This window comes from Myxocyprinus asiaticus, chromosome 32 (genome assembly GCF_019703515.2).
Source record: "Myxocyprinus asiaticus isolate MX2 ecotype Aquarium Trade chromosome 32, UBuf_Myxa_2, whole genome shotgun sequence".
NCBI lineage: Eukaryota > Metazoa > Chordata > Actinopteri > Cypriniformes > Catostomidae > Myxocyprinus > Myxocyprinus asiaticus.
This window is the reverse complement of record NC_059375.1, coordinates 30,999,230-31,107,963: the sequence shown is the minus strand read 5'-3', so window position 1 is coordinate 31,107,963 and position 108,734 is coordinate 30,999,230. Positions and strand designations below refer to the sequence as shown.

At 38.3% G+C, this 108,734-nt stretch overlaps 3 protein-coding genes across 7 annotated transcripts in view; all 3 read right to left on the bottom strand.

The window, feature by feature from the left end:
- Window positions 1–3,658: 3,658 nt before the first annotated feature.
- LOC127423191 (dynamin-binding protein-like) lies at window positions 3,659–66,946 on the bottom strand. 5 transcript variants are annotated; one of them, XM_051667323.1, is made up of 20 exons: window positions 66,602–66,946; window positions 49,104–49,165; window positions 48,847–49,025; window positions 47,596–47,834; window positions 46,217–46,374; window positions 45,373–45,495; window positions 41,819–44,020; window positions 18,935–19,131; window positions 18,265–18,364; window positions 18,001–18,148; window positions 16,385–16,402; window positions 13,391–13,590; window positions 11,130–11,260; window positions 10,936–11,040; window positions 10,227–10,358; window positions 8,363–8,695; window positions 8,065–8,244; window positions 7,472–7,670; window positions 5,371–6,023; window positions 3,659–4,824 (listed from the first exon to the last, which is right to left on the bottom strand). In XM_051667323.1, the coding sequence occupies exons 5-20, from the start codon at window positions 46,359–46,361 to the stop codon at window positions 4,639–4,641; spliced, it is 5,052 nt and encodes a 1,683-aa protein (XP_051523283.1). In that variant the 5' UTR covers window positions 46,362–46,374; window positions 47,596–47,834; window positions 48,847–49,025; window positions 49,104–49,165; window positions 66,602–66,946; the 3' UTR covers window positions 3,659–4,638. The 5 variants fall into 5 exon arrangements, with proteins under 5 accessions (XP_051523283.1, XP_051523284.1, XP_051523282.1 ...); XM_051667324.1 differs by lacking the exons at window positions 47,596–47,834; window positions 48,847–49,025; XM_051667322.1 differs by lacking the exons at window positions 47,596–47,834; window positions 48,847–49,025; window positions 49,104–49,165.
- A 10,407-nt stretch (window positions 66,947–77,353) lies between these two features.
- On the bottom strand, window positions 77,354–90,782 carry LOC127423381 (carboxypeptidase N catalytic chain-like). Its single transcript, XM_051667633.1, has 9 exons — window positions 90,475–90,782; window positions 87,000–87,196; window positions 85,143–85,298; window positions 80,749–80,925; window positions 80,538–80,649; window positions 79,257–79,396; window positions 78,707–78,806; window positions 78,490–78,608; window positions 77,354–77,932 (listed from the first exon to the last, which is right to left on the bottom strand). The coding sequence occupies exons 1-9, from the start codon at window positions 90,707–90,709 to the stop codon at window positions 77,816–77,818; spliced, it is 1,353 nt and encodes a 450-aa protein (XP_051523593.1). The 5' UTR covers window positions 90,710–90,782; the 3' UTR covers window positions 77,354–77,815.
- Window positions 90,783–97,358: 6,576 nt separating this feature from the next.
- LOC127423214 (FERM domain-containing protein 6-like) overlaps window positions 97,359–108,734 on the bottom strand; it is a 25,586-nt gene continuing 14,210 nt past the window's right edge. The window contains exons 13-18 of the mRNA XM_051667353.1: window positions 100,504–100,552; window positions 98,606–98,809; window positions 98,486–98,515; window positions 98,320–98,358; window positions 98,185–98,217; window positions 97,359–98,068 (exon numbers count right to left, since the gene is read on the bottom strand). The gene's annotated coding sequence lies outside the window, so the exon portion shown is untranslated. The remainder of the gene's footprint in view (window positions 98,069–98,184; window positions 98,218–98,319; window positions 98,359–98,485; window positions 98,516–98,605; window positions 98,810–100,503; window positions 100,553–108,734) is intronic.

Genomic DNA, 108,734 nt, shown 5'->3' with positions numbered 1-108,734 from the left:
CTTACTATGCTACTACCAAATACATCTATATAAGCTAATGGTGATGATCAATTGTAATGTCAGTGACAGTTAATAATCAGTCAAGTGTCCGGCAGGTCATTTTCTAACAGTTTCCCGTCAGAGTTTACTCTTGATAAGACTTATAAACTTTTTTGCTACTGTTCTACACAACACTTGACTGCAGCGAAAAAAAAATTAAGCTTGAGTAGTGAAAAAATAACACAAAGGCTAGCTTGGAACAGCACACTAACATACTACTCTTACTAATGTATATAGTATATACAGTATATATATATATATATATATATATATATATATATATATATATATATATATATACATACACTGGCGGCCAAAAGTTTGGAATAATGTACAGATCTTGCTCTTATGGAAATAATTTGGTTATTTTATTCACCAAAGTGGTATTTAACTGATCACAATGTATAGTCAGGACATTAATAATGTGAAAAATTATATATATATATATATATATATATATATATATATATATATATATATTTTTTTTTTTTTTTTTTTTTTTTTTTTAGAACTTCTTAAACTACACCAAAGAATTCTCATCAAAAAATCCTCCATGTGCAGCAATGACAGGTTTGCAGATCCTTGGCATTCTGTCAGTTTGTCCAGATACTCCGGTGACATTTCACCCCACACTTCCTGTAGCACTTGCCATAGATGTGGCTGTCTTGTCGGGTACTTCTCACGCACCTTACAGTCTAGCTGATCCCACAAAAGCTCAATGGGGTTAAGATCCATAACACTCTTTTCCAATTATCTGTTGTCCAATGTCTGTGTTTCTTTGCCCACTCTAACCTTTTCTTTTTCTTTTTCTGTTTCAAATGTGGCTTTTTCTTTGCAATTCTTCCAATAAGACCTGCACCCCTGAGTCTTCTCTTTACTGTTGTACATGAAACTGCTGTTGAGTGGGTAGAATTCAATGAAGCTGTCAGCTGAGGACATGTGAGGCGTCTATTTCTCGAACTAGAAACTCTGATGTACTTATCCTCTTGTTTAGTTGTTCATCTGGCCTTTCATCTCTGTTCTTGTTAGAGCCAGTTGTCCATTGTCATTGAAGACTGTAGTGTACACCTTTGTATGAAATCTTCAGTTTTTTTGGCAATTTCAAGCATTGTATAGCCTTCAGTTCTCAAAACAATGATTGACTGATGAGTTTCTAAAGAAATGTTTCTTTCTTTTTTTTTTTTTTTTTTTGCCATTGTCTATTGCATACTGTGGCAACTCAAAAACAAACACAAAGACACTGTTAAGCTTCATTTAACGAACCAAGAAGCTTTCAGCTGTGTTTGATGTAATGACAAGTGATTTTCTAGTACCAAATTAGCAATTTTGCATGATTACTCAAGGATAAGGTGTTGGAGTGATGGCTGCTGGAAATGGGGCCTGTCTACATTTGATCAAAGATGAATTTTTTCAAATAGTGATGGTGCTGTTTTTTACATCAGTAATGTCCTTACTATACTTTGTGATCAGTTGAATGCCACTTGGTATTCGTAAATGGTAAATTAAAGTACCAATTTCTTTCCGAAACAGCAAAATCTGTACATTATTCCAAACTTTTGGCCACCAGTGTAATGTAATATATGTATATATACAGGTGCATCTCAATAAATTAGAATGTCATGGAAAAGTTCATTTATTTCAGTAATTCAACTCAAATTGTGATACTCGTGTATTAAATAAATTCAATGCACACAGACTGAAGTAGTTTAAGTCTCTGGTTCTTTTAATTGTGATGATTTTGGCTCACATTTAACAAAAACCCACCAATTCACTATCTCAAAAAATTAGAATACATCATAAGACCAATAAAAAAAACATTTTTAGTGAATTGTTGGCCTTCTGGAAAGTATGTTCATTTACTGTTTATATAGACTCAATACTTGGTAGGGGCTCCTTTTGCTTTAATTACTGCCTCAATTCGGCATGGCATGGAGGTGATCAGTTTGTGGCACTGCTGAGGTGGTATGGAAGCCCAGGTTTCTTTGACAGTGGCCTTCAGCTCATCTGCATTTGTTGGTCTCTCGTTTCTCATTTTCCTCTTGACAATACCCCATAGATTCTCTATGGGGTTCAGGTCTGGTGAGTTTGCTGGCCAGTCAAGCACACCAACACCATGGTCATTTAACCAACTTTTGGTGCTTTTGGCAGTGTGGGCAGGTGCCAAATCCTGCTGGAAAATGAAATCAGCATCTTTAAAAAGCTGGTCAGCAGAAGGAAGCATGAAGTGCTCCAAAATTTCTTGGTAAATGGGTGCAGTGACTTTGGTTTTCAAAAAACATAATGGACCAACACCAGCAGATGACATTGCACCCCAAATCATCACAGACTGTGGAAACTTAACACTGGACTTCAAGCAACTTGGGCTATGAGCTTCTCCACCCTTCCTCCAGACTCTAGGACCTTGGTTTCCAAATGAAATACAAAACTTGCTCTCATCTGAAAAGAGGACTTTGGACCACTGGGCAACAGTCCAGTTCTTCTTCTCCTTAGCCCAGGTAAGACGCCTCTGACGTTGTCTGTGGTTCAGGAGTGGCTTAACAAAAGGAATACGACAACTGTAGCCAAATTCCTTGACACGTCTGTGTGTGGTGGCTCTTGATGCCTTGACCCCAGCCTCAGTCCATTCCTTGTGAAGTTCACCCAAATTCTTGAATCGATTTTGCTTGATAATCCTCATAAGGCTGCGGTTCTCTCAGTTGGTTGTGCATCTTTTTCTTCCACACTTTTTCCTTCCACTCAACTTTCTGCTAACATGCTTGGATACAGCACTCTGTGAACAGCCAGCTTCTTTGGCAATGAATGTTTGTGGCTTACCCTCCTTGTGAAGGGTGTCAATGATTGTCTTCTGGACAACTGTCAGATCAGCAGTCTTCCCCATGATTGTGTAGCCTAGTGAACCAAACTGAGAGACCATTTTGAAGGCTCAGGAAACCTTTGCAGGTGTTTTGAGTTGATTAGCTGATTGGCATGTCACCATATTCTAATTTTTTGAGATAGTGAATTGGTGGGTTTTTGTTAAATGTGAGCCAAAATCATCACAATTAAAAGAACCAAAGACTTAAACTACTTCAGTCTGTGTGCATTGAATTTATTTAATACAGGAGTTTCACAATTTGAGTTGAATTACTGAAATAAATGAACTTTTCCATGACATTCTAATTTATTGAGATGTACCTGTATATACACACACACATACATACACTTAACAGTATGCTAATTTTCTGTATGCATAGAATACCTGAATAACCAACTACATTTGCCAAAATGTGCAATATACAAGGCAATGCGCTGAACTTCATTGCAGTGTGATACATTAACCAGAAGGATTACAGCCATGATGTTAAACATCTCTTTCTTGAATCATTACTTGATTGGACTTGCATTGAATGATAACTGGATGCCACTCACAAGCAAAGTAATGAGGTCTTTGTGACAACTGTTTTAAATACTTATTGTGGAGTAATACATACTGTTTCAATTACTACTTAAAAATAGTCAACAGTGTACACTGAACAAAGTTCAGTTAGTAAGTTAATATTTCATTCTGAAAATAGCCAAACTATTTTGTGCCAGGGTAGATACCTCTACATTGTACTGTAAGATAAAACACTCAAACAACTGTTTTTTCATCTTTTTTATTCAAAAGAGGAGAAACAGAATTGTTGACACTGGAGTGCAGAAATACATGAGAAATAAATATGACAAGATCATATTCTGTTGGTGGAACACATCAAAATGAGCTCACTGGTGCCCTGATAAACGCACTAATAACAGTGCAAAACATGTCATTATTAACTTGTAAATCAATTCACAAGTGCAAGTGGCAAATTTAACAATGCTATCAAAAAGTAAAAATGTAAAAAAAAAGAAAAAAAGAAATAGCACTGTACCTTATAAAAGTGTCTCTTGCATTTCATTTATATTTTCAGGAATATGAAATGGTCACCAGTGGTAATATCATTATGATTTGAGAGCCATGACTGGGATTAAATCCAAACACTTTTTGTAGATTGTCAGATGAGGGAGGCAACATCACAAAACACAGCACGCACTCAACCAAATGCATTTGTATCTCAGTAGCACACAAACAAACATTTATTCACTCTCTCACTCACTTAATGCCAGTCCTGGAACCTCCAAGTCTCTTTCCAGTATCATTTGCACATGCTCAATACAAGTTCTCCACTCCACTCTTAAACATAAAAGAGATCTAAGCTCTACAGAGCATTTAAGCGCTAACACTATAAAGGGAGTACCCAAGAACAGCAGGACATTTCAGACTACTTTCAGAATTTCTCCAACCCAAACTGTCTCAGTCCAGATTATTTCTTTGTTCACTCCATTACTTCAAATCCACATGCACAATCCTCTGCTGATCCATCTATGGCCACTAGGAGGCATTTAGGACTTTTAAATAGTCATTATGGAGGATACAATTTTCTTCCCATCAGTAGCAATGATCAGTTCACCATATCAGTGCATCTCCTCTATACTTAAGGCACAAACATATCCTTTTGAAATGTTTTCCCCCTTGAGTTGGCCTGTAGTGGTCTAGGGTCATTGCAGGGCTCTGGAAGTGCCCTTGTACAAATCTGCAGCTCATGTGTACTCTGATTTGCGAATGTAGTTGGATGGGACGTAACCCCTCCGTCCTCCTGCCTCGCCCAGCCACCACTCCTTGTTGCCATTCATGTCCTGAAACTCAAGGATTCGGACCCGCTGATTGGCTGATATGCTTAGCTCATTTGCACACCGTGCACTGAATGAGTAGAGAGCATAATAAATCTGAAACATAACATGGAGTAGCAAAATTAATATGGAGAATCATGGGTAATTAGCTATTGTAATGCAAAATTGGTCAAAAAATTGAGTAATAACTTCTTTAGGGAGATATAGAAGGTTTTAAAGTCAACATGAAATCAAAATTGACCCTACTAACTTCTTTAACACGTTTCTACATTTATGGTGAATGATTAATTAGTGCACGTTATTCCAAATAATTTTTTTTTAGTCTTTGTAATCAAAATGTACTTTCTCATGTGACATTACCAAGACCACTTAGATTTCAACCAACGGACGGCTGACAGTGATTCAGAAGGGGAGTAGACCTCTACAAATTGATAGGAAACTTATGTATGAAATGCCCCTTGTCATAAATTCATGAATATTTAATGCATAAAATCAAGTCCCACCCTACATTTTGTTTGGATATCCTGTTTCAGTTGGAAATACGTCATACTATGGAAGTAAAATGGGTTGTGAATGTTGTTTCATGTTGACTTCAAGTAATCAACCACTAATTTTAGAGCAATTTAGTTGTCTGTGACATACCTGGTGGCCATCCAGTTCGGGATCAGGCTCTTGATCTATATATTCTTCAGGAGGGTACTGTGGCTTCTTCTTCTGTACCGAACAGTCTCCATTTCGTCTCTCCTGTGAGCCATACGAACCACGTGAGTTGTTGTACCTCGAAGATGAGCCATTCCTTGAGTTCTTACCGGAGGAACACGAGTCTGTCTCAGAGAAGTCTGAGGGGTCTGGGTTATTGGTTGGAGTATTCTGACCAGAGTCTAAAGAGTCTCTGTGACTGGTGGGAATCCTGTATGAAGATTCGTAGTAGTCCCTGTTATTTGCAGTATTTCGATAGGCTGTCTCAGACAGTTCTTTCTGATTGGGGGAGTTTCTGATGGCGGGCTCAACAGCATCTCTTTGACTGGAAGAAGAAAGCTCTCTGTTTTTCCTGGGAGTAGCTTCCTGACACGGGCGATTGTGTGCTTGGTTTGGAGGTGCAGCTGTTGAGAAGCTGACAGTTGATGTGTCTTGGTTGAATGTCAGAGTGCTGTTGCTATTCTGGCGCGAGAACATGGGGGAGGAGCCACTGTAGCCCGACTCATTCGATGACTGACTCTCAATGGAAACATTCGACTGACTCTTACGTGGGTTGTAGGGCTTTAAGAAGGAACTATACACGAAGCCCTTTGTAACTGAAGAAACAAAGAAAAGATTTGTCAAAATACATTTACAATGACAAGACATTTATTTGCCCATGCTCACCACCATGATGTTATGGGGATGTGGATGGTTACAAGGGCATTGATATTTGGTTACTAGGGTGTTCTAGGTGGATGCTAAGGCATTGCGGTTACTGGGATGTTCTGGGTGGTTGCTAGTTGGTTACTTACTGGCTAAAGTCAAAATAGCCCACCCCCAATTCCATTACATTCTGCATCCCAGCTATGGCTTAAATCCCTCCTTCAATGCTTGTCTATGTTTTTTTTTTGGCTCGTTTTGTTAGCCAGGAGAAAACAGTATGTTTGATTGCTTAGTAAAGTAATACCAAACCTCAACAAGCATGATTTGAGTTTTTATTTGTGTTCGTTGCAGAGTTTCCACTAAGAAATGTTGGTGCCGGCCAACGTGTCCAGGAATGATAAAGTTTACTGTACAAATTGGAAAAAATCCAGTCACCTCATTTCTGTGTTTATTTAGCGCTGTAACGTGATGGACTATGCATAATATGTAATATAATAATGACACAATCAAGTAAAATTAACAATAAACGTTTGTTCATTATGGCTGCTCTTCCAATAAAAACAAACTGCAGTCATGGAATTAGCGACCATTTAAAAAAAACATTCAAAACAAAACAGGAGGGCAAAGCAAAATGCTAAATTGCAATTTGCCACATATCTTTTTGTTCACAAAGAAATATTAAAATAACAAAAATCGTTAGGTTATGTCATGTAATTTCTCGCCTTGGCTAATTTCTCACTCTTTACTTTTATGACTATTTTCCTCCAATTTTGCATAGCACAGAAGCGTTTTTCTGCCAACGTGAAGTCAAATGTGTGCAGTGTTTCTCTACAGCTTGAGATGCATATAAGCCTGGTGTTCTTCTCCTCCAGACAGTTTTAATGCAATTCTGAAGTGAGAAGCTTCTCGCTGTGGGCATGCAAGATGGAATAACACAGGTTGCTTGGCAGTAAAGCGCTGTTATCATTGGGATGGCGTCACGCTCTACATTTGTGGCATGAACTAGTTGCTGATGCTTCGTGTTAATATTTTCACAGAATATTTTTTTATTTGTCGGACACTGGGACGTTTTAATGGTCAAAAAATGGTAATTACCGGCCAAGGGAAACCCTGGTTCGTAGCACAAACAGAGCGGAATAACCGATGTGGCAAAGTTTCATACTTAGGGTTACGGGTTTGTTCAAATCCTTTTAAAATAATGGAGTGTGCTTAATTGCATATTAGTTTTTGCTGTGATACTGATAAGAGTTTTCATTGGCATCAACCACTGAACTTTTGGTATGGTGACAACCCTAGTGTAAACAATAGTAATAGCCTAAGCAAACATCTCTAATTATCTTTCTAAATTATTAAATGGAAACGCATTCAATGAATCACAAGCAGATAATGCAATACAAACCTCCGTTGTCTATTAGCCAGCGGTTCTGGCTGCCCATGGGGTCTTGCTGCTTGATGACACCCACTATGTCTCCCTCCAGTACGGACACATCCAGGTCTTGTGCTGCATTAAAATTCCTATCAGCCTGGTAGAGATTCTCTGGCCCATATCTCGCCAGAAGCCCGGCTCTCTGCTCATCTGTCTGTAGCACATGGTTTGGCTACACATGTATGGAGGAAAAGAGGAAAAGGAAGAGAGGATAATGAATAAGAGACACAAAAATAGCTTAAATCATCCTAGGTTGGTTTGTTGGTCTTAGCTGGTTTAAGCTGGTCTCCAAGCCTGGCCAAGCTAATGTTCATCTGGCCTAGCCTGGCCAAGCTGGTGTTTAGCTGGTCAACCAGCTTGTCTTCCAGCTTGATCAGCTGACAAGTGCCCTAATCCAATTAAAACCATCAAAACAGAATAGCCTAACCAGCTTGGCCACCTAAGGGTGATTTAAATAGTTTCAGCAGGGTCATAATGAAAATGTAAGGTTCAAGAAATGGGTTTAAAGCAAATTATAGATAAGATGATCAGTCCGTTTTGGATCAAGCTGCATTTGGGAAACTCACATGGCCTTGCTGTTTCTTGGAATTCTGTTTTTCCAGAGTCTTCTTTTCAAAGGTCTTGCGTACAGTCGTGGGAAGGTTGTCAGGGAAGAAACTAAAACTCTGAAGCAAATCCAACACTCGGGTGTGCTCTTCTTGAAACAAGGACACCAGATTCCCTGCTGTGCCACCCAAGCCAGACAGCTTTACGGAAGAAAAAACACATAACATTAAGAGTAAAAAAATTAAGGCAGTTACTCAACTGAAAACATCACTGGTAAAGTGTAGGTCGATCAAACTTCTTCTCCACATCTCTATTTACCTGCAGCAGTGGTTTGAGTTCTCCCAATGTGAGCGCAATGAAATCTCTCTGAGCTTTGGCGAAGCCCCTCACACAACTGGTGAACAGCTCTTCAGCTGCGCGATGGAACTTGGGCAGCTCATCCAGCAGCTGGGCGTTTAGAGCTTCGTAGTTATTCCGAGCAGTCTGCAGTTCCTCCTGCACACGCTTGTCCTTCAGCCTCTCAGCACGTTCCTTACAGTTGTCGTAGTCAAGTAGCTTGTCTCTACGCTTCTGGATCAATTTATGGGGCCCAGCGAACATATTGAGCAGCTGGGTAAGGGGAGTGATGACTAGAGCTTCTGTCCTCTCCTTCTACTCAGAGAAAGAAATTCACAAGGGTGAAGACTCGTTCAGAAGTTCATGTTATTGTTCATGCCAAAAACGTTGACATAATTTGTTCTATTTCATTCAAATCAATTTCTAATGGTGAACAAAAAGCAATATATTGACCAGGTTTACACGCACTTAAGAGAAGGGTTTATTCCAGGGTTTTTGCAGTATGCGGCATTCTGAAATGTCATGCAAACAAGAACGCTGATTTCCTTACACCGTTTAAGGGATTAAGAGAAGGCGGTTCAACACACTCAGATTTCTACTGGAAAACATGGCTTATGTGGTCATGTAAACACATAAGCGGTGTTCTAACAAGTTTTTGAAGAGTGTGCATGTGCGTAAACAGACTGGATAAAAAATGTCATGGGATGGAGCCCAACAACAAGTCAACACAGCAGAAAGAATTCCACATTTCTGGGAAAGCACATACACTATAAACTATACCCATTTTTACACACCAATGTAAAATATATATGGCCCCTCAAGTTTGCATATATGCACTGTTACATTTGGGGAATCCCAGAGTTTTACATAAGAGGGAAACCCCACTATTGCAGCACAATTCCTCAGCAGGTCACTATAGAAAGTTAAGAAAACAAACACAGGAACTACTCTGGAATATCTGGAAATAAAGCAAAGCAACGGGGAATAGAAATAGCGAAGTCTTCCTCGGATACCACGTTTGCTATTTACACTGGCGTCGATGGAAAATTACGTTGCTGTGGAGAAAGCTGCTTACTGACCGAGCCACATGTATACGGGAGTAAAGAGTTCGCTGCTTATACAGTGCATTTAAATGGGAATGCTACTTTTTCGCAATAAGCCACTTTCTGGCGTCCATGTAAAAGTAGTCAATATCTAACTACTACAAAATCAGATAAGATGTGAGTAGTGCCTACCCATGCAAAACTTGCCCTGACAATGCGGCTGGCTGTCACTTTGTTGTGCAGTTGCTAAGGTGTTTTGAGCGTTTTTTTTTTTTTTGCCTGCTGTTTTGTGGTTGCTAGGGTGTTGCTTGATGGTTGCTAGTTGTTAGCTTACTGCCCTAAGTCAAAAGGGTTCACCCTCAAATCTCTATGATATTCTGGTCCCTAGATATAATAATAATAATTCCTTACATTTATATAGCACTTTTCTAGGCACTCAAAGCAATTTACATAGTAGCTGGCGCATCTCATCAACCACCACGAGTGTGCAGCATCCACTTGGATCATGCGATGGCAGCCATAGTTTGCCAGAACGCCCACCACACACCAGCTGTTGGTGGAGAGGCTCGGGTTCTTCCAATGCAAGGCTATAGAATTTATTTTTGCCTGTATAAATTGGTTCATGTAACAGCATCTCTCCTCAACAAGTCAAATAATTTGAGGTATCATTTATGTCTGTAGCACAAATGGTGCAGTACGAGTTATGTTCCCTAGTTAAATACAAAAACCACTAAAAATCACTAACTGCTGCTTCATCGCTGTGTTGCAGGCAAAGCTAGGTGATTTTTAGTTTCTGTACTCACAAACTCAGTAAACTGTTTGTCACTGATGCAGCGATGTGCTTTCTGGAAACGTTCAGGATCCATCTGCTGTTGCCGCTCTGTGTACATATCACAGAAACTGATGGCAGCTAGCACCTTCACTGAAGCAGACTCCTATTGGTTAGAAAAGACTGAGGTCAGAAAAATGCTTTAAAATACAGAATGGTGAAAGCGCTTTCAGGGCTCAAAAATAAGTATGGCCCAATAGCACCTCGAACTTCTACTTAGCCTTAAAACTTTCAGCAATTTAAATGTAAATTAGCAAAAACAACAACAACAACAACAACAAACTATTAAACAAATAAATTATTTGTAGTAAATATTTTTTAATGATTTTTTTATTTTTTATTTTGGCACTGGTGAAAATAGGCAATTAAAAGTCAAGTCAGGTTTATTTGTATAGCGCTTTTCACAATACATATTGTTTCAAAGCAGCTTCATGTAAAATCATGCCTTGATGTCTTAAAGCCCCCCCCCCCCCTTTGAGAAAGCCAAAAATTAACCTACCGGCCCAACTAGGCCAGGAGAAAAAAAAAAAGAAAAAAAAATCGTATTCCTAAGCCCATGTTTTGATCATCAGACAAAGAAAATACACAAACCAATAAAACGAATGGGAACATGTAAAAAGATTAAGATTAGCAAGTCACATGAGGACCTGGCAAGGTCTTGTTAATGTAAAATGAATCAATACCCGTATGTGCTGCAGATAGAGGGAGATGTCCCTGATGAAGGACTTAATAAGTTGCTCCTGGAGTCTAAATCTTTTCTCTGCATCATTGAAAGCTTCATCTTTGATCTGAGGAAGAGTGAAAGTGAGTTTGGTCAACACTAGTTCTCTGAATCCAATTAGGGATGGGTGGTGTTATTATAACAGCACTGATGTACCTGAGCTGAAATCCCAGTCAGGTGCTTGAGATGGCTGCTCACTCTGTTTGACTTCTTGATGATGGAATGCATACTTAACTTTGAGATCTTGTCAATGAGTCGGTCTTCATCACCTTTGCGGTACTTCACCACTATAGACAAGAGATGGCACCATTGAGTTATGGAATGTTCGTAGAGCCAAACTACAGCCAGATAACAATACTGCTCTGTTCCAAAACCTAGCGAGCCGCTTTTGCAGGCAGCACTTTAAGGCATCTTAGGAATGCTCCCAAATCAAAGATTGTTCCAAAAGGTAGACATGATTATGCTGCTTCCCAAGATACCTATTTTTGGACAAAATCTAAAGCAGCATTGCATGCATCCTTTGCAGAGAAGGCAATCTTACAATGCATTATGCCAGGACAAGTTAGATTTTTTTTTAAAATAAGTAATATATATATATATATATATATATATATATATATATATATATATATATATATAACTATATTTCATTAAACACTGTAAAATATAGCTAAAAAGTGCATTTTTACTCTGTGACTTGTGTGTGCTAAGTATTTTTATTCCTACTTGTTTGTCATGAAGAGTTGCTGCCAAGTCATGTTAAGATTTGAATGCTGCCTATAAGGGGCGATTCAGACCGAACACGTTCTCGCTCTAAGGAAAGCTAGATGCAGCGCAAAGAACAGAACAAAATGAAGGTGTCTTGAGATGTGTTTTTATACGTTTAAGTTCTTTTAACTTGACATAGCATCTAAAAAACGCTGCGCTCCTGCATAAGACTCTGAAAAACTGTGAGACATTGTGCAACAGTCACAGACATCCGTCTAGTGAATGTTTACATAATTATTTTTTTTTTTAAATAATGAAAAACAGCGCAGATGGACACAAAACATATTCAGTGTAAACGGACCCTTAGAAGGCAAATACCTATGTAGGCAATGGACAACGAAGCAACTCCCAAGGTTTTGGAAGATAGCCTATGTAACATCCCACACTGCCTGGCCAAAAAAAAGTCGCCGTTTGGATTTAAATAAGAAGATACTTAAGAGTCTATGATTGGATCATTATTGCAATGATTAATATGTTTCAGCTGGCAACAATTCTTATAACCCTAACTGATCCAGTGTGTAGCTTCTCTTTTCTTAAACAACCATGTCACATCTTGTGGTCATGGACATTTTTTTACTGTGTTTCAGAAGGGGCAAATTATTGGCCTGCATCAAGCAAAGAAAACAACTAAGGAGATAGGGAAGCATAAAGATTGTACTGTGGAGCAATGGAAAAAGGTCATGTGGTCTGATTAGTCCAGATTTACCCTATTCCAAAGCGATGGGGCGTCAGGGTAAGAAGGGAAGCGATGCACCCGTCATACATAGTGCCCACTGTACAAGCCTCTGGAGGCAGTGTTATGATCTGGGGTTCAATTGATTCAATTGATCAGGTCTAGGCTCAGCAACGTTATGCAGCAATAAAATGAAGTCAGCTGACTACCTGAATGTACTGAATGACCAGGTTATCCCATCAATGGATTTTTTCTTCCCTGACAGCACTGGCATATTCCAAGATGACAATGCCAAGATTCATGGGGCTCAAATTGTGAAAGAGTGGTTCAGGGAGCATGAGGAATCGCAGGTCGTGGGTAGGAAAGGCACAGGTATCACACACACAGGACGAGCTGATGCAGCGCAGCAGATGGCAGTCCAGAGTTACAAACGTTTTTGTACTTCTTCAAGAATTTACAAAATTACAATTCTGAGTTTGCAAGTTAGTGTATGAAACTGGTGTAACTGCACAGACCGAACGATTCAAAATGGCGATGTTTATTATGCAATTTCTCTGTATGTAGCCTCGAATAGGTCTTTAATTCAAGCCGTCAAACCACAAAGCGACATACTTGTGTAGGCTATATGAAAGATTCTTATTCACAATATATCATCCAGTGATGGCTAGAGTAAAATATATTGGTACTTTGATAATGATTTGGGTCGAATTTAATGGAAAACTACGTGAGTTGCGCTCCCTGGCACTTCAGAATTTCGGGTTCTAATTTTTTGAACACGCCATGTTGTCTACCAGAAGCTGTGAGACCCCCTTTAATTTACCCTGCCGCTCACACTTAACTAAAGTTGTGTTGAGAAATATGTTTGAAAAGACAAAATATATATTGGGAAAATCTTCAGATTATCGATGCGTAAAAAAGGCATCGATCCCAAGCCTAATATTAACTTTTCAACTTGCTGACAGCTACACCCACATACCAAGGTCCTTTCTCCTTTTGAATTCGTTGATATTGACATTGATCTCTTTAATGGACATCACTGTCTCGGCAAGTTGCTTCCTGTCGTGATGTGACTCTGGAGTGGTGTTAAGCATTTCCATAAGGAGCAGGGGGTAACGCATCACTCTCTGGACTGGCTTTATCAAGAATGAACCCAAATTAATGTAGTTTGTCTTTCCCCTGTGACAGAACAACAGAGGGAGAGAGAAAGAGCAAAAGTGAGAATAGAATTAGTCACATATCAAGGTTGCATTCTTCATCCTCCTCTGACAGCAAGCTGGGTCACTGCCACACATTGTTTTCATCCATCAATTACCAACTGGCTTACTGTCACCCATTTTAAAAAAAACACTTTGTTAGAGACACTCTAACAAAAGAACAAGAGAGCACAATTTCTGTCTGATGGGATGAAAAGGTTTACAGTGGCCCCAGTGTATCTGGACACTTTTTGACACTTAATGGAATATTCCGGGTTCAGTACAAGTTAAGCTCAATCGACAGCATTTGTGGCATAATGTTGATTACCACAAAAAATAATTTTGACTCATCCGTCCTTTTCTTTAAAGAGCAAAAATCACTACCACCCCTGGAGTCGCGAGTTCAAATCCAAGGCGTGCTGAGTGACTCCAGCCAGGTCTCCTAAGCAACCAAATTGGCCCGGTTGCTAATGGAGGGTAGAGTCACATGGGGTAACCTCCTTGTGGTCCCTATAATGTGTGGTTCTCGGTCTTGGTGGCGCACGTGGTGAGTTGTGCGTGGATGCCGTGGAGAATAGCGTGAAGCCTACACACGCACTATGTCTTCGCAGTAACGCGCTCAACAAGCCACGTGATAAGATGCGCGGATTGACCGTCTCAGACCAAATTAGGGAGAAAAGGGGAGAAAAAAACAAACAAATAAAGAGCAAAAGTCAAAGTTACATTAAGGCACTTACAATGGAAGTGATTGGGGCCAATTTTTTGGAAGGTTTAAAAGGCAGAGATGTGAAGCTTATAATTGTATAAAAACACACTTTAATTCTTCTGTTAAAACCTATGTATTATTTGAGATGTCATTTTTTTAGGTTTTATAGTTTGTTGACATCACATGGTCATGGCAACGAAGTTGTAAAATTGGCTATACTTTTACACAGAAAAGGTTAGTAAGCGATTTTATCACACTGAAATCATGTTAACACGCATATTGTTTATGTCTTGTGGCTATACTTTTGAAATAGTGAGTATTTTAACGTTTACGGATTGGCCCCATTCACTTCCATTGTAAGTGCCTCACTGTAACCACGATTTTTCTTTTTTTTTAAAAAAACATTTACATTTACATTTATGCGTTTGGCAGACGCTTTTATCCAAAGCGACTTACAGTGTACTTATTACAGGGACAATCCCCCCGGAGCGACCTGGAGTTAAGTGCCTTGCCCAAGGACACAATGGTGGTGGCTGTGGGGATCGAACCAGCAACCTTTTATTACTTACCAGTTATGTGCTTTAGCCCACTACGCCACCACCAATAATGAAATTTATTTTTATGGTATTCAATATTATGCCACAAATGCTGTTGATTGAGCTTAACTTGTATTGAAACCTGGAATATTCCTTTAAGACACTTAAAAATGTACAATATGAATTTCATTACATTACATAACAAAATATCAAACCAAGTGGCATCTACAAACATAAAGCTAGAGCTTTCTCAGAACTAACTTTACTAACTTACATTTTTTTTTTTTACCAGCTATGTTTGGTGTTTTAGTGTATGTTTGAAGGTATTTATGTAGATGTTCCCCTAAAGTGTGAAGGTTTCCTTGCAGAGTAACCACAGATATAGTTCATCACATTAATTATGTTACACCAGAACAATATATCTATTGTTTTATAATATAAAACCTAACAAATGTTTTATTTTGGATTTGCTTAAAAAGTGTGCATGTGCTCTATTTCTTTAAAATAAATGCCACTTGGTTAAATGTCTTCTATATAAAGCAAAGACCTTCATGTATTTTTAAGTGTAGTTTAAATGTCTGCATAATTTTTAGGGCCACTGTATGTGGGCAGAGCAGATCCAAATCCAGAATTGAAGCATGATATAGATGTTACAGAATGGAATATTCCAAAATGAATGAATCTGGAGCTAATTACTGGAGGATAGTATGAAAAGCTCAAAATCATGAAGCAATAAGAGTATCTTTGAATACTTGAAAACATAACAAAAAGGCATCTTTGACTGCAGTTACATTTATTTTTGCCCACATTTTTTTACATTTTATATATACTATATATACTTTCTTTTTTATTGTATAATGTGTATTCTATATTGTGTGTATTGTATACTGTACATTGTATGTTATTATTTGTATTGTGTTATGTGTAATTATGTGTATATTAGATTTTAAATTGTGTTGTGTAAATCTGATGTTTATTGTAAATTGTTATATGTCTCATCACTGTCACGACTACTATGTTGCTCAGAACTGCACCCAAGAATTTCACACACTATTGCACTTGTGTATATGGTTGAGTGACAATAAAAGTGATTTGATTTGATTTGAAATAAAAGATTGTTGGTTTACCATATCATCAGCTTACAGATTGTGTTAATAATTGTTTATCATGCCACCAGAAAGCATTAGGTCAATTGCCAGAAAAACAAAAACAAAAAGCAAACTCTAAAATAAAGAAAAATAGTTTCAATTATAAACCAATTTATTTACTGAAGTCATATTCTGACTTGATTAGGAGTTCACTAAATGCAATTCATTTGCACAAATGTTCATGGGTCTAATTTGTGCAAATGTATGCCAGAATTTGACTCTTAACAAGGAGGAACCATGACCACAAAACACACAGCATACACAAAGCATACAAGGCCCCCTGGTCACACATGCACACAAGGAGAAAAGGGTTACGCAGGTTAATAAATGTTGAGCATGCTGTCAGGCACTTCACATGCAGATGCTTTAGCGTTGCTTTAAACTTACCACTCTCTGTATATCCCTCTGTCAGTGGTGAGGTAGAGAGAGAGAGAGAGAAAGAGAGGAGAGAGAGAGGGAACAAAACACAGTTTCGCATTAAACCACCTCTATCTTTTCTTAGAAAGCCGCTAACGAGCTAATTAGATATCACAACCTTGTTTCAAACAGCTTATTTCTAAAATAATGTCAACTCCTGCCATTATGCAGTAATGAACATGAATGGAGCAGGCGAGAGGTCAAGACAATATGTTGCTTGCTGCCATGGCAACGCATGCCGTGGGTGACCTGCTTTAGGAGTGCAGTAAGCCGGTGCTGGGGCCTCCACTGGGCCCTCTCTGATCTCCCACAGTGTGCCAAAATGAAATGCCAGTCAGAGTCTAGTGCACTCGAGTGTGTCTCAGAAAGTCTGAAAGTAATAAAGGAAACTCTATCACTTTAGTACCACCAAGACATCATTCTAAAGGAGCTTTTTAGAGCTATTTATATCTGTTTTTCATTGATGAGTTTATTACAGTACCATCCCACCAGAAAACCAACATGCTTGCAATTTCTTAACTGGAGTCAGAGCCATATGGGTTAAAGCTTAGCTGTAGACTTGGCAAAGTACACACTCATTTTACAGATGCCTTGATACTCAGGACAAACAGCTTCTAGGTGAATATTTCCTCCTATTCTTTTTGCTCTTATGTCTGTCAAAGGGCTACAGCAAATAACAAGAATAAACTAAACTTGAAAACTACACTATGAGAAAGCGATTTAGTTTAAGAGAATTTGATGAGAGTTTCCCAAAGTTTACCAAAAGAAACTGGTTGTTACCTTAGGCAAATTGTGTTTATGTTCAAATAAAGCCTAATACAATACGTTTCTTCAAATACACACAACTCTGGAGAAACACGCTGGCCTGAATCATTCACCGAAACAGTGAAACTAGCAAAGTGGGGGAACTAGGTGAGGCACATTCCTCAACGCATTAATAAACCACTATTAAAGAGAACAAATAATGAAAACAGAGACACAATACAAGAAATACAAGTATTTTTATATAAAAATGTAACAAATCCAATTTCATTTATCTTTTATTGTATACTCTATGTGGCATCAGGCATAATAATCAGGTTATAGTACAATATCGAAACTTTAAAAAGTAAACAATGCGAAGCGCAAAGAGGCTTCCTGTTCAGGAATTCCAAAGATGCCTTAAGTCATCTTATATCCAGAATAAAAAAGGACTGGTTCCTCAAGATCTTGACTCTTACATTTACCACCAAGACATATCGCAATGATGACATGAGTAAGGCAGCACACCCTGTGGCATTGCCTCACCCTTTGCATTTCTACTACTAAAATCCAGAGACCAATCCTGTCACATAACATACAATTCCAGATACCATTGAAATGAATTGATCATGTGTAATGTTACATACCACACAATTAGTGTCCTACTTGCAACATCTCTCAAACAGTTATTTTGTTATATGAATGACTCATTACTAAGACTGGCATTTACTGTACATGCTCAACGGAATATGGGCATGCAATGTTTGTGGTAACCACACCATGCAGTAATCTGAAAACTGTATTTATTCATGGGGAATCATGAACTGTCCTTCACTGAAAATTACCTGAGCTTCTCCAGACACTCCAGTATGTGCTTCTGGATGTTTTCATCCTTCTCGTAGGTCTCCAGTAAAGAGATGGCATCATCGTGATTTTGGCAATAGATCTTGTAAACCTCTTCCAACTCACCTTTGTATTCCAGGAACACTTGACCTGGATGAGCAAAGAGATTGAATATGGCAAAACAGCAATACGGAAACTGTGATCTGCAATTAAAACTTTGTAAGATGTTGTGAGCTGGACCATATCTTGGGGATTTTTGCCTTTACCTATTGAGTCAGTGTCCTGGAGGGCCTTGTAGAGTCGGCGAGAAAGGTCAATTACTGAGTTAATGTTTCCAAAGAGACCATCAAAGTCAATACTCTGGACCTACAGGACGTGCAGATGAAGATTTGAAATGTTCTCATTGCACTCAATGCAAGCAGTTAACATCTGATCTGTGAACATGTAAAGCCGGGTTCAACATTGTATGATTATTGCCATGATTTTGTCATCTGAGACAAATTTCGGCGATCCTAAAATATTTCTCTTTTCAAAGGGTATAATCAGCAGTCTTTGATTGCTTAGCTTGACATGTTCACTCTCAGCCGATTAATTGCCTTTGCGATTAATGTTAGCCTCTAGCAGTGTCAGAAATTTTGCGTCACAGTCGTGCAATGTGACTGCTCCTACAATGGCCAGATGAGATAAAACATCTAGTCAAAGCCTCTAATCGGGACAACTGGGACTAAAGTCTTGGCTACAATGTGTATCGTACAGTCTGACATAATGTCGCCCAGTGTGCCATGGCTTTAACCCAAGATCTCACTGGGACCACTATCTCACTATCGTACAGTCTGACAAGCAACAATAGTAAAGTACTGTAAAAATCATACAGTGTGCACCCGGCTTCAAAAACAAAATTCATGTTTGTAGAGTGTTTGCTGGAACTCTACTGACCTGCTTCTTCTGCAGTGGTTGAATGATCTCCTTCACACACATTTGAAGGTCTTTAATGTAGTCATGCTCTGTCTGCAGAAGCTCCTCAATGACCTTTGACCTTTTCTCCAGCATCCTCTGTTCAGGGTCTTCAGTGGAAGCCGCTGAAGCTGGGGATGATTCCAGGGACTTAGGCTGGGAGGCAAGCAGGGTCATCTCTGATGAAAGAGAAAGGATGTGTCCTGGTCAGCAGCAGATAACTTACAACTTAGCTAGTGACAGATGGCACAGAACTCTTGGTTTGGCTTTAGTTTTACCAGAATACACTAGTAGTTGACTAATTCCGTTTATTTTATGGTCAGTGCCAAGATCGAGATCTGTAGAGCAGGATGGCCGATAGTCAACATAATACTGTAAGTAATACAATTATGTAAAATGCAATACATTTTCGCAGTATCAAATGACATAATTGCGAAAATTAAAAGAACACTTTTTGAATTTTTAAAACAGAACAACATTTACTCAAATAATTAATAAAATATTTCATAAATTTTTGACATAAAACTTTGACAAGGCTGTTGGTAAACTTTGAAACTGACACAATGGGGAACTATCAGTTAAGTTAATCGGCCAAGCCAACACAGTCTCAAAATGGCCAAATATCGGCCGATTAATCTGCCTGTAACTAGTACAGACACAATGGAGAACTTCACACCAGTCTGAATGGATAACTCTGTCGCTTCTGAAGGATGAGAAGAGCTCATGGGAGACATGGAGATCTGCCGCAGGAGGGCAGATCATAGTCAGTTTGCTCTGCATGTTGCCATTGGCTTTCCAGAGGATGTCATGGCTTGGAGTTGAGTTTGACTGCTCTTTGATCTCTTTGGTCCAAATTGGCACTCAAACGGGTCTGGGGCAGGAGAGTGTGGGAGGGAGATTCACTATTACGCATCGGTGCCTTCCCACAATTCTGCCAGAGATAATGCTTTATGAAGTTACAAAGGACTGTCAAAGCAAGCAGTGAGACATGGGCCCTCTCAGGAGGCTGGGGGAGGCAATTGAGGTGGGGTCTGGGACTCTGCATAAGACTGTGAAAGCTCAGATAGAAAACTATATACGAGTTTCAAAATAAAGGATGCAAAATATTTGGAGTTCAACAAAACTGTGAGGATTCATATGGAGTGTATGCAATCATGATATGTGAGTTTCAGTATCTTTTTACAGTCAAAAAGAGAGTTTAGCAGATTTAGCATGTCTCAGGCTTAAGGCTTCCAAGACATCTGATGTGGTAACTCACGCTGACATCATGCTACAATAAATCTTTTATGTTGCTGATTCGTTAAAAGACTGATACGAGATTAGAGCCTGAATGGCCTTGTAATTCCGTTGCATATTTGACCTCTGAAACATTACAGCAAAACTAAAAAACAGCCAAAATAAAATGTTCGTCTGAACATGGGAGTAGGTAATAATCTATGAGGTGATAGTGTAGTTTTTCAATTTAGTAAGTATAGTAAGCACATGAAAATTCATGTGCAAGATTTAATTTCCTTAGTTTACGAGAATACTTGGAAATAATCTAGGGTGGGGCTTGAATTTGTCCATCAGGGTTTTATTGGATAACGACAAGTGGTCTATTACATTGTTGGCTTATATTATTATTTTTCTGCCAGTGCAGCCTCGTTTACGTCAGCAATAATGAAAAGTCGTTTCAGAGGTGGAGAAATTTTGGTGAAATATAAATTAAAACAACCTTTTTCAAAAAAGTATCATGCACAATAAAACCAGGCACACAATTAGTGAAGTAAATGGGGTAAATTCTGATTTAATCTTTAAATTCACATAATGCATTAAATGATGGCATGATTAACTGCCTTTCCCCGGTTTTTACCACCGATATCCTTACAGAGGTCACATTTATAGTGTTTTCCTGTAATGTACAGTTATTTTCCAAGTCTTTTTACAAAGCCCACATGATGCACATTGTGAGGTCCATACTAACCACTTGATTAAAAAAAACAACACAAAAAAACAAAACAATGTTTGGTTTGTACAGCATCATCCATCCATGCACTTATTGCTCTACTTTACATACATACACACTAACACACACATTAGCCCTACAATGCTGTTCTGACCCACATTTGGATAACAGGCCTAATGTATTCATTGTTCTTAACAAAATAATCTTCAAAGAGGAAATTCTCCCACAATTGTTCATTCAGATGGTCTCAGAGTTTTGACTCAGCTATGATGCTTAAAGAGATAGTTCACTCACTATTCACTAACCCTCATGTCATTCCAAACCCATATGACTTTCTTCTGTGGAACACAAAACGGTGATGTTAGGCAGAATGTTAGCCTCAGTCACCATTCTCTTGTATGAATTAAAGGGAATGGTAACCGAGGCTAGCATTCTGCCTAACATCTCATTTTGTGTTCCATGGAAGAAAGAAAGTCATACGGTTTTAGAACAAAATGAGGGTGAGTAAATTATGACATAATTAAAAACATTTTTTATTAACTATAAGCGCAGACAGACTAAAACAAGAGCTGTTGAAGGTCCACTCACTTAAGACAAATTTGAACATTAACAGACAAGGAAACTGACTCAGATATGAGTAATTCATACTGAAACTTTGATTAGTTGGATTGCTTTTGCTGTATCATAGTGAAACAGAAATAAAACAAAACAATTCAGAAAGTCCCATATGAAAATCAACTAGTTATATTTTTACAAAATTTTGTCAGGAACATTTGAATGATAGCGTACATGATTTCCAATAAGTGTAATCAAAACTCAAGAGTTGAATCAGGGTGTTTGACTATCCGTGGGTGTGTAGTGATTTAAGATTTAGCGAAGGTGGAGAGTGCAAAGGTGAAAACAGGTGTAAATATATTAGATATACAGATAGCCAGAGGCACATAGAAAGGGAGAGAGAAAAAGAGGGAGTGTTAGAGAGAGAGAGAAGATTCAGTAAGATCAATGTGCAGAAGAACTAAAATGTAATGCCAGGACTATGTGTGCCAGAGCTCAACAAGATCAGAATGTGTGCCGTGGCCTGGTGAATGGCAGAGAGGGTAATTTCAAGCAGGCACACACACGTACAATGGTTTCTCTTTCGGTCTTTGTGGACATAATTGATTGTGACATTATGTTTGGTCTGCTTCCAGGGTCAAGCTCCAGCCAGTGCACTCCATGTGGCTCACATGAGACAGCGGGAAGCCTTGTTTAAAATTCTGACCCCATAGTGAGTGTGTGTGATCTTGCTGATTGTTTGACAAACCAAACACCAATCACTGTAATACAATTTTCTCTGGTTTTCCAGTGAAAATACATAACGATCACACGGGAGTTCAGCATGTTGCTTCCGAATGTTCGAGTGCCCTGACATCAGTCCAGTTATGGTGAGTTACTGATATGCGTCATCTCCCATACAAAATATTTGCCTTGGTTCAAATACATTCTCCTGCGGTGCGACCAAAAAGCGCATTGTATCAGCCACAAGGGAGACCCGGGTTCTCGTCCCACATAGAAAACAGGAAGTAATTTTGTTTAAATAATCAGTGACGAGCGCGATTCGGTGGTTCTATTTTTCCTCTAAGATTTCATTTTTACTCCACTGATGGTTAGGTTTAGGGTTGGGGAGTAGCCTTAATACAATAAGCATTCCTCTCCAATGCATTACAGCCTTTAAATCTAAAAACAACTCTCTTTTGGCAACCACATTTCCCGCTTCAACAACTGGGGCCAGTGCTTTGAATTTCGGTAAGCACAGACCGAGTTTAGCTCAAGAAAATTCAACCTACTGTTTCCGAATTTACTGAGATCAATCAAAAGTTCATTACTACAACATAACTTCTGTTCATAATTGTGCAAGACTTGTTTTCAGAGAATAAATCTGAAAACAGTTTTTTGTTTCTTAACCTATGGGCAAACTGATTTAACAATTTACATATTGAAAATAATTAAGCTTAAAATCACAAAATTTGGTTAAATTTATGCTTAAAACAAGACCATTTCTTGTCTTAATTCAAGATATATTCTCTGAAAACAAGGCTTAATATTCTATGTAAAGTAATTTTAGATAACTGAATAAATGTATTAAGGATTTTTAGATAACTGATTGAATAACAAGACAAAAATACCAATTGAGAAAATTACTTCTTGCAGTAAATAAATAGCAAGTATTCTGACATCCTTGCCAAGATGGATGATTTAAAATAACTTTCCAACATAATTACAAAGGAATTCACACAGACAGCTTAATGGATGTTGTCTCTTTCAAATAGTTTCATTATTTGATCAAAATAAAATGTACATAAGCAGTGTGTCAAAACAAAATGATTGACATCTAGCATTGACCAGACCTCAAAACACATAAAACCTCAATTAAATATGTAATGGTTAAAATTAGGCATTGGAACACACCAAAAGATTTGAAACCTATCAAAGTTCACACTCTATAAACCATCAGCCAAGCCTACTGATTTGAAAAGGCCTCAGTGCTGTCAAGACTAATCAAACTAAACATGATACAAAACACTTCCTTTCAAAAACACCCACTTTAACCCACGAACCTTACACTTTGCAAATCATACTAAACCAATGCACCAATATCAATTAATCTATGCAGTTTCCCACCAAAAGACTTTAAGGCATCTTTAAAGCGTTCAAAAAAAAGAGTGTGAGAGGACCCGCCTGTTATCCCCCCAATCGCTTCGTCTTCATTGCCACACACAAACACACACCAACAGAGGTCACAGGCGGTGCATTCTTTTACAGCTTGATTTGAATTGCTCTGTCCCACATGTATCAACATGGAAGACTCTTTCTTGAGGAGACAAACTTCATTCTGTCCCCACATTACCATCTGAATGCATGGGAACCTGCACTATTACACACAACTGAGTGAGCATTGCCAAAGCTACCCACACACTAAAGCCTGGAGCTGGAATTATGGTGCTGGTGCACACACATACACGGCTCCACGTTTTGGGAGTGACCAGCCACTTGGGGCTTGGCTCCACCTCACTGAGCCTGAATTTCATCAAGATCTTGAGGTTCTCTCAATGCCAAGGCCTCTTTGCCTCTCAGTATTTCTTTTCAAAGTGGAATGCTTTGTTCAGGTGTACCAGAGCAGGAGCAGGTGGGCACTCGTTTCATTTTATGAGCTTTAAGCTCCTTCACTTTCAAGCATGATTAGTGTTAGACTCATATGTGTTTTTCAATGGTCAATGCCAATAATACAGTATCTAGCGTGGCAGATGTGTGCTATAATACCAATATGATGGTTATTGCAAATGAGAAAAAAAAAAAAAAATATTTAAATTTACAATTAATTTAATTTACTTTTACAATATTAAATAAAACAATTCACTAAATATATTTGATAACAGAAAAATGCTTGTTGTTGGAACTGGCAAAAGGGGAGCTTCCACTTCTGCTAATCAAACAAACAGGCATTTTTAACAACCGATGCCAATAATCTCAAAATGGCAATATAGATAATCTGATATATTGGTCTATCAGAGAATCAGAATCAGAATGAGCTTTATTGCCAAGTGTTCTCACGTACACAAGGACATTTTTTTGGTGACAGGAGAAACAAGTGCACACAGAACATTACAATGAGACACAAAATATAAAACAAGCTAAGAGTATAAATAGACATACAAATAACCAGACATATAACATAGAATGGCATATATACATGTGCAAGTGGTAATGTATGTGCAAGGAAAGGGGTATGTACAGTTATTGAATTAAATATGTGAATTTACATATGTACATGATATATATTCATTTACATTATTGCACTATGGGGGAGTCCTGAGGCAGTTTAATTGCTCATGTGGAAAATGGCCTGAGAGTAAAAACTGTTCTTATGCCTGGATGTCAATAAACATAATTAAAATAAACCTTTTATAAAAAGCTGAAGTGTGTAATTTCAGTGACTTTAGTGTCACCAAACAGAATTGCAAAAATGACAGTGTTCAAACAAGTTTCCCAAAAAGCTATTGGACAAAAAGATAGTCCCGCCCCAAATTCACAGCACTGATTGAGCCAATGTTGCTGAAACAAACAGAACAATGTTTTAAAAGCCCCACAGAGCCCCAGTGCTTCCACCTTTTTTTTTTTAAATCATCCTACAGATGGTTACTAATAGTTGTCTCTGCATATTAAGCAGGGATAGGTCAAAGTATTTTAACATTGAAAAATATTATTATACACTCCAGCTTTAAATCTTCAAAGTCAACCAATTAGGTCAGTTTGCCAGAACAATTGTACTATAAAAGAAAGCAAAATGTTCTTAAGGAAACAATATTTTATGACTATGAAACCGAAATTATAACAATTGTTATTCATGCGAAACTCAAGGGTGTTTTATGGTCTGACTTTGTTCAATGAGCTGTTTGTGTGTCCCTGTCTAGTCTAAGGTCACACACACACTATCAGGGCTGTGTGTTCAACACAACGTTCACATAAAAACACCCAGTTTCCATGGATATCTTTGACAACTGAAAATTGAAAGTAAGGGTAGGAGCAAGTCACAAATAGTATGCGAGTGAATGTGAGTCTGACAGAGTGTGTAATATTCAAGTTCCATTTGCTTGCAAGCCACAGAGGAATAATGCATTAAACAAATATCTGTATGACAGATTTACATGATTAAGATAGTATTAAGAAAGTCAACAATGGAAAAAGACACTGTTTTAAATTATACCCAAATTGCAGGGATTATAAAGTAGTGTTGAAATGAAATTAAACAAAAATCCTTCCCAATGCATTATATAAGAAGAGAAACAGCGTTTGTTCCAACGTCTTTACAAACTATTCAAGTTACACCACACACTCTCATTCTCTCATCTCTCAGTCTCATTCTGGTATAGAAATCTGCGTCATTGTTACTGTTTATTAATCTTTTTTTTTTGTTGTTAAAAAGGGCTGCTGGTTCACATTCCAGTTCTCCATGCCTTAGATGTATGATTTGTGTGGGATGTGACACACCCATACCAAACGTGCATTCCGTCTAACCACTCCACATCCACTCTGACTCATATCTGTTTCAAAATATACTACCTGGAAACCTTACTTGGAAATTTAAATAAAGACATTTAACGCCCCATGTTTGCTATTAAGTGTGAGAACAGATTCATTTTTGTAGTTTTAAATGTCATCTCCAACTCTTGACACCCTAAAAAGATTCTTCTCTGTGGTAATTATGCAAAGTAATGAACAGGAATGCCAAATGGAAATTTAGTGAAGAGATTTAGACTGAGCTTTCTGATGGAATCTATTATTGTCTTAAAATCAATATCCAAGTCCAGACTTGGCTATCAGAGTGTACTTGGATCACATAAAAACAGCAACTACTGTACCTAAAAAAAAAACAAAAAAATAGTCTAATTTTTATCTAGATTTTATTTATGTCTAATCAATAGGGTGAACAGTTTTTTTTTAAGTCTAGTCAGCCTACCATTATTCTTTGGGTGTCATATCTTTTGTTTAAAGATGAAGTGTGTAATTTCTGCACCACTAGCGTCACCAAATGGAATTAATAATGATTGTTTTCAAACAGTTTTCCCAAACCATCCTGTCTTCTATTGATTGGTGAAGTTACTGCAATGGCAACAAGATAAACTGAAGCTAATTTGCTGAAAGAAGTTCTAAAATGAAAGTATTGGTAAATTAACCAGCTTTTATTCTCTGCAATGTCATCCAATTAAGAACCACAAATTATACCAGAGACAGATACAAGGATATTGAGGATCTTTAAGTCAGGCAGTGAACTTAACAGCTGAAACCAGGACATCATAACATTTTAAGTGAATTGTCGAGGCACACCTTGTGAAACCGGTACTGTCTTGGGTAAACCGGGACCCTATTTATTAGTCAGCTGGCAACAAGTTAGTTTGTCTGCTCTTGTTGTGGACAAACCAATAGTTATATTTCATTAAAACACTGGCATATACTGTACTTTGTAAAACCTGTCTACCCTACTCACATTCAACATCATCCAAATCTCACAATTAACCCAGCTAATCTACATGCTACGCCTGCATATCAAGTTCATAAAACCACCCCTTTCCCACATCTTCAATTGCTGAATCTGATAAGATCACTCTCATGACTCAAAGTGCATATTGGTGCTGTTTAAGTCATTTAGCCATATACAGTATAATCTCCTAAACAAGCGGACATTAGCATTACAGAGATTTTCTGTAATTACATGCATTATAATGCTCCAGGCCCCTTTATCAGGGGGCCCACAGGGACAAAGCAAGATGTCTACGCACAAAAAGAAAGACGTGATATACAGCTCCACCGTGAACGCTCTCTCTACAGCTACACAAAGAAGAGCTTTCGTCATAGATACGGTCATAGATCCTCTGTCAAAGACCCTCAAGCCTTGAACCTCACAGATGTGGCAGTGCCAGAGCACTGATAAACTTGGCAGCCATAAAACATACAATTATTAAAACACTTGTGGTCAGGAGGCATCATGAAACTAAACTTATTTGGAGATGATGCCCTGGCTGAATTATGAATGCGGCTTAACGATTGCTGTAACAAAGCAGATAGCCGCAGTATGCCGGCTGATTAATATTGTGGAGGATGAAAGTTTAAGGGATTTAATGCCCATTGCAATGAAAATGCAACCTCGTGGGGACTAGTTCTTTCAAATAATCAAACTCCCACTCAGACTTTGGGAAATGTTCAATGTTACTTGAACTGGTGCTATTTTATTGCATTTCTATTACGGATGTCCCGATACCATTTTTTTGAGACCGAGTACGAGTCCAATACCTGTTTTTTTTTTTCTCCCTGAACTGCATATCAACAGTTCAATTTTATCATCAAAATGGTGTTTAAATAAATTCATTAGAAATGTAATCAAATAAAAGTATAACAATTAATTTTCAACATGATATTGTATTCTTTTTTATAAAATTGAGTGCTTTTATTCAGAACCTCACAGCACCATCTAAAATACAATGGAGTTATATTTGATCAAAAAAAGTGCAGCATAACTGAGCATCACAGATGTAAGATATTGCTTAAATATAATACAATTACAATTTATTTATTTATTTATTATTATTATTATTAGTTGTAGTAGTAGTATAACGGTTTTTAATTTAAATTGAGCTTTCATTTTAAAGTGTTTCTGTGCTGTTATGACCAAGTTGCTCTGATGTTATGACAAGCTTCCCACTCTGGAAAAGCAGGTCACTATGTAACTCAAAGTGATTATTAAACCGCAAACGCTGCTATTTAATTAATAAGTATGTACTTTGTTTGTGCCTCATGCTACAAAGTGAATTTGCACTCTGTTCGCTGTCATCTGCTTCAAACAGAGCACTCAATGCACAAGATGGTGTTCCTTGTATAAGCTGAGGACTAAAAGGTATGTGCAGCTGGCGCTGCACAACACTGTCTCCACACATGCACATTCACAGCACGCCACTCATGCAAACTATATAATTATATCATTAAATCACAGCTTTTGCAGTAAAATAATCTCACTAGGACATAACGTGATTATAATTTGTGCACTGAATGTTTACGTAATGACATTCGTATGTCAGAGGTATCGGTTTTTGGTATCGGAGCATTTTTCCAAATACGAGTACCAGTACATGAGCACGGTATCGGACCCGATACCAGTATCAGTATCGGGACATCCCTAATATCTTTATATTGTGGAAGGCTTTGTTTGGAAAATGTTAATAAAGCATTATATTGTTACATATTATATTATATATTTTGTTTTCTTTCCTAAGAAGGAAATAAATGCATTTTGACAGGAAAAGAAGTATATTTAGTCAAATTTCAGCACTTTCAAAATCTGCAATTAATTGCTATTAACTTTTAACGATTTTGAAGAAATTGGTACTTCTATTCACCAAAGTGGCATTCAACTGATCACAATGTATAGTCAGGACAATAATAATGTGAAGAATTACTATTACAAATTTAAAAAAAAATTTGGAACTTCTTAAACTACTTCAAAGTGTTCTCATCAAAAAATCCTCCATGTGCAGCAATGACAGCTTTGCAGATCCTTGGCATTCTAGCTGTCAGTTTGTCCAGATACTCAGGTGACATTTCACCCCACGCTTCCTGTAGCACTTGCCATAGATGTGGCTGTCTTGTCGGGCACTTCTCACGCACCTTACAGTCTAGCTGATCCCACAAAAACTCAATGGGGTTAAGATCCATAACACTCTTTTCCAATTATCTGTTGTCCAACATCTGTGTTTCTTTGCCCACTCTAACCTTTTCCTTTTGTTTTTCTGTTTCAGAAGTGTCTTTTTCTTTGCAATTCTTCCCATAAGACCTGCACCCCTGAGTCTTCTCTTTACTGTTGTACATGAAACTGGTGTTGAGCGGGTAGAATTCAATGAAGCTGTCAGCTGAGGACATGTGAGGTGTCTTTTTCTCAAACTAGAGACTCTGATGTACTTATCCTCTTGTTTAGTTGTACATCTGGTCTTCCACATCTCTTTCTGTCCGTGTTAGAGCCAGTTGTCCTTTCTCTTTGAATACTGTAGTGTACACCTTTGTATGAAATCTTCAGTTTTTTGGCAAATTCAAGCATTGTATAGCCTTCATTCCTCAAAACAATGATTGACTGACGAGTTTCTAGAGAAAGCTGTTTCTTTTTTGCCATTTTTGACCTAATATTGACCTTAAGACATGCCAGTCTATTGCATACTGTAGCAACTCAAAACAAACACAAAAACAATGTTAAGCTCCATTTAACGAACCAAATAGCTTTCAACTGTGTTTGATATAATGGCAAGTGATTTTCTAGTAACAAATTAGCAATTTAGCATGATTACTCAAGGATAAGGTGTTGGAGTGATGGCTGCTGGAAATGGGGCCTGTCTAAATTTGATCAAAAATAACTTTTTTCAAATAGTAATGGTGCTGTTTGTTTTTACATCAGTAATGTTGTATACTTTGTGATAAGTTGAATGCCACTTTGGTGAATTAAAGTACCAATTTCCTTCCAAAACGGCAAAATCTGTACATTATTCCAAACTTTTGGCCGCCAGTGACTTGACAGTCAGTAATCATGCATTTTCGTTGTAAGCAAAAGAGCAGCTTTGACATTTAGGCCAGAAACATACTTTACGCAAGTACGAGTAGTACACAGATTTAATTGTATAGAGATCAAATTTAGACACGTGAATGGAACATTTCAGCCACTGCGTTTTAGACGACACTTAATTTTTTAATTATAAAAAATAAAAATAAACATTTGGAAGTTGCATTTACTGTGAATTCAACTTTGCTCAAAAACTGAGAGGGCATATGCCTCTTCCATTTTAATGAGCATTATGCCTAAGCTCTTAGCTGTATGATGTGACACAATGTAGGTAAATATAGCATACACTATATGCACACTTGTCTATATCATTATTTGTATGTGGCTACTTCAATACATAAAACAAACCTCAGAACAGGTGGGTAAATATTCTTAAAAAATTTAGTAATTCAAGGGCAAAAGCAATGATGTGTGGCAAAAAGCAGTAGCATGACCTCCAGAATTTGTTTTCCAGGGAGTGTATGAGAGTTCCTGACCTACATTAACTAGCTAATTCCCTCCTCAACCTGTGACTTGGGGTTTTTGTCTGCCAAGCTGGCACTTGATTTAATGTTGTTCAAATGTTGTGTGAAGGTTGGCTGAAGGTTTCCACCTAATCCCTTTTCAGCCCACTGACATGGCCAGCTGCACAGGGATTATGTAGACCAGCAACAGGCAACTCAGTTGAGGAAGGCACACCAACACATACTGTTTACATACACATGCACACACAATATGCATACTATCATCAGTGGGAGATCGTTAGCAGCAAATGATTTCTAAAATTCCAAGTAAACTTGATTGTTGATTAACGAGTCACAACAAGCACTTAATTCAAATTCATCCATATACTAAATAACACCAAGAAGTTGTCTGTAAAAAGGCTAGATGTTTGCTTCAAAGCTGCAGTTTATCTAAATAATCTAAATAACACTTAAAGTAATTGGAAATAGTAATTTCATTTAAATGTATTTAGTCTGTAGTGGATGACTTTTTTTCAGAAACTTCCCCAACATTGATATCTTTAGGAATTGCTGTTTGACAGCACACTTCCTATTACTTGAGGAACATTTACAAAATTGGATTTAAAGAAAGAGTAAAGGCAAGCCAAAAAAGAGGGGGAGTACAATTCTGTCAAGCTTAAAACAGATAACCTCACACTCATAGTCAGAAAGGGTCAGCCTGGGCCTCCTCTTCATAGTGCCCCAAACTCAATAGTATGAAGTCTTCAAGGCTTTATGGATAGAGGGGGGAGGGATGTGGTACCAAGCACATCCTAGTCTCAGAGATTTCCCCTGGAGTCTCTTGTCCTCCTCCTCCCCCATTAGGTGCTGACTAGAGCACTGGACTATAGGGGATTACCCTAGGCTGAACTGGCCACCTGCTCTGTGTCAGACATGACACTGGCCAGACGAATCTTCCTGTGAGACACCTATTGTAAGCCACCAGTCACCAACCACTGACAATGAAAACAAACACTGAAGCCTCATGTTAAAAAAGTTAATCACACTGATGAGATTGCTATGGGAAGCACCCTCTGTTCTGCTGCTCTATACTGTCAGGGAAACTAAAGGAGTAGACACTGTTTAAACAAATACAGATATAGCCCCAAAAGTATATGGACCCTTAAGCCACTTAAATGCATGAACTGAATTGGATTAGAAAACAAAACAAAGTAAGTGTCACCTGAAATCAAATGATACTAGATACTTTTCTCTGAACTAACTACACTTTTCTGAGCCTTTTATGCAATTACTTTTAACCACCTGGTCCCACGGTAATTTAGTAGATGTATGAAGTCAGTTCCTCTCAAGTTCATACAGGTGTCCTAGTGGAGTATGCAAAAGACATGTTCCACAAAGTTTTACACAAAGGATAGTGCTTAGACTAAACTTCATTTAGTTATTTATTTTTTAAAAAATTTAAAGAGCGCTTTTGCTCTTTCCTTAAAATAAATTTGACTTGGTTTTACATTTTATCTAATGCAATACAATTCATACATTTACAAGTGTGGCATGAGTGTCCAAATACGTTTTTCAGCTCTTGGTAAAAAGATTTGGGCATTTGGTGGATGGGGTTTTCTATGTCATTGTTTTATTCTCATTCTTTATCAAGTTTAACATCAAAGTGCCATCAAACACTAATGATTATCAAAGACTAGTGTTTACCAAAAAAAAGAGATAAGACAAAAAAGGAAGAGAGAGAAAGAAACACAGAGAGTGAGGGGTGAAAAGACAGACAACAAAGACTCAGAAAAGTAACAAAACCTGTTCAACCAGTTCCCCCCACCCTGTGAGCTTCCAAGTTCACCTCTCCGAAAAAGAAAAACACGTGAAACTGAGATTCCACTACGCACAGAGAATTTCAATAGCCAGTCTCACAGACATGCATACCTATGCATTAAGATGGTGACAGCATGATCAGCACTTTTGGTATTTCCTGAATTGATTCTGGAGACGTCCACAGCAAAGCTGAAGGTCAAAAGCTAGCTATAAACAGGCGATATTCATGTGGACATGTTTTGGTTGGCTTACAGATAGCTCTGTTATTTCATTTTCAACTAATTCCGTTACATCATAGAACATCCACATCTATCTCAAGGTGTGTTCTGCCCCTGTTCTGACATCATTAGTTTTATTGTTTAGGTACTACATGTGCAGCTGGTGCTGACGATTTTACCTTGTTTCTTTTTCCTGTTGGTGGCATACTCTGACTTCCTAAGAGAGCTGGGTGCTGTTTTCCTATAGAAGCTGTTCCTGTCCAGTGAACCCACATAAACAGGCTTCCGTGTCAGTACTTGTCTTTCCATATCCAGTTTTCCTGAACCCAAACGATCACTGTCCTGGTTCTTGTGGTCATAGCTGATGTTGAAAGGATCCTCGTAAGACCGTTTCTCCCTGAGTGTCTCCTTGTTATAAACATCCTTTTCCCATTCCAAGCAGTTTCTTCCACTGCTGTAGTCACTATTGTAACCTTCTTGTTTGTGTTCTTCTGAAACAGACCTTAGATCTCTGTATCGTTCCCTGCTTTTCTGGTCAAACTGATCTCTCTCGCATCCCTTGTCTTCATAGCAGTCTTTGACACCACTATCATATCGATCATCTTTCCGGTAGTTTCTTTCATCCTTGTCTCTGAAAACATGATAGTGGTCTTTTTCTCTACGGAGATCAACTGTGTCTCTTTCCTTAGGCTCAAAGCGATCCTTCTTCTCAGACTGGCTATTTTCTCTGTAATCATACCGGTCCCTCTCCTTTAGGTCATAGTGGTTACCTTTCATGCGTTCGAACCAGTCCTTGTCCTTGGCATCTAGTTTGTCACCTGACTTATATTTAGAGTAGTCTCTGTCTCTTAGTTCAGCATCTGTCCTTTCTATTCGGTCATAGTAGTCAGCTTTCCTAAAATCATTGCGGATCTTCTCCTTTTCTCTGTTGTCACAGTAATTGCCTTTCCTTTGTGCATATCTGTTATGGTCTCTTTGTTCACATGAGTCTCTTTCTCTATTCTGGTAGCTGTCACTCCTCCTACAACCTTCCTCACGGTCCCCATATTCGTAGCGGTCTTCGTTTCGGTGATCATAGTGGTCTTTCTCTCTACGATCATACTTGTCATTGTCTCTGGAATCATATAGGTCAGTTTCTCTATATCTGTACCTGTCCTTTTTCCTGTTTTCATAGTGTTCTTGATATTTGCTGTCATAATGCATATCTCTACTGTCATAACGGTCATACTTATCCAGCTCTTTTAGATCATGAGAGTCCCGGCCCCTGCGGTTCTCATCTCTGTTATGATCTCGCTTCTTAGTGTAGTAGTCCACATTTTCACGGTCGGAATTGTGCACATAACGATCTCTACGACTGTAAGGCTCTCGCTCCCCATAGTAATCATCTGATTCCCAAGAGTTGTACCGGTTCACATGGCCAGGATGATCCTTACTCCTCAGGCTTGGAACATAGTCTCTGTTCTCTCTGTGGTTAGAGTAATCCACACAGTCTCTGCCCTCATAAAAACAGTGATTGCCTGTCCATTCCTGTGGCATCCTTGGCTCCTGATACACAGCCTCTGGGAATTGATAGAAGAATTGCTGGGGAGGGGCCTCTCGATAAGGGACCCTGTCCCAGTCTTCATACTCCCAGCAGTGTTGACGGATCCCACTGGCTTGTGCGAGGGTTTGTCCGAGGTAGGCCTGTTGATCCCAGTGTCCAGGTGCAGGTCTGAATTCCTGCTGGCATATAATCTGCTGCTGCTGAAGCTGTTGCTGCTGTTGAAAATTCAGCATCGGCATGCATCGCTCCTTCTCCCAGCTCTCACTTACCAATTCCTCCACACTCTTACCTCTCTTGGGAGGAGCCCTGCTGAAGTCGCAGTGCACTGGGGAAAATGGCATCGGGTGGCCCAAGGCCACCTGTCCTTTCATAATTGCTGTGAGACTTCACTTTTTCCTATAAACAGGGCAAGCTGTGTTAGCTCCCCCAGATTTCACATTCCAGATCCAGATGTAGAGGAGTCCACCTGTCAGACATGCTCTCTAACTCTCTCTCTCACTCCAACTCTCTTTCTCTGACGCCTGACAAAACAGGACTGTCTGGTTCAGACCTGAGAAACTCAAATCTCTCTCTCTCTTTCTCTCCGCCTACTCAGCCAATAGGAAGAGGAGAGGGAAGGAGGTGGGGGAGGGAGGCAGCAAGAATGGAGATGAGGCAAGGGGGAGGTATTTGGGGTTGATTATTGAACACAGTCACATGAATGGTTTACAGGGAGGCTATGATTTGCTGGAATCTCTGTTTGCAGGAAAACACAGGCTGGGATTCATAACCCTCCCTCGGAAGAGGAGGGAGCATTATCCTATTCATATCCTATTCAACTTCTTTGAGGTGTTTTTTAAACTTGGCAATGCTCATGAGCAGAAATGTATCTGCCTCTTGAGGGTGCATGTTGTCTATTTTAACACTTTTGACATTGTTATGCAACTAAAACTATCATCTTGGATCTCTGTCTACTAATCTGTAGTACTCATCTTTAAAAAGTCTAGAAAGAAAAAGTTTAGCTGAGAAAACACTGGTATTATCTGTTCTTTCAAAAGCAGGATCAAATCTGCACTAACTTGTTCATTATAATTATTATAAACCTGTTTAGTAGCTCTGAACAACATTTGCACATTTGTTTGATACTCAGATGAGAGAGGTTCCCATGAATTCATAATCTGCTTTCATGTTTCAACAAGATGACCTGGGAAAGTTGGACACAGGCCGATTATTCCAGAGAGCACCACGCTCTGTTGAGTGCCTGCACACTCCACAATGAGCCATTGTTAAGGACTGCCCCTAGCTTCACAGGCTATGGCATCTTTTTAAGTGAGGAAGAAAAAAAACTGCTATTCATGTGCTTCAGTATACTATATTACTCCCCTTTGACAGTAAAAGACAAAACAGTACACGGTGCTATGATTTACTATTGAACACAGTACAGGGAATTTGCTACTGTTCACAAATCCCAGTACTATGAAAATGGTGTAAACATAGAACAAAAAATGCTGAGGTGTTTTGCTACAAGTAATTATGGAATTAAAATATCACAGATGCTAAGGTTGAAAAGTGAGAATGGAAGATTTTCTGGGCCAGATTGCTTGTTCTCTCTATTTTATGAACTTTGGTATTTTGATAATCAGTGTTTAAGATCTCACATTACTTTACACAGAGCAGACCGAAACTGCATAGTGTTTTTTCACTCCAGGAACATCAAGAGCGACATTCTTGTTGTGTAATTGTTAGCACATGAGTTTTAGTTTGTTAACACAAGTACAAGCCTTTGAAACTAAAAAAAGAACTCCCTTTCAAACATTGCACACCTGGTGCTTTGCTTATAAAACGTGTTTTATGCATTCACTTGAATTTGAACCTACATATTTTGTTGAATGTTTTAGGTTAATATTTAAAAGAATGGAGGCATGCAGAAGGCAGAAAGTGTGAGTGAACAAACAAGGTCCTTGGGGAGTTTAAAACATTGTTCTGTAGTTAGTGGCTCTTCATGTCCAGAGATTTAAAAAAAAAAAAAAAAAAAAAAAAAGGAAATTGAAACCAGTTGCTCTATGAAAAAGTATGACTCTCATTTAGGACACATTTAGAGCCTCTAGATCAAAAGCACTTCAAGCAGAGACAATGTCCCTCAGTGAGTACCAGTCTCATACATTTTGATTAGTCCAAACTAACCACAGAATCCAAAAAGCAATTACAGCCTAAGAAGCATGCTTGAGACAGAGGTGAGGATACAGGTCTTGCATACCACTCCTCTCATCCTGTTTCTAAATATGCCCTCCATCGACTCCCACACAGCCTTTCCAGCAGGCAATGGGATTGTGCAGCTCTTTAAAGTGCCTTCTGTTAACCTGAATAGAGTTTTGTGCATGAGACGGGTATAGAAAAGCGGTGCGCTAAAGATTAGATCCAGGACACAAATAAGCTTGATGCTTTTTATTTGCACCCAACAGATTCCCTATTAGAATAAGGGTGAACGGGGCAGCTGAAGGCTGGAATGAGACACAAAAACTCACAGATACAAGCATAACTGGGTCCATCATAACCTGAATCAGAAATATTTCTGTGTTCCAATCACCTCTGTGGGAAGATTTGTTTCCACAAAGGGAGTTATGCATTAGAAACATGAGAGCTTGCGGCTCTGATAAGACAAAAACACTCCAAGACTGGACTCCTCTAAAATGTCTTCTCTAAACTTCTTTCTCTCTCCTTCACCATCAATTACAGTCTCAAATAACTGCTAATCCTGTCTTGCTTCCAATTTCTTCTTGTTTTTTTTTTCTCCGTTCCTGAAGAGCTGATGAAATGAATCTCCTCCCACCTAGAAAACCGCTGTATAGCAAACACGGCTTCATAGCTGATATACTCTTGACTCCCTACACTGTAACAATAAATAACCATTGTTTCTGCCCTCTCTACTGGGAAACACACCCTGTTATGATAAATGTGGAAACACACAAAAACTCACACCACACAGACACAGAGACACACACACACACACACACACACACACACACACCTTCAATGGATAAAGAGAAACACATCAGGAAATGCTGCTACTAACACAATGATTCAATATAAGACTGGGGTTTGACTGAAGTCTAGACCTGACACCCATTGTAATCAACTAAAGAATTTTATTGAGATCATCCAACTATACAGTGGGGTTCAAAAGTCTGGTTGCATCCACATTTAAATTTGGGTTTTAAAATCTAATTTAAACCTAATAAAGTTTTAGGATTTAAAAAAATTTAAAACAACAAAATGTAATGACTTAAAATGAATAAAATATTTGATAACACTTTGAAATAATGAAATAACAATGAAGAACACTTTTATAGCATTTATTAATCATAATGTTAATTTCTACATATATTTTTTTACATTAAAAGTTGTATATATTAACATTAATAGTAACACTAGTATTCATTAATAAACATGAACAAAAATGTAAAATTCTGTAAAACGTAATTGTTCGTGATCCCTAATGCATTTACTAATGTTAATGAATACAACCTTATTGTAGAGTGTAACCAGATATTCAAGATTTTGCACTATTTTGAGGTTGCTACAATCAAATAAGCATATTTGTGACATGGACAATGTTAACAGCATTGTGCAAAAGGTCAGAGACCGTATTCACAAAGATTTGTATTTTACCACAAGGAGTTCTCCAAAGAGTTCCTATCTATGAGTTTTTGCTTTAAACCTATTCACAAAACTGCTAAGAGCAAGTTTTACTAAGGAAATCTTAAGATAGGAGTAAGGCGGAGTTGACCTCGTTGCTATAGATGATGTCACATTTTATTAGCACACTCTTTTAAATCGCCCTCAGTGATTGGTAGACAGGGAACCGCTACTTGTCATCTAAGACAGACAACCATCTATATACTGTATATACACATAGGATGGATGGATGGATGGATGGAAGGACGGATTTATTTTTTCGGTTCTTCATCCTGTGTTGATGTAATGAAACGAGCGTGCATCCCGTCAACAACATCACAACACCGGGTAGCCCGATTGCCGTGGTTCCCCATGAAAATCTTTTGTGAATACAGGCCCTGATTTCCTTGTTCCATTGAAGCACAAAAGATGCTCTTTGTGACAAACATATTCCAGTCCATGACAGCTAGACTGTATTCCAAGGTGACATAACAAATTCTAAAGAAATTCATGCTGATAATACAATTTGTAATTAAAACAAATTCAACAAATTAGGAAAAAAGGCTTTTGAACCTTACTGTGTAATTCAGTGAGTGTAAACAAATCAATTTAATCTCCTTTCTATGCACTAATTTTATTTATTTTATATAGCCTTCATAAAAAGGTATTTTGATTAGTAAAGACAACAGCATAAAGGAAGAAGGAAAAGACTGATTGAAGAACAAGAGAGGACTTTAAATCAAATTTGATTTCACATACTCAAACACTGTTGCTCAGATCCACTGCAGTTCACCCAAGATGAACAGGCATCACAGAGAACTGCTGGTATTCAGCATGCCTTGGGCAGCGCTCCAAACCAAAGACATGCATCATTGTGCCTGATAATCACTCCTATCGAGCCATCCAAAGGTGAACTCCTTTGGTTTATAATTGTCCTATTATCAAGTCCAAAACATGATCCAAGTTTGAAATGAAATTCCTTGTCCCTTATTCTTAAAATAGATGGATGTGCCTTGCAAGAAGTAGGTTACACTTATCAAACAAGATGTGTACACAGCTGTGTGCAAACAGTGTATTTGTGTGTGATGCACATAAAGATGTCACATGCTATGAACACACAAACACAAAGAAAAGAGCAATGCCTTGGCTATGGAATGCCAGAAATAGCGAACAGGCACAAAATCAATTTTGAATGGAAAGGAACCATTAAAAACAAGTCCATAAATAATCCTTAACCAAACTCTAAAACACCACATACTGAGGATCAATACACAATCCATTTCCCTTTTAGGAGCCGTTCACACAGGACATGTTTTTGCATCTTTCTCAGCCATTTTGGAATTGTTTTTCTATGTAAACGTGCTAGATAGACGTCTTTGACCGCTGCACTTCATCCACGGCTTTTATAGCATCTCGTGCCATGAGTGCAACGTTTTTAGTATTATCAATTCAAGAACTTCACATTTTAAAAAGCTTCTTATTATTTGAAAAGGTTTGACTCTACTGTGACAATTACATGCAAATTGCAGAGAACTGTACAGAATATGACTGTACAAAAATTCTAGCAAATAAAAAAGTCTTAAAACACCTGCATTATTCTCCATCTAGCTCTTTTAAAATGCAAGAATGTGTCCTGTGTAAATGGCCTGAGTCTTACCTGGTGCACATGTAGTTCTGGTCCCAAGAACATGGCCAAAAAGTGCAGTGAGACGCACCATAGGCCGCACCAGAGAGCTCCAGAGTCTGGCTCTGAATCCACTGGTGCTCATGATCTCCAAAGAACCCTGATTACTGTGGTATGTCTACCACTATACTAAAAGACTGGAGCAGGATTGAGACAGGGATTATGAGGGTAAAGAGAGATGAAGAGAGAAAGGTACAGAGAGACAGAGAGAAAGAGAGAGAGAGAGAGAGAAAGAGAGGGAAAGAGAGGGAAAGAGAGGGAAACACAGTGACGGGACTGTAAAGAGAGGCCCTTGGTCACCGCTCCCTCTCACTATAGGTTCAGAATGTACTTTATATGTAAGTGGGAAAGGTCTAACCAATAGGACCAGCATTCCACACATAAGTAATACACTCATGCTAAAGCAATTACGAGGTCATTGGTAAGGGTAGTAGTCGTTATTCACTGAAAATCTTTGATGGTCTGTATCATAAACAGTCAAGACATGGAAGTTATTATTCTGAAGTGCGAACGAGATTTGAGCGCTATGGTGAAGGGGAAGATTTTCAGTTAAGACTTAAAATTTGATCTGTTCTTCGCACAAAGCTATAGTGCTTTAGAAGACATGTACTATAGTGCACTCGGCCTCATTTACTTTCATTGCTTTGTAACCCTGAAAGGGTCAACAGCCCAAATCTCCGTCTGGTCAGCACATGATCTTTTAGCATGCCAAGATTAACTTGAGAGCACCTTAAAAAGCCGGGGCTTATAAATAGGGTGACTGGATGAGATCTATCAAGGATCCTTCCAATTTCCTCTCTCAGACTGTTATTTAGTATAACATTTACATTTACATTTATGCATTTGGCAGACGCTTTTATCCAAAGCGACTTACAGTGCCCTGATTACAGGGACAATCCCCCTGGAGCAACCTGGAGTTAAGTGCCTTGCTCAAGGACACAATGGTGGTGGCTGTGGGGATTGAACCAACAACCTTTTGCTTACCAGTTCAGTGCTTTAGTCCACTACACTACACTAAGCCATGGGTAAGACAGCGATACATATTCATAAAGACAGAATTCCCTGGAAATATGTTGCGTTGACTCACATGGTGTGGAGAAATTCAACATAAGTAAAAGCTGTGTGTATCGACACACCCAGTACAGTGAACTTTGTTTCGGATGACGGTTTCAATACTATATCAAAGGAGTTCAGTGGGTACACCTGTAACACAGCAAGATGTAATTTGACCTCAAAGAGTATAGTGGCTGATTGGGTACGGGTATGTTATATGATTCAAATCATTGAGCACTGCTATGCAAATCCAAGTATGCAGGTATTCAAATCAAACCTCTGCATGGTCAAACACACACAGTCACACATGTTGTTTTCTAGGGCTGAATTTGGTGTTTTGTTTAATCAGAGAGTGTGACCGACAGATAACAGATAAGAGGGACTGCCTGCCAGCTGTACATTACCTGTTATTCCATATCTTTTTTTTTTTTTTAAAACAGATAGACCAGCTTGACCAATGATAATCAGCTTGACCAATGTTTTTTTTTAAATTTTTTTTTATTAATATTCACCTTTTACTTCTTAATCGTTTTTTAAAATACTGGATCTACAAATAAATGGCACCATTTCTATGGTCAATAAACAATAACAACCAACACCACAACTGTGCGTTCAACAGGAAACAATGGTATTCAGAGATAAAGTAACTTACTTATTTAATGTATTGTTTGCATAAAAACTTTTCATGACAGCAGTTCATTATTTAGTGCAAAACACAAAGCATTTTAACCTTAATGGTTACATTGCACACACCATTTAGATAGCAAAACAACTAGGCATAATATATAAATGGCATAATTAATACCAATAACAATAATAATACTTTTATGTATTGTTTTATTATGGATGTTTTAAATTATTATTATTATTATTATTATTAAACATCATGCATTTAATGTTTTTTTTTAATGTTTTTAATGTTGCAGTCTAATAACTATTTAGCTATTATTGTGTCAAAAAGTACAAATGCAACTTAAAATGAAACATTTAAAAAAAACATTCGCTATTGGTCGTAAGAAAACAATATCAGTCGACCTCTACTTTACTCCCAGATCAACTGATTGGCAGTTTTAGTGGTCGACAGATATAAAGTAAAAGGTAGATAAATTGGCCGATATTTAGTACTTTTAAATACCATCCGTGGTTACAGGACTACTGCGTGCACTGTATTTCATTCTTCCTTTTATTCATGTTTTAACAATTCCTTTGCGTGAAAAAATTACTAAAATGTCAAGTCTAAACAGAAACCAGGAGAAGCTGCTATCTACTATTTATAATTGTGATCTCTAGATATCGGTATGACCATTAAAAAAAAAAAAACCTATCAAACGATCACTTTTTGGAAGTAAAGTGAAGAATTAGAGACTCTTACCTTGTAGCTGCTGCTGTTCCAGAGTCAGTGTCTCCATGGAGTAGGTGCAGAACTCCAGATTCTCCAGAGCCTGTTGTCTTGCGGTCTCATCCTGCTCCTCTTCCAGCATGGCCTGCAGCTCCTGGGCTGTATGAGAATACATATCAATGTCCCTCTCCACCTCCTCCAACCTCAAAAGCAACCTGTATTGCTCCTGTTCCCTCTCCCTTTCTCTCTCCATCTCTTTCTCCAGAGCATCCTCTGCCTCCTCTACCTCTTCAACTATCTCTTTTTCATCTGGCAAGGTGTAGAAGGGGTTGGAGGTTGGTGGAGGGGGGTGAGATGTCACAGTGCTGGTGCGGGGGCAGGGAGGAGGTGGGCGTGGCACTGGGCGTGCTGGTCTATAAGGTTGAGGAGCAATGCGGCCATTGGTGGAAGGACAATGCGTGTTTATAGGAGCTGATAGCCTTAGGACCCGCGGTCGAGGAGGAGGCGGGCGTAGCATTTTCCGTCTCTCTAAAGAGGAGGAGGCAGTGCCAGAAAGGGAGGAAGTGGGAGGTAACAGACGGTCCATTGAGGAGTGGGAGGAGCCACTGATTAAGTCATTCTCACTGCTGTAGTCCAAAATAGAGAAATGGCGGGAAACTTTGTTGCCCCATTCGTCACTAACCTCCTCCCATTGGGTTTGTTCCGTGGCTCCATTGCTATGACCCGGCAAGCTCCGTTCGAACTCTATCAGCTGTTGAGAAAGCTTGGCTTCAAGGTCACCAGAGGATACAGCCAAAGTCCCAAGTGTCTGAGATGTTGGCAACCCATCTGAGCCCCGTTCCTGAGACCATGCCCAGGGGTCGCTGTGGCCACCAGAGATTAGGTCAGCATCGTTGACGTTTGCATGGCGAGTCAACTTCTTCTGCCTGTTCTTCTGACCAGAATGTGTTGAGATCTTACTGCTGAAGGGGTTTCTGCTGTCATGAGAGGCATAGTGGCCATTGTTTCTCGTCCAATTAGGTGAGATTCTGTTGTGTGGGTTCAGACTTTGGTTCCTTGTGATGGGTGCTGGGGGAGGTTCTCGTAAGCTAATATGGGAACTTGTGCTGTATTGTCTATTACTGAGAGCATGTAGACTGGGCCTAGGTGGCAACTGGGGTCTACCTTGAATGGGGCTGCTTGTGCTGGTCCGTTGGACTGCACATAGGGCTGAGCTACCAACTCTATGGGGTTGTGCATGAGGGGGTGGGGGTCTCTCAATCCTCCGTTTTTGAACCTGTGATTGATTCTGAATCATTCCTCTGTCTTGAGAACTTATATTGGAATGTGCGTAGCTAACACAGTCTTCCTTTCTCTCCTCCTCCCTTCGTTCAAAGTAATCCAGATCCCAAACCGTATGGTCCTCCTGAGTTGCCCGCTCTTGGCTGTATTCTGGCACTGTGTGGTCCTGCTGAGCCAGGTTATCATCAGGAGTATAGCACTCCTCTTCCCCTCTATCAGATGCACTGATTTCATTCAATAAAGTCTCTGTTTGAGGTAAAGTCTGCAGCTGCCTTTCCATCTTGACAAATCGATGGGGGAAAACTCCTCTTCTGTCATGTATTTGCCCCTCCAACCAGCCATCCTCTAGTGTCGCCAGGATTCGGATCCTATCCCCTACATTAAAGTCCAGCTCACCAGGCTCAATGGCCCGGAATTCATACAGTGCAACACCATGCATAGCTCCTTCCTCTTCCTCCTCTTCCTCTTGCTGTTGTTGAATTTCCAATTCTAGATTTTCCTCGTCTCTCTCTTCCTCCACCCTTCTCTCCTCTTCTTCTATGCTGTAAGCCGGGTACTGTTCCAGGCTTTCAGGTTCAGGCTCCTCCAAAGGTGAGCGCAGGGGTCCCAGCAGCTCCACAAAGCCCTCAGGAAAAACTCCTGTTCTGCAGTCCAGCTCACCCTGGAACCAGCCAGGCTCTGGCAGGCCAATGATGGTGATGACGTCACCCTCACGGAAGTCCAGCTCTTCATCCAGTTGGGCATGGAGGCTCATGAGAGCACGGGCCTGGCCGAGTGCATGTGGGGGCAGTTCAGAGGCCTGGGCAGCTGCACTGCGCTCTGACAGCTGTCTGGACCGACCTGAAAGCTCCAGCTCTTTAATGCATGACTTGGGGAAGAGTCCACGTGAGCCCCACACATTACGCCCTCTCATCCACATCACATCCACACTGCCTTCAACAGCAACCACATCACCTACAGCAGGATGAAGTGATATGAGACATAAATGCAGTTGAAAACTATTAATAAATTAGTCGCTCTGGATAACATTGTCTGCTAAATGTTTTATATATTAATGTAGATATAACTAGCAGAAGTGTAATTAAGCTAATACTTATGTTTTCACCAAGCACATAACAAATTTCTTTACGCTGTCCTTGCAAATAGCATTAGATCTGTGTGAAGTTCACCTCTGACCTTAATTTAGTTTGCATGGGAGTAGTAGTCATTACTGCGGTCAGATTCAGTCAGCAATCACACACACACATACATGCACACAGACACCAAAGTGAGCCAGAATGTCCACTGGGGTCACAGGGGTCACATTCCACACAGACGTGCTCCGCCTCCCATTGTGTTCAACTCATAAACTAGAACAATGTTTATGATCCCCACTGACTATGATAGAGGAAGCAAACTTCATCCAATGGTGTTTTTCACACAAAAAAGTGTGCAAGGCACAAATCACAGCTTCCATACAAGATCACTTTACTAACAATGAGAAAAACTAATACACAACATAAATCAGAGAAAACAGCATTCACAACAATACCAAAAAAAAAAAAAAAAAAAAAATTCTACAAAAACCTTCAGGTAAATGATGAAAGGAAGAGAATTATTGAATACAAACATACAGAATTTTAATGTTCTTTTCTATTCATTGGAAATAGAAAGATCATTTACCCAATAACAAAAACACACAACTAGTGACATCTTGTGGTGAACTGAGATCTGGTCTTCAATGCTATTTTCAAACTACACAGTGCTCAAACACTGAAAAAGAACCTCCACTGTTCATAAAAAAGACTAAAAACTGGAAGCACCAGGGATAAAAACAATCTATCACTGTCTTACATAATTCAAGTCTCTACTAGCTGAAACAGCAAACACAAAGATTAAATCTCTAAATCTCAGTTAGTGCTTTCCCAGTGTTTCCATGGCTATAGTAGGGGTGACTTATGACCTAGCCCCTCTACTCTAAAAAACTAAATTTACCTCATTACGCCATTTTGAATGAGCAGGATTTATGCTGAGGGAAAGAGAAAATGGCAGTACAAAGGGAGTTTACATGATCAACACATTTTATTTTTTACCTTAAGAAATAAGAAGCAAAAAAAAAAAAAAAAAGTAATCAGTAAAGCATCTTTTCTTTAATATTTTCCTATATATTTATTATAGTGAGAATGTCACCAAATACATATTTTAATACTTCGCCAACTTGAGTCCTTACTGTACTCGACATAAAAGTGACCCTTCATAAACTACTGACCTTAACGGATCTGGTGAAAACACTGTATGTTCACTAACTGATAGAATGATGTATGTACCTCTTTTAAGTGGTAAGCTTCCGGGCTCCACAGAATTAAAGTCATTGATGCACACGTTAAGATTCTCTCCCATCTTGATGCTTGGGATTGTAACAGGTTCCACAAATGTGCTAGGAAACTGGCCTGAGGAAAAACAGAGGTGATAGAAAGAACTAGTTTCGCATTTCCTGAAGGAAATACCAGCGCTTGCAAGGCAGGAAAACAATAGTCTTAAAGTCTTAGATAAGCTAAGGTTTAAGGCTTTGGTTCTGTGAAAATGAAAAGCCACATCAGAACTGCTTTGCCATTGTAATTACCGTGGAACTTGTTGATTTTTTGTTGTTTTTTGGTCACAGTCTATGAGAACCAATGCTGAGTAAGGTGTAAAGGGGGCTGTTTGGTTTAAATAATGCAAAAAGGAAAAGAACAATCACAACTTAATATGCAAATAGATGCAATAAGAACATGTAATATTGGAATTCAGTTGTCATTGGAATTTAAATGCTGAACACTCCGTCAACGTAAGTAAATGGGATATTTTCAAACTTTATTCTTGAGAAAGAATAAAAACATCATAGAAAGTGTAACATTTCCAAAAAAACAATTATATATAACCAATAATAGCACACCTAAGGATGAAATTATCTACAAAAGACCGTTTGAATTGAGTTTGTACATTGTGCGGTTTAAGCTGAATGAATTATTTAAGTTTAATACCTAGGGTTAAGGGTTCAGAAATACCCCTAACAAGAATGTTTAAGCAATATCAATAGTACTGACTTAAAGACACTGTAATAAAAAGATATCAACACTGGTAGAGAAGCCATAAGACTACACATAATCTGGGCTCAAGGCAAGACTTTACCTGTGACTCCATCTTTGATTCCGAGCAGCCAAAATTCATCAACAACACTGATCACTTCAATGACATCTCCAGTGAAAAGAGGGAGTTCTTCAGATACACTGGGGAGGAACTCAAACACGGCACGCACCACCAATCCGGCCTCCATGTTCACTCATTACCTGATCATCACAAACAACAGAGATATGACACATACAACAAACAAATTAGTCCATTTCAATGCTTTTCTGTTGTTATTTTTTTGTTTGTTTCTTAACTTTTTTGTCAGTGGAATACTTTTTCCTCTGTAATCATTACACATTCAGAAGAGATGAGCTCAAAACCTGATGACATCAGGTCAGCTGTTTGAAACGTACAAAACAACAATCCTCCACGATGAGCTAACTAAGATGAACTAATACCATGTAGTCTATTTGTTGTAGCATCTGCTTTCCTAAATAAGCAAGGCTCAACAAGTTTTTTGTTTTGTTTTTTTACAGGTCCGGTCGGGTCAGTTTTTTCCTGGCCAGAATGTTGCTATTTGTTAGCTATATGTTGCAGTCACACAAGATGTGCTCCAGCTATATTTTTAATTTTTGATCTATGTTGGACAGATAAACGTCTTTGCATCGCGTATTCTTTTATTTTTATTTTTATATTGTGTCATGTTGAAAAAAATGATCTGAAGTCCTCTGTGTTCTGTTCCATTCCACTGTGCTCGGTCTAGCTCTTTTTGAATGCAAGAACATGTCCTGTGTGTATGGCCCCTCACTTCTTTGGGTCTCTGCTCTCCCAGTAGCAGCTCTAATGTAGTGCAAATACGGCACAAACACAGCACTGGCCTGACTGGGTAAGTCACAGTTATGTTAAGTGACCCGAAACTCTCTCACACTGGCCCTGGGCCATCAGGCCATTCTTACTGTTGAGCCTTAATGGGACTCAATAAATCATTATACTGTATATCGTTTATAGGGGGAGGAAACAGAGAGACTGATTTCACCTCTCTCTGGACATCATCTGTTCTACAAGCTGAGATTCAGTGTTTAAACAGCCTCTAAAACACATTCAGTCATTCACATGAAGGCAATAATGAGGTGGAGGCCTTTATAGAGAAACTGTGTGATCCAAAGTTAATAGACAATGATGAGTCATAAAGTTGTGTGTGCATGTGTGCATGTACAAAAGTGAAACAATTGTTAGAGCATATGAAAATGTTTATAAAGGGTATATTTTTGCCAGGATTATGAAGCTAAAATGTCACGGCACTCCTTTACAAATGGAGATTGATCTACACTATTAATGAAGCCATTCCAGGCTGAATGGAGGATTAAGTACCTCTGTGAGAGTGTGAATGCGGGAGAGACAGAATGATACAGAGAGGAAATGAGAGCTGAGACACACACGTTTCAGATGCTGAAAGAGCCCTCTGTCTGCAGTGAATGTGTGGGAGTCTGTGTCTCTCTCGGGACCTCTTGTGTTTCAGGGTGAGAAGTAACAGGTGACCCTACTGGGAGGTGATGGGTCACAGCAGGACTTGTGTAGTTGCTATGGTAGTGGTTGCCAGGTGTGAGACTAGGTCTGTTCCAAATCCTAGTAAGCTGCATAGGCCTACACAGGCAGCTGCCTTCTAACGCCTCTTTTGCTGAAACAGAACCTCAGTGATCAACTGAAATGCTTTACATAAGCATCAACTTAAAGGTATAGTTCACCTAAAGATGAAAATTCTCTCATCATTTACTCACCCTCATGCCATCCCAGATGTGCATGACTTTTTCTTCTGCAGAACACAAATGAAGATTTTTTTTTATCAGAATATTTCAGCTCTGTAGGTCCATACAATGCAAGTGAATGGTGGCCAGAACTTTGAAGATCCAAAAATCACATAAAGGCAGCATAAAAGTAATTTATACGACTCCAGTGGTTAACCATACTGGCCCAGTTGCTTGGGAGGGTAGAGTCACATGGGTAACCTCCTCGTGGTCGCTATAATGTGGTTCGTTGTCGGTGGGGCGCGTGGTGAGTTGAGCGCGGATGCTGCGGTGGATGGCGTGAAGCCTCCACACACGCTATGTATCCGTGGCAACGCGCTCAACAAGCCACGTGATAAGATGCGAGGGTTGATGGTCTCAGACACGGAGGCAACTGGGATTCATCCTCCGCCACCCAGACTGAGGCAAGTCACTACGCAACCACGAGGACTTAAAAGTGCAATGGGAATTGGGCATTCCAAATTGGGTGAAAAAAAAAATAAAATCATTTTTTACTATAAATCCACTTTCACACATTCTGAAGACTTTTTTCTTCTGATTTATTAAACCACTGTAGTCGTATGGATTACTTTTATGCTACCTTTATGTGATTTTTGGAGCTTCAAGTTCTGGCCACCATTCACTTGCATTGTATGGACCTATAGAGCTGAAATATTCTTCTAAAAATCTTTGTGTTCAGCAAATGAAAGAAAGTCACACACCTGGGATGGCATGAATGTGAGTAAACAGTGGGAGAATTTGCATTTTTGGATACTTTTGGAACTATCCCTTTAACATCAACTGATACACTAAGTATATTAAAAATAATAATAATAATAATAATAATGATTTTTCATTACGTACAGTATTCAGTGCAATAGAAGGCAGCTCAATTAAGTCTCCTACCTTTTGGAACAGCTTTTGCGTAGTGAGCGCACATATGATGTCTTAAAAACGCTGCCTCTGTAGACCTCTGACTAGGTTTTGGAACAGAGCAATCGTGTCTGAAAGTGAAAGTTTGTCCCAATGTTTCATGTAGTTTCAGGGAGTAGAGGGGCTTCCACTTTACTCTATGTACACGTTCACTGTGGGAGGGAATAAAATACTACAGCATTAAAGAAACTCACAAACCCATACGAAAGCCACAAAAAACTAGTGCTTACCTAGTGACAAAGTAATTCACAATGTTGAGTCACACAAGCAGGAAAAATCCACTCTAGTGCATCTGTGAGATATTTGAAAAAAAAAAAAAAAGTCTATGTTCAAGACCAGTCACATTTCAGTCAGGCAGCATCATGGACACCTTTTGCTCCTGCACTCTGTCAGGTCCACAGAGAGAAGCCAATGTGTGTCAGTTACAGAAAGAATGTGCACTGACATAAGTCAAGAGTGTGAGGGAGATTCAAAACTTCAGGACTCACAGGAGAGAGTGAACCATAAGTATACCCTTAACATAACTGAGGGCGTTTCAAACTCTGCTGCCTTGTGCTTCACGGAAACCCGACTGAGTGAAGCCATTCCGGACAGCGCATTACATCTGCCAGGATTCCAACTGTTCAGAGCAGATCACATTGTGGAGTTAACAGGGAAAACGAGAGCGGTGGAACATGCTTTTACATCAATGAAAGTTGGTGTACAGATGTAACAACGTTGAAGAAGATGTGCTGTCCTAATTTGGAAGTGCTCTTTATCAACTGTAAGCTTTTCTTCTCAGCATGGGAGTTTTCCTCATTTGTTCTGGTGAGTGTTTACATTCTTCCACAAGCGTGTGATCGCAGCACTGAATCAGCTGGCTGAACAGATCACAGACACGAAACAACAATACCTGGACTCACTTATTATTATTCTCTGCGACTGTAACAGAGCCAACCTCACCCGTGAACTGCCAAAATACAGACAACACATTACACGCCCCACCAGAGACAGAAATATACTGGATCACTGATACACAACATTAAAGGATGCATATCGCTCTGTCCCTAGACAGAGTTTCAACCTACAGGCAGAAACTTAAACAGCTAAACCTGTAGTAAAGACCGTAAAAAGATGTTATTGGTTGCCCCTTGCCTTCCCTTCAAGAACTGTACAGATTGAGGAAAAGGGCTAGAAAAAAATCACTCTGGACCCCACTCACCCAGCCCATTACCTTTTTGAACTGTTGCTTTCTGTAAGGCGCTACAGAGCACTGAGCACCAGAACCGAAAGGCACAAGAACAGTTTTTTCCCTATCCAGGCTATCCATCTCATGAACAGTTAAAACTGCCCCATTGAGCAATAATTATGTGCAATACACTGCTTAGTCTATTTATATTTATCTAACATATTCTACCTCTTCTGCCATTACATTCCCTTGCAATAGCTGTATATAACAGACTTGTATTTGTCCATACGTGTGTACACACACACACACACACACACACACACACACACTGATCAGCCACAACATTAAAACCACCTGCCTAATATTGTGTAGGTCCCCCTCGTGCCGCCAAAACAGCGCCAACACGCATCTCAGAATAGCAATCTGAGATGATATTCTTCTCACCAGAATTGAACAGAGCGGTTATCGAAGTTATCGTAGACTTTGTCAGTTCGAACCAGTCTGGCCCTTCTCTGTTGACCTCTCTCATCAACAAGGCATTTCCATCCACAGAACTGCCGCTCACTGGATGTTTTTGTTTTTGGCACCATTCGGAGTAAATTCTAGAGACTGTTGTGCGTGAAAATCCCAGGAGATCAGCAGTTACAGAAATACTCAAACCAGCTTGTCTGGCACCAACAATCATCCATGCGATTATCTAATCAGCCAATCATGTGGCAGCAGTGCAGTGCATAAAATCATGCTGATACGGGTCAGGAGCTTCAGGTAATGTTCAGATCAACCATCAGAATGGAGAAAAAATTTGATCTCAGTGATTTGGCATGATTGTTGATGCCAGACGGGCTGGTTTGTGTATTTCTGTAACTGCTGATCTCCTGGGATTTTCACGCACAACAGTCTCTAGACTGATTGTATCGTACAAATATGACATGCTTGAATTAAGGGAACTGTTTTACAAAGCTAATTGTGTTAAATATACATATTTTCAAAACACCTTGTGTAAATGTTATCTATGCATTAGAGAGGGGGTAAGCAAAAGAATGTTGAATGATTAGAGGGGTACACCACTGTAAAAAGTTTGGGAACCACTGCTTTAGATGATGAGCACATACAGTATGTGGATGTGTGTTTGCACACACAAAATCCTCAGACATGTGCACACACACACACACACACACACATACACATTTGTGTTGCGTGCCCTTTTGTGCACCGTATTTGCATGTACACTCTTTGAGAATTATTTCAATATCTACATATAATATTACGTTGTGTTTGGGCTCGTTTGAATCGGGATAGTCTGCTGTAAGTTACGATATGTCATGGTCTATGTTATATGTATGTTTCAGGAAGTAATAAGGAAAAACGTGACAAAAAGATACTCCTGTTTATTATACAGTATTTATGTGTCAGTGGGAATTTCATTCACTAATACTCACTGCAGTTTGGCCTCTGAGTGAAACAAATTTGCGCATTGCATTTGACTAATTCAGACCATTCCAACGATATATAGCACATGGTTATCTCACCTTTTTATGTTTTTACCAACTCTGAATATATTTGTTGTAATAACAACACTGCAAATTATGAGAACAAAAGCATTATTAAAGAATTGGTAGGATCAGCTATATGCACTGTAAAGTCCAGATTCTAAGCTTTAAAATGACACCTATTTTGTTTAGATCAAGCAAGTGGTTCTTAATTTATTACATATTTTTTATTTATTATTTTTACAGTTCTGCAGGGAGTGACCCCACTAGCCCAGTAGAAGCTCAGTTCAATGAATCCTTCTTTCAATATTTTTATTTTTATTTTTATTTATTTTTATATGTTCAAATATATTGTCATAATTACTAAAAAGAAGTTGACAAAAAGATCTAATGCAATATCTTGGGATAATATATCCAATATGAGAGATTTATTAACAATATTAGTAAGCCGGTCATTTTTAACAGGGCACACAAAAGATGTCAGCACAAACAAACACAACACAAGCGTTTAAGGAATGGAATATTCTCTATGGCAATAGCTCTGCAGGTTTAAGCAGAACTGCCAAGTTTAAGCAGGTTTAAATTGTCACACCACACCAATCTTTAGGAATGAAAGAAAGGACCCAGTAATTCATGATCAAAAGTAGGCTAAAGCTCACAGAGCCATACATAGACATATCCTTAACTTGCATTTAATGTACATTTAGAGGTTAGTAATTTCCTGCCAGGACTGGATAATATCTCATTTGTTTGGCACTACTATGGAACAGTTTTAACTCACTGTTCCTTGTGGCAAAGACAACCCTCTATCCTTCTAGACATATCTGTACTGTTGTAAACAATGTCTGGACTATATTTTCCTGTGGTTAGAAGGCAAGACTAGAGGACACTATCCCAGAAACCCACTGTCACACAGAGCTCTCAGTAATACAGAAAGAGCATATGGTCCCACTGGAGGGTGAGGAGGTCACTAAGCCAGATTAACACTCTAATAATGATCACAAGTTGACCAGGCAGAAGAAGGAAATAGGGTGTCTGCTAGCACACACCTGTGTTAGGTGCAGAAAACAAAACTAATGCTTCTACTGAATTACAAGTGAAACAAGTCATCTTGATGCCACTGTTCATCATACTTTTTTGGGTGCTTTCAAACTGGCAGTTTGTTCAAAACAGAGCACGGTTTGCATGAAAAATTGGTAATGTGAAAGCTGTCATGCGGACCGGGGAGCGCACCGTGGTACCAAACCCGAGACTACCTATAGGAGGTGGTCTGAGTTCGGTTGCAATGGAACTGTAGCACGATTCACGTGAATGTGAAAGCAACTCGGACACGGGTGCGCACTCGTTCAGGAAGTAAAGTAACCTGCGCATGTGTTTTTTATTCCTGACAGTCCCAAAAAAGTAATGACACCACAATGACATACAAGTACAATCAACACTATAAATACTATAAATATAGGGTATAATAGGAGATGAAATTGGCGACAACTTCACCTTGGACAAGAGCGTGAGTAAGCGTGCAGTGTAAACAAAGATACAAATGAATTCCTTGCAATCAGCAGCAAGCCGGCTTCCCCTGGACATCTGATGAGTTACGCCATGAAGCGCACATATACGCAGTTGTCGTTCACTCTGTTGTACATAATGGCACCAAAATAACAAAAAAACAAAAAGTATGATGAGTTGCGCTGTGTTCTCCATGCGTGTTTGCAATGATGTAAGATGAACATAAATGGACCAGGGTTCGATAGAATCAAGTGAGTGTGAAACCAGACCAACGCTGCTCGGGGCACCGGGAACTATCGCACTTGGAATCGGACCACAGCAAATGTGCCCAGTGTGAAAGCCCCCAAAATGGGCCTTAAGTTTATCTTAGTCCAACATGCGAGTTCTCCTAAATTCTCAAACTCTGTTGTTTGCTTCATACATCATACAGTCCTGAAGAAAATAGAAATCAGCAGAGTTCTACAATGCTCGTTCAATGATTGTATGTTTAGCTTGGCTACAAGGCTAAACACTTAAAAGGCATTCTTTTCTAAAAGGCAACTAAAAAAGGCAAGAAAAGCAAAACCTTCTCTTATGAAGACAATGCCTTCTCTGTCGCTTCCAATCACTGATCACGCCTTCTGACTCAGGTCTTGACAAGGATTGCTATTGCCATGCCATTAAAATCTGCACCTGGATATTGAACTTCACAGCTGACTTTCTATATTCATAAAAATTGCTACAATTGATAATGTACATATAATATAGCAGTGGATTTAATTTTTTTAATTGTTTACTTATTTGTAATTACTGCAACCAGATTCTATCGATTTTGCTCATTACAATTTAAATTTTCACCTGGTACACTATTACACACCCATTTTGTGTATTGCATATATTCCATATTCTTTGTATTTCTGTATATTCATAAGCATTTGAATTGGCACATTTAATGTGATCTTGGAAGCAACCAATCAAACTAACTTTCTTGTAAGTGTAACTTTACTAGCCAATAATTGATAATTTTTATAAATATAAAAACTTGAAAAATGTAAATTTATTCTATGTCAAAACCATGCTACTAGTTTTGATGGCAGAATCAAATGTCAGCACCAGTGAAGGGCCTGTAAGCTCGCAAGAATTGTAAGGTCATTAAGAACATGAAATATAAAATGATGAGCAAATCTCCTGAGCTAATATAGAAGGATGAATGAACAAAGAAAACCAGTGAGAGAGTGTGTGTGTGTATTTGTGTGTTTGTGTGAGAGAGACACTTGGCTCTGGAGTGACAGTGGTGGTATAATGACAGACAGCTTTATAAACAAAGGCCTAACACCCACTCACTGTCTTTCAATGTGGTCATACACTCTCTTAAACAGTTGGCATAAAAACAAAGAAGCAACTGTATATTAGATGAAAGATTCAGCACTGAGGATTACTGATGTAACATGATCACTGATGTATTTCTGTGTATTTGTGCAAGTCACGTGTATTTGTGTCAATGATTGAGTGTGTATGTGCATGTGCAAATCTCATTGGTCCAAAATTCTGCTCCACATAACTGTATGTAAAGTGTATATTAAAGACTACATGAAACATTTTACTTCCCTGTGACGTACAAGCGAAACAGGTTAATCAACAAGAAAAAAACGTTGAGCTGGATTTTATTAATCGGGAATTTAATGGATGGTAGAAGGTGGTCCCTATGGCCACATCCACAATTTTATGTTTCCGGGTGAAAATTCTGTTTTCCATTTCCTAGCGCCATCGTTTTCCAAAGTATGCAGTACTAGAGAACATTTTTAAAAGTGTTCATTTTTGGTGGAAGAAAAAGGCCATTCCAGTGTGGATCAGAGGCATAAGTGTAGCAAAAACAATGCATTTTCAAACGAAAACGTATTAGTGTGAAAATGGTTTGCATGACAAGTAGTCAGAGGGGAGGTTTGAGAAATAAAGACGGCTTGCCAACTAGGAATGTGCATTCAGCTTTAAATATTGAAATAGTAAAAACTTGCTACATTTTTCCATTACAACTCAATGCATTGGCTGACACTCTGGATCCATGACGTTGTTAAAATATTTCACCCAAAAATAAATTTCTGTCATTATTTAAGGTGACTGTATTGCTTTAAAAGACTTGGAATGTACAGTATGTTTCTATGTGTGAGTAAAATGTTGTTGTTGTTTATTTTTTATTAAAACAATTTTTTGTAATTTTTTAATCTATTTGTTGTTTATGCATAGTGCTCATTTTTAAATAAGAAAAACAGGTTCTAAGGTTGAAGGTTGAACTTAAATTTTACATTATGTAAAAAAAATGTCATGTCAAGATGCCGCCGCCCCCCCAAGATGCCACCCAGGGCAACAGCACGTCGCCCATGCCTAAATCCGCTACTGACAAAATTACTCAAAATGCCCATCCCTATTGTCGATGTCAGCCCAAAGGGAGAGGCAGAGCAAATTATAAAAAATGTATGTTTTTGATGTTGGCATTTTTAACAATTCCAGAGAGAAATATTTAACTTCTTTGGAATAAAATACATCAATGCATTGTTCACAATAAGACCAGGAACATGTATAAAGAAAAATAAATGGGGTAAATTTAGATTTCAGGTTGACATAGCACAGCATTTTCACTTTAAGTTTGGACTGAAAAAATAGATGTCACTGGAAACATGCCCTGTGTCAGACTCCAGCTAAAACATCTGGCTTTGCCTTGCCCAACAGGAATAAACTTTAGCAACCGTCCCTTGTTGACATTTCTAAACTCGATAAGGCTCCTGTGTTGCCTCTCTGTCCTTTCTCATTCTGTATCTGTCCCTCTCTCTCACCCTGTGTTCCAGCCCTGGACAGAGTCTAACTAAAAACATCCTTTCCCTAGCTACATGTCAATGGTCTTCCTAACCATCTTTCTTCAGATCTAATGTACACCCCCGAAAACTCTAATCCTAACTCCTCTCTCATCTCTTTCCTCTTTCTCTATTCTGCTGCAGTGCTCCCTCTCTGGAACCCAATCTGCTGACCGTCTGCTTTTATTTATTGAACAGGTCCAATTTCATTCCAACAATAGGGGGATGCGTGGGGAGGTGGGGGTGCTGGAATGGAGGCGGGTCGTTCCCTGTCCCTCTTTGCTATTGCAACACACATTCAGGGCTGGAAGCTTCCATATTGTAGCACTTTTCTGCTGTTTATTTATATTACTGTTGGGTGTTTACCACACTGGCATTGTTTGTGCCCACAGTGTGGCACATGAGAGTGCTGCCTTCATTTAAAAGCATTCCTTTCAAAACAGCCCAAACACAAGGGGGAATTGGATCATTCTAGACAAACTCACTCCATGTGATGGAGAGGTGAGAAACACCAGCTGGTTTTGAAGAGATCATGGTTGTAATACTGCTCCATAAAGACAAAGAACCGAAAAGGCTTTGATAATAGGATTTTGTATTAGCTTTGATTAAAGAAACAATAAGGCTAATCAACCATGATGGACTGTACTAAGAGGATAATTATTACAGGGTATGAGTCTGAAAGCAAAGCAAATCCTTACTGCCTAGTTAGTCAATGACAGAACTGACAGCATTTTTGTAGAAGGGTTCCCTTCCAAAGAAACTGGTTTTAGACTTTCAAGACACTACAATGTCATGTCTAATGATCTAGAACAAATTCAAGCTCAACACTGTTCTAAAAAGATGTTATGTGGTAAGATTCTAGCGACAAGCAATTTGTCTGTCCAGACTGGATGCGACATGTCACTGTGACACTCACTTAAATTACTAATAAAATCAGAAATCGGATAAATCAGGTGGAACGGTCTGTTTATTGATCAACTTTTTCTCACTAAAGCTGTGTATTGACATACGCTTCTACGGCAAGCCCAGGGGCTTCACATGACAGGGAATCTGAGAGAAAGTCAGAGAGAGCCGGTACGTGTGTCACCTCTCCTCCACTCTGAATCGCTGTATTTGTGACAGAACTCCAACTGAAAAGAAACAGACCTCAGCATGATGCAGAAAAAGAAACCAAGAGATGGATAGAAAGCCCTATTGCTCGTCGTGGGCTGGTTAGGACAAAAACTCTGATTAACATTGAAAGATAGCTTTTATTGTGTGTCAAGACGTCATGTCGAGTCTGGTTGGGACACGGTGATGGAGATATCCAAGCAAATGTTGATTACAACACAAGTATTTCTTGATGCCTTTATACTGCCCGAGAAGGTAACATTTTTCAGGTTTCAGACACATATATACAAATATATGTGGTAAACAGTTTGATGGAGAAATCAAGCAGTACACTTCCACAATAAATCTTAAAATAATAATGTTATTATGCAGAGTTGTTTTACGCTTGTATTTAAGACAATTTAAATTGATCAGTTCTCTAATTTTTTGTTCTTTTCTTAGTAATTTAAAACTGTTCCCACAATAATTAGGCCCAGACATGATCTGGAACTTTTTTGCATTCTGTGCTGTATTTATGACTGTTTAGTGTGGTACTTCTGTATTTCTCCATGGTTTTGCTTTGGTTTCTTGGAATTTAAGACAGCAGACATATAAGAGTGCTAACACTGTATATATATATATATATATAACTAAATATTTTTTTTTTTTTTTTTTTCGAAAGATCATTTCTCAGAGCACCCAAACTTCCTCATTCCAATACTTACTCTGGGTGCCATGTTTCTAGGCTGACTTCACAAGAATGAGGGTGGGAGGTGTATCTTTGGCAGGCCCAAGTGGAGTTTTATGGGGAAATCCACAGTACTCAAAAGACCATGCATGGGGTGGAGAACTTCCCCAGCACAAAAACTGTGACTAAGGGGAGAGAGGAGCGCAATCCAAATGGACAAGGTTGCTATAGAATGTCACATTCTCACCGACACACTTCCCCCACAAACACGACCATGAGAGGCTGTTCTTTATTTACTGGCTATGCAGAACACTCTCCAACAGAGCATCTAATGAGGTTACTGGACTACTGCCCACCACTAAGGCTTAATGTATCTCCAATGTTATGCAAAGGAAGATTTGTGTGCAATGTTTTTTTTCCCACAGAAGATTCTTGAAAATGAAAACACTATCAAACAATAATCAATGAGTTCTTTGAGCTGGGCAGATGACATCTAAACATCTAAAATACCACCAGGCCCTTCTTTTGTCAGCAATAATACATGTTATTGTTTTAGTTCAAAGTCGTATGTCTGCATTACTGAAAAAAAAAAAAAAAGGATGTGAAACAAATTATTATGACTATGAATGGTGGCCAGGGCCATAGCTTGAATTCACAGAGCCTGTGACCTGGTGGCAACTCTCTACTGACAATACTCTTTAGTCCACTGCTAGTCTCGACATAGCTTTGGGAAAATGGCACAACTGTAGCTCAAAAATAGTTACATTATATTGCTTTGACTAACATTTTAACAACATAAAGTCATATGCTGCACTGACACATTGTTTAGGAGAAGTGTCATGATCCATGGTTATGGATAGGAGAACTGTGAAAGCCAATGGTCTGGAATGTTGCCCTATAAACTGGGCTCTTACAAACAAAAAAGAGCATCATTCACTGCAGGCTATTTCTTATTGTCTCCAAGAAAACCAAAGAGCAAGATACAGACCAAGACTGTCCAAATTCCACGTCCATCTTAGATCCATTCCATTGGGCTCCATCACCATTTGATGTGACATGGCATGTAGCATGATTGTGGATGAAGCTCACAAAAACATGTCAGCATATATTAAAGACATTACAACAAATAATACTATGACTTACAAATACTTTACAATTTTAAAAAAATAAAAAAATGTTGCATTACAGTAATGGGTAGGGGATTTTTTGCATTACAGTAATGAGAATTGGAGGCGTGTTGAATTGTTATGAAAATAATGTCATAAAGACAAAAATTGCAATGTTTCCCCTATATGCATTTTGCAGCAGTGCAACATTGGGCTGTGCATTATCGTATCGGCTCAGAAATTCCATATCAGTGCATCGTTAATCACAACGCTTACAAATATTTACCATGGATTTACTGCAGTAACATTAACTGTATTAACTATGGCGTTTGTGTCAGAAAAAGTTTCTAAATGTATTTAGACTGTCATTTATAATGACAAAAATGTCATAGTTCTTTATATAGAAACCATAGTTACAAACCATGGTAGTGAGGAGCCATGCATGGTTATACATTTGGTTACCATGGTCTTATTCCGAATATAATTTGTTAAAAAAATTGGACACTACGGAAGAACTATGGTACATTTTCATAATTATTATGGACCAAGCTATCAGTTTTCCATCTATATAAAATGTTTTCTCTTGTAATGCTCTCTGATTGTAGGAAAATGTAAGTTGTTTTGTTTGGCTTCAGAATTTCCAAGCGATTACTGTAGTTTAATCAGTAGGAGCCGGATGAAAGGAATCTGTAAAAGAGACCCAACTTAGTCACACTGTCAGAATATTTCCATTTAGCCCTATAAAAATAAGGTGTTCATTTCTTCCACAGATGTTACTATTGTTAATATCATAATTTACATCTGCATCCCAACCTCATAATCAATGCTTTACTGTCAAATGTGCATCTCAGTGCACAAAATGTGTAATATTATTGGTAATTTCATGGGTGCAACCAAAGCAGGTGCTGGCGCCACATTTTCAACCAGTCCTTTAAGGGCAAAAACAAACCCTGATGCCCAGGCTGAAATTGATTATGACACCCGTTTTAAGCTATTCATCCATTGATGTGTGTTAATACTGGCCCAGCACTGCGGTCTCATGGACGAGCTCACAACAGCACCGCTACTGAAAAAAATTGGTCTATAATTTAGACTTTGTTTTCAGACAATAATATACACCAGTCAGCCACAACATTAAAACCATCTGCCTAATATTGTGTAGGTCCACCTCGTGCTGCCAAAACAGATCTCAGAATAGCATTCTGAGATGCTATTCTTCTTCCCACAATTGTACAGAGCGGTTATTTGAGTTACCGTAGACTTTGTCAGTTCAAACCAGTCTGGCCCTTCTCTGTTGACCTCTCTCATCAACAAGGCATTTCTGTCCACAGAACTGTCACTCAGTGGATGTTTTTTTTTTTGTTTTTGGCACCATTCAGAGTAAATTCTAGAGACTGTTGTGTGTGAAAATCCCAGGAGATCAGCAGTTACAGAAATACTCAAACCAGCCCATCCGGCACCAACAATCATTCCACGGTCCAAATCACTGAGATCACATTTTTTTCCCATTCTGATGGTAGATGGTTGGACTCAAGATGGCGCCGAGTATGGCTGCTGCGTTGCGAGCTCCGACACAACATAGCAATGTTTTGTTTTGTTTTGTTTACAATTCTTATGTTTTTTGTCTTGGATGTTGTCTGCCTTATTGTCTACGACAGACAAACACTTTTGGACATTGGTTCAGCGATCTCACACCGAAAACCGGACTTCACATTCCTCAATGCCGACCCGCTGTTTACAAACACGCCAGCGGAGCCCTTTGTCTGGGCAGCACGGCCGCGGAAACGCAAGAGGAAAAGGGTAAACAGAGCCGGCGTTCTCATCAGAGTAAGACACCGCGCAAATCGACCCCCGCTACCCACTATTCTACTGGCAAATGTTCAGTCTCTGGATAACAAGCTCTGCGAGCTGAAAGCGCGGATCTCTTTCCAACGAGAGACGAGGGACTGCTGCATTATCTGCCTAACAGAAACTTGGATGTCTGCGGAGATTCCAGACTCAGCCATTGAACCCGCGGGGTTCTCCATGCACCGAGCGGACAGAGCGAAAGACCTCTCAGGTAAAACTAGAGGAGGTGGTGTATGTTTTATGATCAACAAATCCTGGTGTGATCAGAGGAACGTACATTCCATCAAGTCTTTCTGTTCTCCTGATCTGAAATTTCTTATGCTTCTGTGTCGACCATTCTGGCTACCGAGGGAATTCACAGCAGTCATTATCACAGCTGTGTACATCCCCCCACAAGCCGACACAGACTGGGCACTCAAGGAACTGTACGGGATTATAAGTGAGCAGGAAACCGTGCACCCTGAGGCTGCGTTCATTGTGACCGGGGACTTTAATAAAGCCAGTTTAAAATCAGTCGCACCAAAATATCACCAGCACATTAGTTTCAACACACGAGGGGACCGGGTTTTGGATCATTGCTACTCTCCGTTCCGGGATGGCTACAAATCCCTCCCCCGCCCACCATTTGGCAAATCGGACCACTCTTCCATTCTGCTTCTGCCCGCTTACAGGCAGAAATTGAAACAGGAAGCACCCACCCTCAGAACGATCCAGTGCTGGTCGGACCAATCAGACTCTACGCTACAGGACTGTTTTGATCACACGGACTGGGAGATGTTCCGGTCCGCCTCTGATGACGACATCGAGCTTTACGCTGATAGCGTAATATGTTTCATCAGAACGTGCGTAGAGGAAGTGATTCCGACCAGAACTGTGCGAATCTATCCGAATCAGAAGCCGTGGATCAATAGCGATGTTCGCGCGGCACTTAATGTGCGGACCTCTGCTTTTAATTCCGGGAACGCGGAATCAAAACAGCAAAACGCCAATACAGGAGCAAGATTGAAGGACAGTTTAACACCACCAACTCTAGAAGCATGTGGCAGGGAATTAACATCATCACGGACTTTAAAGGGAATAAAAACTCCGCCATGAACACCGCTGCCTCTCTACCGGATGAGCTAAATACTTTTTATGCTCGTTTCGAGGGAAATAACACTGCCCTCGCGGAGAGAGCTCTCGCGGCTGAAGCTACAGAGGTTAGTTCACTCTCCGTCTCTGTAGCGGATGTAACCCGATCCTTCCGACGGGTGAATATCCGCAAAGCCGCGGGTCCAGACGGCATTCCGGGCCGCGTCATCAGAGCGTGCGCGAACCAGCTGGCTGGTGTTTTTACGGACATTTTCAACCTTTCCCTCTCTTTGTCTGTGGTCCCCACATGCTTTAAAACATCCACCATCGTGCCTGTTCCAAAACAATCAAAAATAACTTGTTTAAATGACTGGCGTCCTGTTGCTCTGACCCCCATCATCAGCAAATGTTTTGAGAGACTAATCAGAGATTACATCTGCTCTGTCTTGCCACTCAATCTTGACCTGCTGCAGTTTGCTTACCGCAACAACCGCTCCACTGATGATGCCATTGCATCTACAATACACACTGCTCTCTCCCACCTGGAAAAAACAACACTTATGTGAGAATGCTGTTTGTAGACTACAGCTCAGCATTCAACACCATAGTGCCCTCCAAGCTAGATGAGAAACTCCGGGCTCTGGGCTTAAACAGCTCGCTGTGTAGCTGGATCCTGGACTTCCTGTCAAGCAGACGCCAGGTGGTTAGAATAGGCAGCAACATCTCCTCATCACTGACCCTCAACACTGGAGCCCCACAGGGCTGTGTTCTCAACCCACTACTGTATTCCTTGTACACACATGACTGTGTGGCAACACATAGCTCCAATGCCATCATTAAGTTTGCTGATGACACGACGGTGGTAGGTCTGATCACTGACAATGATGAAACAGCCTACAGAGAGGAGGTGCACACTCTGACACACTGGTGTCAGGAGCACAACCTCTCCCTCAACGTCAGTAAGACAAAGGAGCTTGTGGTGGACTTCAGAAGAAAAGACAGAGAACACAGTCCCATCACCATCAATGGAGCACCAGTGGAGAGAGTCAGCAGCTTCAAGTTCCTGGGTGTACACATCACTGAGGATCTCACATGGTCCATCCACACTGAAGTCGTTGTGAAGAAGGCTCATCAGCGCCTCTTCTTCCTGAGACGGCTGAGGAAGTTTGGAATGAACCGCCACATCCTCACACGGTTCTACACCTGCACTGTAGAGAGCATCCTGACTGGCTGTATCTCCGCCTGGTACGGCAATAGCACCGCCCACAACCGCAAAGCACTGCAAAGGGTGGTGCGAACTGCCAAACACATCATCGGAGGTGAGCTTCCCTCCCTCCAGGAAATATATACAAGGCGGTGTGTGAAAAAAGCTCGGAGGATCATCAGAGACTCCAGCCACCCGAGCCATGGGCTGTTCTCACTGCTACCATCAGGTAGGCGGTATCGCAGCATCAGGACCCGCACCAGCCGACTCCATGATAGCTTCTTCCCCCAAGCAATCAGACTTCTGAACTCTCTCACGATCAAAATACATCAGCACTGCACTTTATTACTCTTACTCTTATATCTCACATCGGACTGTCATAAATTATATTATTATTATATTATGTCTCTCTTAACAACTGACTATCAACCGACAGCCTGAATGTCAATACAGTACAATACTGTACATTCTATATATATATATATATATATATATATATATATATATATATATATATATATATATCTTTTTTTTTTATATATATATTTTAATTTTTAGTTTTTATTGAATAATGTGTCTCTATATAGTAAAAAACAAAAAACAAAAAACAAAAACAAAACAGCGTATTGTATTCTGTACAGTGTATGTTATTATTTGTATATTGTTGAGTGTAATTATGTGTATAACAGATGTTTAAATTGTGTTGTGTTAATTTGATGTTATTGTAAATTGGTATATGTCTCATCACTGTCACGACTGCTATGTTGATTGGAACTGCACCCAAGAATTTCACACACCATTGCACTTGTGTATATGGCTGTGTGACAATAAAGTGATTTGATTTTGATTTAGATGTGAACATTAACTGAAGCTCCTGACCCATATCTGCATGATTTTATGCACTTCACTGCTGCCACATGATTGGCTGATTAAAATAATCATATGGATGTTTGTTGGTGCCAGATGGGCTGGTTTGAGTATTTCTGTAACTGCTGATCTCCTGGGATTTTCACACACAACAGTCTCTAGAATTTACTCTGAATGGTGGCAAAAATCAAAAAAACATGAGGAGAAGAATACCATCTCATAATGCTATTCTGAGAAGAGGGTTGGCGCTGTTTTGGCAGCACGAGGGGGACCTACACAATATTAGGCAGGTGGTTTTAATGTTGTGGCTGATCGGTGTATATATATATATATATTTATTATTTTTTATTTATTTTTATTATAATTTTTTTTTTTTTTTTACTTGATTTTAGGGAGAAATATGAACTGGAAATGTAGCATTGTAGAGTCACATGATGTAGTCTCAAGGTTCACCTACTCCGCTAACATCTGGACAAACCATCATCCTCCTCGGAGTTAAAGAGAGGTCTTGAGGCAACAGCAACATGAGGTCCTGAGAACACAGCTGGTGTTCTAGACAAATGGCAGTCATCATGTTGTGAGATTAGTGCATCTGAATCTGTATGGTGCAGATGACGTAAAAACAAACTGAGTTTATATCTAATATCAACGACAGTACATGGTCTGAGAAAGGCATTGTAAGCTTATTGTTGAGTCAGAGAGTGTCATATGTTCATCTTTCACCACCTCCATCCCTCATAAGGTCTGTCTCATCAGGAATTATGCATTCTCACCCAGACAATGCCAAGTCTCATCTCCCTGATAACTTAAGATGTCATTTTACCAAAGCTGTGTGAACTTTAGTTCTAGCAGGAAAAAAAAATGTCAGAAATGTTCCAAGTCTCTTTTCTGTAAAATCTGATGCACTACACAAAGTCTCTACACGTTGTGAACTTAACATGCACTCTACAGTGTACCAAATCAAATCAAAATGACATCTGGTGAGTAAGGAGGCAGGTCAATATCTGCCTATGTGGGAGCAAAATTGAACAAGAAATGTTTTGCAGAATTGTACAGCTGTAGTAATCAGACTGTTACTGTATTAGGTGTCATGTTTCAGGTAACAGGCCTATAGCTGTCATTATAACATCAACATAACAAAGCTCCAATGACAAGCATGGACAGGGAATACTAGTGCCATCTAAATCAATAATTCAAACCTTCCATGTGTACCAAGGAATCAAGTCTCATGCTGGTTTTTCAAAGACTAGGCCTACTCACTGATGCAGTATTTCAGAAATGTATGCAGTGGATCATATACAGTGCAATAACTGCTATAACAACATTTCACAACTTTAATGAGATTTTACTGATTTACAGGGGCCCCAAAATGTGGACACTTCAGCCAGGCTTAAAAATAAGGCTGTCTCTGCATTGCATAACAAAATATCAAATCAAGCAGCAATATTTTAAAGAAATCTAGCACAAACCAACTTTTCAAGCAAAACATTTCACTTAAAGGAATGAAAAAACACCTGTTTTTAAAAGTAATTGCAGTTAGTTCTGTGTAAAGGTCTTAGATAATTTGTTTGCAGATGACACTTGCTTTGATATTTTGTATCAAATATAGTGATATTCAGATATTTTGAAGTGTGACTTAAGTGTCCAAATACATTTTGGGGCCACTGTATTCATATTTTAAATGCAAAATTTCAGCTGTTAAAATCTTTCCAAAATTGAAGGTCTAAACCTGTTTCACAGGAACTAAAATAATCTGTAAAGGATGAATGACAGACAACCAAAAACAACTATAACTAGAAGCTATTGCATTCCAAACTTGACAAATAAGAGTGTTGTGTTAATCTTTGTGTAAATACAGCACCGTTACAAAGGCGAACACCTATACAAGTTTTGGCAGCGCTGATGAATAGTCTGCATAGTTTGTTTTGCGCAAATGAATAGTGTTCCAAAGCCTGGAGTACTATCGCTCCCTCAGCAACAGAAACGAAACAACTGACGACAGTTGCCATCTGACAGGTGACAAGCATCAAGACATGGTGTTAAGTGCTTGTGGTCTAATAAAACATATGCTGCACTTTTTAGCCTTATAATTGAGATTTATGGTTTAAAGTTGCCACAATTTAAATGAATGATTCATGCCCTCCAGCAAGGGACCAATTTTCCATTTTTCATTCAAATTTATGCACCGCAAGAATGAACAATGGTGATTCTGTCAAAAAAAAAAAAAAAAAATGTCCTGGTCATATTTAACCCCAAATCAATACAAATACATGCAATAATATTTTACATAAAGAAGTGAAGCCTACATTTAGGACCACTAAGATTTTTTTTGCATTGTGACATCATATGTAAGCCACATTTTACCCCCCAGTTTCAATTATGACTCTCATTACCGTAACACAGTCTTTTTTTACTGTATACCACAATACAGCATATTACAAAATATACAATGTCTGAACAATATTTGTTTTATAGCAATCAGCTTACATAAAAGACAGTACCAAGGGAGTATTAATATGATGTGTAGGCTAAATACTTTACATTTTTAATCATAGACCTATATAATTTTTTCACATTTCAGTAATGAAAATATCATAAAAACCATCGTTGAGGTAATGACAAATGGGGGGTTAAAATGTGTGTCTCTATCATGAAAATAATGTCACAAAATGTCACAATCTTCATGGTCCTAAAATAGGCTTCATTTTCATAAACTGAACCACTCGCGGTTTATCAATGTTACAATGTTGCCTTCAACGTTCCAAAAGTGATTCTGGAATTATCTGTAGGGACTGAAGGCTGTAAATGTATTCATCAACACTGCCATTAAATTCCGAGAATCAATCTAAACAATTTTACTTACCTATGTGATTACAAATGACCTCGAAGTGGTTTTACAGTCTTGAAAAGGCGCGATCAAGAGCCAGGGGAACTTTCAATATCCAGTTGATGCTTGTGTGCCAGTTCCCCATTTGCCATTAACTTTGTATCGTTTGAACATTTACTGTGGCTTATTAAAAAATATAACAGATCACAGCGGCAGACGTTTTCTCCTGCCTGTCATTACTCGGCTCACACGTTGCAGATGATCCGATCCTGCTGGTCATCTACGCCACGGCGGCATCAGCTGTCAATCCAAAAGAAGTCCCAGCAGCGGGCTGATCCTTTACTCCCTCCATGCTGACATCAACATCAACACACACACACACACACACACACACACACACACACACACACACACACACACACACACACACACACACACACACACACACACACACACACCACCCTCTGCTGACAGTCAGGGACCTAACTCCTGCGCACAGGGCTGCCTTTAACATGCCTGAAAGAAATTCCCGCGCTTTGTGTCTTGACAAACATTTAAATTTGAGGAGCATAATTTAGATAAACTGAACATTCTGTTTTAGATCTTAAAAAAAAAAAAAAAAAAAAAAAAAAAAATAGTTTTTAGATCTGATTTTTAGATTAACTAAAACAAATGGATAATGTTGTTTTATATGATGGATAATGATGATAGTTTTATTTTCACTATTTTTATGGTTTGATTGTTGGTACACTAATTGCAATACAGGGAACAATTACTTTTGAAAGTAGTTTTACTTTAACCGGTCTATTATTATACCTTGCAGTGGGGAAACCCCCAGCTCAAAACAGCCTAAGATACTGTAGTTGGCTGGTCTCAGCTGGTCTAAGATGGTTTAAGCTGGTTTCCCAGCCTGGCCAAGCTGGAGTTTAGCTAGTTTAGCTGGGAATCCAGCTTGTCTCCCAGGCTTACCAGTTAAAAAGTGCCCAAAACACCTCTAAAACCAGCCAACTGACCAACCTGACCAGACTATGCATAGCTAAGGCCAGCCAACAACCAGTCTAGTAGACTGATTTTAGCTGTTTTTTGTTTTTTGTTGTTGTTGTTTTGTTTTTTTGTTTTTGTTTTTTTCAACAGTGAATTTTCTTTATTAATTACATATGGATCTGGCAGTTCAAGCTACACATGTAAACTTTACTCTGCCCAAACATAGGGAAAATGTGAAACATAAGAGCTGTAACTGAGCATTTGCATAGGGCTCAGGTCAAGCAAAATGGCAACTCCAAGGCGATTTTCTTTACGGAAACAGAATGTTTGTTTTAGGTTGTACACAATGGTTACTTACATTCTCTTAGCCTCTTAATTTCTAGATCATTTCTGCAACCTCAATAAACAGTCAAGCCATTGATAAATTCATTATTTATTATAAGTCAATGAGTCATACTGTGTCATATATATATTTATATACATGGGGGCTGCCATGTTAGAATCACATGACCAGCAGAATACTAGCTTAATCTCAGTAACCATCCTGTTATTTGACACTTTCACTCATTGATTAAATTATCATGGCTGACTGTGAATACTACATTTCTACAATGGCATCTGAAACTGAAAACTTTTGATTTTAAATTATGTTGCATCCAAGCCTCTAGGTGTCAGTGTAAGTTCAAGATGACACAAAGACTAAAGTTACTGAGTGCACTTTTAAAATAATGAAGGCTAAAAAATTGCTCTTTTTTATAATAGATAAAAATAAACAGAAGTTGGGGGCTCTACAATATATTTTGTCTACTGTTCAGACATCAGACAACAGTCTCATGTTGGTTTATGCACATTTATCTGGGCCTCTCAAAATAAATATACTGGAACAACACTTCATTTGAGACTGCTGATTGTGGAAATGATAGAGTTGGACTAGTGTTTCAGAAAGACCTTTGTGTGGACTCATCATCGATGTCAATATTATCGCTACAAGGGAACATAATGTTTTAAGACATGCGGTGTAAGAGGTAGGTTTATTTTTGCTGTGTCTGCATTAATCACAACTTCCTTATGTGCAAAAACAATGAAAGGAAGCTGCCTGTAAGGCCATTGTTTGGTGCTGGTAACAGAGGACAAAAAAACACAGTATCTACTATACTCAAGTGTACTTGCTTCTCTACACACTCTAATTTGTCATCATTTGATTAAAGGTCTATTCCATTCGTCGTAAGTTCATTTTCCCTCTATTGTGGTTGTAAAGCCTGTATCATTATCAAAGAGAGAAAAGAAAGAAAAAATTATGATTTGTAAATAACTATAATTGTTATTTAATTGTTTCTTTTCTTGACCTACAACTGGCCAACTGCATTGTTAGACTTCTTTGAAGGGCCAGTTTAAGATTGTTATGTTCTTTGCATGTTCCAGTCATCTCAAATACCTGTCACCTGACTAGAATCCCTTGACTCGGACCCCCTGGTATAATTCAGTCAAAAAGCTGAAGTCAAGTGGAGCCAACAGAGCAAGAGCAGATAATAACTGTTGTTGTATGAGTCACATTGTTGCATTCATCTCTGTGTTGTAAGCCGCTCTGACACAACATGCCCACTGCATCTATGAGAAAATGCCAGGTCCGTCATATCCTGGAAGTATGAAAAGCTTCTGTTGTCCTCTCCTATGATGACATTTTCATTGAGAAAGACCATGTGAGCTTGATGCTCTTTGTTCCCATTCATTCTTGTTTATCTATTCATAAACTCTACATCAAGTGCATTGATACATTCTCATACAATGAAATCATGTCACTGAATTTGCCACTGTTCTGACAGTTTAGTCATGGATATTTACTGGCATAAATTGTTGATGCCATGATTAGAAGTGATCTCTTAATGGTCAGTATGCATTCTGTTTTCCTTGGCACAAGCTTTACACATTCATTGTCAGTCTCAGTGAAGGTGTAGCTCTCTGAACTTATGAGAGAAGTACTGCCTGGAGTACATTTTCCCTTTTCCTGTTATTCAGATAGCATTGTTATTCTCTTTGTGTGTGACCATACAAGCAGGAATACCACAGGAATATTTAGCATTATTTACTGTTAATAAATCCTTGCAACTAAAGTTATTATTAATTAGGTATTTTTTTGTAATTAACATTTTTTATTGATTCAAAGAAAATAACACAACAGAGAAAAACATAACATATGCACATAGCGAATCAACATTTAACTTTTAACCATCATTAATGTCCCTCCCCAAACAACAACCCCACCCTACCCCAAAGAACACCCCTGTGGTCACATAAAATAATACACACACACACAAACAATAAAATAAAAAAAATAAAAAAATAATAAAATATATAATAAACATGCATAATTAAACTAAACGTTTCTCTCCTTATCCCTTCCCCTAGAGTCCCCCAAAACCACCAAATACCTACCCCATTTCTGGAAAAACAAGACCTCCAGCCCCATTCTTCTATCGGTCATCTTCTCAAAAGCTGCCACCCTCCCCATCTCCACACACCACTCTGGAAATTGTGGCGCTCCGTCTGACTTCCAACCCCTTAAAATAATTTGTCTGCCAGTCATCATGCCAGTCAGAACCCAATCTTTTATATGTTTGTGCCCCGAATTTATAACTTCCCCATCGCCCAAAATACAAAGTCTGGGGCAAAGTAAAATTTGAGTGCCCAGAATGTCACACAAATAATTCTGAACCTTTAACCAAAAATCCTGGATCTTAACACATCCCCAAAAAACATGGATTGTGTCTCCAACTTCTGACTGGCATTGCCAGCAGGTGGGAGTGTCTTTAAGACGAAACCTATATAATCAAGAGGGGGTCCAATAAAATTTGTGTAAAATTTTAAATTGTATAAGGCAAACCTTTGCATCTTTAGATGCAGACTTGACATTTTTCAGAATCTTAGTCCACACTCCATCCTCCAATACCAAGTTCAAATCTTTCTCCCATAATCTCTTAATAGAAGTTAAAGCTCCATCCCCCAGACTCTGAATCAGCAGGGAGTAATACATTGATGCCTCATGACCTTTTCCAAAAGCAGTAATCACCTCTCCCAAAGTATCTGCCATTTTAGGGGGGTGTGTGCTACTCCCAAAAACAGTACAGAGCATGTGGCGCACTGTAAATACCTAAAGAACTGAGATCTGGGAATCCCAAAATGATGACCACTCTCATACAGGTCACCGAGTGTAGCAACACCCCTTACAATCCAATCTGACCAACAGAAAGGGGACTTGTTGATACATAATTTTGGGTTAAGCCATATGCTCGAGGCAACATTTAAATAAATGTCCATATTGAATACTCTGGCCACTTTTGTCCAAATCATGTGCAAATGTGAGATAACGGGGTGTAACTTAACTTCTTCGGTTAGTTTGATAGAAATGCTTTGCAATGGCAAAATAGAGGCAAGAACTTCCCGTTCAATAGAAAACCAGGGAGGGGCTCTTTCAGGTGGAAGCGACCAGTGAGCCAGATGCCTGAGACTGAACGCATAATAATAAAACAAAATCTTAGGTAGGCCTAGCCCACCTTTGTCAATCAGCCTATGTAATTTGTTGAAATGTAGTCTGGGACGTTTACCATTCCAAATGAAGGACTTCGCTATGCTATCATATTGCTTGAAATAAGAGAGGGGGACATCTACAGGGAGAGACTGTAGCAGGTAGTTGAATTTTGGAATACAATTAATTTTAATAACATTAACCTTCCCAATCATCGATAAATGTAATGAAGCCCATCTGTCCACATCGCTCGAAAATCTTTTAATTAAAGGGTCAAAATTAACTCTAACTAAATCAGACAAATTTGCTGGGAATAAAATACCCAAATACTTAATGACCTGTTTGGGCCACTTGAAGGCACCTGGCTGGAAGGCTGTTACCGGGCAGTACGCTGTCAGAGCCAAAGCTTCGGATTTAGACCAATTGACTTTATATCCTGAGAGCTTGGAAAAGGAATTAATAATTCTGTGGAGGCAAGGCATAGATCTAGTAGGGTCAGAGACAAATAATAAAATATCATCTGCATAAAGCAAAAGCTTATTCGCCATACCTCCCACCACCACCCCTGGAAAATCATCCTCCTTTCTTATCGCGGCTGCTAATGGTTCCAGGCAAGACAGAACAATAATGGGGAAAGAGGGCAACCCTGCCGAGTGCCCCTAACCAGAGTACAATAATCTGAAATTAATCCATTTGTTTGTACCGCTGCTACAGGGTGTCTATAAAGTAACTTAATCCATCCAATAAAAGTACTCCCGAACCCATTAATTTCCAAAATCTTAAAAAGATAATCCCATTCTACCATATCAAACGCCTTTTCAGCGTCAAATGAGATGGCAGCGACTGGAGACTGATCATTCACTACTGACCACATGATGTCAATGAAATGCCTAATGTTATCAGAAGAGCTACGGCCCCGAATAAACCCCACCTGATCTATATGTATATGAGATGTCATAACTTTACTTAATCGGTTAACCAAAATTTTTGACAAAATTTTTACATCTAGCTGGATCAGGGAAATTGGACGGTAACTTTACACTCGCTTGGATCTTTGTCCTTTTTAAGAATCAGACTGATCCGGGCTTGTGTCATGGTTGGCGGAAGCTTTCCGTTCTTTAATTATTCTGTATAAACTTCTAACAAAAGTGGAGCCAACTCTATAGCATAAGATCTGAAAAATTCAGCGGCAAAACCATCTGGCCCCGGAGCCTTGCCAGTAGGTAAGGCCTTAATTACCTCATCAATCTCCTCCAAGGTTATCTCAGAATCAAGAGAGTTTTTTTGCTCAGGCATCAGTTTAGAAAGTTCTAATGGTTCCACAAAGTTTCTAATATCCTCATCAGTAGACGAAGACATGGAACTATAGAGATCAAGATAGAATTCTTTAAAAGCATTATTAATATCAATGGCCGAGGTAAAAATTTCACCTCCAGCATATTTCACTGAGGGAATGGTAGAAAAAGACTCTCTCTGTTTTATATATCTAGCCAAAAGCTTCCCTGCTTTGTCCCCCGACTCAAAGTATGACTGTCTTGCCCTGAATAACCAAAACTAAGTTTTCTGCGACAAAATAGTGTTATATCTGTATTTCAATCGTGTCAATTCTCTGAGGCCATCAGACGACATTCGGCGCTTCAGCTATGCCTCGGCACTTTTAATATTGCCTTCCAATTACACTAGTTCTCGTGCTTTGGATTTTTTGATGAATGAGGCATACTGTATGATCCGACCCCTAAGAACAGCCTTAAATGCCTCCCAAGCCACGCCCACAGAGGATACTGAGGACCAGTTGGTCTCCATATAGACATTAATTTCAGTCTTTAACATTTGTTGGAAATCAGGAATTTGCAAAAGGGATACATTAAAGCGCCAACTATATGATCTCTTTTTCTCCATATGTTGCAACACCTCTAAACACACCAGGGTGTGATCTGAGACTAAAATGTTTCCAATTGAGCAATCGACAACAGATTAAATTAGGGATTTAGATATATATAAAAAAAATCTATTCTAGAATAAATCTTATGAACTAATGAAAAAAATGTATAATCCCTACCAGATGGGTTCAAAAGTCGCCAGATATCTGTAAGACCAAGATTTTTACACATCCTATGAAGTGTCAATTTTGCTCTAGGAGGCTTACAAACTTTTGCTTCACTATGATCAAGGACTGAGTCCATCAAAAGATTAAAGTCTCCTCCCAATATTATATCATGAGGGGTGCCAGCGGCTTGCAACATCCCTTCAAGATCTATAAAAAAGCCCTGATCATCAGCGTTAGGTGCGTAAATATTAGCCAAAATCATCATTTGCCCCTGAATTTCTGCTAAAACTATAATGACTCTTCCTAATTTATCTTTAATCTGTTTGAGACATTTGAATTGTAGATGTTTGTTTATCATTGTAATGACTCCCCTACTCTTACTTGAGCCAGCACTAAAGAAAACATGTCCAAATTTTTCAGCTTCCTGCGGAGAAAGGTGCGTTTCTTGAAGAAACACTACATCATATTTCTTACGTTTAAGAAAATAAATGACCGTCCTTCTTTTTATGAGGTGCCCCAACCCATTCACATTCCATGTGGAGAGAGATAACCCACTTATACTAACATTTGACATTTTGATATAATAAAAAAAAATAAATTGTGTGTCAAAAACAAGATTACACAGACCACATTCCCCAATAGTGCAACAATCAAACCCTGAACTCCCCCCCCCTCCCACCCCCAAACAAAACAAACAGAAAAAAGAAAAACGTCCTCATTAACCCCGCGCATGACAGCGCCAACCGACATCAATCCCTCTAAACTCAGAAGGTCCATGTACGCATACGAGAGTCCCCGCGACTACTTTGTCATCGGATTGCTCAAATCCGGTGATTCTATACAAATTTTGTGAGGCAAAATTACATAACAGAAAATACTTTGTAAAACAGACCCCAGCCAACAGGCAGAATAAATACAAAGAACATGTAGATTCATTCACAGAACTGTCTTGAAGGTGTGTTCCTCCACAAAACAAATTCCAGCTGATATAAAGCCATTCAGTTTCCTCGGACAGAGAGACAATTGTTCAGTGAGCCGGCTGTTATGAGTGCAGCAGATGACGTAATCATTCTAATGTCCCGTGAAAATACTCTAAACTCCAGCCAACAGGAGGCATAAGCACAAAGAGTGCTTCCACAACTGTCCCAAAGGAGTGTTATTCCACGAAACAAGCTCCAGCCGCTAGGCAGAACTAGCACAAAAAGAGACAAAATAGGCATCCCGTTTCCTCAGATGATCAAGTGTGTATCGAGCAAGTCAAATTCACTCGGAGGCCGCATAAAAAAAATAAAAAAAATACACTATGACTTACTCAGTCCATCAACTTTATAAAAGACATCCTTTATGTGAGCATGTAGATATTTTGCAGTCATCCATAGTGTCCATTCTCAATCTGGCCGGGAATTTCAGTGTAAAAATGATCTTCCGTTAATGCAAAAGTTTCTAGAAGGAAGTGTCATTCTACAAAACAAACTCCAGCCGATAGGCGGAGCCAACGCAAAAAGAAACAAAAAATGGCGCCCAGCTTCCTCAGACAATCGAGTCACTAAACAGCGAGTCGGTCCACTAATATAAGAAACCTCAAATGACTTACTCACTCCAATGTATTTATGAAGGAGAGTGCCTGTTTTGGACATGTAAATACTTTGCGACCATCCTTAATTTCTATTCTCAGTTTGGCCGGAAACATCAGTGCAAAAGCCATCTTCCGTTGATGTAAAAGTTTCTTACATTCCTTGAACCGATCGCGTTTCTCGCTTGTCGAATTTGCAAAGTCCGGGAACAAGAAAATATTGTGATTCTTCCAAGAAAGCTTTCCTTTGCTCCTCGCCTCATGTAGCACGAGATCTTTATCGGATGATCTCAGAAATTTGGCCAGAATTGATCGGGGCCTGTCTCCCTCAGCAGATCTGCAAGCCGGGACTCTGTGAGCTCGCTCGATTTCCAGTTTATGACCTGTTATGTCGAGCAGACTCGGGAAGAGCTCGTCCAGTAATTTCACTGTATCTCTGTCCTCTTCACGCTCAGTAATTCCAACAATTCGAATATTGTTCCTTCGGTTCATATTTTCAAGATATTCCAGTTTTTCCAAAATGTGTTCCAAGTCTGTTTTGGACACGGGCGGATTAGTGGATAATTCCCTTTCCGAAGACTCCAGATAATCGATTCGTTTCTCAACATCTGTCACTCCTGTGACCAACTCAGAGAATTTTGTTTCCATCGCCGTAATCTATCGACGTATTACAGCGAGATCCTCCAAGTCAACAACAACCTTCATCAGCATCACCGAGATGTTGGACAGTTGACGCTGGATTCCATCTCCTGATGTGCTTTCCAAATCGCGTCCACGGCTCGCAGTCCCGTCAGAAGCCTAAGCTTGAACACGTAAGTGTCTTTTAATGTCTCCAGAGTCTGAGGATTTTGACTTCTTTGCCATGTTTACCTCAAAGAGCAAATATGTAATTAGGTGTATCGAATCTCACTGGATTATAACATGAAAATAATTTAAAAACTAGCAAAGTGCGCAGAGCTCGTGATTCACACGTCTGCTTCTCGCATGGCATCACGTGTCCCGTTATTAATTAGGTATTATACATATTCAGTCTGTTATAAACTTATGTCTTTCAATATGCTTGGTACTATTGAAGTATATCAATGTGTATGTACTGAAAGAGAAAACTTTACTGTGTTTAGTCTTACTGTTTTCAGAGAGGTTTGATAGTATCACTACACTGACCTCTAGTGTTCCTTTAGCTTCAATAAAAACTGAATATTCTCCCATCTAAACAATGCCAAAGTCATGCAGTTCACTTATAGTTTTTAAGAGTTAAAAATCCTTTTTGAGACATAGACAGAATGTCTAATACAAATGACAGCTGATTTGAAAACACTATGCATATCTCCTCAACAAGAGCTTGCACAGTCACGAACAAGAAAAGTTTAGGCATGCAGCTAGTTGGTCGCTGGATAGACATTGATTAATAAGATGTCAAGATATCAGTGCATCAAGAAGATCATTTCCAGGCAGCAGGTTTGAGCAATGCACTTTAGCAAGAATTGCTTCAGGATGTCTGCAGTTTCATAAAATGTGGAATTCCAACATCTGTGCACAACTAGAAGTGAAAATAAAGACACTTCATGGTGTCTTTGAATTGTAGTTTATATCAGTGGTTCTCAGCTGGTTTGAAGTGGTGACCCAACACAGTACCAAAATGTATCTCTGTGCAAAAGGAAACAAAACGTCCTTTTGAATCAAACATTAACACTCATTCATATTACTATGAACTGCATATGCCCAAAAATATGCATGACATCAACCAGGGCTGTAGCAAGGTCATCTGGGCCCCCTGAATGTATATTGCTCTGGGCCCCTTTCCTATTAAAAATTACAGTTTAGAATTTGTTGTGGTGCCCCTTGGATATTTGGGCCCCTAGAATCGTTACCACCTTTCACCGCATTAGCTACGGCCCTGACATCAACATGACATAGGCAGAAAATAAAAAGTTGCCAATTTTGCAAATGCATTTAAACAAGGATCAAACACGTGGAACAAACACTGGCCTAAATACTGCCATGTTACCATGTCAAAGGTGAATTTGCACCAGAATACTGGATTTTGATTGGACACAGCCTCTGACATCAACAACAAAAGATACAGTAAGTGTATTTATTTTGCAGCCCTAACTGTGCATGATTAGTTGCATTTTATGATGTGCATTTAGTATAATTTTATATTTCCCACAACCCTCAAAACAGACCTGTGCACCACTGGTTTAAAAGATAAAGTAATTCCCACTAAAAATAAAACTGTACTCTGTGTGTGTGTGTGTGTGTGTGTGTGTGTGTATATATATATATATATATATATATATATATATATATATATATATATATATATATATATATATATATATATATATATATATATATGTATATGTATATATATATATATATATATATATATATATATATATATATATATATATATATATATATATACTGTATATCTTTGATTAAAAAACCTTTTTTTATGTGATTTTTACACAGACATGTATGTACTCAAGCTAGCCAGCGGATGGTTATCTGTGTACACAATCCTATGCACTGCAAAAGAAATTCACCATTTTTAATTAGAGTTTGAGATCTCCTCATGTACAAAAATAATTGCCCAAAGAATATATTAAAAGTCCAGTCTTAGTTCATTTTTCAATGATAAAGACCAATCTTACTAAGTTTGTTTTTTAAAGATAAAATGTTTATTTGCATTATTATTATTATCCACATACTGCAAGAGATAATTGATCTACAAATTAATTCTTATAATATCTTATAATACTTATCATCATTTGCAGAATCCAATAACATTCCTTCTACATGTTTCCATTAGTCTATGACTAATTTCTCATAAAATAAATTTTTTTGTTTACCTAATACTTTTTCTGTTCTTTTTATTCATCATTATAAGACACATACCTTATATATATTTAAGCTCTACAAGAACATGAGAGCGAAATATGGATTTCTCAATGAAAAACACACTTTTATGCATCTATATAAACAACTGAGAAACTACAGAAATAGAAAGGTGAGGTTCATCACAGTGAGTGTCCATGTTTCCCTTTATTTTACTCTTCTTCACTTTAAATAAAAACAGAGGCAGAGTTTTGTCTATGTTTAGAGAATAGTCCTTGCTCTTTATCTTGGTCCAAGTTTGGTGAGAGGAGCCTTAGCTGTTGATGGGCCTTTCTTGTTGGTATGAGCTTTCACATTCAAGTTTGTGCCTTTTGGTTGAACTCTCAAATAGAAATGTAACTAAAAAGAACAAAATGTAAGTAAAAATGTTAGACATACATGACACAATTTCTTCAGTGACTGGTACATGTTATTTTGTTATTGGGAAAAGTAACAGTGATTAACAGTACTGTAGAATATCGACTAATCATACATTGGGGTCCAAAAGTCTAAGACCAATAGTGAAAATGCTTCCATTTTGTATTTTTCTTATTTCAAACTATTTTTTTCATTTCAAATTATATTCAGCATAACAATTTCACTGAAAAGTTGAATTGAAAAATGTACATGAATTTAAAAATGTCCCTATTCCATTAATGACAATATGCACTCGAGATCGAGTCTTCTGTGCTTTAATGGAAGCAAGGAAATTGAACCATTCACACAAAGGAGTTAACATGGTCACAAATTTGCTTACATTATAGAGACTAAATAGAATAAAAATTACTTTTTCACTTAATGCAAAAACTTTTCTTTGTTTTCAATTTTTCTAAATCCTTTCTGTTTATTTCCACACTTTTGGACCCCATTTTAAGCGTTTGTTTGGGTCAGTTTTTTATTTTTATTTTTATTTTCACCTGTACAGCTTCAGCTGGTCCCACTGTCACTGTGCTGGTAAAGGGCTGGTACCCTGTTGCAGACGCAGTCACTGTGTAGGTCCCGGGCAAGAGCAGACGGAAGTAGTCCCCATCCACCCCTAAAACAGCATCAGACATCACACACCACATCAAATTAAACTGTCATGCCTGTATATATTGTACTACAAAGTAAGCATTTAATGTAGATCACACTCACCACTGGTTATGTCATGGTTTATGCCTGCCACAGAGATCTCTGCATTGCTGACTGGGTTGTTATTCTCATCATAGACCATGCCTTTAATCCCATGGTGAACCTGGAGGACAGGGGGAGTCACGGTATGTCAATTAAGGATGTGTTTTAAGAAAGCTTTCGGTTACGGTTAGGTATTGCACTCGCTCAGAGTGGTTAAATTATTCCATCCATTACTTTAAAAGTGCTCGCAAGCAGGGGTAGTGTTACTTAACTCACAACAGGGCCCTAGAACGATCAGATTAATTTCACGTTCTAAGTATCAGGGGAAAGGTTCATTACCTGCTGGTGCCATCGTGAAGCAATTAGTCCTTCTTACCCAAGTCCATCAGAATACTGGGATCCTTTTATACCCATTTCATTTTGAATACAAAGCTGTCTCTGTTTGCTACAAGTTGAATGCTAGAGGTACTGTTTGACCCAAGAGTTAGAATTTGAACTTCTACTTGTTGCAGTATAGCCGGACAGAGCAGAGATTAAAGCAGTACCTGAGACATGAGAAAGGGAAGCTCACCTGCTCCATGTAGGACACCAGAGCCTCCCTGTTGGCCAGCCACTCATTGGCAAGTGCTGTAGCTGGAGGGAACTTATCACAGCTGAGCTCCAGAGTGATCTCAAAACAGTTAGTGTAGAGGTAGTTGAAGTCCTGCATACCTTCAGAGACATCAAGTTAAAATACTCCTTAATCACACATTAGTGATAAGGGATAGTTCACCCAAAAATAAAAATTCTCTCATCATTTACTCACCCTCCTGCCATCCCAAATGTCTTTCTTTCTTCTTATGAACACAAACGAATATTTTTAGAAGAATATTTCAGCTCTGTAGGTCCATACAATGCAAGTGACTGGTGACCAGAACTTTCAAGCTCCAAAAATCACATAACGGCAGCATGGTTTAATATATGTCTTCTAAAGCAATGCAATCATATTTGGGTGAAAAACAGATAGTTACTACAATCCTTTTTTACTAAAAAATCTTTATTTATGGTAAAAAAGGACTTAAACATTGATATGTTTCTCACCCACACCTATCATATCACTTCTGAAAACATAGATTTAAACACTGGAGTCATATGAATTACTTTTATGCAGCCTTAATGTGATTTTTGGAGCTTGAAAGTTCTGGTCACCATTCACTTGCATTGTATGGACCTACAAAGCTGAACTATTCTTCTAAAAATCTTAATTTATGTTCTGCAGAAGTAAGAAAGTTATACACATCTGGGATGGCATGAGGGTGAGTAAATGATGAAAACTATCCTTTTAAATTGTAGTGCTGGCACACATAAACAGTTTAGATTTATTAAACTAAAACTCACCCTCATGTTATTCCAAACCTGTACTTTCTTCCATGGAACACAAAATATGTCAGAATGTTAGCCTAGCCTTATTACAATGAAAGTGAATTGTGACTGTGGCATACAGGTTTGGAACAACATGAGGGTGCATTAATGATGACATAATTTTAATTTTGAACTGTCTCTATAACCTTCCTAACTTCCTTGGTCAGCCAGCATCACCAGAATAAATATGCTGGTCCACCAGCTAGATCAATATCAAACCAAACAGCCAAAAACAAAAAAACAAAAAACAAAAACAAAAACAGCCTGAACCAACATAGGAACTCATGCTTGTCTAAACCTTTTTAGCTGTTGACTAAAATTTCCTCTCATCACTGATTAAAGACCTTGTAATTCCCACATTTTGGCTAAATTAAAAGGCATTGGATGAGAAAAACCACAAGCCTTGTTGAAGCAATTGAACAAGAACCATGGTATGTAAAATATAACCCACCCTTAGACAAAGAGTACCAGCTGGCTCCATTTGTGATGCCTTCATCAAAGTAATCCCCACAGTTCCAGCCCTTATGCATCCAGCTGTGAGCATAGGAGTATGTCTTTGCCAACTGCACACACACAATACCAACACACAAATCTGTAAGCATTCATTAGGGAACCAGAGAAATACATCATCCCATCCTTCATTACATTCAAAAACGATATACCTTTCGGAATATTTTGTCATCAGCGGTGGCCGAGTATGTTGTCTTGCCTCTTATACGGGGCTCACGAGACTTATCGAAGGGGTAGTTGGCAACAACAGCTCCACCGTGGAGGTTAGCTGACAGAATAAAGTTATAATTCTGCATCCATTTGATCACTGCTAAAGTTTCTGGCTCAACCTGTAAGGACCAACAGGGGGAAAATAATATGCAGTACATATTAGACGCTTTGCGGACACCTTAGTTTCACACTCCTTAGTCTCGCTTAACCAGACTTTTGACGTGCAGCATTTAAAAGCCTGAGAAATTAAATACCTGGGTTTAGAACGAGATGAGGAAAGCGTATGTGATTGGTTGGTCTAAAAGTTCCAATGACCCAACTTGTACAAATTCATACGATTTCGTCATCTCATACTATTCTTATGACTTTTCATGAGATCGAGTTGAAAAGACCGTCTGATTGACAAGTAAAGCGACCAACCACAGTTTGTTCCGTTTTTACATACCGTATAAGGGCGGGGTTATCTAAAATAGCTTATACCACAAAATCAAACTGCTGTTGAATAAACAAATTCAAATAATGGCACGTAAAGACTTTGTGATCAGAATTTCTGTCTGGCTAAATGTAATAAGTACTAATTGTTTCTCAGACAAAACTAAGAAAACAAAAATGCCACTAACCTTGCAAAATTTGGCAAAATCAGTGATTAGTTCTTTCATAAAACTGCTTATTGTATCACAATTAACACAAATTTGTTTCCTGGCTGTCTGATAAAAATAACATGTTATACCTTTATTCCAGGAAGTTGCATTCCAAAAAAAGCCAGCCAGTCAGATTAGAACTGGCAATTTCAGCCAGCACTTGCCATTGTTATGTTCAGTATACATCAGACAGTGAATGGCCTTATGGTCTACACACACCTAGAGCAAGTTTGTCTTTATTCTGCATGCATTTTTACCCCCTCTTTTAGGTCTTTCTGCCAAGACATTCAAGTAGCATTCTTATGGTCTTTCTGGAATATTCTTTCAGCTCTGTTATCTGGGAGATCTGACATGTGGTAATGTATCCTACTAAAGATGAAGAGATAATAAACCTTTGTCTGTCTCTGTTGCTCCAAGTGAGTTCAGTCTGGCAGGACAGCCTGTTGTCCTTTGAGACGTCTGGTGGGATATTGGTCCCGTTTAAACTCTGTTTGGAGCAAACTCACTCAGTATTTATTATGTGTGGATCTGTATATATAAACAGCCATGCATCCCTTTGGCCTCATCTGTCATCGAAGAATCAGGTTTCACACTGTGAACTCACACAGCTGTTTTTCCTCCTGTTTAGCTCAGTGTAGTGTGAAGCCAACACTGGGGTCAGAGAATCAGGAGCGGTGTTTCATGTGTGAGTGGTGGCTCTTGACTCGTAGCAAAATTAAGGGAATGTGTCATTACCCTACGACTGAAGTTCTTCATTTTTTTTTCCTGAGGGACGACCTGCTGCCAATGGACAAATTTCTCCAAAGCAGGATTTCTCATTTTAGACTGAGGAAAATACCATTTTCAGTCCAGAGTTGACAAAGTTGATTAAATAGTTCATACTATTCTTGAATGGTAGCTAAAAAATATACAGTGGGGTTCAAAAGTATACGTCTACATTGTAAATCTGAGATTTAGGATAAATGTAACTCTAGAGATAAACAGAAAGTTTTAGGATTTTGAAAAATGTTGAACATCGCCCTCATCCAGTTGTGGCTTTTTTGTTTCAAAGGTACAGTTCACCCCAAAACGAAAATTCTCTCATCATTTACTCACCCTCATGCCATCCCAGATGTGTATAACTTTATTTTTTCTGTCAAACACAAACAAAATTTTTAGAAGAATGTCTCAGCTCAGCAGGTCTATACAAAGCAAGTGAATGGTGGACAGAACAGTGAAGGTCCAAAAAGCAGATAAAGGCAGCATAAAAGTAATTCATACGACTCCAGTGGTTTAATCCATATCTTCAGAAGTGATATGATAGGTGTGGGTGAGAAACAGATAAATATTTAAGCCCTTTTTTACTATTAATTATCCTCCCTACACTGTAGGTGGCGATATGCACAAAGAATGCAAAATGCCAAAAACAAAAGAAGAAGAATGTGGAAGTGAAAGTGAGAGTGGAGATTTTCAAAGTTCTGGCCACCATTCACTTGCATTGTATGGACCTACAGAGCTGAGATATTCTTCTAAAAATCTTTGTTTGTGTTCAGAATAAGAAAGAAAGTCATACACATCTGAGATGGCATGAGGGTGAGTAAATGATGAGAGAATTTTCTGTGAACAATCCCTTTAACACCATGCTGTCTTGCCATGAGGAATGGTTTCAGAATTGACAGTAAACATTACAGACATCCACAGTAACAATTACTTTACAAGCATATGTCTGGAAAACTAATCCCATCTAAACAAGGATTTAGACTGATAGAAATAATGTTTTCAGTGCAGAAACACTGAATTGTTTCTGGACAGAGCTGATTAAATGGTTTTTCAAACATGTTAGCTCAAAAATATATAGTGGGTTTCAAAAGTCTACATTGAAAACCAGGGATTCAGAATTTTATTTAAACCTGGAAATGAACAAAGTTTTAGGATTTTGAACATTATAATAAAAAAAGAAACTTTATAATGAAAAATGGAAGAAATATTTCCAGATCACTGATCATATAAGCAATTATTTTTACTGTTAACTCCTTTGTACGAATGGTCAGATTTCCTCGCTTCTATTGAAGCTTGTAAAATGCTCTTTGGAACATTCTCAAATCATGCTGGGATAACACTGAACATGAGGTTTTGTGGTATGAGTCCATACCAGCCTGAATGCATTTTGTCATTAAAGCAAATGAGCAACATACTAAATACTTAAAAATTCATCATTTTTTTATGCAGCTTTTCACTCGAATTGTTATGCTATTTGCACAGAAAAAAAAAAAAAAACTTTACTAAATTAAAAAATGCAAAATAGAAGCATTTTCGCAAATGGTGTCAGACATTTGTACCCCTACTTGTACGCTATCACAAAATTATGACCTTCTTTGATCATTATGAGCAAAATCACCAATCTGTGTCCTACAAACTAGATCTACTCTTTAAAAAAATAAAAATAATATAAAAATAATAATAAAATACATTTTAAATTAAATGTTATATTACCCAGCAAGTTGTGAAAGGCTAACCAAAATAACAACAGTACAGCCTGAAAAGTCCATTTACATAGGCAAAGGCTGTCTTTTTGCAAAAGCTAGACCTGTTGACAGCTGATAGAGAGCAGACCAGCAAAGCGAGAGCTAGGAGAGTTACCGACACACTAATGAAGAGTTTAAGTGTGCCGTACAACTGTAAAAACAACAACGTTTTTATTCGTAAGGCAGAAACTGGCTCTATCCTGTATTTTACTTGAGACTGGAACAGTGATTTATCTATGTCTGAAAATTAGATTGTTAGAGACTGTAATGCAATTTAAAAGTCACTCTGTTGCCTTTGAAAACATATACACACCGTATACTGTACAGAGAATTCCTCTAGCTCGACTGGTAGAGCATGGCACAAGAAATTCGGCCAAGTTCATGGGGCAGGCCAACACGGAATCTGCGCCTAGATTTCCACAGAATTAGAATGCCTGTCACTTACAAAGGTCTGCACATCTTACGCCCCTTATTTATTCGTTTATTAGAGGTGAAGTGTGTAAATTCTGTTCCATTAGCATGACCAAACGGCATTGAGAAGAAAAAAAACGCAAACATGTTTATCAAACACTGCTCCTGTCTTGAAATGGTCAGAAAACATATAGTCCTACCCCACACTCATGCAATTGGTTGAGCCGACGTTGATATGTCGGGCATGGTCGGGAATCAGGATGCTCAAAAAAAATGATCTGACAGTACCACAGTTTTTACGAATGACTTATTGTTGACTATGCATATTAAGCTAGAAAAGGAGAAAGTGTTTTAACATTACAAAAATGACCAAGTCACCATTTTACACCTGACATTTAAATCCATTCCACCAAATTCAGCAGATTTCCCACCCAAATCTGCCTTGTCACGAGCCAAAATCCCATTTTAGCATTGATTCTGATAATATACCTTCAATGCACTCTAAGTCACTTAAAAGCACCTACTAAATATGAAAATGTCAACGGACAAAATATGCATACATGAAACATCACTAAACACATGGATATACTGTATATATGCATAACATATATTTGCATACATTTTGTGCTATTGTAACCCTTGCAAAGTTCATTTCTCGAGCTTTTCAGAAGTTTGAAGCTTCTAGCTACACAAGCTCCATGACTAATTACTTGACCCATCTTTCCCACACCACATCTTCCATTTGTACAGCACTGTAGGTCAACAGTGATTGATGCCCACCTGTAGTTCCCAGTTGTCTGGCAGCGGCAGGTGGTGGTTTTGGCCATTGTGCTTCTCATAATAGTACACAAGAGCATTCAGGTCTGGGAAGTTGCGGTTCAGGTCCACCTCCTTTGAGTTTCCACGGCCCACCAAGTATCCATTGAACTCTGGACCCTGGAAATCAGATAAGCATTAGACATACAGTATTTCTCTGTACTTTGAGTAACCTTTGGGGTGGGATATCACTTTTTAACAATCTCTGTATTCCATATCAGATATGAGACGTACACTTCATGTGATTTTTTGTGTTTGTTTGTTGTGTTAGTGAGTTATAGGATGTTAAATGAACCCTGTCTGATGGTGAGTTGGTTTCCTTTGCAAGCGGTTGTCTGGGAATGAAACGTGTAAAGCCAGATATGGTCACAATGAGTTACTGCTGGACCTTTGCACATATAATTAGTCTCAAAGAGAGAGAAAGAGTGTACTACCATGTTTGTGTGTATTTTATGTTGTAGAGGTGTGGATGGCAGGTCAGTCTATGTATGCCAGAGGAAAGGGGTGCTTGTGTATTGATTATCTGTTCCTGAAAAAAACCTGATTTGTTTACTTTAAAGTTTGGTTTAATTAGTTAACGCATTAGGTATCATGAACTAGCAATGACTGTATTTTGTTCAGCATTTATTAATCTTTTTACTAATAAAAATACAATTGTTCATTGTTAGTTCATTTTAGTTCAAAGTTCATTAACTAATGATAACATATACAACTTTTGATTTTAAAAATATATAACTATATGTTGAAATTAACATAAACCAAGATTATGAAATGCTGTAAAAGTATTGTGCATTGTTTGTTAACTAATGTTTTTAACTAATGTTAACAAATGGAACCTTATTGTAAAGTGTTACCAAAAAAATCTGTCATATTTGGATGTTATTTCTTTCTTCTAAGTTATTGTGTGTGTGTGTGTGTGTGTGTGTGTGTGTGTGTGTGTGTGTGTGTGTGTGTGTGTGTGTGTAATTAGTCTGAAAAAAAAGCCAGCAATGCTCTCTGGGACAAGGCTTATTCTACCATAAACTGAGGGCCAAAAGAGAATTAAAACACTCCCACATCCCAGCTGCCATACTAAATACAGTGTATACATATGCATGGTTGTGTTCAAACGATAGGCTGTTATTGCCACAAGCCCACAACCACCTTATATAATCATGCATAGTTAGGATAGCATAATAAATAGCCTCATTGACTTTCAAAAGGGAGAAGAAAATGTTTCCAATATCTTTTGTTGTTGACGTCAAAGGCTGTGTGTCCAGTCAATCTCCATGGTATTTTGGCACAAATTCATCCATCACTTGATAGAAGCTAGAAAATTATATAGATGCAAACCTGGACAGGTTGCATGACATGCCCTCATCGTCAAAAACCATGAACAAAACTATGCAATGTAAAAGAAAATACAACCCACACTACATTAATTAAGTGTTAATTTGCACTGAGGATTAACATGGTTTGTGATGACCACAAATTTTTTTTTTGAGCTATGAATTATTAGCTGCCAAGAGCATGAAACCATTAACATTCAAGAGACATTACCAAAACTGTCAATTTTCCTATTCTAGTCTATGTCATGTTAATAATTGTGTATATTGTTGGGCCTTTTCAGTTAATGCAAATATAAATACATTGCAGTGTTATTTTAATGTTCAGTGTTAGACATTTTAAGGACTTTTGTGCAACAAACAATTTTGGTACCGTGTTGGGTCAGCACTTGACGTTCAACATAAAATTTGGGTTCTGAGGAAAAACATGTTGAGAACCACTGTTTTAGTATACTCCCATTACAATGTGAATGATTAACTACTAAGGGCTTTATACCTGCCTGGCCGCCACCTCATATCCATCCGGGTTCATCGAAGGGAGGATGTGGATCCGTGTGTCGTGGATGAGGCGTGTGATTCGCTCGTTTCCTGCTCGGTATTCCTCACACAGGAACTGGGATAAGTAGACGAGCAGCTCCCTGCCGAGCACCTCATTGCCGTGCATGTTCCCTACGTACTTGAACTCTGGCTCCACTGCAAAACACATGTCAGGAGACCACCAGTCAGGAAGACAGGAGGTCACTGGGTCACATCCGTGAATAGCATGCAAGCAAACAAGAAGTGCAGTCTGTCTTCATGCAGATGAAGCAATTTGGATGGAGCGACTGCATAAACTCAGAGCAAGTATAAAGCTCTAAATGTTTACTACAATAATTTGCTTCTTTAAACATTTAAAGGGACAGTTCACCCAAAAATGAAAACTCTGTCATCATTTACTCACTCTCACTGTCGTTCCAAACCCGTATGACTTTCTTTCTTCCATGGAACACAAAAGGAGAAATGTTGAGGAATGTGCTGGCCTCTCTTTTCTATATAATGAAAGTGAATAGGGATCCAAGCTGTTGAGCTCCAAAATGACTAAAAAGCACTATAACAGGACCTTAAAAGTAGTGCATACAATTGGTTCACTATATCCTAAGTCTTCTGAAACCGTTTGATAGCTTGCTGTGATGAACAGATCGAAATTTAATTTATTCTTTGAAAATATTGCCCTCCGCTCTCAGCATGTTGTGATGCAGCAACTTTGAATATGTGCTGGAACAAATGACATATGAGAGCTACAATGGAGAGGAAGATTATAAGTGAATAACAACTTAAATTTCACAAATCACACAAAGCTACTATATGGCTTTAGAAGAAATTGAATATGGTGAACAGATAATATTAATTACTTTGAATGAAACTTAATGTTTTTGTCATTTTGGAACTCAAACACCCGGATCCACATTCCCTTTCATTATTTGGAAAAGAGTGGCCAGGTACACTCTTCAGCATTTTTTCTTTTGTGTTCAAGAAAGTCATATGGATTTGGAACAACATCAGGGTGAGGAAATGATGACAGAATTTTTGGGTGAAATGTTCCTTTAATACAAATGATATCACTTACCATCTGCATCTCTGGTTGAAAAGATGCAAATATAAAATATTAATAATTTTAATTTAATTATTTACCCCCTACAAAAGCTTTTTGAGTGTTTAACAGTGCAGCAGGCTGCTCTCATCAAAATTCATGTCTCACAGGCAGTTGTCAGCTCATTATTCACAATCATCTACTCTAAGAAGTACCAGAAGATTTATGTTTGTTCACTTTTAATGCAAAAAGTAAGTAATGGCAAATCACAAATCTAATTAGCCACTGTGTGCAGGCAGGCTCATCACAGTCATCCCATTAATCATGCAATAATTCAATTAATGGTTGTGTGTCTGCTCACAGAGTCACCAAACGAGTGGCCTCAGAATTAACACTCTCACAAAAAAATTGTTTGGAATCTAAAGGGTCAGGTCAGAAGTCCTTTGCCTACTCTGCTCCACCGGTTCCTGTTTTTGTACTCTGTGTGGAACATGTATACATCCTGGAATTCTCTCCTTTAGAAGCATATTGCCAAGAGAAGCAGATCTTTACATCAGATGACAAAGATTCATGTACTTTTCTAAGCAATGTATATATACTGCATTCTCACAATCACTTTGTTGACAGATTTTAACTATTTTCAGTAACTGAGAGCTAAATGTGTTTTGAATTTGAGTGAACAAAGGATAGAAAATGGTCTGCAGACTAGAATCAAAAGGAAATTGTATTACTCAATTTACTCTAATATCTCATGAGACATAATGGAATTCTGAGTTATCTTACATTGAAACATCAAATTCAAGTCTCAGACATTTCTTCGTGAAATTCCTTTGGACAAATAAAAATAGACACAAATCAGGCAATTGTTGGCATACAGTAAGAGAGTTAAAAATGTATGTGGATTGCATAGCTCAGATAATTTGGTCTTGGAAGAATTTGATGAGAATTGTTTTGAGTTCATATTAAAATCTCTGACTTTTGATTGCAGACTTTGGTATCTTGGCAAATCTATTGACAAAAATTTTTTTGTGACATTGCTGAGATTAAACTGACAATTGGTGAGATTTGGTGGATGCTGCACACTGGTGGTGGTTGAGGAGATTCCCCCTACACTATATAAAGCGCTTTGAGTGCCTAGAAAAGTGCTATAAAAATGTAAGGAATTATTATCATTATTATTATTATTATTAAAGTGACACTAGAAGAGACACATGTCACTGGAGTCTTTTTCTCAGGAGAAACTTTAGCAAAAAATCTCAATTCGCTCTCTATTTTATCTCATTGCTGTCTAGGAGAAACAATTGAGATATTTAAGAGATCCCATTCGTGATTTTTCATTCCTACAGGAATGTTCATGTGAAGGATCAATAACAAGAGTGATGTTTGCTCTTGCCTGCAACAACTAATACTCACCACATCCCTCGGCACATACAGTATTCCCCTCCCCTAAACCCATTACTGTCTATTCCTAAATGCAATTTACCGTATGTGAGTGTTTGAGGAGCAGCAGGATAAATCATGTTGACAGTCAACATTGCCTCATTTCAACAACTGTACTGCAAGTGCTGTTCAGAGTAAAGAGATGTACTACATTTTACTGGAACACCAGCAATCTTGCAATCAAACCCAAATTATTACTTCACCAGTCAACTCTGGCAGCTGTACAGCCTTGGGAAAAACATTTAAAAAAAACGCAAGAGTTCGCTGGGACTTATAGATTTGTGGGTTAGGAATTTAATACCAGGGTATCAGGGTCAGCTATTAACCATGGCTCGGGGCTAAAAATGGCACCAAAAGAGACAGATAATGCCCCAGATTTTTTAAATGTTTGGGGAAAAGATGGATTACTCTCTTTTTTTATCTGATATCCAGGGTTGGGGAGTAACAGAATACATGTAACAGGATTACATGTTTAAAATACTAAATATTAGTTACTGTATTTCACTACAGTTTCAATTTAAATAGATGGTATTCAGAGTCCAGTTACATTAAAAAGGTATTTTGATTACTGAAGAGATTACTTTGCCTTTTACTGTCATTTGTTTCTTTTAATATTTAGTCTATTTAGTTGGAAAACTTTCCCTTTGGAGCATAATAGAGTGGCTACATCGTGTTTCTATAGCTTAACAAAAAACACTTTAGAAACACTTTGACAGATAGATAAACGATTACATAAATCCAATAAATAAACAATTACATGCCTTCCCTGCTGAAAAGACCAGCTTAACCAGCATGCAATTTACACAATTTTGTGTGTGCCTGTTAGAAAAACATGCATTAATAGAGGTAAAAATGGTCCTGAAAATCAATTTCAGGGGGCAAATATTGTCCCTTAATAAAAATAAGTTAATTTCTTACACAGCATGGTACAAAAGTCAAGTTCAATGCATGAAAGACTCACATGCTTCATGGATGCCAGGATTATCACTGAACTCCAGGACATATAGGTGCCGTCCTTCCACACTTCGACCAATGCTGTAGATGCGGGTGATGTAAGGGCATTCGCTTTGGACAGCAAAAAGAGCCCTAACCATCTCCTCGTATCCATGATGCTGGAAGTCAGATGCCCTGATCAGCAAAGCTTCAAGTCCCAGAAGCAATGCCCCAATCCAGATGAGAAAGCTGCCTGACAGCATGGTCCTGTACTGCTCTGCAGACAGAGCACCACTTCCCTTTTCCTTGCTCCCTTTCTCTCTGACTCGATCCTGCTTTCTCCATTTGCCTCCTCCCTTTGGACCTCCTCTCACTCCCACTCCAGAGAAAAAGTAAGGACGGCCCCTTTCCCTCTTTTGCTTCTGATTCTCTCACCCTTACCATTTGTGTGATGTGTTTACTCATTTAGCATTGCTGAAGATGTGCGAGTTGGTGTATTGACACCACAGATATGACACCTCAAGGACAGCTGGGTGGTCTAATTGCCCTAAATCTCCCCCCATCTGCCACCATCATGTTTTTCTGGTTGTGCTCAAGTCAAACTTTAATTCTTGATCTGTGGTTTGTCTCTGTGCCACCGACTAGCTTTTAAATACATTATTATGGATGACTTAAAGGGGTAGTTCAGCCTGAAATAAAAATTCTGTTATCATGTACTCACCAAATCTACAGTGCATTCAGAAAGTTTTCAGACCCCTTCATTTTTTTTCACATTTTGTTGTTACAGCCTTATGCTAAATTTCTTTAAATTATTTTTTTCACATCAGTCTACACCCTATACCCCATAATGACAAAGCTAAAACGTATTTTTTATTTTCTCCCCCTTTTCTCCCAATTTGGAATGCCGAATTCCCAATGTGCTCTAAGTCCTCGTGGTGGCGTAGTGATTCGCCTAAATCTGGGTGGCGGAGGATGAATCTCAGTTGCCTCCGCATCTGAGACAGTCAATCCGCGCATCTTATCACGTGGCTTGTTTAGTGTGTTACTGCGGAGACATAGTGCGTGTGGAGGCTTCACGCTATTCTCCGCAGCATCCACGCACAACTCACCATGCGCCCCACCGAGAGCGAACCACATTATAGCGACCACAATGAGGTTACCCCATGTGACACTACCCTCCCTAGCACCCGGGCCAATTTGGTTGCTTAGAAGACCAGGCTGGAGTCACTCAGCACGCCCAGGATTTGAACTTGCGACTCCAGGGGTGGTAGTCAGCATCTTTACTTGCTGAGCTACCCAGGCCCCCCGCTAAAACCAGAATTTTGATAAATTTGCAAATGTATTAAAAAGAAAAAACTGAAATATCACATTTGATGTAAATATTTAGACCCTTAACTCAGTACTTAGTTGAAGCACCTTTGGCAGTGATTACAGCCTCAAGTCTTTTTGGGTATGATGCAACAAGCTTTGCACACATGGATTTGTGTATTTTCTGCCATTCTTCTCTGACGATACTCTCAAGCTCTGTCAGGTTGGATGGGGACCGTCGGTGGACAGCCATTTTCAGGTCTCTCCAGAGATGTTCGATTGGGTTCAACTCTAGCTAGGCCTCTCAAGGACATTCACAGAGTTGTCCCTAAGCCACTCTTGCATTGTATTGGCTGTGTGCTTAGGGTCATTGTCTTGTTGGAAAGTGAACCCAGTCTGAGGTCCTGAGCGCTCTGGACCAGGCTTTCATTAAGAATATCTCTGTATTTTGCTGCATTCAGCTTTCCTTCAACTCTGACCTGTCCCCCAGTCCCTGCAGCTGAAAAACACACTCACAGCATGATGCTACCACCACCATGCTTCACCATTGGGATGGTATTGCGTAGATGATGAGCGGTGCCTGGTTTCCTCCAGACATTACGCTTGGAATTAAGGCTAAACAGTTCAATCTTCGTTTCATCACAGTCTGTGAATCCTTTAGGTGCTTTTTTACCAATTCCAAGCAGGCTTTCATGTGTCTTGCACTGAGAAGAGGCTTCCTCTACCATAAAGCCCAGATCAGTGGAGTGTTGCAGTGATGGTTGTCCTTCTGCAAGTTTCTCCCATCTCCACACATGATCTCTGGAGCTCAACCAGAGTGACCATCGGGTTCCTGGTTACCTCTCTTACCAAGGCCCTTCTCCCCTGATTGCTCAGTGTGGCCAGGTGGCAAGTTCTAGGAAAAGTCCTGGTTGTTCCAAACTTCTTCCATTTAAGAATTATGGAGGCCACTGTGCTCTTGGGAACCTTCAAGGCAGCCAAAAAAATGTTGTAGCCTTCCCCAGATCTGTGCCTCAACACAATCCTGTCTCTGAGCTCTGCAGGCAGTTCCTTTGACCTCATGGCTTGGTTTTTGCTCTGATATGCATTTTCAGCTGAAGAAGGAAGTCATACTGGTTTGGAACAACATGAGGGTGAGTAAATGATGACAGAATTTTCATTTTGGGCTGAACTATCCCTTTAAAGGAATATTCCGGGTTCAATGCAAGTTCAGCTCAATCGACAGGATTTTTGGCATAATGTTTATTACCATTAAATTATTTAAATTCGTCCCTCATTTGTAATAATAATAATAATAATAATAATATAAAACTAAAATACGTGGTCACTGTAGAACAGTGTTGTACTTACAATTGTACTTACGATGAAAGTGAATGGGGTAATCCTTAAATGTTAATATACACACTGTTTCAAAGTATAGCTACAAGGTGTAAACATTATACATTATATATATACATGTTATATGTTATACAAGTTACATTATACATGTTAACATGATTTTAATTGGATAAAATTACTAACTTCGCAGTGTTTGCCACCATTACGTCATCATGACATAAATCTGTAGGCTAATATTGGAAACGGCCCCTAACCACATCCTCCACAGTTTTAGTAATGCATTGAGTTAATATGCGTTATTAATAAAAATTGTATATCCTTTCTTATCTAAAATGAGAACTTTCCTGACCCATGACTTATAAAAAATAAAATAAAAAATACATCATTTATATTTTAAAAATATATTTATTTAAAATGTTTTGATTATTTGTCTTCTTTATCTTATTTATGTATACATTTTGGATGGTTATATATATATTTGTTTCTTTTTTCCTTCACCTGTACTTGTCTTATGATTGTATTCATACATTGATTGATTTTATTGAACATTTATATAGAAAAAAACTCCACAGTTTTACCACCATTTGTGGCATTTGCAGACGGTCCCTTACCACACCCGACACAGTATTAGCACGCTTTAGCACAATGTGTGTACTTTTTAGACGGTCCCTTAAGCACATTTTCCAACTTGTATCAACGTTAAATTGGCGGTCTGGAACGATTAACCGTGACGTCACCTGACCAGCTTAAATACAGGACAAATCGCGTCCGGGACGCATCATTTTATTTTATAATACTGAACGAGTGGCAACCCTATGTGCTACCTAGGTTTTTAACACATTTCATGCTGTTGTAGTACATACCGACAGGTTCTTCCGACATGTGCTACCCAGGTTTTAACTTTACATATCACTGTTTTTACTGCTGGTAGCGCAGATTTTCAGAACACCGGCAGTTTCCTTGCGTACCACCACTTCTCAGAGCCTTCCGGTACGATGTAATTTCTTTATTTAATGTAATACAGTGGATGATTTGATGCAGTCCGACAATTTATCTGACCCTTGCTCCGATGGATTCTGATAAAATTGCATTCTCAGCGCACAACTCAGCGGTGAGTTTAGCAACGCTCAGCGTCACATGCAACAGCATCAGCGGAGTGCGCGTGTTTAAGCTTGTCTGGGCTTAGTTCAGTTACACTGCCCTTTAAAACATGAAACAGCAACTTTTAGGTGAGCACATTTTATCACGTCTCATTCAGTCAAATGTATTTATGCAAACTGCTTTGCAGGTGCAGGCAAATCTACAGACTTCACTGCTTTTACAGAAGTGATGTCAGCTCATATGCACAACCTTTTTCAACAAATGATAAATCGATGATGAAAACCGAACCTTTAAAGAAAATATACAAAAACGTTTGCTTTTATCCTCCCTCTGTTCAGGGTCAGTCGTGATAACGTGAAGCGTCATTAAACCTGCATACATGCTGATTGTGTTTGGTTCTATAATCAGGTATGTGTCAGAGTTCTCAATCCCGTACATCATCAGATCAGTTTGTTTTCCCCTTACCAATGATTATCTGCACAAATTCACCATACAGTATGTGCAGGACAAAGAAAGGCTCATTTCCCCCCTTCTGAGTGAGAGGATAATAAAAAAAGAAGGAAGAACAGGCATTGCATTTTATCCATTATTTTGTCTAAAAAAACGTTCTACGTTAGATTGCCATTGTTTTCTTACGTGGGTTAATATTGTCAAAGATATACAGACTTTAGCTTCGTTTTAGTTTTCATAAATAATAACCGTACATTTCAAAATTCATCAAGACCTATTGGTTATTTGAGGGTGTGAGGTCAGTTTTGTTTTTAGCCAGATCTTAAAAAGGAATTTATGGCCAGACCTTAAAAAATATTAATTAAATACCCTGACTATTTTAATGTAAACAAACACCCATTATTGACAGTGTTTTGTTTTTCATGTTAACATGTTAGCTACAATAAAAGTGTTTGGTAAGAAAACTATGGAAAAATGTTTGACCCCCATTGAGTTTTCCACTGCTAAATTGCAGTGGTGGCTCAGTGGTTAAGGCTCTGGGTTACTGATCAGAAGGGCAGGGGTTCAAGCCCCAGCACTGCCAAGATGCCACTGTTGGGCCCTTGAGCAAGGCCCTTGACCCTATCTGCTCCAGGGGCACTGTATCATGGCTGACCCTGCACTCTGACCCCAGCTTAGCTGGGATATGTGAGAAAAAAAAAGAATTTCACTGTATATGTGCAAATGTGTGAAATATAAATTATAATTATAAAAATGTATTTATTTATTTTTAAATAAACATATGCTGTGAACAAAAGCAGTCTCTGAGTATAATTTACCAAAAATAATAAAATAATAATAATTTAACACATAGAGTACCCGCACTTTTTTACTTCCATTTCAAGCACTGGATATAACTTCACACAGATAAGGTTAGTAAGCAATTTTATCGGACTAAAATTATGTTAACGTGTATGTTGTTTACTTGTTGCTATACTGTGTGTATTTTGATGTTTATAGACTGGCTCCATACACTTCCATTGTAAATTCCTATAAAATGACTGCAAATGCAATTGTTTTTTATTAATTTATATACTGTGTGTGTGTATGTATGTATATATATATATATATATATATATATATATATAAATAAATGAGGGGCGAGTTTACATTTATGTTTGTGGTTATCAGCATTATGCAACGAATGCTGTTGACTGAGCCTAACTTGTATTCAACCTGGAACATTCCTTTAAGAAAGAAGGACAAAACAAAAAGATACATGTAGAAAGAAGCTAAAACATAGCATTGGCCATTTTTATTAAGGGAGAAAGGGATGTGATTAACATTTACCCCCTCATTCCACCACTAGCTCATTCATTAACTCAGAGTAAACACACTCTAAGCCCAAGAGGTTAGAATTTCTACAGGGCACTCTGGGAAAACAGACCATGGGGGACCAAAGGTTTAGAATGAGAACTGTGATTTGCTGCAGAACTGGCCTCCAGAGTCCCTCCCCTATCACCTCTACTATAAATCCCACTTCGTCACTTCGACCTGCAAGCCCAGAGCAGTTAGTTTGGATGGCAGTTGTTGCTTTGTCTTTGAATGTATGTCCATTCTTAATAGCTCCACAACATGGAAATATAACACCTTTCTCATTGAGGAAACGAGCAGGATGTTAATGTGTTTGTGTCATCACTGACTGCCCTTGGTGTTGCTATACTAGGTATTGCTGTGAAATTTATGCGCCATTATAAATAAAACGGCTCTTGTGTGAGCAGTAGCGGATTTAGGCATGGGCGACGTGCAGTTGCCCAGGGTGGCATCTTGGCAGGGGGGGGGGCGGCACGAGGCACCCACACAGACCCCCCCCCCCCCCCGATCAACAAGTTTGGGGGCGAGTTGAAGCGGGTTTCGCCCAGGGCGCCATACAAGCTAGAACCACCACTGTGTGTGTGTTCGGATTTGCTGACATCAGGTTAGCTTACATGTCTGAAGTTACTGAAATGGCTAACGGTGTATTCAGCACCTTTAAAGGAATATTCCGGGGTTCAATACAAGTTAAGCTCAATCAACAGCATTTGTGGCATAATGTTGATAATCACAAAAATTAATTTCTACTTGTCCCTCCTTTTCTTTAAAAAAAAAAAAAAAGCAAAAATATGGGTTCCAGCAAGGCACTTACAATGGAAGTGAATGGGGCAAATCTATAAACATTAAAATACTCACTATTTCAAAAGTATACTGTAAACGGAAATGAGGAAGCGAGAACTGGACGAATCATCAAAATAATGTTTAATGATAAATTAAAAAATAAACACAAAACATAAACTCCCGAACTGCCGCCTTTATCCCTCTCTTGGGGTTGATTAGCCTGCCCTCCTCCTTGCCACAGTTAGCCACAAGACAGAAAAAATATGCATGTTAACAAGATTTTAGTGTGAAAAATTGGTTTCTGTGTAAAGTTATATCCAATTTTACAACTGCGTTGCCATGTCGACGTAGCGCTGTAAACCCTAAAACCCCGAAATATCTGTAAAAACGACCATAAAAATGACGATTTAAACAACTCTTCAGCTCAAATAATACACAAGTTTTAACAGAATAATAATGTAAGTGCTTTAAAAAAATTATTAGCTTCACATTTCATCCTTTAAACCCTCCAAAAATTACATAAAAATACATTCTAAATGTATTTGGACATACATTAAATAAATCAAACCAGCATTACATCCATAAAATTACTGTACAACATTTATTTTGGAGAAATAAAAACTAAAGGCTTTCACTAGTAATAATGGATAATTGTTACAAGCTGGGTTAGTAGTAGGGTTAACTATAAAGAAACAAAGGACTGCAGGTGAATTAATCGACTTAGGATTCAATACGTTACAAAAAAATGCTCAAATTAGTGAGAGGACACGTGTCTGATGGCATCTGTGCTACTGCAACTGAGGGTTAGGATAAGGTTAGGGTTATTATGATTGTTAGATAAATGGTGGCTTATAACAGTAAAGTCTTACTTGAAGTATATAACACATGCCCTTCCCTACTACATAGTATGTCAAATGAGTAGGGTGTAGAAATCCTTACTATTCATGCAACAGCAGGTGAGAGGTACAGACACTACCAGCTAATTCCTACCCAATAACTGAGATATATTTCCTGAAAATGAGCAAAGGCCCATATGTTAAAAAATTTCATGATAAATGTATAAGCAAAACTTTATTCAGGAAATGTCTGAAATTTTATACATTTTGTATAATGTTATTCCATATCCTCTATATCCACTATTTCATTTTAGGGTGCGAGATACTGTCCCTGCTTAGTCCCCTGATAGCTTAAAAAAAAAATGTGTCTGCAAAAACTGTAGGAATATTAGTAGTGTTACAGTGACGTCTAGTGGAGGATCATCACAACAATAGGAGCAGCAATCAAAGGAATGACTGTAAAAAAGAAATGGAAAAAAGAAAAAATAGCAACTGTTGGTATGAATGAAATTGAGTTGTTATGAATACATGTTATAATTGATCAGTGAATGTTATTAATTGCAAACGCTTACTGATTGACAATGATGTCACAGAATTTAGGGGTTCTGTTAAAAAATACCACACAAACATCAGGTGACTTCAGCATTCATGAAGATGTTTTCATTTAAATTGACATGTTAATGAACACTTGAATTAAATTAACTTACCAGCAGATATACCCACATACTCTCCACTGCAACTTATGGCTATAAGAAACAATTTGATATGATTAAATTAATCAAAAATGTACTTAACTATAAAGTACATAAAAAAATGTGTATTAGTATAATGAGCAGTTAGCACATTAAACACTATGACTGCTTTTTGACTCACATTTTTGATCTCGAGCACACTTGGTTTTCCCTGCATTACAGAAATAGATATTTTAAAATGAAAATGAAATGGGCATCATTTTCAATGTTGAAAAGGTTTGTGAAACTTTTCACAACCTACCATTCAGTATCTCTCCAGAATTATTCATACACATCAGTTCAATGTTTGCTGGCCACTTAATACATGTCAAGCCATTTTTATCGTCAGTCTGGCATGATGAGGTTGACTGATTAGACCCACAAACTTGATCATTGCCCATCATCTTTCTGAAGCAGGAAAATTTTTCCTCAGTTGGCATCATTGCAACTTTGAAGTCACACGTTTCTAAACAAAACCAAAATAGGATATTGTGAGTATGTTAATGCAATTTAACAGCAAAAACACAAAAAATTATATATATATATATTATACACACACACACATATTGGCGGCCAAAAGTTTGGAATAATGTACAGATTTTGCTGTTTTGGAAGCAAATTGGTACTTTAATTCAACAAAGTGGCATCCAACTGATCACAAAGTATAATCAGGACATTACTGATGTAAAAAACAGCATCATCACTATTTGAAAAAAGTCCTTTTTGATCAAATCTAGACAGGCCCCATTTCCAGCAGCCATCACTCCAATACCTTGTCCTTGAGTAATCATGCTAAATTGCTAATTTGGTACTAGAAAATCACTTGCCATTATATCAAACACTGTTGAAAGCTATTTGGTTCGTTAAATGAAGCTTAACATTGTGTTTGTTTTTGAGTTGCCAGAGTATGCAATAGACTGGCATGTCTTATGGTCAATATTAGGTCAAAAATGGCAAAAAAGAAACAGCTTTCTCTAGAAACTCGTCAGTCAATCATTGTTTTGAGGAATGAAGGCTATACAATGCTTGAAATTGCCAAAAAAACTGAAGATTTCATACAAAGGTGTACACTACAGTCTTCAAAGACAAACGACAACTGGCTCTGACAAGGACCGAAAGAGATGTGGAAGGACAGATGTACAACTAAACAAGAGGATAAGTACATCAGAGTCTCTAGTTTGAGAAAAAGACACCTCACATGTCCTCAGCTGACAGCTTCATTGAATTCTACCTGCTCAACACCAGTTTCATGTACAACAGTAAAGAGAAAACTCAGGGGTTCAGGCCTTATGGGAAGAATTGCAAAGAAAAAGCCACATTTGAAACAGAAAAAGAAAAAGAAAAGGTTAGAGTGGGCAAAGAAACACAGACATTGGACAACACATAATTGGAAAAGAGTGTTATGGATCTTAAACCCATTGAGCTTTTGTGGGATCAGCTAGACTGTAAGGTGCGTGAGAAGTGCCCAACAAGACTGCAAGTGTGGGGTGAAATGTCACCGGAGTATCTGGACAAACTGACAGCTAGAATGCCAAGGATCTGCAAAGCTGTCATTGCTGCATGTGGAGGATTTTTTGATGAGAACACTTTGTATTTTTTATTTTTTTATTTATTTTTTTAATTTTTTTAAGTTTTTAACCTTTTTTTTCAATTTGTAATAGTAATTTTTCATGTTATTAATGTCTTGACTATACATTGTGATCAGTTGAATGCCACTTTGGTGAATAAAAGTACCAATTTCTTTCCATAAGAGCAAGGTCTGTACATTATTCCAAACTTTTGGCTGCCTGTGTGTGTGTGTGTGTGTGTGTGTGTGTGTGTGTGTGTGTGTGTATATATATATATATATATATATATATATATATATATATATATATATATATAATATATATATTTCTAAATAAAGTAAAATGTTTTGCATTTAAAGGTATAGTTTAACCAAAAATGAAAAATTCTGTCATTTACTCACAATCATCTTGTTCCAAACCCTATCACTTTCTTTTTTTTCCATGGAACACAAAAAGATTTGTCAGGCAGAGTGTTAGTCTCAGTCACCATTCACTTTCATTGTATGGGGGAAAAAAAGATGCAATGAAAGTAAATGGTTACTGAGGCTAACATTTAGTTAAAAATGAAAGGGATAAAGTAAAATTAAATTACCATTTTGCAATCCACTGCATGATTGAAAAAAAGAAATAAATAGCAGCACCTGCAAACAGAAAATTCCAAAATAATTGTGTTAATATAATAGAATTAGTTGTGGCTCCATCATTGCTGGACAGATTCTTCCAAGATCAAAAGCTGACATCATGCTCAGTGAACTCCACAACGCTATCAGTCTTCTACTTGCCCAACGTACAGAATAATTTGTCATGTTGACTTGAGACTTATACCACACAGATCAGTGGTACTTAACCACGTGCTGACAAGCTGCTGGCACACACTGAATACTGGCTGCCTGGTTTCATGTTCAGAGACAGACGGGGCCGGGTGTGCTTGTGGGGTGCCAACTGTATTATACCTTAAATGTCCCCTGTACACATATAAAATTTTATTTGCTGTTTTAATATTTGTGGACATGCAATTTTTTAAAAGACAACCAAAGATTCACCAAATTTGAGGGAAAATTGTAAAAATTATAAACAAACAGGCTCATGACAAATGTTTCAATTAGTCAGTACACCCGAACTTTCTGGGTTTACCCACAAATTTAAGCCATGTTGCCATGCTATTCTTTAGAATAACTAATGCAGTAAAATTCTTGGGTAAAATGAATGATAGGCTACATGAAGATTTTAGGTTAGAATTTAAGTTGTAGGCTATACTCAGCATGTACAGGTCTTGTAAATGGTCACCATTTTCTTTAAGATTCTTTTAAGAATTTTTAAATTCACTTGTACATTTTAAATGGTCCAGTGTAACAAGTGAATTTTTTAAATGTATGTATCTATCTCAATTACTATGAGTTTAAAAACGTTGCATGCTTTGTAATTATGTGACCAGTAAGACTTGTGTTTTTGTTTTTTTTTTGTTTTTTATCATTATGTCTGTGCATTCCTTATTGAGCACGCTTGGTGTGCGCCTCTTATTAGAGAATATGGTTGCTAATATTACGCTCAGTTCTCCATTATTGAGCACACGTGTGACATTTCGTTTGCAAGAGAAGCAGGATCAAACCTACAGCTTTGCTTGCTCTCTCTCTCTCTCTCTCTCTCTCTCTCTCGCTCTCTCTCTCTCTCTCTCTCTCTCCTGGTTAGTTGCGCGTTTGCTTTTTATTCTTGCGCCTGTACCCAACAGTACCAATATCAGGGGCCGTTTACACGACAACATTTTCAACTGAAAACTTTTTATGCGTTTTTGGCTGTTCATTTACACGACAACAGCATTTTGGGGCCTTGAAACGCAAACTTTTGAAAACGGGTTTCAAAGTGCAAGTTTTGGAAAATGATGCCGTTATCATCATTTGGAAAACGATGACGTCATGTGCACGCATATTATGTGTTCAGTCTATAGGCATGCACGCGAATGCTTCAAAACAACGCGCGAGACATTCAAAACTACAATGGCGGACTACAGGACTGTGTTTGTGCTGCTCAAGATTTTGAGTTTATTGACGCTCCTCCAGCAAAGTGTAGATTTACTGCATCACTACTACGACCAGCAATCGCCATCCTCATTGTTTGTATTCACCACTCTGTGGAAGAATGCTTATGTGCGCAGGCGCATAGTGTTTCTTTACAAAGTGACATCGCCAACTACTGGCCTGGCATGCATAATACAGCGTTTTTAGTCGTTTTCGTGGTTCCGTGTGAATGGGGATTGTTTTGAGAACGTTGTCGTCTGTACGCGAAACTTTTAAAAAATGCGAAGGAAAACTTTTCCGTTTTTAGTACATCGTTGTTGTGTAAACGTACCTTAGTGTATGGTAAGAGCATTTATTTGGGCTTTAGTAAGGTGGTTTATAAAGTGTTCCAATTTTATGCTTTAAGTGTATTCATCAGGGCTGCAACAACCAATCGATAAAATCGATTATTATCGATAATAGAAGTCATCGACAACGAATTTCATTATCGATTAGTTGGATATATGCCACAAGCACGGAGAAGCTCCGTCAGTGATGTCACTTTACAGCCCGGTGAAAAATGTGTTGCATGATGAAACTCGTTTGAAAAACAGCGGAGACAACCTGAAGCTGAAAAAACACGACCCAAGTTGTCCAGTGCACAAGAGCACTTAATAAACACTTCAAAGAAGATCATAATAAGCACACAGATTAATGTGGAGCGGTTGCTGCATCAGGTGTTTTTACAGATTGATTGTGCCGCTTGATGCGCTTAAGAGTTGTTTCTCTCCAGCACATGACTTACATTTTACAGCTATTTTCTGTTTTATAATGTATACATGTTATGAATTAAAAATCAGGTGTGTATTTCGCAAAACTATTTGTTTTTACCACATGCAAGTCTCTGTTATACTTTACTAATCAAGCGAGCGTGTGCATCCGTGTCAGTCAAACAGATTGCAATGGAGAAAGGGAGCGCAATCACTTTGACGAAACTGGTGCAACATACCGCGCTTTCAGTTTTACTGTAATCAATTGTGCAGCTTTCATTGATGTCACGCTGATGTCTCAGAGGTCAAAGTGTGCAGTTTAAAGTGTTTTAGGGTGTGTTCACACTTGTAGTTCGGTTCTCTTGATCCAGACCAAAAAAGAAAATGATACATTTAGTCCTGGTTCGCTTAGCATTCACACTGGCATTTTTAACACCGAACCTAAAGATACAAAACAAAACGCATCAGGAGAAAGTCACAACCTGATTGGACAGCTTTTATGACGTATATTTTTTGACGGAACTTGCCAAACATCCAAAACAATGCTGACTGCTGGGCGAAATGCTCTTGTTGGATTTATATATGTATATATGGTGGTATTTTTACCAGCTGAGAACAAACGAAAAGCTAATAAAATGTGTAAAGGAGTCAAAACTGCGCCAGGAATTCCTCCGTTGCACACACAAACGAAGATATGTTGCAAGGACAGCTGACAATGGTTCCGACGCCTGTACCGAACTGTAGTGGGCAACATAGCTCCTATGATGAGAAGAACCAGGTATGCTTGAGGTCAGTATTAAAGGCAAATTACTTCCTGTTATTGATCTGTTTAGACGTCTTTGGTCCATGCTGCATTCATATATCAGTCGAACTGCACCAGAGTTCGTTTGAAGTGGACCGAGACCCACTATCAGGGGGTCTCGGTCCGCTTGTTTGGTATGCACCAAGGTTCGGGTGACAGCGTTCACACTTGTTCAAATGATCCGCACTAACAGAGCAATCGCACCAGAGTTCGTTTTAATCGAACCAAACCTGCCAAGTGTGAACACTTCGATTGTTTCTCATCATGTGAGCGGATTTGTTCAGTGAACACAGAGATGAGACTTTTCAGCACGAGAGTGAATCTGCACTGCATTTGTACTATATTAAACTGTATATAATGCTGAATATAATGTATAATAATGCTAAGGGTCCTGGTATTTGATAGTCCTCATGATAATGCCAAATGTAATGTCTGATTTCACCAGTAAATGTATACCATGGCAAACATTATTTTACTGGACAAACATACACATCATTTTGAAAAGAATAGTTTAGAAAAATGTAATCAGCGACAGTACTATTTTAAAACCTACAATTTTAATTTAAAATACTTAAAATGTATGTAATCAGTGACAGTGTACAAGCATATGTATCTAACATAATTATGTATTTTTCAGCAGGGCAGAATAATGAATATTTCTACTCTGGTGTCACCATTGTCCTCTGCTGGGTTGATTTGTTTTTTGTCCCACTCCACCCTGATGGATCATTTTACTCTTTTTGTTTTTGTTTTGTAAGTTTTACAAGTAATGAAATGAACTGTTTTGCATATGTACTGAAAGTAATTATAATAATAAATTCAAAGTTATCATGATTCAGGCTTTATTCAAAGTTTTGTTAGAGTATAGAATCAAATCCTTACACCCTTTATCATTTCTGTTTTTTTTTAATCATATTTTAATAAAATAAAATAGAATTTTTTATCCAATTAATCAAAGAAATAATCAAATATTAATCAATTATCAAAATAATAGTTAATTGCAGCTCTAAAATATAATATGTATTTTTTATTTATTTAAAATGAACAAACTAAGAATTTGTTTGATGAATGACATCTCTTGCATAGTCCTTGAAAACAAATACAAATGTGCTTGAAAAGTCCTTGAGTTTCACTTGGAAGCATTCTGTACGAACCCTATTTTCTTTTATTATTTTTCACATTACATATAGTTCCACAGCAGCTTTACAGAAAATAATAATAATAGTAATATTTATAAAAAATAAATAATAAAATAAAATAAAAATCAGATGTCCCCTTCATGCTATGTGAATAATACATATTTAAGTCTTTACAATACATCAGTCAGCCTTTTAGTTAACTAGATTAGTTAACTTTTTAGGTGACTAGAATTAAGAGTTTGATAAGTAAAAAGATATTGAATATGACCACAAATCAGGTTTAAACTTGAGTCTTCTTGACACCTTCTTTCAGAACTAAAATGATTGTCTCAGTCAGTTGTGCCTGCAGTCATCTGTATGTTTTATTTTTTTTATAGAGAATATTAAGCACAATTAAATAGGTAAAAACAAAACTGTTGTGCGACTTAATACGTTTAAACCTTCATTTGTTTTAGATTTAATTACTGTTCGCACCTAACTGAGGAGAGGAAGAATTAAACAGCTCACAGTCCAGATGCACTCTAAACTTTCCAAACAGCTTCAGGTGATGTAGATCGCAAAGTATGAGGGAATTATAATACAAAAATACAAAATAAGTAAAAAACAGAAGCACTCTCTTTGTGGAATAAGCGGAGCCGGAACTGTCGCTCCGCTGAAGATAAACTTGCGTATCGAGCATCTTTAAAGGAGACACCCGGCGTTACATCTTTAATGCAGTTATATGCAGAGGTCGGCAACCTATGGCACGCGTGGCACTCGGAGGGGTAATCACTGGCACGCCAGCAACGGCGAGAGAGGAGTAGAATATTTTATTTATATAAATTCCGCACCAGCATTCCAGTCTACATCATGATTTTATCCTTCCTCATGATTACGCAGCATGTTTTCATGAGCTGAATGGGAGGCTAAACAAAAAGTTGAAATGTGAGGAGACTGCAGTATACCAAACCGACTCGTGCAGCACGTGCTGGCAGCACTTCACTTTCGGTTAATCGCGCGAGTAAACGCGCCCGCTTTGCTTCGGTCAGGTTGCGCGGATGACAGCCTAGATTTGCTTCTTTTTGCTTTCAGAACAACAAGTCATGCAATAAGGATAACACCATTATTAATTATTGAGATTTCGCATACAGGTACACCCTTCTTAAACCATGGTCACACACTCAAAATTACATTAAACGATTAAAAAAGAAAACATAAACCAACATCATGGGGTTAATATATATATATAAATTAAACCTGGAAATAAAGTTGAAGGATTTTGCAGGTGCGATTCACCGGAAAGAGCTAAACAGTTTATCGGCTTGTGATGAGCGAATGGCTTGCACGCGCTGCGTGATCATGAGGAAGGATTACATCAAGATGTAGATTGGAATGCAGGTGCCTGCTCCTCTCTGGCTGCTGCTTACGTGCTAGTAATTACCCCTCTGTGTGATTTTGAGAAATGTATGACATAATGTAGAAATATTTAAGATTCCACACAATTTCGTGATCAGTAATCAATAAGCAAATTCGTGACATTAAACTGTGTTAACTCATTTTGTACAAAAGGACAGGTTTTCTTTCATTAAATCCTTTCACATGCAGGATCATGATTATATCATAATCATCAGGTTTTGGTCAAATTTGTGGTTGGCACAGCCATTGACCAGGAAAATAAAAAATGGCACTCCATGTCAAAAAGTTTGCCGACCCCTGCGCTATAGCTTTATTAAAGTTCAAATAATACAAAAGCAGAGCATGTAAATAACTACAAACTCCGAAACTGGAATTTCTCTGTGCGGTCAGCGCCTCTTCTATGAGTCACATGAAGTGTCCCGATCTAAATGGGAGAGACTGAAACTGCACCACCTGCGTGAAGTTGGCCCCCCACCCAACGCAAAACATCAGCAAAATAGTCTCAGTGGTTTGTGCTGCTTCGGTTTTTTAGATATTAAAATAATATTTATAGGTCATTCTGAGTGCTATAAATTCACCCCAAATAAATTTGTTTGTTTGTGCCGGTAAAAGTTTCGTTTTTGCGACTGTCTTTTTTTTTTAAAAACAATACAGTTGAAGTAACAAGGTAAGATCCAAATGTCAAACCAAATCACATAAATAGTCGCATTCACTTAACTGTTACCTATCCACTGTGCGTTTTCATCTTTTAAGGGACACAGCGGATCACAGGATGTGTGGAATCTAACATAAACTCCAAGGTAAGTGTTTTTACTTGTTACTGTATGTAGTTATGTGAATAACAGTAGTAATATTAACATTGTCATAAATACTGGCACCATAATCTGTTTGCTGTAGCTCTGTGTTTATACATACATAGGCTGTGTGTGTGTGTGTGTGTGTGTGTGTGTGTAGGCCTATACAGTACAGGTCAAAAGTTTGGAAACATTAAGATTTTTAAATGTTTTTGAAAAAAGGCTCTTAATCTCACCAAGGCTGTATTTATTTGATAAAAAAGAATATACAGTAAAACAGTAATATTGTGAAACAATACACTTTAAAATAGCTGTTTTCTGTTTTAATATAATTTAAAATGTAATTTTATTTCTGTGATGTCAAAGCTGAATTTTCATCATCATTACTCCAGTCTTTAATGGTTTGTTTGTTTGTTTGTAATTTTGTTTTTCTTTATTTTACTTGTATTGTTTATTTGATAGATTATACTGTAAAGTCTTTTTTCTATTTGTAGTCTATATATGCTCTATATTTTATACTATGTGTTGGAATGACTATTGTCATGTTCATTGTTTGTAATTTGACTGGCATAATAAAAACAAATAAAACTCCAGTCTTCAATGTCACATGATCCTTCAGAAATCATAGTCAAATGTTGATTTTGTGCTCAACTATTATCAATTATTATTGGTGCTCAATTATTAAGAGTGGTTCTTATTTTTTATCAATGTTGAAAACCATTTTTGCATGCTTAATATTTTTGTGGAAACAGCGATACATTTTTGTGTGGATTCTTTGATGAATAGAAAGGTAAAAAGAACAGCATTTATTTGAAATAGAAATCTTTTTAACAATATAGATGTCTTTACTGTCTTTTTTGATCAATTTAATGTGTCCTTGCTGAATAAAAGTATTATATGTGTGTGTGTGTGTATATTACTTACCCCAAACCTTTGAATGGTTGTGTATCATGGGTTCCGTGAAAAAAAAGACAAACAAACAAAAAAAAGCACAACTGTTTTCAACTGATAATAATAATAATGAATGTTTCTTGAGCAGCAAATCAGCATATTAGAATGATTTCTGAAGGATCGTGTGACTGAAGTAATGATGCTGATCACAGGAATAAATTACAGTTGACTAGATATTCAGATAGAAAACAACTGTTTTACATTGGAATAATATTTCACAGTATTACTGTTTTACTGTATTTTTGATCAAATAAATGTAGCCTTGATGAGCAGAAGAGACTTCTTTCAGAAACATTAAAAAATCTTAATGTTTTCAAACTTTTGACTAGTACTATATATATATATATATATATGTATAATGTGGAAACTCGTGACTCAATGAATTAAGAATTAAGCCAAAATGATTTTACTTTTGAAATTTAATTACTGTGTACTATCGAACATCCATTAACACAAATAATGGACCTTTAAAAAATTAACCTTAAAAACGTGATGATTTATCACGTGTCCAGATGCCAGGCTTAAAATTGTGTATTCCCTTTTTTGTGTTTTAGAGAACTTGTTGTATTTAACTGTTTCAGGCATGAATTCAATCCATTTCTGAAATGGAACTTCAAGATCAAAAGTCCAGCAATCTTTTGGTCTGGGTGAAAGGGACCCTGCCTCAAAATCAGTGTCATCACTACTGCCATTTGTTTCATGATCACATTCGTGAGTAAACCCTAAAGCAGTCCAGATGTTGTGTCTATTTAATTTAACCAAAGTGTATAGAGCTTTTGCAGTGATCTTGTTTTCTAGCTGCTTACTTAGCTCTGTCCAGACTGGGAGTAGCTATGTTGCCATTTTGGACTATGGCCTCTTTTGATGAACACAGGACAGTGAAAATGGAATCTCTGTCGACTGCTGGTTTCTTGGGCATCTGGCATAAGCAAAACATAATTACTCAAATAATCCTGACTCAAAAAATGTCATGTTCAG

Excerpts from the sequence above, each read along its gene's own strand:
- LOC127423381 (XM_051667633.1), bottom strand. The coding sequence starts at position 90,709 with ATGCTGTCAGGCAGCTTTCTCATCTGGATTGGGGCATTGCTTCTGGGA. Across the intron at positions 87,197-90,474 it reads TCCTGGCATCCATGAAGCAT|TGGAGCCAGAGTTCAAGTAC; the intron begins GTGAGTCTTTCA and ends TGTGTTTTGCAG. Across the intron at positions 85,299-86,999 it reads ATGAGGTGGCGGCCAGGCAG|GGTCCAGAGTTCAATGGATA; the intron begins GTATAAAGCCCT and ends TCTGATTTCCAG.
- LOC127423191 (XM_051667323.1), bottom strand. The coding sequence starts at position 46,361 with ATGGAGGCCGGATTGGTGGTGCGTGCCGTGTTTGAGTTCCTCCCCAGT. Across the intron at positions 44,021-45,372 it reads AAGCTTACCACTTAAAAGAG|GTGATGTGGTTGCTGTTGAA; the intron begins GTACATACATCA and ends ATCCTGCTGTAG. Across the intron at positions 18,149-18,264 it reads CCAGGACACTGACTCAATAG|GTCAAGTGTTCCTGGAATAC; the intron begins GTAAAGGCAAAA and ends TTGCTCATCCAG.